At 33.8% G+C, this 122794-nt stretch overlaps 6 protein-coding genes and 1 long non-coding RNA gene across 14 annotated transcripts in view; 5 read left to right on the top strand and 2 right to left on the bottom strand.

The window, feature by feature from the left end:
• Window positions 1–14507: 14507 nt before the first annotated feature.
• Window positions 14508–27282, bottom strand: LOC18447486 (subtilisin-like protease SBT5.3). Of its 5 annotated transcripts, none has more exons than XR_016042282.1 (13): window positions 26880–27281; window positions 23832–23926; window positions 23490–23596; window positions 23172–23269; window positions 22890–23054; window positions 22309–22423; window positions 21149–21371; window positions 19914–20237; window positions 18708–18811; window positions 18263–18519; window positions 16902–17016; window positions 15557–15770; window positions 14508–15212 (listed from the first exon to the last, which is right to left on the bottom strand). XR_016042282.1 is itself a non-coding variant. In XM_020675473.2 (13 exons), the coding sequence occupies exons 2-13, from the start codon at window positions 23907–23909 to the stop codon at window positions 14677–14679; spliced, it is 2325 nt and encodes a 774-aa protein (XP_020531132.1). In that variant the 5' UTR covers window positions 23910–23926; window positions 26880–27282; the 3' UTR covers window positions 14508–14676. The 5 variants fall into 5 exon arrangements, 3 of the variants coding, with proteins under 3 accessions (XP_020531132.1, XP_020531131.1, XP_011628304.2); XM_020675473.2 differs by having other exon boundaries at window positions 18274–18519; window positions 26880–27282; XM_020675472.2 differs by lacking the exon at window positions 26880–27281 and adding an exon at window positions 24147–24239 and having other exon boundaries at window positions 18274–18519.
• A 23251-nt stretch (window positions 27283–50533) lies between these two features.
• On the top strand, window positions 50534–57849 carry LOC105421693 (3-dehydrosphinganine reductase TSC10A-like). The gene is made up of 3 exons (XM_011630003.3): window positions 50534–50839; window positions 55880–56294; window positions 57299–57849. Exons 1-3 carry the CDS (start codon window positions 50555–50557, stop codon window positions 57607–57609), a joined length of 1011 nt encoding a protein of 336 aa, XP_011628305.2. The 5' UTR covers window positions 50534–50554; the 3' UTR covers window positions 57610–57849.
• Window positions 57850–60083: 2234 nt separating this feature from the next.
• Window positions 60084–63297, top strand: LOC18447488 (28 kDa ribonucleoprotein, chloroplastic). Its single transcript, XM_006857585.4, has 4 exons — window positions 60084–60852; window positions 61568–61669; window positions 62318–62596; window positions 62900–63297. Exons 1-4 carry the CDS (start codon window positions 60379–60381, stop codon window positions 62963–62965), a joined length of 921 nt encoding a protein of 306 aa, XP_006857647.1. The 5' UTR covers window positions 60084–60378; the 3' UTR covers window positions 62966–63297.
• Window positions 63298–63400: 103 nt separating this feature from the next.
• LOC18447489 (BTB/POZ domain-containing protein) lies at window positions 63401–68427 on the bottom strand. Its single transcript, XM_006857586.4, has 4 exons — window positions 67856–68427; window positions 67422–67567; window positions 65015–65133; window positions 63401–64471 (listed from the first exon to the last, which is right to left on the bottom strand). Exons 1-4 carry the CDS (start codon window positions 67978–67980, stop codon window positions 63866–63868), a joined length of 996 nt encoding a protein of 331 aa, XP_006857648.1. The 5' UTR covers window positions 67981–68427; the 3' UTR covers window positions 63401–63865.
• A 9743-nt stretch (window positions 68428–78170) lies between these two features.
• DECOY (decoy) lies at window positions 78171–95595 on the top strand. Of its 2 annotated transcripts, none has more exons than XR_016042280.1 (6): window positions 78171–78428; window positions 79660–79725; window positions 80062–80136; window positions 93787–93916; window positions 94013–94131; window positions 95246–95595. XR_016042280.1 is itself a non-coding variant. In XM_006857587.4 (6 exons), the coding sequence occupies exons 1-6, from the start codon at window positions 78268–78270 to the stop codon at window positions 95387–95389; spliced, it is 702 nt and encodes a 233-aa protein (XP_006857649.1). In that variant the 5' UTR covers window positions 78171–78267; the 3' UTR covers window positions 95390–95595. The 2 variants fall into 2 exon arrangements, 1 of the variants encoding a protein (XP_006857649.1); XM_006857587.4 differs by having other exon boundaries at window positions 94006–94131.
• Window positions 95596–103833: 8238 nt separating this feature from the next.
• Window positions 103834–104741, top strand: LOC148780263 (uncharacterized). Its single transcript, XR_016042279.1, has 2 exons — window positions 103834–104143; window positions 104348–104741. It is a non-coding gene; the product is annotated as an uncharacterized LOC148780263 (long non-coding RNA).
• An 11263-nt stretch (window positions 104742–116004) lies between these two features.
• The window catches only part of SPS3F (sucrose phosphate synthase 3F), an 8056-nt gene continuing 1266 nt past the window's right edge, over window positions 116005–122794 (top strand). Inside the window, exons 1-12 of one of the 3 annotated variants that reach the window (XM_020675489.2) lie at window positions 116005–116917; window positions 117995–118289; window positions 118732–118964; window positions 119342–119405; window positions 119507–120208; window positions 120725–120856; window positions 120934–121065; window positions 121153–121329; window positions 121412–121465; window positions 121553–121615; window positions 121708–122676; window positions 122767–122794. The exon at window positions 122767–122794 is cut by the window's right edge and continues 100 nt beyond it. In XM_020675489.2, coding sequence (XP_020531148.1) covers window positions 118014–118289; window positions 118732–118964; window positions 119342–119405; window positions 119507–120208; window positions 120725–120856; window positions 120934–121065; window positions 121153–121329; window positions 121412–121465; window positions 121553–121615; window positions 121708–122676; window positions 122767–122794 — 2830 coding nt within the window. In that variant the 5' untranslated portion in view covers window positions 116005–116917; window positions 117995–118013. The remainder of the gene's footprint in view (window positions 116918–117994; window positions 118290–118731; window positions 118965–119341; window positions 119406–119506; window positions 120209–120724; window positions 120857–120933; window positions 121066–121152; window positions 121330–121411; window positions 121466–121552; window positions 121616–121707; window positions 122677–122766) is intronic. The other 2 variants (XM_020675490.2, XM_006857590.4) reach the window with 2 other exon arrangements.

The following is a 122794-nucleotide window of genomic DNA, read 5'->3' as shown; positions in this document are numbered from 1 at the left end:
CAACGTTATATCATCACACAGTATGTACATAGATAGCCGTTTTGAGATTCACTAATGAGGGTGAAGCGTGTACATGTGCAAGAGATTACCCTTATGCACCTTAGAATCATGATTGCATCCTGGTTTGGATGACGATGATTTGTGTCTTTAGGGGAGAACCTGAAATCCATAAACTGAGATTGCGTCCTCTAGTCTATTGGCTGACTTTGGTGGTCCAATCATGAGCCCCCGCAGTGGACTATGGGTCAGGGGAACTGCTAAGTCAGTTTGAGAAAGCTAGGCAGATCATGATTCGTAGTTGAAGGTGGAGTGCTCACATGTATTGATAATTTCCTAGATCTAACGCATCCGATTCCTATTAAAAATAATTAATTTTATGTTATGTGATTTTTATAATGTTTATTTGAATTTTTGTGAATCTTCTAATATTTTATTTTTGTCATTTGGATTTATAAATTAACACGTAATATTCTTGGGAATAAGGCTTATCTTTTTAGGTATAACCAATTTATGTGATAAGGTTGAATATTTGAGATATTACTAAATCTTTGAATCAATATTGGTTGATCTAATAATTAAGGATTTGATATATTAAAATATAAGTTTTCTTTATTTGATGGAATAGATTTAATAAAGGGAAGATAAGGCTTTAACTCATGGCTCTAGCTCATCTCTTTGAATCTTGATGATGGTGGATCAAAGAAATGATTGCTCAAATCTCTCACCCTATAAGTCTCATTAAATCGACGGTTGAGATTTGACCATACGAATTGAAGAAAAATTTATGGCATAGAAAATCTATAAAAGAAGGTTTTTCCTTATAAAATAAGATACGTATTCTCTTCTCTCTCTTTAATAATTCTCTCTCCATATCCCAAAATGTAGCTCTCTAGAAAGAGCTTTAGATTACCAAAGCGAGACATATCCCAATTTTTATCTTTCTCCAAGTTGCACCATGTTTTGGTGGCATGCATCACCTCTGTCCTTTATGGGTGGCAAAGGGGTGGAACCCCTTGCTAGTAGATCTCTCATTCTCTCTTCATATTCATCTCTCATCTTTCTAAAATCAAGCTAAGAGGCTTAGTCAAGATTAAGCCATTGAGCAAATTTTTGCTATAGTAGGGAAATCAACCTACTGATCATAGATCTCAAGTACCATCGGAACGAGGAGACTCGACGTGGGGTGTACTAAGTCCGGTTGAGGTAATCTCCGACAATTTTACTTTTTAAAATATTTACTTCTCTTCCCATAAAGCAATAAAGTCTAGTTTTGTTCCTTGAATAAAGAATTGTATTTGAAGATGTAGCAATTGAGAACCGATTTTATTTTTATTTTATTTATTTCAAGAGTGGTTTGATTATAATTAGACATTGTAAGTGATCTTGTTGGGATAGGGGAAAAGGAATTTTTTTTTATATCTACACTGTGCTTTTTCATAAAGTACTTTCATTATTATCATAGCAAAGTTGATATTTGAAGCCATTAGATGTTTTTTCCCTTTATTGAGTTGAGATCAAGCTTGGAAACGAGATGTAAGAAAGCTATTAATCTTGTGGTAAAGTAATACACCCCGGTTAAGAATGATAGAAATATTCAAAACACCGAGAAAGACACTTTACAAAATGAGTAATTTGCGCTATTTTGGAGTAGTTATATGAAGACGATAGTGATATATTTCTCTATTATATACTTAAGTGATTTTGTGTGTCTTTGAGAGTAGGATATATTTACAAAATTTCAGTAGGAGATCCAAAGGGAATTAATAGTTATGGACTCATGCTTGAAGGGTGCCAGTTTTGACCCTACAAAATTTAGGAACTGTCTATTGAGTTCCGTGAGTTTTCCTACTAATGATATGATTTTATTTATTGTTGAAATTTTACTGTGACTCATAAAATTGAATCTACTTTAAAAAAAAAAAAGAATTTCATCAAAAAATTATCTGTGATTTGAAAGATATAATCGATTTATTGAAGGGTGTGCAAGTGTTGTTTTCTGCAACAAAAATTATTTCTTTGACTTGGAAGTCAAGATTTTATTTCTATTCTTAACATAATATTTTATGGCTTACACTAAGTTTTTAACCTCAATTTTGAGTCTAGTTTCTAATGAAATTTATTTGAAAGAGAAATATCTATGGGAAGAGAGGAATAAAAACTTTGGATCGAAGAGAGGTCATTCTGAATTTTTTGTAATTATGATGTGCTCTTCTTTGAGACTTAAAAATCTATAATTATCAAGCCTACTTAAGAGAGCGATATGAGGTTTGTGAAAATATATGTGCCACCATTATGTGTCTACTTTTAAACAAAATTAGTTTGAAAGGAAAACTCCACAAGGATAGAGAAAATATAATTTTATTAGACAATGTTCATCTTGAAATTCTGCAATATGAGTTATTTTGTAAAGTGTATGTCACCTTATTTATTTCTCTGAAGAAATATTTTATTTGGGACTTACACCATGATGTTATGATTTGGTTTTGAGTCTAGTTTTCAACACAAGAGATTTCAAAAAGAATATCTTTGAGGTTTGAGAGAAACAATTTTTTATTGAGAGATACTCAACCAGATTTTTTGTTGAGGAAATTGCATTGTGATGTAAAGAGTCACTAAAAGATAGACTCAATAAATGGTGTGATTTAGGGATGAAACTAAGCACTATTTTATATTTTTTAGTCTATTTCAGTACTAAAAAAGATTTGGAGAGAAACTCTTTATAAGTTGAGAGATATCATATTTTTATCATGAGATACTCATGTTCAATTCTGCAGGAAATTAAAAGATGTGACATGTTAATACACATCTTTGGATTCCCCAGTAATGGAGACTTTTTTAGGGCTAATTTAAAAGGAGTTTTATAGTGTGTCATGCGTATAATTTATTATAATAAAACTTCAGAAAGAAGTAATACAGAGATGGCAAGGTACAACACTATATGAAGAGTGTTCGATCTGGGAACAACAAAAAGAAGAAGAAACACAATACCTATAACAACATCTTAGTTTCTTCGAAATGAAGGGATATATAGATAAGCTTGGAGGTAGCAAAAAAATGTTAAAGATTGGTGGGGGAATTAAATTTGTGATATTTGAAATGATGGGATGAAGAAGATTTTTTTTCACGATGTGAGAAAAAGAGAATCCAAGTGCTGAAGAGATGGACACATAGTGACATGTGATATCGATGACCAATATATTCTTCATCAATTATGTGCTATTCCAACATCGCCAAACGATTGTAAAAACAATGAATCAAGAAAGCCCAAGTACCACATTACATGGTTTTGAGGTCTTAAATATATCCCACATTACATGGTAAGGTCATATAGGGAAAGATGATTCAATTACTTTTTATATGTTTTAGTTATATTTTAGCTAATTGTTTTATGGATATGTATGAGGTATATGGACATTAAGTGATATGTGCTAACAAATTTGAAAGAGCATATTTATGAATACCATGTGTTATGGTGCCTCCTTATGCTAAGAGTACAAACTACTTAAGGTAGTGATACACATAAAGATGTGATTTGATCAAGGGCCTTGAGTCCTAAGTATGAAACACGAGAGATGAGTATGGCTCATTCAAATATATAAGCACGGATGAAGTGTTCTGATGGAACTCGGTCTTAGTGACCATCCTCCCGAGAATGTCTAGTAATATGATGTGTTGCATGTGATGATGATCTCTTCATAAAGTCTCCATATTTCCCAAAAAGAAATTATTGTCAAGATTTTGATAATCATTATTTAGTCATATTTTATTTTAGATAAAATTGTAATATGGACTTTATGACTTGTTTTTGTAGCTGTAAACATGACTTGGTAGGTGAATGCGGTAAAATAATTATTGAAGACTAAACATATATTATAATATTAAATTGTATGTTTTGAAAAAACCCTATAGTCATGTTAGATCCACTAATTCTTTATAAAAAATTATTTTATACTGTCATACTACTATTTAACCATTGCTTATGTATACCAAGTCAATTTTTTTTAAAAGGGAGAAAGCCATTATGCCTTTATGATATTTATAAAATTGAGAGAAAAACTGTTCTGCATAGGTTTTTAAATACCCATATGCCTTAACTCATGTTTGTAGTTATTTAGAATCCTCAATTAGTTAAGACCTTGAATCATATGGAATGTTGTAGGAAAGCTATTTTGTTAGGCTTCTTTAACGCATGTTATATTGATTAGATAATTTGGTTTGTATGGATTTACTACTAAGATGACTAGTGTGGTTGAACCTTTGTGGTTTATAAAGGTTTTGCATATTGTGAAACCAATGGGCATTGAATTACTTATTGCATGAAACTTGCTATGCTATCTCATGATATGAACATAAGAATGTTGAGAATGTATATATTGTATGTGCAATAATTGAGTGAGAGTTGCTACAGTCCCATATTTTTTTTTAGCTGCTTGGATATTCAGATATACAAATCAAGCTATCTCAAGCATTCAGATGATGTGAAGTCTACATCTAGATACATGTTCATGCTTGAAGGGAGAACAACTTCTTAGAAATTAAAGAAACAAGATGTAGTGACATTATCCATCCTAGAGGCAGAATACATGGTGTGCTATTTGGCGGCCAAGGAGGCCGTATGGATTAAGAAATTTCTTAATCGACTTGACTTTCAACCCGTGCGTTGTGAGGTCGTGAGGATTTTCTGCGACAACACGGCGGCAATATGCATGTAAAAGGGAGCCATGATTCCATAATAACTCCAAGCATATAAAACTAAATATTCCAGTAGGAGCATCTAGTATTTGACAGGCCAGCTGAAACAACAGACAATGGTGTTGTTCGCTCATGGAACTCAGATGTGTGGCGCTGGTTGTATGGCTACAGAAAGATCGACTTGTTTGAAGAACTCCTTTAAGCCAATGAAGATACGTCCCATGCGATGAGGATACATGATGATTTTCTATAACAACAGGTCTATAATTTGCGATGCGATATAAAAGATGGACTACGACCACTTTCGGGATGAGATCCGAGCAGCAAAGAGAAATAGCCGTTGCCTCTATGAGTTCTTTTATAAAAGGATTGATGGCGAAAGTCATGATTAATGTATTGAGAGAGATCGTTATTAGGAGAGACAGTTGGGGATGAGAGAAAGTGAGCAAGAAAGAATGTAAGGGCTTCAAAGGCCAAGTGGAAGATGTTGGGTTTATGAGGCATTTAAAAGCCTTATGAGAGATTGTATGAGCATTTTATATAGTGGAACATAAACTCAGTAGGAGTGTCATAGGTAAATGTTATTTGTTGATACTCGGATTAGGCTTGACGAGCTATGCCAGCCAAGGTTTAGAAAAACTCAAGATACTTGGGCATAGGGATCTATCGAGAAGGGTTTAGTGGGTTATCCCTTGATGAGGTCGTAGTATACCCAGATGAGAGCCAAAGTATTGTGTGGCCCTTACATGTGATGAATAGCCTTTACAGACAGGGCTAAAACCTCATCGTTATATCAACACACGACATGTACATAGATAGCCGTTTTGAAATTCACCAATGAGGGTGAAGCGTGTACATGTGCGAGAGATTACCCCTATGCACCATAGAGTCATGGTTGCATCATGGTCTGGAGGGCCATGATTTTTGTCTCCAGGGGAGAACCTGAAATTCATAAACTGAGATTGCGTCTTCAAGTCTATTGACTGACTTTGGTGGTCCAATCATGAGCCCCCGCAGTGGACTGTGGGTCATGAAAACTGTTGAGTCGGTTTGAGAAAGCTAAGCGGATCGTGATTCGCAGTTGAAGGTGGAGTGCTTCCATGTATTGATAATTTCCTAGATCTAACGGATTCGATTCTCATCAAAATTAATTAATTTTATGTTATGTGATTTTTAGAATGTTTATTTGAATTTTTTTAAATCTTCTGATATTTTATTTTTTTCATTTGGATTTATAAATTAAGAGAAATTAATTTTTCAATGTTTTAAATAAAATATAAGATTTAAAAATTATAAATATGAAATAAAATATAGGATCCAAAATTTAAATCCAAAATTTAAAAAGATGTGGATTAGGAGGGCCCACAAGTGCCATCAAAAGGGGGGCACGCCCCACCCATTCACCTAATATTCTTAGAAATAATGCCCCACCCATTCAAGTAATGTTCTTCAGAATAATGTTTATCCTCTTGGTTGGGTTATGGTATAACCAACTTATGTGATAAGTTTGAATATTTGAGATATTTACTAAATATTTGAATCGGTTGATTTAATAATTAAGGATTGGATATATTAAAACATAATTTTTTCTTATTTGATGGGAATAGATTTAGGAAATGGATGATAAAGCTCTAGCTATCTCTTTGAATTTTAATGGTAGATGAAAGAGATAGATAGCTCAAATCTCTCACCCCACAAGTCTTCTCTTTGAATCTTGGTGGTAGATGAAAGAGATGGATAACTCAAATCTCTCATCCCACAAGTTTCTTTAGATGGACGGTTGAGATTTGACATGGAAAATCTTTCAAAGAAGGTCTGCCCTCATAAAATGAGATACGTATTATCTTCTCTCTCTTTAAGAATTCCCTCTCCCTACTCTAAAATTTAACTCTCTAGAAAGAGCTTTGGATTACCAAAGAGAGACATGCCCCAATTTTATCTCTCTCCAAGTTGCACCATGTTTTGGTGACACGCATCACCCCTATTCTTTATGGGTGGCAAAAGGGTTGGTGGCACGTATCACTTCTATTCTTTATGGGTGGCAAAGGGGTGGAACCCCTTGCTAGTAGATCTCTCACTCTTTCTCCATATTCATCTTTCATCTCTCTAAAATCAAGCTAAGAGGCTTGATCAAGATTAAGTCATTGAGTGAATTTTTGCCATAGTAGGGAAATCAACATACCGATCATAGATCCTGAGCACCATCGGAAGGAGGAGACTCGGCGTGGAGTGTACTAAGTCCGGTTAAGGTTATCTTCGACAATTTTACCTTTTTAAATATTTACTTATCTTCCCACAAACCAATAAGTCTAGTTTTATTTCTTGAATAAAGAATTGTATTTGAAGATGTAGCAATTGAGAAACGATTTTATTTTTATTTTATTTATTTCAAGAGTGGTTCGATTATAATTGGACATTGTAAGTGATCTTGCCGGTGTAGGGGTAAATGATTTTTTTTTTATATCTACACCTTGCTTTTTCATAAAGTACTTACATTGGCATCAGAGCAATGTTGATATTTAAAGCCAAAAGATGTTATATAAATAGGTGGTATGATGTTATATAAATTGGATCTTGGGTGTGTCATAAATAACAGATAGATCATGGCGGAAAATTTTTGAAGTATGGAAATGACCGATATTAGTGAATCGGACACTGGCAAGTGAAGTCCAGGATAATCAAATGTTCGAAACATTGGATTGAGCCCATCCAACAACTCTACATATTAAAAGAAAATAAAAATATAAATGTAAACTGAACAACCCGATGTTACCCCACGCAAAATTGAAAACAAGATAGTAGGATTTCCGTGTAAAATATGAAAAAATAGTATTGATGATACGTGAAGAAGTAAACTGATGACAATTGGAAAAGTTCAAATAGACTATTTTTTAAGTTCAAAAGCTCTTATTTTTTGTTTTACTAGGAAACGAATCAAAGCCATTCAAAACTAGAATATTCTAGGAAAAATAAAAAGCACAAACAACTAGAACATGTGCATAAAATACAATCTAAGAGACATTTTCTAAATTCCACTAATTATGAGGGATATTTGCATCATTGTTTTTTTGGGAGAACCAGTGGGAAGAGAGCTCCTAGCTTTTTATTTTTCTTATTTTTTTATAAATGTTGAAATAAAAAATAAAAAATTACATACAAACTGTATTTCTTTAACAAAATTGCAGTTTAGTTCAAATTCAAGCTAATTTTACATGGAGGTTCTATTTCTTTGTGGTTATTTTCGATGTTGCAAACATTAGATGCATTTTTTTTTACTGTTTTATTTTTGTGCATTTTGGGGATGCCCCATATATCGGACCGAGGTGGTCCAATATTTTCCATACTTGCTATTTTATTAAGGAAAAAGTTTATATAAGGATGCAACTTTATAATGTAGAACTACAAATGCACTTCAAAAATCCATCGGAAAAGGCAATTTTAATGTTGAAAAACCCTTTGATTGATCATCTCGACATCGAGATGTATGACCATGAAAAATAAAAAGATTTTAAATCTTAGAAATAGTGCGTTTTACAATATATTATCTACACCGTCTATTTTCAATATTTTTATGTTTATAGATCTACTTGATTTTAACCATTTTTGAAATTTCAAATTTTATAATTAGATATAAAAATAGATTTTGAGATAATCCTTAGAATATTTTACATCAAAATTGTACTATGATAAATTTTAAGGTGCCTTTGCACCAACGGATGCATCCGTATAGCAACTGCACCCTCTTATTAAAGTATACCGACCCAATGTCTCCAACATCTGATGTACGTAAAATTAACACTATATAAGATTAGGTAGGTCCTGTACCTCTAACATCGGATTGCCCTATTTTTGCTCTGCCAGTTTGATTCCTACACATGCCTTTAGTTGGTAGCATTATGTGCCATGAGAAACCTATGAATGTAGTATTATGCTTCTTTGATTCAAAGGTGGAGTATGGGCCGGTCCAATATTACACACCTAAATTTTATTTTATTTTTTATTCTAATAATACTTTATGTTGGAGACATCAGCGTAGTATATTCTATAAAAAAATAAAAAAAAAATAAAAAAAATAAAAAAGAAATAAAAATAAAAATAAAAAGAAAATATGATCAAGATCTGACTAGGTTTGTTTGATATCTAAGGCACTATAAAAAAAAAAAAACTAAAAAGAAAATATGATCAAATGTTTACAACATCAAACTAAGAGAAAAACTAAAAAAAAAAAAAGAAGAAAAAAAACAATCGGACCTCAATAAAGGTTACAAAAATGTAGATCAAATCTACTCAAGAATTACAATCATTTCCTGAAATTTCCTTTTAAAAAAGATAGAAAAATAGAGAAATAAAAAAAAAAGAGATGAAAAATAGCGTGGACGTCAAAGCTGACAACACCACGTAGCAAGATAGAGAAACCAAAAAGAAAGAGATGAAAAATAGCGTGGACTTCAAAGCTGACAACACCACGTAGCAAGATGTTACATCTCGAGCCAAACTGCACTCTCCATCAATGAATATGTTGGAAATGTGCCTTTTTACGACATTTTATTTTTTCTTTCGAAAACTTATTTTTTCGATAATGGTACAAAATCCATATTGAAGTATATGTAAAATTTTATGTGACTAGCATGAGGCAATGCCATATGTAGGATCCATTTTTGAGCTTTAATAATATGTATTATTGGAGGAAAAAACACATTATCACTAGAGGAAAACCCCATGGCGTGTTTGGATTCCTTATATATTGTAGGAATGCTTGGATGCCATCCTATTATATGAATCGTTAGTGTACTAATGACAAGTTTAGTTCATTATATAATTTAAGTTAAAGGGCAATCATTAGGATAGTGAAAAACATTATCATCATACTATTCAAAAGTGAAAAACATTATCATCATATTGTTCAAAGGATAACAAGGGTGGTAACATGGATAACTAAAAAAGGTTGTGGTTTGCATAATGTTGCAACCTTAAACAATCCTATTAAGACACACCTCTAAATTTTATCATATATGTAATTTTGATATAAAAAATTCTTAGTATAGCTTGAGAATCTATTTTTATCTTTATTCCTAAAATTTTAAACTCTAAAAATGATTTAAATTAAGTAGATCTATAAACACATAAAAATATTGAAAATAGATGGTCCAGATAATATGCTGCAAGATACAGTATGTCGTAGACTCAAAATCATTTTTTTCTTTTCATATTCATACATCTCGATGTTCAGATGAACAATTAAAGGGTTTTCCAACATCCAAATAACCTTTTATAATGGATTTTTGATGTGTACCTACAATTCTACATTTTAAAGTTGGAACCTTATATAATTTTTTTCCAATTAAAAATAGCACATGGGAAGAAAAGATATCCTTCCAAAGAATTCACTAGACAAAATCATATATAAGGGCCAGTTTAGAAGTACCCAAAATTACAATATTTTTGGATTGCAATAAAAAAATCTTGTGAAATAGATTTGACACATTTGGACAACCACCCAAAATTGCAATATTTTTAGAGTGAAATACAATTTTTTTCAGTTTCAAAACTTTAGTTACAATAAAAAAAAATTCAAGTACTTGAATTTTTTCGGATGGGCCTTCTCTCGCCCGTTCAAAACCCGAGAAAACATTTCACAATTCCAAACCCCAAACCCCAAACCCCATCTCTTTAAACGCCATAACTTTCTCTCTCTAAACTTGAATCCCCAAAAACCAAGCACCTCAAATCCCATCTTTGAAAAAACCATCCTATCTTTTGTTCCAAGCTTCAACGTCTAAAGAGCCAAAAACCCCAAATCCCATCTATGTTAAAAAACATCCATCCTTTTCTCCAAGCTTCAATACCGAAAGAATTGAAAACCTCAAATCCTATCTCTGTAAATAACCATCCATCTTTTGCTCCAAGCTTCAACACCGAAAGAGTCCAAACTTGCCACTTCCACTCTGCTTCTTCTCGAACCAGAGCGATTCAAGCATTGATAGTTCTTCTTACCCCAATAGCTCCTTATGCTCTCCATTTTTCGGAAATGAAAATGAGAAGGGAAGCTTTGGTTTGAGAGAGAGGTTATTGGGTCCTGAGCTTTTAGAGATCTAGAGGGAGAAACGAAGAGGCGAATGCATGGATGATTTGTGGCTTTGTCATCTGCTGGCCCTTGCTGTAAGAGAGCTAACGAAAGAGAGCAGGAAATACATAAAAATGATGAGTTTAGAGAGAGCTGTAATGGTGAGTGAGAAACAGAGACGCTCCGTCCCCGCGTTATGAGAATTTAGAGAGAGCAAATGGAGTGACGCCATTATATATATGGAGTGCTAAAAATCAAGTTCTAGTGGGACTCGTTATAAATATCATATCTTCAATTGCAGATCTTAAGGAGATTTATATTAAAATCATATGTCATTTTGGGAATTTAAAAAAAATTTCATATTTTAATCCCACTTTGATCTCTTGTTTTATATGTGGGCAAGCTTCGTGTGTTTCCCCTATTGCATAAACTTTATATACTTCTCCCTATACAGCCGTTCATTCTGAATGGACAGCTCAGATGGCCCCAATCACAATGTCACGTCTCTATACTATTTCATTTCTAAGTTTTTTTTATACAAATTATTTTTGCACCAAATTTTGGACGTTCACGCCTATCTTAAACTTGCACTTGCAAAAAGTATAAAAACATATTCCCAATAGAATAAAATGACCAAAATACCCCTAACAGATTTAAGGGGTATTTTGGTCATTTTATTTCTATTATTTTTTTAAGGTGCGGCCCATTGAGAAGATGGTATGTACCAAATTTCAATTTTCATACAATTTGTAGATAATAAACTAACATAAAATACTCTAAGGTGTCGGTTCTTGATCCAACTGTAAGTGGCTCACTTGATCTAAATAAGATGGCTGGATGGGGGAAGTATATATCTTCTATGCTTTGGATTAATCTCAGATTTGATATATCTTTACTTCTTACCATCATATACTTATAAAAAATATTTAAAAATAATTTTAAAAAGTAAATACCCAAAATATGCCTATATTATTTAAGGGTATTTTGGTATTTTTATTTTAGTAATTCTATTTACTTAGATTATTTATTAACATTTTTTATAGGAAAAAGTTTATATAAGGTTGCAACCTTGAAATATAGAATTACATATGCGCCTAAAAAATCCATCAGAGAAGATTGTTTGAATGTTGAAATCTTCGAATAGATCATCTCGACATCGAGATGTATGAATATGGGAAAAATAAAAGATTCCGAATCCTACAAATAGTCAATCTTGCAACACATTATCGAGACCATCTATTTTCAAGATTTCCATATGTTTATAGATCTACTTCATTTTAACCATTTTTGGAGTTTAAAATTTTATAATTGGATATAAAAATAGATTTTCAGATAATCCTAAGAATACTTTACATCAAATTTGCATGCTATAATAAAATTTGGAGGTGCACCTAAATTGGATTGTTTAAAGTTGCAACTTTATAGAAACCACACCCTTTTTTATATGTGTTTGATGGTGAGAAATATTAATATACCAAATTTGAGCTCAAACTGATCTATAGAAACACACTATATACTTTCAAAAAATAGAACTTGAGTGTAAAATAGAAAATATATGAGACTATTTTTAATTTTCAAAATAAAAGAGAGTTTTTCTATACATTCCCTACAAATTAATAAACGAGGGCGATTTTCACACAAAACCTCGACTAACTTAAAAGAAAAATATGAATCATAATATTATTACTTACCATTTAATAGTATCATTAAAGATTGCATAATTATCATTTTAAATTCATTTATTTTTTTATTCAGTGTAAGCAAATTACTTATGTGCGTCCTCCCATAACTTCCTACTGTGTTAGACAATTTGTAAGCGTGTGTCATCTAAGGGGATATAGCATGAAAATTCCAGATAATAGTACATGGAATGATCTAGATGAATGGTTGTTAATCGTTTATATGCTCAAGCTGATTTGATGAACTTGATTCATATCAGCTGCCCGCTATTTTATAGTGAACGGCTGATGTCACAAGTACCATAAACTTGAGTGAAGTAACAAGGATATAGTTTTAGTGAGTCCGCGGACTTGCCTAATGTTGTGCACTCCCTTATGCATCAAATTTCCACTTCTAAGATGGACATCAAAAACTGGTAAATCCATTGAAAAATAAATTAAATAAACACCATTTATATTTGGAAAAAGTTTATATAAAGCCGAGGCTCTAAACAATCAAATTAGAGTCCACCACAAAAATTTTACTAGAAGAGGTTGTTTGGATGCCCAAATATCATCAAATTGACCATCTTGACATTAAGATGCATGGACATGAGAAAAGAATAGATTTCAAGTTTTGAAAACAATGCATCTTGTAACATATTTTTAGACCGTCAATTTTTGAGATTTTCAAGTTTTCATAGATCTTACTGATCTACACCATTTTTTAAGCTTTAAATTTTATAATTAAATATAAAAATATATTTTAAGGCTATCATAAAGATTTCCAGTATTGAAACTACATTTCTCGACACTTTTTGAAGGGGTGTTTTACTTCTATTGTTTAGAGCCTCAGCTCTATACAAACCGCACCCTTTATATTTTCCCAAAAAAAAATAATTTAGATTCATGATGTAATAACAAATTGAGATTAACAAACCCTAACATTTTGGATCGAAAAATCTATCTTTGAGATAGATTTTGAAAGGGGACCGAACATAGATTTCGGAACAATATGAGTCGGACAAATCACCAAATAATTTTTTTGGGTGAGTTAGTGGGGGAATAGGGAGAGGGCCTCTTGGTAAGAATTGAATCTAGGATGTAGCGTTGCAAATCGTCAAACGCTAACCAATTAAACCGGGACTCTTTTTCTAAATCACTAGATACTTTTCCGAATAGCAATACACATTGAATAACTATATTGCTGGTGCTCTCAAAATCAATTGAATAACTTGCAGTTGGAGCCCACTAAACGTCCTAGTAATTGGTACCATCACAAGCTTGTTGTGATTATAATTAGGGAAAAGTGTTTGGTGTGTCCGGTGAGGCATGCACCTCTGTCACCCTCTAACACTTATCAAGGCGATCCAAAAAAAATATTACCATTGTATAGAGCTTAAGCTCTAGACAATCAAATTAGAGCCTACCTCAAAACTTTCACTAGAAGAGGTTGTTTTGATGCTCAAATATCATTAAATTGATCATCTCGACATCAAGATACATAAACATGAAAAAAAAATAGATTTCAAGTTTTAGAAACAAAACATTTTGTAACGTATTTTTGGACCGTCAAGTTTTAAGATTTTCAAGTTTTCATAGATCTCACTATCAATACTATTTGAAGGTGCACTTTAGTTTGATTGTCTAGAGCCTTGGCTCTATACAAACCGCACACTTAAATTTGTTTAGTTTTATTTAACTAAATACGATGTCATGAATCTGTAGTTACATTAACAATATACTATGAAATTCACTCATTATATATTTTCTTTTGATTATTTGTAAGAAGGCAGAAAAACCATATGAAATTCACTCATTATATTTTCTTTTGATTATTTGTAACAAGGTAGAAAAACCAGACAGCAGCTCCATTTTCCTGGAGGGCTAGGTGAATAAACCACTCAAACGTACGGATTCTCATCAGTAATCTCCCTCTCTGAGATTATTCAGAACTTAATTATTGCTAATTTGCAAGCAAAATCTCTCTTTTTGAATAATCATGCCGCCTTCATTTACAAACAGCATCTCACCCTCTCAAACTTGCACAAATATACACATATGCACCATCAAGAATCTAATGGCGACCATTATTTGTTTTTTTGGACAAAAGCCATATAAATATAAAGAGTATCTAGAACCAAAGTCCACAAAATCATTACCCCTTTTAACATTTCTTTCAGTGATTTATTCCCCATTGTAAGTATTCATTCAAGAAAACCCTGAAACTAAACTAAAACCAAGGAAAAAAAAAAAAAAGTACTAAACCCCATTGATCACAATTGCGCTCCTGACATAGTGGGTACCATCGGACCAAATCAACCTTCCAAATGAATAATTGCCGAAATTTTTGCTTTTCAATGTAAACTTCACAGTGTAGCTCTTCTCCTCTCCCTCCTTCTCAAAGCTCAAGCTTTTCGTCGAAACTTCGATCGAAACACCGGTAGGCGACTGCACTCGCACAGTGTAAGTTGCTGGTGGACCGACGAGCTTCACCACACGTGTGACGGTGACCGTACTTGTGAGATTAGTGATGGAGAAAGAGGGGTAATTAAAGTCTAGTAATTTGGGTTTAGGGGTTGGACAGGTGTAGTTTTGGTCAGTAATGGCTGAGATTGAGCTCTGGTTGTAGTCAAGGGAACAGAGAAAATTGAGGTAGTCTGTTGGGGTAAGGTCATAGACAAGGCCGGGGTCGGCTGCAGCATTGGGTCGGACATGGCCCGCGCCATAGTTGAATGGGGTGGCCTTCTCCAAAGACGCATCCTTGACCGCCGATTCCACATTGTCGCGGCGGTGAGCTAGAGAGAGAAAATACATGCTGAATAATGTATCCTAGAGATAAAAACACTTGTAAAAGAGACAATTTGAGAAATATAGTTGTAGAGAGCGGTATTCGAAAACTCAAACCGGCCTCAAAAACTAGAGCTTGGTACAGGTTACTCAGTACATGTTAAAAAGAACATAAAAAAATTTAAAACTATGAAAAATATATTTAATACATGAATAAACCAAACACATCCAAATACAGTGGAAAAATTAGTGAAAAAATTAATTAAAAAAAAAAATCAATTTGCCCTTGATTTATTTTTAAATTTTTTCAAAATAAATGAGAAAATGTAAAAATAAATATTAATGAGCGTACCTGTGGTCATGATAGCAGACTTGATGGCGGCCTCGGACCAATTGGGGTGACGGGCCTTGATGAGAGCAACGACACCAGAGAGGTGAGGGCAGGACATGGAGGTCCCTGAGACAACGTTGAATGACACCCTCCGCTTGTCATATTCCATATCAGTCGGCGACGTTGCCTCAGTGTACGCTGCCAATATGCTAACGCCTGGTCCCGTTATATCGGGCTGCAATAAGAAATAGTAAAGTTAGGGTGTAGTTTGCAAAAGCAGAGGTGCTAAACAATCCAAGTAATCTGCACTTTCAAATAGTATTGAAATAGTATCGCAAGATATTTCAGTATTAAAAATTTTCGTGATGGCATGAAAATTTCTTTTATTCTTAATTATAAAATTTAGAACTTAAAAAACTGAGGGCAGATTTTTGAATATTTGAAATTTTTTGAAAAATGACTATCTAAAAAATGCATTGTAAGATGCACAATTTTCAAGACTTTTAATCCATTCTTGATGTCCTTTTTGAAGTTGCGATGATTGAGAATTTATGGGCATCAAAGAACCTTGTCTAGTGACTTTCTTAAGTGCACCTTAAAATGATTGTTTAGGGCTTTGCCCTTAAATAAATTATTTTCATTTATAAATAAGAGATTGGATACTATAAAACCATTTATCTATACCATGAGGAGATTACAATCACTCCAAGCCATTAGATACTAATATTTGGTTGTACATGTACATCATTTGTTATGGTGAAAAAATTGATTTATAGAGTGAAATGCGAACAAAATTGACAAATGGCTCGATAAAATTCTAAAAATTTTGGAGAAAAAATAGAAAAGTCTGTATTTAATTAGAAAATTCACTCATCAACGTACAAAAATTAGCATGGCTCTCCACTCACCCATGCCACCTCTCCCCTACTAGAACTAATAAAATAACTCAATCACAAATACCCATGGAGCCGACAGGTTGACCTGAAGGGGTTCGGGTTTCGAACTAGACAATGGACCCGATGGATCGGGTTTGGGTCCATTTGACCTTGACCCGACCGGGTCAAGGTTTGGGTCGTGGGCAACTTAACCCGACTCAAATCCGACTTGAATATATTGACGTTATATATAAATAAAACTAAATCATTAGTATAAAATCATCATCATTGTCAAAGTTTTTTTCCAATTATTTTCACCCCTCTTCACAAACACATGTTAGTCCCGAGTGTGGGTCTGGAGTCTGGATCACCTAGTCGGGATCCGATCTCGACATCTTGATCACCTAGTCGAGACCCGATCCCGACCCTTTGCCACCCCCGCTCTAAAATCTATGAACCATCACAGCTCTCTCTCTCTCTTAGTTGCAAACCTTGAGTATTTGGGGAGTGATAGTGTTTGGACCCTGCGAGGAGAAGGCTGCCATTACAGGAGCCGGGGTAGAACCCAGGTTCGTGTTTGGACGTGTGATATATGCCATAGGATTCCTGCAACAAATAAATCAAATTTTTTAGTCCCCATTTGCAACGAAAAAATCAACAGCAAAAAGTTTATGGGGAAATTGTGACTATAGAACTTACCTTTTAGAAAATGTAGCATTAAAGATGCACCTCAAAATCTTTTTAATGTTGAAAAACTCTCTAATTGATTATCTGATGTTTGAAGATAAAAAAAATACAATTTGAGTATAAAAAATAGTGCATCTTGCAACATATCATCTAGACCGTCCATTTTCAAAATTTTTATATATTTATAGATCTATTTGATTTTAATTATTTTTAGAGTTTAAAATTTTGTAATTAGATATGAAGGTAGATTTTTAGATAATTCTAATAATATTTTACACCAATTTGGAGGTGCGTTTTAATTAGATTGTTTAAGGTTGCAACCTTATAGAAGCCAAATTGTTTAAGGTTGCAACCTTATAGAAACCACACCTTTTAGAAAACACCATAAAACAAAATATACCAATTCTGTGTTAGTTTTATTTAAAAGAACACACTACAAAGCACCAATTTCACAAAAACCAGGCAAGGAAAAATGTACTATAATGTACCACACCAAATACCAAATTTGTGTTATTTTATACAAAAGAACACACTACAAAATACCCAATTTCACCAAATCAATATGGGAAAAATGCTCGTCTATACAATAATGTAGGGTAGTGATAGCGATTTAAAACTGGACCGAATCTGATTCGGACTCACACATGTTACTCTGCCTCATTTTAGTGCAAGGCCGGTAGTAATGCACATAGATTCCAAATTTTACATGGGGGATAGAGTGTAAAGAATTGAATGACCCAACTAAAAAGTAGGGTTCTAATTTTTGCATGTATCTAGGTGTTTCAAATAAAAATAAACGAATAATAATTTCAAAATGGGGCTATGCATATTTGGAATCGGGCCTCAATTTGGATCATCTTCTGTAAGCTAAGCTGGTGGTCTATGAGAGTCAACCACAAAATAATGTTAGTAAAAGAAGGACAAGTAAAACATTTGCAAAAGAATCTCATGATTTTTATCTAAATTTATATGTCACAACTACAAAATAGTACAAATCACATTTTATCAAAGGAAATTTCCATAGTAAAAAGAGCAGAAAGATTTTTTTAAATTTTTTTTCTTAAAAGGATAAAAACAGGATAAAAGGATCTTCACTCATGCTGTTTGTCACAAAAACCCCTGAAAACATTTTAATAATTAATTCAAATTAGAACTGGATTTTTACTTGATATTTACTTGGTGGATTTTATGTAGCTGAAAACTTGTGCGCCATCAGATAGAGTGAGGTGGGCTGCAGGGAGCACATGTGCGTCGGCTATAACTTCGTTTCCAGAATTCGGATCGTTGCATAAGATCATCCCGACTCCTCCAGCTAGCTTCACTGCCTCCCCTTTCTCTACCCTGGCATTATCACCCCGAAGGCAAGCAACAATTTTGCCCTTTGCCTTTGTTGGATCAAGCGAACCCAATAAGCAGTTCGTCCTGCAAAATTTCTTGTATTATGCATTAATAAGGCCCAGACACTATATTGACATGGTGAGATATATATGGAAGAGATAATTAGTTGCCAAAAGAAAATAAAAATAAAAATTTTAAAAACTGAAAAAATAAAATTTATGTAAGATTTTGAAAAACGGAAAACGGAATACAAGTTGTTACTGTATACTTACACATTTAGAAGGCTAAAATTTGATTGGGGATTTAAGATATCAGCAGCGGAAATCAGAGGATAAAACTTCTCATGTGGCAATGTATCAATTGAAAGGCTTTGGCCCTGTACAAATTTTCAAATCAGAAATTTCGGCAACCAAAAATTTCATGTAGATATTATATGAAATTTGAATGAAACTAAAATTTTAATTTTAGAAAAGGGAAAATGTTTTCACTATGGAAGCCATTCTCATATGCTAGATATCCGTCGCTATGCTCCTGAGTCGTTTGTCTGACAAACTCAATGGATTCTGTCAAAGGTTCGGCGGAGTTTCTAAAAGAATAACAATAAAATATTGGTTCTGACTTCCAGATTTTCGATATATTGGGTCCCCAATTCGAAGAAAGAAATAGTTTATACAATGTCTGCAACCTTAATTGTGAAGTAAGATGGAGCTGATCTACACTGTCCAGTTAAAATAGACGGCTTAGAAGTAGAACTTCGCATCCAAGAATAGACACATGCGTTTGTTAAGTTGAAAATTAAGTTTCCCCATAATCAAGACTATAGTAATGCGGATGGACGGTGTAACTCACACTTCTTAAGATTAGATTTTTATATGAGAATATTTTTTATTAGATTTTTATATGAGAATATTTTTAATGGGATTGTCTACAAAGAGATAATTTATTTTTTGTACATGGAGGTCATAATCATTCTCACTCATTAGATATCAAATTGGATGGCTTGGGATGAGTCACGAAATCCGAGAATTTTTTTTTTGTTTGAAACTTTATATCTATTCAATGATACTCTTACAACCGCCTATTTTGGAATTTAATGGACATTGTGACTTCATGAACAAAAAATAAATGATCTCTTTATCTGTATATACTATTCAACCACCTATTTTGAAATTTAAAAGACATTGTGACCTCATGTACAAAAGATAGATAATTTGTAGCATATACTATTCACACTGTGTTGTGAATCACGATTAATAACTGAGAAAGAATGATATGATTCATGTGAACACTTGACATACGTGAACAGTGTTCACATATATGGTTATAAGGATCAACATTGTCAATCCAATAAATGCAATGAAGGATTGTGACCATCTATTTTGAGTAAAACCTAGATTTAGGATAAAGAATATTGGTTAAATCTTAGAATTTTTGTGAATTGCTAGCGAAAATTTGACATATCAAAGTGGAGCACAAACCTTTAAATGCTTGCCACCAATGGAAACATAAGTCGGGAAATCGCGATCGAGAGTGCTCGCACCAACAGTGAGAATCCAAGGTGCTAGGTTGGTCACAGAGCCAGGTGTGGGACCTGAGTTCCCGGCCGAGCAAATGACAGAAATACCTTTCCGAGCAGCATGGAAGGCCCCGATGGCAGTAGCATCCTCAAAAAATGGATAGGGGTCGCCCCCGAGAGAGACAGAGACCACGTCGACGCCATCATGGATGGCAGCGTCAAAGCTGGCAAGGATGTCTGAGTCGAAGCACCCACCCTGGATCTGTTTGGTTGCGGGCCAACAGACCTGTCGAAAACCTCAAATTTGGAATAGACGCTCTATTTTTTATATGATACATCATCAAAACAAGCACACTGGGTGCAAATAAGAGAGGGAATTGACACAAAACTATTGTGTTATCATTATTCTAAGGACTATGGAAAACAAAGGCTCTTAGTTTCATTACAATCCATGAACGGGATTACCAACCATGAACGGGGTCATGCACTAGTTGTTCTTAATGAATTTCCATCATTGTCCATTTTGTCGATGAATGGTTATGAACTTATGACAAAAAAAGACCTTAATTTTGCTATGTTCCTTGGGATTATAGTATAATTTATATTAAGATAAACATACAAAAAAAACTACCCAAAAAGATAAAAAAGAATGTATATCATGAGACCATTTACCTTTGGTACAACGTGGTCACAATTAATCTTCACCATTGGATATGAAATTGGGTGGTTGTATTAATTTCATTGACCAAACTCAAAGTTTAAAAGAAAATTTTTCAAACTTTGAAACACGTTCAAGCTATTAGAATTCATATCGTAAAGTTATAAAAAATTGTTACCTTCTTATACCAAAAAGGTAAATGTTTTCATTGGTAGATGTTCTCATTAGTAGCTAAGTTCCAAGATTCAAACCCAGGACTTATTGCTTTGCAAGAAATATGTGGTCATGAGTTTTGTCATCACGACAAAATGGGTGGGTTCGATGGTGATGTAAATCCGATAGGAACTGCCGATATGACCCATTTTCTCTCCATCACTATCCAACCCATTGATCAGACTTTGATATTTTGATTTTGTACTTGGGCGTTTAAGTCCAAGATTATGGGGGGGGTAAAAATTCTTTTAACAATGATAAAACTAACTAGATCTCTAGTTAATAAAGCCTCACTAATTCTAGATTGCAGAGGTGAAGAACAAGACCTTATAAGCTGCAACGCGAGCACCGGGAGCACCGCCCTTAGCGGTGCCGGAGGCAAAACCAAAAATGCTGGCATTGGGGACGAAGGACCCAGCGACAGTTGAGAGGGTGTGTGTCCCGTGGCCTTCGATATCGCGAGGGGAGTTCAGAGCAGGGGGAGTGATATTCAGTGTAGCAGCATATGCATTGTACCCTTTGTTGAAGTAGCGGACCCCAATCAACTTCCTTAAAAAATTTAAGGAAAATATCATCAAACATTTTTCATTGATGAAACTTACAGATGAAATTTCAAATTTCTTAAAAGTAAGCAAATTGTCAAAAATTTCCTTTACTGTACATGTACTACTACATATTCCCAAATACGAATAATCTTTACTGTATGTGTACTACTACATATTCCCAAATACGAATAATAATGATAGATAAAGTATTTAGAAAAGGGTGCAGTTTGTATACAGCCTAGGCTCCAAACAATCAAATTAGAGCCTACCTTCATATAGTGTCGAGAAATGTGGTTTCAATATTTGTAATAGCCTTAAAATATATTTGCATATTTATTTATAAAGCTTATAACTTCAAAATAATGTAGATCGACAGATCTATGAAAACTTGAAAATTTTGAAAATTGATGGTCAAAAAATACGTTACAAAATACACTATCCATTTTTTCTCATGTCTATGCATCTTGATGTCAAGATGATCAATTTAAGTATATTTGAGCATCAAAACAACTGCTTTTAGTGAAATTTATGAAGTAAGCTCTACTTTGATCGTTTTAGAGCCTCGGCTCTATATAAACTTTTACTTTTAGAGAAACCCTCAAGGTTCTTGAAAATAGCAAAATGGTACACCCCAACTAGACTTTCCAGGTCTACATAAACATATATAATGATATAAAAGGGCCCCTCAAAAAAAATAAGTGACTTTTAATTTAATTTAAAAACAAAAGAAAAAATAATAAAAAAAGAAGTAAAAACATTTGACTTTATGATAAAGACTCAAAATAAGTGACGTTAAAACAATAATAAAAAAAGAAGCAAAGCCAATTTACTTTTTGATAAAATAAGGGACTTTTAATTTAAAAACAAAAGAAAAAATAATAAAAAAAGAAGTACAAACATTTGACTTATTTGATAAAGAGTATAGAAGCATCAAAACTGACCTGTTACATTTCACTGGGCGCATTTCGGGGTCATCGTTTTGGCAGATTCCCTTCCACTTTGAGGGTACTGGTCCTATCCCTTCATCCCTGAAACTCTCAGACTCAGGCCACACACCTGCAAAAATTCGTTTAAAATCAGATGAAATTTTGCAAAACCAAGGACAAATCACTGAGACTTCCAAAACCAAGGACAAATCTCGGAGACTTCCACCAATTGAGTGATTCGAGTATTGAGTCCCGGAATTGCCAGCCCCCCCTTCCAGTCCGATTTGGGACTGCCCCGGGTCGGACAAACAATGTTTTTTTAAAGACTATTGCACAAAAAATAATCCAATATGATTTTATGAACTTTTAGATTAAAAAAATAGCACAAAATACAAAAGCAAATGAACACGTACACTTGATATAATTTGGTTTTATTAGGAATGCAAAATACATGAAATTAAGTTTAGAATACTTAAACATGATGAAAATACATGAAATTAAAAAGAAAATTTGAGGGAAACAATATCTTAATAGTTCTTACAAAGATTGAAAAGTTCATGCGCACAGTGCTACTTTCTGAATTCTGAGAAGCATACCTGTGTCTAAGTTTGCAACTATGACATCTCTGCCAAAGTTCGTTTGGTGCCATAACGATTTCTTGGGAACACGACCATCGCGTTCCAATCCCATAAAGTGCCAAGATCGAGTCGTATGTAACTCCCGGAGTTTATCCGGAAACACCGATACGACACCAGGATGTTCTAAAAAAAAAGAGAAACAAAAAAAGTAAAATAGAATCAAATGAACACAAAATCTATTTGATTGAAATAGAAAAGCCAATGAAAAATAATACGAAGAAATGAATGAATTATAATTACTTGATATTTCCAAAGCTTCTTCCTCTTCAAGATTAGCAGCAAAACCATTCACATTAAGAGTATAGGAATAGAAGATGGCATCCTTTGCCTTCTCCTTACTACAAAGAGAAACCAATGCGCATTGTTAGTTAAATTTGTATTGAAAAATCGATAGATGGAATATTAAAAACTAATAAAAATAAGCAGTAAACCAATATTGTTAAATCAGTAGTTCTTGTGTAAAAAATTGATGGAACAGTGAAAAACAATGAGAATGAAAAGAGAAAACGACAAAAATACAAAGATTGAAAATTTTCCATTTCTGTATAAATTCATTACCTTCCAATAAACGTCCCCAATAATTCATGATGAGATTCAGTCACACGTGCATGATCAATCTGATCCAAAGGAGCGTGTGAATGCTGCCCCATGTACACCACAAAAGGCTACGACAAAAATAAAAGATGAAAAATCAGAATATTATCTGATTGTAAAGTGAAAAAATAAGAATTACCCACTATAGATCCATTTAAGAAACACTGAGAAATGTTAACAGAAATGGTAGAAATGGCCATGAAAGTACTGCAACAGAGGTGAAGAAATAAAAACCCAGTGCAATAACATTTAAAATGATTGAATCGAAAAACAAAGATAAAATGAAAAACCCAATACAATGCTCACCTTTTTATGGGCAAATCCAGAATGAAAGAGTGAGAAAAACAACCCCAAAAGGCAGAGAGATGCTTTGTTTCCTGCCATTGCTACTGCTCAAGGATCTGCACAGAAACCCAAGGTCCACGCTGTTATATATAATATCTATTGTTTCTGTCTCTCAAAGAGAGTTTCTTTTTGTTTTGTAATTGCACCCCATTTTATATTGATGGAAAGGAGTTGAGCATTTCTTTAACAGATTCATTCATTTAAAGGGAGGACAGGCATAAAAAAATAAACTTGCTGTTGAGATAAATGGCAGATTAATGTCAGTGCATCAGTTACCACTTTTTGGGCTTCCTCTCGGTTATGAAATTCAAAAAATAAAATTGAACTTTCTTTCATATGTGAAAATGTATCACTTAGTACTTGGCCATTGATTACAAAAAAGGTCTCTTTTGATTATAACTTGGGATTTGAATTTTTGAGTTATTCCAACACAGCCCCTAGTAGTTAGCGGTTGATTAGATCTATTTGAATCATAAATAAACTTATTTCCTTTTTTGTTTGTTGGGATTCTACTTAATCGTTTGAAGATTTATTGGGAACCCAATATTTTCACAGAAAAGAAAAAGAATTTTGACTTTTTCTTTTTTCTGGGAAAGAGAATTTACCATAGGAGTGGCCATGAAGTAGACTGGATCCCATTAGATGGTGATAACAAATGGTCACGTTTCGCTTAGGGTTTTAAAAAACATCAATCCGGATTGGAAACGTTTGATATGGATTGAAAATCCGTGAGGTTGGTCCGGTTCCCGCCATATATCATGAATAAAACTAGTTTATGCTAGAAACCAGACACGATTGGCCAATGTAGCCACGATTGGCCAATTTAAACCAGTTTTTCATATAATCCGTATGGGCATAAGTTAAACATTTTTTGTATTTATAATATTTGGTAAAGCCACACCTCAAAATTCCACCAGAAATGTTGCAAAATAAAATTTGAAACATAAATGGTCCAAAATAATTGTTTTGATACATGATTTCTGAGGCATTTGGTTCATTTTTTCCAATCGTTGTCGAGATCGACATTATTGTTTCACAAATTTTCTATTTTCACCATATGATATCTTCATATTTAAGTAATCACTTACCCTATATTGCATTATCATGTCTATTCGCTTTTTAATTATTATCTTTAAAGAGTACCAGATGTCCACAATAGTGTATAGACTGTTTAATAAGCAGATGATTAACAAAGTTCACCGTTGTTTTACATGGTTTAATAACATTATATTTTATAAGAATTTAGTTTAAGATTAATGAAATTTGTCCAACCACAATGACATGTTGATATACTATTTCTAGGCCTCAAAATCTTTTTTTTTTCATATTCATACATCTCGATGTCGAGATGATCAATTAGAGAGATTTTCAACATTAAAACAACATTTTTCAATAGATTTTTAAAGTACATCTTACATTTCTCGAGACTATTTGAAGGTGGGCTCTAATTTGATTGTTTAAAGCCTTGGCTCTATACAAACTGCACCCTAAAAGAAAAAGGAAAAATTACATGCCAACTATATTTATCTAACAAAATTGCAGTTTAGTCCAAAATTTAGCTAATTTTATATGGAGGTTCTATTTCTTCATGGCTCTTTCTGATATTGCAAGCATAAGATGCATTTTTTTTACTGTTTTATTTTTGTGCATTTTTGGGATGCCCCATGTATCAGACTGAGGTGTTCCAATATTATATTAGAAATATTGGATCGCTCCATACTTGCTATTTTCTTAAATTATACCGATCCAATGTCTCCAACATAGGATTGTATTTAAAATTAGAACTATATAAAATTAGGTAGTTCCTATACGTCTAACTTCGGATTGCCCAATTGTTTCTTTTGCTCTACCGGTTTGATTACTACGCATGCATTTAGAAGGTAGCATTATGTGCCATGCAATGAAAAACCCATCCTTTGATTTAAAGGAGATGGAATATGGGCCGGTTCAATATTAGACATATTGGACATACCTAATTGTATTTTATTTTTATTCGATGTTGCGGGTATTAGCCTTTTATACTTTCACCAAAAATAATAATAAAAATAATAATGCTATGGGGTAGTGCGATGATTCTAATATTGAACTAGATTAGTATAATATCAAGGGCATTAGATTGCACATAACTTAAAAATAAAAATAAAAAATGATACAAGGTTTGCAACATCAAACAAAGAGAAAAGCTAAAAAAAAATATAAAAAGAAAAATAATGGACAAAAAGTTACGATAATGTGGACCAATCCTACTAAAAGAATTACAATCATTTCCTGAATTTTCCTTAACAAAAGATAGAGAAACCAAAAAGAAAGAGACGAAAAACAGCGTAGACTTTGGCAAAGCTGACAATACCACTTTGGAAGATGTTACATCTCCACCCAAACTGCAGTCCCCATCAATGAAAACCCATTTTAGTTCCACTTTTCCTTTTTTGCCTTTTTCTATTTCTTCTTAGATTTTATTGTAAGCAAAAATGTTTGTTTGAATTGGAAGATATTTGACGTTTGGCCTTTTCAAAAGGCTACAAGGGCTTTAGAATCTAACAAAAAATAAAAATAAAAACAAAACATTAATTTAATATCGATTGGCAATTCATATCCTTTGCACATCCCCAATAAAGGGATTCTCAGGCATGAAATCATACTCATGAAACATTTTTTATTGATCTTATTGATTAAAAAAATGTACATTACCTTGTATGCAACTAAATTTAGCATTATAAAACATATTATATATATTACCTAAACATATTATATATATTACCTAAGACAAACATCAAGCACCGATAGGTATCATGAATGGAATTATATTGGAAAATTTTATGAACTCATAATAAGGAACAATTCCACATAATTATATTGGAAAATTTTATGAACTCATAATAAGGAACAATTCCACATCTAGATGAGAGTTTGACTGAATCAAATGAGTTGAAAAATTAGTAGGAAAAAAATACATAAAAACATTAAAAAATCTCAATCATTGTAAAATAAGCATGGAGGAAGATATACCTTAATCTCCCTTAGTTATCTCTGATACCTAAAATTATGATCCAAACGAAAAGCCCCAGAATTACTTAGAGGAAATAAAATTCATAATAAAATGAGAAACCCCATTATCTTAACATTGAGGAAACCCTATGAGAAGTGTGAGAGAGAGAGAGAGGGGGGAAGGGAGAGAGATAATTGGAAACCTAGGGGATGAGATATATATATATATATATAGAGAGAGAGAAAAAATGTTTAAAAATGAGATTTTCTTTGTCTCTCTTCCTAGTTCTTACTAAAAGGAAGAGCAAAATAGAGGGAAGAAAGTGTTGTCAAAACATCCCCCAAGGTGGAAATTGGAATCTACAACTGGCCTAACAAAAGTGTAACAACCATAACATTCAAAACCTTCTCTAATTCAAAGGTAATCCCTATAATATGGGATTAGATTTGATATTTCTCTATTTTAGAGATTACCAATTTCGAAGCTATCCCTATTTTATAGGCTTGAATTATAGGAATCTTGTTTTAAAGTTCGATTTATTAGGCCAACCAGTGCTCATTTTGGGTATGTCAGCCTAATTTGCTAGAAAGAGGTTCAAAACAAAAACCTCTTTCGGTTGACCAAAGGCTGGGTTTACGTTTCCGCATTGAATCTAAGACAACAGCACAAAACTAGTCAAGCCTAATGCTCAGACTATTTTGTTTTGGGAAAAGTTTGTACAGAGCCGAGGCTCTAACCAATCGAATTAGAACCTACCTCAAAAATTTCCATAGAAGAGGCTGTTTTGATGCCCAAATGTCCTCAAATTGATCATCTCGACATCATGACGCATGGACGAGAGTAAAAAATAGATTTCAAGTTTTGAAAACAGTGTTTGGACCGTCAATTTTCAAGTTTTCATAGAGCTGTGGCTCTACACTATTTTTTAAGCTTTAAACTTTATAAATAAAGATGAAAATATATTTTAAGGCTCTCACAAAGATTTCCCATATTGAAACCACAATTCTTGATACTATTTGAAGGTAGGCTCTTATTTGATTGTTTAGAGCCTAAGCTCTATACAAACCGTGAAGATTTCCCATATTGAAACCACATTTTTTGACACTATTTGAAGATAGGTTCTAATTTGATTGTTTAAAACCTAGGCTCTATACAAACCACACCCTTTTTTTTTTTCCCTTTAATTTTCTTTGTTTTATAGAAGTGATGTACAAGTAGTCAAGACCAATGAAGGCAATATCAGCCGGTTCAACTCGGAACCCACTGGTTAGATCGAAACTGCTGGCCAGTTTTGGTTTTGGCCAGTTTGGGTAATCTGACTGGGAATTTTAAATAAATTCAAAAACAATTGTATAAAATCTTAGAAATTAAAATATTTGTTTGTAATACATTTTTTAATTTTTTTATTTTTTTTTTATCATTTTTGCAAAGATTGGAAAATTTTGTGGCCCCGAATATTGATTTTTACATTTCCCCTTCTTTTTTGAAAAATTCAAAAATGCCTATAGGCATAAATCAATTTTTTAACATCTATTTTTTACTAATTTTCAGCTTCATTTGGATGTGCATTATTTTAATCATGCTTTAAATATCATTTCATTTGTTTTTTAGAATTTTTGTATTTTATATTTTTTTTAACAAGTTTTTTTACTAGCTGAGACTTACCCGGTTAGGCCGGTCCAATCGGCCGATTTATTGATTACTGGAAACCAGCACTTAGCCGGTTTTTGAGATCGACTCCATTTTTTGAATGCTGGTCAATACTACTGGACAATCTTTTTTTCTTCTTTTTCGGGGAGGGGGGGGGGGGGTTGAAGTTCCAATACTATCATTTGATAACATGAAAATCCATTATTTAATCTTAATTACAAAATTTGATCGAACAAATTTGTAATATACCGTCCAAAAACATATTACAAAATGAACTATTCTTAAGATTTGAAATTCTTTTTTTTTTTTCTTTTCTTTATATCCAAGTACACCTCCGTTGGAGAAGTTATCCTTCAGGTTGGTGTCTATTGGGGTTGCAAATTTTAATAGGAAGGAGAAAGTCCACACACATAACACATCAAACAATGAACTTAGGGGCCTTGCTTTTGGAAATGGCTCCTGCCTTCGAAAGAAAAAGAAAAATCCAAACTTAATACATCGTATTAATGGAATAGAAAGGCCTTAGTCATTAGGTCAAGTAATTGCCTTTCTCTATCTCTCTCTCTCATGACACCTCTCTCTCTATCCTATGACTTGGAGGTGCAATTGCCTCTCTCTCTCTCTAGACTTGGAGAGGACCCCACTCTCTCTCTCTCTCTTAGATGGCTTTGAAAGGATAAGTCTTTTTGCTTTCCACATGGAAATTTGGTGTCACCCAATCACGGTCACGGTCACGGTCACGGTCACGGTCATGCATTGTGGGTATCACCATGTGTTGAAATTGTATGGAAAACAATCGCACATGCACAACTGATAACGAAGTAGCTAGCTATTGAAAAAAATGTCACATTTTTAAATTGATCATTTCGACCTCAACATGTATGAAGATAAAGAGAAAAAAGATTTTAATTTCTAAACAAGTCGTCTTACAACAAATTATCTAGACCGTCCACTTTCAAGATTTTCAAGTATTTGTGATGGTTTGAGTTTCTACTATGCTTTGAAATTTATGATTGGGAATTGCTGTATATTTTCAGTCCATCAAAAAAAATTCCAATACCAAAACTGGATCTTCCGGCGTTATTAAGAGGTGCGTCTTATTTTGATTATTTAAGGTGGATAGCTAAGGCAAATTGTAGCAAATTACAAATTTAATTATCTCATATTAATAGGTAGGCAAAGGCAAAGGACCATGGACAATGGTGACCACATTTAGAGGGAAAAACTTGTTAACACTTTGAAAAATCAAATAATGTTTGGGAAAATACCGAAAATACCATATAGTCTCCTGACAAATTGGTAAAAAGATTCAAAGACATGTTTCTTACAAAGTCTCCGTTCTAATTTAAGTCAATGGGCAATAAGCAGGAAAAAGAATAACATTATCATCATAATGTTCAAAGGATAACAAGGGTGGTGACATGAGTGATTAAAAAGGGTGTGGTTTGCATAAGGTTGCAACCTTAAACAATCCAATTAAGACACCCCTCTAATTTTATTGTATATGTAATTTTGATATAATTTTTTTTTAGGATGGCTTGAAAAGCTATTTTCATCTTTAATCCTAAAATTTTAAACTCTAAAAAGATTCAAATCAAGTAGATATCTAAACACATAAAAATATTGAAAATAGATGGTCGAGATAATATGCTGCAAGATACACTATTTCGCATACTCAATTTTTTTTTTTTCTTCTTTTCATATTCATACAACTCGATGTTCACAACTAGAGGGTTTTCCAACATCCAAACAACTTTTTATAATAGATTTGTGAGATGCAGCTATATTTCTACATTTTAAGTTTGTAACCTTATATAAGTTTATTCCAATTAAAAATAACATCTGGGAAGAAAATATATCCCTCCAAATAATTCAAGAGACAAAATCATATATAAATGATCTGAAATACAAACTTCCAATCGACCGTGACCCAGAGCGATGTAGAGGAAATGGAGTGAGGCCATTATATATATGGAGTGATAAGAATCAAGTTCTATTGGGGATCGTCATAAATATCATATCTTCAAATGCAAATCTTTCTTAAGAATCAAGGAGATTTATATAAAAAACTTATGTTATTTTGGGAATTTAAAAATAATCCAATATATTTCATATTTTACAATTAAATCCCACTTTTGAGATTCAAACCTGCGTTGTTATTTGATCTCTTGTTTTATATACGGGCAAGCTTTCTATGCTTCCCCTACTGCATAAAATTTATATACTTCTCCCTATCCAACCGTCCATTTTGCGTGGACAGATGGCTTCAATCACAATGTCACGTCTCTTCACTATTTTTTTTTAAATTTTTTTATACAAATTATGTTTACACCAAATTTTGGACATTCACTCCGATCTTAAACTCGCACTTGCAATAAATATAAAAACATATTCTCAATAAAATAAAATGACCAAAATACCCCTGAAAGATTCAAGGGGTATTTTGGTCATTATATTTTAAAATATGTTTTAGGTGAGGCTCATTGAGAAGATGGTACATACCAAATTTTAATTTTCATACAAGTTTCTGAACAAAAAAATTAAAATAAAATACTCTAAGGTGTCGAATCTAGATCCAACGATAAGTGGCTCACTTGATCTAAATAGGATGGTTGGATGGGGGAACTATATATTTTCTATGCTTTGGATTAACATCAGATTTGGTATATCTTTATTTCTCACCATCACATATTTATAAAAAATATTTAAAAATAAATTTAAAAAGTAAATAGCCAAAATATTCCTATATTATTTAGGGATAATTTTATTTTAGTAATTTTATTTAGTTTAGGTTATTTATAAATATTTTTTATAGGTGTTTGATGGTGAAAAATATTAATGTACCAAATTTAAGCTCAAACTTATATATATATATATATATATATATATATATATATATATATATATATATATATATAAAAGAGACAAGGTCAAAACATACTATATAGTTTCAAAAAAAAAAGTGGAACTTGAGTGTAACATTTAAAATACATGTGACTATTTTTAATTTTCAAAATAAAATAGAATTTTTTTATACCTTCCACACAAAACCTCGACTAACTTAAAAGAACAATATATAAATCATGTTACTGTTACTTACCATTTAATAGTATCATTAAAGATACTGTTACTTACCTTTTAATAGTATCATTAAAGATTGCATAATTATCATTTTAAATTCATTTATTTTTTTATTCAGTGTAAGCAACTAATTCATGTGGGTCCTCCCATAATTTCCTACTGTGTAAGTGTCTCATCTAACGGGATATACATGAAATGATTTAGATAATAGTAGATGGAATGGTTATTAATCGTTTATCGGCTCAAGCTGATGTGATGAACTTGATTCACATCAGCTGCCCGTTTTTTATAGTGAACTGCTGATGTCACAAGTACCATACTGTGAGGGACTTGGTGAACTTGAGTGAAGTAACATGGATATGGTTTCAGTGAGTCCGCGGACTTGCCTACTGTTGTGCACTCCCTTATGCATCAAATTTCCATTTCTAAGATGGACATAAAAAAAATGGTGCATCCATTGAAAAATAAATTAAAGAAACACAATTTATACTTGAAAAAAGTTTATATAGAGCCAAGGCTCTAAACAATTAAATGAGAGTTCACGTCAAATATTTCACTAGAAGAGGTTGTTTAGATGCCTAAAATTGCTCAAATTGATCATCTTTACATTAAGATGCATGGACATGAGAAAAAAATGGATTTCGAGTTTTGGAAACAATGCATCTTATAACGCATTTTTGGACCGTCAATTTTCAAGATTTTCATAGATCTAATCAATATACATTATTTTTTAAGCTTTAAATTTTATAATTAAATATGAAAATATATTTTAGGGCTATCACAATGATTTCCAATATTGAAATCATATTTCTTGACACTGTTTGAAGGGGCGCTTTATTTTGATATTTTAGAGCCTCGGCTCTATACAAGCTGCACCTTTTATATTTTCTCAAAAAAAAAAAAAATTAGATTCATGATTTAATAAAAAATTAAAATTAACAAACCCTAAAATATATTTTGACCACCTTGTACCAAAGATAAATTTGATACCACCACAAGCTCTCACAATCAAGTGAGTAACTTGCCGTTGGCGCCATACTAAATGTCCTAATAATTGGTACCATCACAAGCTTGTTGTGACTATAATTAGAGAAAAGTGTTTGGTATGTCAGGGGAGGCATGCACCTCTCTCACCATCCAACACTCTCCCCTCTCACCATCCAACACTAATCCTTCGGATTTGTGGCCAAGAAGAAGGCGATCCAACAAAAACAAATGAATGGTGTATAAAAATTTCAAAAAATATCACTTTTAAATTTTAAAAATTTATTTACGTATTCATATTCATGATCTTCATAGTCGAGATTAACGATCACTAAGAGCTGGCATAACCATACTTGGGATGAATTTTGGATGGGGATGAATAGGTGAGTTAGTGCACTCCCCAAGACCGGATCCTTTAGTAAGTTTATAATGACTTGTTAATGTCAAACGATTACATGCTTCTGCATGATCTTATATTCCATTCACTCTCTTGGGCAAAAGTAACCGTCTCTAGGAATATTTTTAGAACACTTAGTTTTGGGGATGTAATTTCCTCACCTTGCGACCAACCGCAAAAAAGAAAAAAAATTCGAATGCATTTTTTAGTTGTGCCTTAAAAATAAATTTCTTAAAATTAAACGGATATCATCCAAATTTTGGATGGTCATATGTAAGTGTTTAGATATTCAAAGTCCAAAATTCTTATTCTTTTTTTAAATATGTATATGGTGATTTTAAAGTGGATCCAAATTTATTAGATAAAAAAAAATAATTCTGCGTGAGTAGCCATCTTGCCTAAGCCTAATAGTTGTACAATATGCTCCAGCTGGAGTATGTTGTAGGGACCTTCTATTAATTTTTTATTGTTAACTGATTATTATCAAAATCCATACAGCGAGGTGAATCTATAATTTGGAAAAAACAAATAAAAGAAAGGAAAAACAGAGAACAAAAACGAAAAATGCATCCAAAGGAAATCAGAAAATCAAAAGAAAGAACAAGTTACAAAACAATATTCTTGATATTAGTAAGGGCAATTTTTTGAAAAAGGTTATTCCTTAATGGTTTATATTACACCCTAGGACATCAACCATTGATTTCCATTGGGAAGGGGTTAAGATTACTTGTTAAGTTATGAATGTCCTGAAAGGATTTTATGATAAAGCACGATGTATATATTTTTAAAAAAAAATTTATCTCTACACCCACAAGATCACTTACAATGTCCAATTATAATCAAACCACTCTTGAAATAAATAAAATAAAAATAAATTTGATTCTCAATCGTTGCCTCTTCAAATATAATTCTTTATTTAAGAAACAAAAAATAGATTTTAATGTTTTATGGGAAGATAAATAAATATTTAAAAAGGTAAAATTACCGGAGATTACCTCAACCAGACTTATTGCACCCCACACCGAGTCTTCCCTTTCAGATGGTGCTCGGGATCTATGATCGGTATGTTGATTTCCTTAGCAAAAATCCACTCAATGACTTAGTCTTGATCAGATGACAGATGAATATGAAAAGAGAGAGAGAGATCTACTAGCAAGGAATTTCACCCCTTTGCTACCCACACATAAAACACTACCTAGGGGTGCGCATGCTACCGAAAGAGAATTCTCCAAAGAGAAAATACATCTGATGACAACTTGAAGAGAAAGAGATAAAATTGGGGCGTGTCTCCATCGAAAGAGAATTCCCCAAAGAGAAAATGTATCTAATGACAACTTGGAAAGAGAGATAAAATCTAATGATAACTTATAAAATTGGGGCATGCCTCTTTTTTGTAGAGAGAGAATTAAATTTTGGGTAGGGAGAGAGAGAATTGTTAAAGAGAGAGAAGACCGTACGTATTTCATTTTATGAGGGAATATCTTCTTTTATAGATTTTTCATGTCATAGATTTGCTTCAATTCATAGGGTCAAATCTCAACTATCGATCTAAGGAGACTTGTGGGGTAAGAGATTTGAACCATTAATGTGTTGATCCACCATCAAGATTCAAAGAGTATTCCGCTTCAAATAAAAAAAACTTATATTTTAATATATCAATTCTTTTTATTTGATCAATCAATCTTGATTCAAAGAATTTGTAAATATATCGAATATTCAACCTTTAGTAAATATCTCAAATATCCAACCTTATCACATAAGTTCATTATACCTAAAAGATAACCAAGGCAATAAACATTATTCTTAAGAATATTACGTAGGTGGGTGGAGGCGTACCATGCTTTTGGTGGGCATATAGGCCCACCTAATCCACATCCTTTTAAATTTTGGGTCCTATATTTTATAGAGGTGCCAAATATTTTTAGAAAATATTTTATTTCATAGTTATAATTTTTAAATCTTATATTTTATTTAAAACATTGAAAAATTAATTTATCTTAATTTATAAATTCAAATGATAAAAATAAAATATCAAAAGATTCACAAAAATTCAAATAAACATTGTAAAAATCAAATAATATAAAATTAATTAAAATTAATTAATTTTGATGGGAATCGGATCCGTTAGATCCAGGAAATTATCAATATATGAGAGCACTCCACCTTCAACTGCAAATCACGATCCGCCTAGCTTTTTCAAAGTGACCCAGCAGTTTCCATGACCCACAGTCTACTGCAGGGGTTCATGATTGGACCTCCAAAGCCAACAATTGATTAGGGGACACAATCCCAATTTATGGATTTCAGGTTCTCCTCTAGAGACAAAAATCATGGTCATCCAGAACCTGATGCAACCATTACTCTATGGTGCATAGCGGTAATCTCTCGCACATGTACACGCTTCACCCTCATTGGTGAATCTCAAAATGGCTATCTATGTACATACCGTGTGATGATATAACGATGTGGTTTTAGCCTGTCTCTAAAGACTATTCATCACACGCATGGGCCACACAGTACCTTAGCTCTCATCTAGGCATACTCCGACCTCATCAAGGGATAATCCACTAAACCCTTCTCGGTAGATCCCTATGCCCAGTTATCTTTGGGTTTTTTCAAACCTCGGCTGGCCAAGCTCGTCTAGCCTAGTCCGAACATCAGCAAATACTGTTTACCTAGTATGATCCACAAAAGGGCCACACTCCCATAGAGTTTATATTCTACTATATAAAATATTCATACAAACTCTCATAAGGCCTTTAAAAGCCACATAAACCCAACATGTCCATCACAAAGTAAGGGTCGTACGTATACTATTAGACCTAAGCTTAAATGGCATAAATCTCCAAATGTAATTAGAGACCTGTGCGCGTGCACAGAGGAGGATTTCCTCCTCATATGGGAGCATACTGTTCTATTGCTCCCATGGGTACAACCCAAACCAGGACTATATCTTTTGGACCCCAAATTCTGGGGATGTAACCTTTTAATCCAGGGACTAACCTCCAAAAATAAAACAAATAAATAAAAATTAAAAATAAATAGACCTTATGAGTGCTTTAAATTTAAAGTCAAAATATTGAAAAAGGACTATCCAATGTTTGGAGGTTAGATAAAAGCATTTAAAAATTCCAAATATATATATATATATATATATATATATATATATATATATATATATATATATATATATATATATATATTATAAATCAATCATATGCTGATTCTTAAGTGGATTCAAAAATAAAAGTTGAATAAATCCCCTCAAGTACCTCTTTGACTCCAGAGAATGCAATCTCCTTCCAAAAATCTCTGGACTGAGGATCTAGAACACATCCATGCACTCTAAATGCCCCTATTGTTTTCCCTCTCTCTCCCCTCTCACTTTCTCTCCCACCTATCTCTATCTCTCTTCCTCTCCCATACAAATTGTATCTCTCTAAAAACTTCTATTGTATATTAAGTGAGAAGGGGACCTCACCTATTTTTATGACATATGTCTCTCAAAATTTAAAAGGTACATTCTACTTTAAAACTCTCTCATCTCTTCCTTAATTTTTTTTTTTTTTTTGAATTACTTAGTTTTTTTCTCATTTGAAAATGTGCATATCTCTCATCTCACTCTCACGCACCTCTTCCATCTCTTAAATTTAAAAAGGTACATCATTCCTTAAAATTATCCTATTTTACATAATTCTTCTATCTGTTTTATTAAATTTTTCTTTTTGAATTACTAAGTTTTTTATCTCTAAAAAAAACGTGCAACCTTTGGAGAGAGAGTATAAATATATCATTTTTCCTTATATTTAGAGGTTTTAGAATAATCTCTACTGTATTTTTAACTTATTTTTGTGTCACGTGTCATATCTCTCTTCACACTCTCCTCTCAAAGTAGTTATTAATATGGGAAAGATATAATTTTACTAAAATGTACGTCTTTCCCTCCCATCTCTAAAACTATCTTTCACCATTCAAATCCAACTACCCTGCCTCCAAAAGATCACATAAAATATAGGAAAAATTACAAAATAACCAACTACATTTTTTATACAACTTACCCGCAACCCAAGTTTTTCTATAACTTTTTTCTCCAAAATACGTTTTTTATGAAAATACCCCAAATCAAATAAAAAATAAAAAATGCCTAAACTTTTCTCCCTTACTTTTACCTTACCCACACTTCTCTCTTCTATCCAACCAAAATAAGGGCTTCAGCAATATGAAAGTACGGTCCGGCAGTAGGGCTCCAGCACTGTGTTTGACAGTAGGGCTCAGACACTATGTAAAGTGCGGTCCGGCACTTGCAAGCGGTCCTACAATAGATGTTACTATTGGATTCCAGTGCTCCGGCAATATGTAAAGGCAATCTGGCAGTACTCAGTTTCGGTCAGGCAATATATAAAGGCAGTCTGGCAGTATTCTGTTTCGGTCCGGTCCGACAGTAGATGTTACTATTGGATTCCAGTGCTCTGGCAATATATAAAGGCGGTCTGGCAGTACTCAGTTCTGGTCCTGTAGTTGTCTTAAGTCGGTCTGGCACTTTGTGCGCAGTTTCGGTCTGGTAGTTGTCTTAAGGCGGTATGACATACTGTTCTCTAACACTCTGTGCTCTGGCAGTTTGTGCTCTCCAGCAATATGATGGATTTCGTTCCGGTAGTTGTCTTAAGGCGGTATGACATACTGTGCTCTGGAGTTTATGCACTCCAGCAATATGATGGACGCTCTAGCAATGTGATGGGACGTTCCGGCAATGTGCTATGGGGTCCAAAAGTCAACGTTAAATCTGGCCAAAATAATTATTGTGTACAGTAAAAGCATTTTTATCTTAAAAAATGATCTTTTTATCTTAGGGGTATTTTCATAAAAAAAAATTGTTTTGGAAAAAAAAGTGAGAGAAAGAGTTATGTTGAGTAAGTTGCATAAAAAATGTCGTATTGAGGTTTTTTTTGTAATTTTTTTAATATTTATATTTTTTAACTTTCCCTCCACAAATCTCTTTCTTTTTCTTATTTTTTTTCGTTTTTTTCGTGTTTCGCTCTCGTTCTCTCTCTCCACTATCTCACTTTGTCCCACCCATCTCTATCTCTCTTCCTCTCCCGCGCAAATTGCATCCCTCTATCTGAAATATTCTACATGATATATTCTCTCTCTGCACATAATTTATTCATGATTTTGCTGTAATCTAATTTCGCTGAATTATTTTCACCAGGATTTCGCCGAATTAGCTATCTTAACGCCAAAAAATTTAGAAGAGTGTCAAAAAAGATAGATACTTTATTTATTTATGTCATTTGCCATTTGACCCAATAACACTTTTATTTATTAAATTTTTAATAATTATTGCATTAATAAATTTATTTTGTATGTGATTCAAAATAAAATATATATTGCTGGGCTTGAATAATTTGTAGGATTGACTTTTTATTTGGAAAAAAAGGGCTCATTGTTTTTTTTTTTTTATGGCATGATTAATTGAGTAAAAGTGGCTAATAATAATCGACAGAGAAGTCAATTTTTATTTTTTTGCATGTAAACTTGTTAGTAATTTTAGATCCCTATTTTTATTTTTTTGACAAAATACCTTGTCCCTAATATGAGGTGAATATTGCATATATCTTTTTGTTTAGAGATCCATATATATATTGGATTTTAAAATAAGTAAAGTCACCTCATAACTCATTGAAAATTGCAATTCAAGCATTGGAAAACCTTTACATCGATCATCTCGACTTTAATACTACGGTTGTGACAAAAATTAGGATTTTAAGTTTTAAAAATAATGTATATTGTAACAAATTATCTAGATTGTCTCTTTTACCCTAAAAATAAGTGTACAAAGATCCGCAAGATTTGGACCAATTTTTTAGTTTCAAAATTTATTGTCCATCTTGGAAATTATTTTTAGAGCCATCATGGATATTTTTGTTGCCAAAAGTGCGTTCTCGACGAGAATTTAAGTTGAGGCTTTATTTTGTTTTCATAAAGCCTAGGCGTTATAGAAACTTCATCCTTATGTTATTTGTTATTGTGTATTTAATAATTTATTATTAAATAATTACATAGTATTATCAATTAATTATTAATATTTCAATTAAATATTACTTATTCTATTATGATTGAATATTATAAATGTATAAATTTATTGATAAATAATGAAAATCAATTAATAGTATTTGTTTAAGATGAATATAATTAATCATTCTGATTATATTAAAAACAACTCAATAATCGAATAATACTTTTTCGAAAATGCTATTTAAAGGATGAAAATTATTACATTAGCAAAGAAGAAGAAGAAGAAGTAAACACCAAAACAAAAAAGAAAACTCTTTATCCGTTGTCTTTATTTATTTCAATTTGTTTTATATTTTCGCATTTCTTTACTTTTTTGTGATTTCTAACAGCAAAACCTAAATTAGAAAATAGCATGAAGGAAAGAAAAATATATAATACCAACATTATTATCAATTTTAATTGCAAATAGATATTATGTTATTATGGTTTATTTATTATGTATATCATGTGATAATGTTTGTATATATTTGAAATGTAAAAATTTAAAACAATTCTTTCTCCAATTTTTTTTAAGTCCCATTTTTGTAAATTCACACGCAATTATTTACTATTTATTTATTTTATCTAATTCTACCCATCAAATTATGAATTCAATAGTTATTTTGGTTTTTTATTTATGGTGGAATTTTTTATATAACATGTGTATTTCTTTTTATATAACATGTGTATTTTTTATATAACATGTGTATTTTTTATGGTGGAATTTTTATATAACATGTGTATTTTTTATGGTGGAATTTTTATATAACATGTGTATTTTTTATGGTGGAATTTTTTATATAACATGTGTATTTCTTTTTTTTGTGACAGTTGTTTTGTCGCAATCGTAGATGTGCAGAATATGTATTCCTACATATAATTCACTATGTGGCAAGGTTATAACATAAGCAAATAATATAAAGTTTTATTAATAAATATTAATAATATAATTATGATACTCTATTTAGTATCGAAGTTTTACTTTGTTTATGATAATGATTAAAATGACTAACTTATTATAGTTATACAATGATAATTACATAAATTAATTGAGTTGTATCACTCATCAATAATAATGGATAATATAATTATTTTGTATAAAATCTATTTTGTATTTAAAAATTTATAATTAAATACTTACATAGTATTACGATTTTCAATTAATTATTAATATTTCAATTAAATATTACTTATTCTATTATGATCGTATAGTGAAAATATATAAATTTGTTGATAAATAATAAAAATTTTATATTTTTATAATTTATAGCAATTAACAACATTTGTCGAATTTAGTTAATATTAATATAATTAATCATTATGATTCTATTAAAAAATATTTAGTAATCGAATGATGCCTTTTCAAAAATGTTATTTGAAGAATGAAAATTTATTACATTGGTAAAAAATAAACACAAAAAGAAAACTCTTTATCCATTTTATTTATTCATTTCTATTTTTTCTTATCCTTTTTATTTATTCATTTCTATTTCTTTCTTTTTTACTTTTTATTTTTTTACTTTTTTGTAATTTTTAAAAGCAAAACCTAAATTAGAAAAAAAAAATTGCTCATATGAAGGAAAGAAAAATAAATAATACTAATACTATTATTAAATTTAATTGCAAATAGATATTATGTTATTATGGTTTATTTATTATGTGTATCATATGATAATGTTTTTATATATTTTTAATGTAAAAAATGGAAAATAATTCTTTCTCCATTTTCTTTTAATGGATGCAAATTTTCAATGTTTCATATTTAATACTTATGTTTATTTTCTCCTTTGCAATCACAGAATATGCATCAGACCTCAAAGCACAAAAGAGAATAGTCAACAGATTTATTTGTACGAATTGTTTTTGCCTAGAAACACTGCTCTAACCGAGCATCACTCAACATACACCTAGCATGCTCCATAATGGTACGATTCACTCTCTCAACAACATCATTTTGCTGAGGTGTTCCAGTAACCATTAACTGCCTGGCATTACGATGCTCACTACAAAAATTATTAAATTCACCATAACAATATTCTCCCATATTATTAGTTCTTAGACATTTGATGCTCTTCTTTTTTTATTTTCTACCAAGGCTTTAAATTTTTGGAAACAACTGAAGCCATTTGATTTCTTTTTCAACATATATAGCCACACTTTTATTGAAAAATCATCAATAAAAGTGACAAAATATGCAACCTCCCCCATAAAAATAGCAGTGATTCCATGTATCCGAATGAATCAATTTAAAAAAATCCTTACTTTTTGCAGTGGATAAAGCAAAATGCAATTTGTTTTTCTTTTCAAACAAGTATGATTCACAAAAATCTAAATTAAAAAACTTTAAACAATCGAGGCGTACCTTGAGTCCATGCTCGCTCATGTGACCCAAATGCACATGTCATGTCATAACAGAATCCATCTCTGCAATATTGGTCTCTGCCAAAAACAGTTTCTCCAACAAGTCGGTGCAAACTGCCTACTAATTCTCCTTTTGCAACTACTAGTGGTCCATTTGAAATTTTTAGACATCTATTTCACTTGTAAATTTGAAACTTTGCTCATCAAATTTTCTCAAAGAAAATAAAATCTTTATGAGACCTGAAACATATATGATACTTGGGATGTTGCATATGACTCCATTGAATATCTGGATTCTCACATCTCCAACTGCCATTATTTTACATGAGTCATTATTTTTATGTAAACAATACCTCCATCACATGATTGGTAAGCATAGAACCATTCCCGATGTGGAGTCATGTAAAAAGATACATTCAATCAAATAGCCAATACTGCAAAACTTCCTCCCTATCCACAGACAAAACTTCTCTATCTTTAAAAAACTCAATTTCTTCTATTAGATTTCCTTGAAATCCATTTAAATTAGGTTCCAACACTTCATTTTGCCTTCTTGATTTAGCTTCTTAGTTCCCTTTTTATGCTTTACAATACTTAAGTTTCCACAGCTTCAACATTTCACTTTGCCCTCTTGACTTGGATCTTGATTGACCTCTTCTTGTAGTTCTCTCTATTGATCTTCCTCATGCTACATACACATTTCTAAAGGAATCCTAACTAGACTTTTTCCTAGTCTCTTCTATCAGAAGTGCCGAAACAACATAATTAAATTCAAGAGATTTTGCATGATTGAGATTCATAATCAATCAATCCCATGATTTTGGCTAAATGTAGACACCCCATTTTTTAACAAGGCAATGTTCATTACTTTTTTGCTCTTAGACAACCCTTGGGACCATATTATTCCATGAAATCCATGAACCACCGAACACCATAGTCCATGGTCCCCATCCTGTGATCCAGTATCCTAACCGGCTAATCGATTTTGGAAATAATTAAGAAAAACTAGCAAAATGTCACATTTTATCCTAATTTTTGGAAGATAATCATTCAAAAGCGCGTAAATAACCCCGAAATTGGAACTTTTTTATTTGGGCCAGACGATCAAAGTGTGTCGCTCAGTTCCATTGGGCGACACAACTGTGTCGACCAACATAGATTGATCCAAATCTTATAGTTTCAGCTCCCAACCCAAGTCCAGTCAAAATTCATTGAATCCGGACCATTTTGGGCTCGACGATACACTTTGTGTCGCCCAAGCCCGATTCTTGGCTGGCCGACACAAAGTTTGTCAGCCCACCCTCTGATCCCCAAACGTGTCTTCAAGCTGTCAGGTCAATTGATTTTGGAAAATTATGCATTTGACTCGTTTTGAGTCTATAAAAAGGCATTTTGACGCCCTGTTTTGGATTAGGTGAGCAAAACCCTAATTTTTGGATGAACCCTAAGCCTGAAACCTTAGATTATCAACCCAAATCTCATGAAACCCACCTTCAATATTTAAATATTAGGTCAGATCCATAACCCCATTTCAACCAAGTTAAGCTTGGTCAATTCTAAAGAGAAAAAGGATGACGTATGGTGTAAACTCAGTTGCAGTCTTGATATGGGCGAGGCTTCAAAGCCTCAGGTGTCAAGAGCTAACTGGCTCGAATAGGTAAACCTTCATTTATTTCATTAATTATTTTCTTAGATCTAGAACAATTTTATTGCTTTCCTTTAGTATTTTATGCAATGATTGATGTTGGCTTTGCCGCTGATCTAATAAAGGATCTATTCATATTTGAATAGATCAACCTTTAGATCAAAATTCGATTGATCTCCTTTTTCTATCATATATTTGAATAATAAGTTTGTAGTGTCAGATCAAAGAGATCTTCACTCAAAGATATCTCTGATCTGCGTTGTAAATACTAACAAAGTAATATAACTACTATATCTACTTCATCAATATTAATCAAGACATTAAATTTATTTAAGTGCTTTTACAAAGATACACCATCCCCCATCTTGATATTATAAAGTTTTCGGCAAAAACAATTTTTTAAGAGACTTACCATCCTAAGTACTTTTCAATCTGTCAAACTCCAAAACAATATCTGCCCTAGCCCATTCATAAAGAAGTAACGCCAAAAAAAAAAACTACCTAAAGTCTGTTGCATTTATTCTAGGGTTGAAGAAAGTTTATCTACTGTGAACACGTGTGCTTCCATATCCATAATTAAAGCGCATCTTATAAAAATAGGAGATCAGGTATCTTAAAAATTAATATTTAATTTTCTTAAAATATAGCATCACCTTATATCCAACGTCATACCCATGTCCCCCAAAAATGTCTACATGGCTATTAGGTAGCGTTGACGGTCCATATCAACCAAAAAGTCCTATTTGAATTTTATGGAAAAGGGTTGTTTCCTTTTCAAAAGCCAAAAAGTAGACACTGATAAAAAAATGGATAGAGAGAGAAACAACTTGCAAGCAGTTTTTCTGGTGTTAATTGGAAGTAGTTAAAGAAGTAGAAGGTTTTTCCGGTGTTAATTGGAAGTAGTTAAAGAAGTAGAAGGTTTTTCCGGTGTTCATTGGAAGTAGTTAAAGAAGTAGAAGGTATCAATCAGGGATGGACATGTCCTGGAACCTGGTCTTGATCTTTCACATTATTAAATATAAAAGAGACGGATGGACAAAAGAATAGAACTGCAAATGGTTCCAGTTGAATTCTAACTTGGACCTGACCTGCATTTAAGTTAGGCGCAGACTCGACTCAGATCCAGGTTGGGTCCATATCAATTTGACTCCGACCACCCAGCCTGCAAGGTGGTTCAACTCAGATCCAGGTTAGGTCCATATCTATTTGACTCCGACCACTTAGCCTCCAAAGTGGTTTGAGCGGTTTATAGAGATTCGAGGTTTTAAGCAATCAAAGTAAAATGCACCTTCAAATAGGGTTGAGAAATGTGCTTTTAATATTGGAAATTTTTGTGATTGCCTTAAAATATATTTTCATCTCTAATTTTAAAATTTAAAGCTTCAAAATAGTGTGGATCGAGCAGATCTATAAAAACTTGAAAATTTTGGAAATTGACGGTCCACAAATGCATTACAATATGCGCTATTTTCAAAACATGAAAATCCATGACGTCGATATGATCAATTTAATGATATTTGGCATCAAAACAACCTCTTCAAAAGAAATTTTTGAGGTATGTTCTAATTTGATTGTTTAGAGCTTCACACTTATTTAATTTTTTTTCAAAATAAAATAAAAAGGATTGAGAGATTATAAGTCTCTTGGGTGTGCAAAGGAATCTCCTCTAACATCTTTTCACAAAATCAAACTCTTTCTTTATTCTCAATTAACCTTCTACAAGGGATATTTTTGCTTTAAATACAAACTAAAAAGAATAATAAATAACAAATAAAATAAAAATTGAATACTAATTTTATCTCCCCTTATATCTTAAAAACAACTCTAACATATTGTGACCAACACACCCATGCTAATCCCTATTCATGTCCATTTTTTTAAAAAAATTGAACTTCTATTTCTAACCCTTAATTAATTAAAAAGAACAAGAATAACCTTTAAGAAACTAAAAATCCAAATAACATATTTTTTAAGTCCTAAAAAAAAAAAAAAAAAAAAATTAAAAATAAATAAATAAATAAATAAATATATATATATATATATATATATATATATATATATATATATATATATATATATATATATATATATATATATATATTGTTATCTACATCATGAAATCTCTATGCGCTATAAAAAAAAATAATGCCTCAAACTTCAATATAGACCGTCGAATTTTTGAAAGGGGAGCTTTAAGCATAAAAAAAACTCAAAAATCAAAAAAAAAAATTTCTTGTTTTTAAAATAGTCATTTTAAATACTTCCCAAAATTTTTGACAAAAAGTATCCCCCCAATAAGTCTTTTAATTGAGGGATTAGATGCATAATACACATGCTCATCTAAATATATCTAGTCAACCACAGCCATACAAAAGAAAAGAAGCCATACTGGAGAGGGAGAGGTTGGGGCATGGGACAAGAGTTCCACATTAAAGAAGGGTGGGTAGGGAGGCAAAGAGGTCGTTGATGGAAGTTCTTTGTGATTCCACATTAAAGAAGGGTGGGTAGGGGGGCAAGGAGGTCATTGATGGAAATATTATGTAGTGTTTAACATAGTATTGATAAAAATTTCTCAAAAAAAAAAATTATTTAGAGGACATTCATGTTACTAATAAAACATATCAATGACCCAGATTGCCTATACGAGAAAATTGACTCTGATCAACCGATCGGTGGTTTAGATTGGTGAATTGTTTGGATCAGCCGGATCCGGCCTTAAAATATTTGAAAATTACTAAAAAAATCTATATAAATATCATTTCTTGAATTTCCAAAAAAAATGGTAGTGTATTATGTATTTTCACTGTCTTGTAAAAATATGTGAAAAATTTGAGGTGTTGTTTTCCTGTCATAATGTTTGTTGACCATTACATTCACATCAAAAAGAGAGAAAATAAAGTCATTTGGGATATGAATATATAGTCCAAAGTAGAACATACAATTATAAAAATACATCTTAGTACCAAGAGAGTAGCTTTCATGTATAAAATTTGTACATTTTTTGGAAAAGATATTGCAAAATTTTTAAATATAATTATAATTTACAATTTTTAAAAAAGATATAACAACTATATTTTATAAATTCTCAATTTATATTAACCTAGTAGAGTGCTTGTGCAAAGCATGTGATTTGAATCCTTTTAAGAGAAATCAGGAATTTGATTAAGAATAAGAAAATTAAATCGTTCAAGAGAAAGAGAACTCAGAATAATAAATGAACTAACTGTAAAATCAAGTTTTGAAAGTAGTACATCTTGTAACTTATTTTTGGGCCGTCAATTTTTAAGTTATTAAGTTTGAGTAATGATCCTATGAGACTCTCCCACACCCATATGTGTAGGGCCCTAAAGGATCACCATTAAATTTGGCACATAACTCTAGAAAAGTTATCACATGTGTGTGATATTTGATTTTTCTAGATATCTGTGTTAAATTTAATGGTGATCCTTTGAGGTCTTACACATATGGGCGTGAGAGGGTCTCACAATGTCATTTCCCTTTAAGTACACTATTTTTAAAGATTTAAATTTTATAATTAAAGATGAAAATATATTTTAAGGCTGGTTAGAAATTTATAATATTGAAACCACATTTGTGGACACTATTTAAGGGTGGACTCTAATTTGATTGTTTAGAAACTTGGCTCTATACAAACCGCACCCTTTTGTTAATGTGATCCCTTGCATATAATTCATGATTTAAGATTATGTACATTTCCAACGTATGTTAGTTTAACTATATTAAGAAGATGTTGCCTACGTCCATGAAGTAAACACACGAAATTTGTGGATCTGCTAACAATGTATAGCGAATCTACTTACTACCATATTTATTTTTTGGGTGTGGTTTTATATAAGGTTGCAACCTTAAACAATCCATTTAAGGCGCACTTTCAAATTTTATATTAGCATATAATTTTGATGTAAAATATTTTTAAGATTATTACTTCAAAATCTATTTTCAAATCTAATATAAATTTTAAACTCCAAAAATGATTAAAATCAAGTAGATCTATAAACATATGAAAATTTTGAAAATAAACGGTCTAGATGTTGTGTTGTAAGATGCACCATTTCCAGGGCTCAAAATCATTTTTTTCTTTCATAGTCATACATCTCGATGTCAAGATAATCAATTAGAGGACTTTTCAACATTAAAACAACCTTTACCAATGGATTTTTGAGGTGCATCCGTAGTTCTATATTTTAAGGTTGCAACCTTATATAAACTGTTTTCTTATTTAAATATTTTTATATCTATTTTGTATATTAAACGAGAGGACTTTGTTTATGTGTTTTACATACTAACCTTTTAGCACCTTTTTTTTATTTTATTTTTCAATTTTGCCCTAACTTTAAATATTGAAAACTCAAAGTCACAAAGCTAGTTGATGACTTTATTTTCAATATCCTTAAGCATCTTTGAATTTTTTTTTAAATTAATTTTTAGGTTACAAAAAATCAAATGCTTGCGAATTGGACTACATCGCCAAAAAACCATAATATTGGATTGATCGAAAAAATCCCATTTCCAAATTCTTACATTTCTCTTTGCCTTAAATACACACACACTCTCTCTCAATACCAAGTAGTTTTTATAAACTATCTTTTATGTGATATGATTTGCATCTCCATCACAACCCTACGATGGTGAGGTTATAAACCATCATGGGCGGTGATGAAGGAAAAACAGGGATGTAAAAATTGACTGTGTTGAAAACCACTCTCCACTGTCTATGCCCACCAATGAAATCCACAATGTGGTTATGATCATATGACTCATATGATACCGGCTATTTAACCATATAGTATTGTTTTCCATATTTTTAATCACTGAAGTGACTGTTATTGAATGGTTTTTGTGAGTCATTTTACATGGCCGATATATTTATTATGACCCTGTGGCCTAGAGGTTAGCATACAACCCTTAGTAATAGCAATGTAACTATCATAAGTTTTATCTGATCACCACTTAAAATCTATTACTTGCACTTCTTCTCTTCCATGTCTTTATGCAGATGTCTATAAATACAAGCCTATACTGAGTTAATATTAATTGATAATATTGCTCAAATATAAGTTTTATTTTATAATGTAAATTTAAATAATTTAGATTAATTTTTTAATTTTTTTTTTCAAAGTTATTCTATTTTTTTTTATTCTAATGAAAATGTATACAATGAGACCATTTATTCTTGGAATAAAAAAGTCACAGTCATTATCGAACCTTAGATGTAAAATCGGGTGGTTAGTTGTGTCATTGATTAGGCACAAACTCCAAAATAATTTTTTTGTAAACTACGTGATGCACTTTGAGTGGTCGGATTTTACATTTGGTTAATAATAATTGTGACCTGTTTGTACTAAAAGTAAATAGTTTTAAAGTATATAATATCTATTCTAATTATGACTTAAGTTGCCAAGAAATAACTGTTTATATAAATTTTAGCCTTTAAATTAAACCTTCATAAATAAAATGAATGTGGAATTTACCTATTAAATTCTTTCAAGAATATATTGCTTTTAAAAAAGTTGCCAAATTAGTGATATATTTTATAAAAGGTGCTGTTTACATAAGGTTGCAACCTTAAACAATCCATTTAAGGCGCACCTTCAAATTTTATCATAACATATAATTTTGATGTAAAATATTCTTAGGATTACCTCAAAATATGTTTTCAAATCTAATAATAAAATTTTAAACTTCAAAAATGATTATAATCAAGTAGATCTATAAAACATATGAAACTCTTGAGAATGGACGGTCTAGATAATGTGTTGTAAGATGCACCATTTTTGGGACTCAAAATATATATTTTTTCATGGTCATACATCGCAATGTTGAGATGATCAATTAGAGAGTTTTTCAACATTAAAACAACCTTTACTGATGGATTTTTGAGGTGCATCCGTAGTTCTACATTTTAAAGTTGCAACCTTATCTAAACTTTTCCCTTTTCTAAATTGATAAAGAGACTATATTTGCCATTTGGTTTTGAGATATTGATATTGTTCGAAAAGGTCAATAATTGATTGTAAGGCACTTGGCATTTTTTGAAGAAATCAATAATTGATTGCAAGATAACGTACTAATGAATGCCTCTAAGGGCACAAGGTGTATTAATGTCTCGAACTTTTCTTTTAAGCATTATCTTGTAACACCTCTTCTTTTTTTTTTTTTTACCAGGGTTGCCTTTTTTTTCTTTTACCTAACCTCCATCTATCCCATGATCCCAAATCAAGTGGTGTTTTAGGTATAGTAGAATTGAACACATTTTATATATGAATAATCATTTATTTTAATATATAACAATAATAATTTAAACATATTTGTAAGTTATAAAAATAATTGTAATTTTTAACCCATTTGAGGGAGATACCCATGTTTTTTATTTATTTAATTTTTTTTTTGACAAATGTAGTCTGTTCACATTCTCTAGTAGCCGATCTATTTCTGTTATCCTCCTCTAATAAAACTATTATTTCATTGTAAACCTATCCCTTGCTTTTATTATCCCATATCCCGAGGACATTTGAAGTTTGCTTTAAGGGGAGCAAGGTTATAAAAGAGGCTTACAGGCCACGTGGCTCATGCTGCCCAGTGGAGGGGTGGGCCACTTCACAACTCCTATCTTAAATAAGAAAGTAAGGTGGATTAGGGGCAGGTTATGTTTGAAATCAAGATGGTTTTTTTTTTTTCAGATTGATTTTTTAGATTTTTAATCCAGATTGAACGATTCGATCTGAATTTTTATTTTTTAAAATATTAAAACAAATAAAACAGTCGATATTCATAAAACTTATCAAATTCAAATACAAAGTTTGGCTTGGAAAAATATGAGACATAAAAGCAGTATCATATACTTATATAATAACACCTTCCACCACAAGATATGCATATTAATAATACCAGCTTAAGTCACTATCCTCCCCTTTTGTTTTGAATGGCTTGGTAGTCTGAAAGTGCATAATGTATTTTCGGCAATAGAAATCCTTACAATTGCCTGAACATCTATTTCCTCCTTAATTATGCTATTTGAAGTTCTGGAAATGATTAAACAAATCTACATACACTTGACAATAGATGGCTTAGATAATGTGTTACATATTACATTTTTTTAGCTATGAAAATCTAGGCTTTTGTAGACCTCTGGGTTAGGAAAATAAAATAATGATCGGGATAGCGGACGTAAAGCTATGGAACTTGGGTGTGGGTCTTTTTGTTAAAATTTCTAATTTTATCGTTAATCATAGCATATAGTATTCCTGGTCCGAATCAGCATATTTATGTTTTACTCCCCGTAACTCTTCCTCAGCCAGGCTTGGGCAGAATAGCGGAACAAGTATTACTAACCATAATAGTTAAGCCCAATATGATCCACCGGGCCGAATTGCATTTTTCTTTTTCTTTTTCTTTTTTTGAAAATATTTGTTTATTTATTTATTTATTGAAGTCATCATGCTATCCTTTCTACGCATATAAAAGCAAAGGCAAGAGGGGGATCCAGTCAAGCTTCTTTGGAGATGGAATCAATGAGTTGGGGTGTGGGCTTAGCCATTTCACTTGGCTTTTTGTACCTGTTGGTGAAATCAGTTGGACGAAATTCGTATTGTAAGATCAAAAGTTTCAAAGGAAAGCATGTTTTCATCACAGGAGGCTCTTCCGGAATTGGCCTCAATATTGCAAAACAAGTTATCAATGAAGAGGGTTTTCTGACTTTGGTCTCCTTTTCGGAGGAAGAGCTCAAAACTGCTAAGGCTGAGATCACAAAGGAGCTTGGTTGTAGCACACAAAGGATTAACACCATGGTTACTCTCTCTCTCTTTGTGTACATACTTTGGATATCTTTGTAATGATCAGAGTGTTTTTTTTGCCATAATCCCTTTTTTTGTATTTTTTTTTTTTTTAAAAAAAATGTCCCCAACTATGAATCAAATTTGTCATATCTATTTTTCTTTTACTTTTTCTAATGTTACATGTGACTTTTAAGGTTAATTTTTGGTTTTATCTTACTTTTACTATATTTATTTTATTTTTCGTGTTTATGTTTTTTATTTTTCTAGATATTTTTTGCCCTATTCAGGAGTTGAGGGAGTCACTCGGACTTGTTTGAGTAAATCGCTTTGGCCGAGACAAGTGACTACTTTTAGCCATCCACTTCCACATTTGATAGCTAACATTTGACAGCTAACAAGGATAGGTAAAGATAAACTGTTTTATAGTATAGGACAATAAGTATCGGATCAGGAATTCCAAATCAAGAAACTTGGCTAATATGAACTAATTCGGCTTCTTCACCATAGTGAATAGGTCGAGTTTCTTTTCAGGCTTGGCTAAGTCAATGTCTTTTTAGACTCGGCCGAGTCCCGAATCTCCTATCCTTATCGAACTTGTCAATTCTGGCTGGTTTTTTTTTCGAGAAGAAAGATGTATTTCTTTTGATTTTGGGGCCATTTTTTTCAATCGCAGATTTGAGCAGCAGGTGCCATTTTGATTTCTCTTTAAGATGCAAAAACTGATTTTGAGCTTAATCAACTTATTTTTGTGCATTCAAAATATTCAACTTTGGAATTTGTGGATAAAAGCCTTCACGGCAACGATTGGATCTTTTCGATTTCAAGGCTAACGCCAAGAAAATCTTGGTCGGTTTGAGTTTTTAGAGCATTAGTGTTGATACATAGGAAAAAGTTTATATAAGGGCCAGACCCTAAATAATTAAATTAAGGCGTGCCTCAAAAATCACTAGAAAAGGATATTTAGATGTCCGAAATTCCTCAAATCGATCATCTCAACCTCAAGATGTTTAGACATGAGAAAAATGCATTTTTAGACCGTCAATTTTCAAGATTTTTTTAAGTGTTCATAAATCTACTCTATCTACACTATTTTTGAAGCTTAAATTTTATAATTAGATATGAAGATAAAGTTTCAACTTTCAAGCCATCACAAAGATTTCCTGTACTATTGTACTGTTTGATGTTTTTGGATTTTATATATAAACATTTTCCAATGTCATCAATCCACATTATATTTTTCTGAACTTTTAAACCACCATATTGTTGGATTTTTTTATTTATTTTGTAGCCGTTAATCTTTAATTTTTTTATTCCACTTAGGTTGGACTCGGCCGGACACATGAACCATCCCAGCCTGGTTCATGGCCAAGTTTACTTACTCTTTTCACCCAAATTTTTATCATTCAAAATAGTATTTTGAATCATGTAATTTCGAATCATTCAAAATCATCTCCATAAAGTACTTATCTTGACTCAAAAAGTTTTTATCAAGAATTTTCTATTTAAAATCATTAAATTTGGCCAAAATGGACGGTTCTTTAGCTTGATTCCAACTAAAATTTCAGCACATTTCAATGAAATTTTAGAAAGTCTCATAGAACTAAAAGTTTAAGTGAAATTCTCTACAAAATTCAAGTGATTTTATGTACGATTCCACAAAATTTTGAATGACAAACCAGCGGCAAGCTGTTCAAAAATTTTATGCTAAATTTCAATATTTCACTCAAACTTTAAGGAAATTTTCCATTAACTTCAAGGAAAGTTTTCATCGTTGAGGGACACAGGCGAGTCGGGTCAGACTCCGCCCCTTGCAGAGCGGAGTAATGAGGTAAATCTGGGGATGATTAAAAAAAATTATGAAATCTTAATTAGATTGTCAAATGTGTATAATTTTTTTTATGTAATTTAAATGCTTTTATGGTGATTTGTGAGCGTTTTTTTTTATCATATGCACTATTTTTTTATTTTTCTTTTGGAAAATTGGTTCATAAGTCTGGGGACGCATTTTTACATTTGTGTCTCCCGAGATTAAAGCATCCATTTTAAAGATGGATGCAAATGCACGATATATCTAAAAACAATTGAAATTAATGATCCAAATATTTTTTAATAAAACTATTATTTTTAATTTTAAAAATTTATTTATTTTTTCATATTCATGATCTCCATGTTAGAGATTATATGTTCTTAAAAAATGGGTCCAAAAAATCCATCTTAAAAATAGATTTTTAAAGAGGGGACTCATTTCTACATGGATTTTTTTTGTGTGGGATGTTTCTAAAATGTCTCGAAATGTAAGTCAAATTTTTCTAAATCCATATTTTTATAGTTTTCCAGCTTATTTGAACTTTTACAATGTTTTTGGTTTATTTATTTAGTTTTTTACCTTCTTTTTTTTTTTTGCAATCATTTTTTTTAGCTTCTTGGCCTTGCACACTACTCGAGAGCGCCCACGTGTAGGTTTAAATCCTGAGCCCAAGCAAAGTTTTTGAATATTGACTTTTTTTTTACATTTGAGCAAAGAAATTTTGAACTGTTTAAATTTCTTTTAATCTCAATTCAAACAAAATTGTTGGAAACTTTGAATGCCGTGTAATAATTAGAATTTCATTGTGACTCTTAGCTATTAAATACTAGGTATTAAATGTGAAATAGACCAACTTGTTTGAAAAACAATACAAAATATATCTCAAACTTCGTACATCAAGGATGGAGTGGTGGCCATCACTAGATGAGCTATCCTTTATTGTATTTATTGTGTATTATTTATCAATGATTTGGTTGTATTGTCAAAAGATATTATACTACTGTGGAATAGAGTGTCCATTTACTCCTTTGCGTAAAGGATCTGGTTTCCATGCGGCCAAACCTATATATAGAAATGCGGGCCTGCTAATAAATTTATTTTGAGATAGATTTTTGGACTTAATTTTTAAAAACATGTAATCTCTAACATAGAGATTATGAATATGAAAAAATGAATATAAAAAAATGAGTAGAATTTAAAAACTAGAACTAATCTGTTAGTTTTCATTGTTTTTAGATGAAACACCTACTTTTTCATTTCTCTTCCAAAATCGTTTTTGAGCTTTTTATAGCTGTATTAGTTTATGGAATCTATAATATATAAAATTGTTCAAGACAAAATCCTACAAATAATATTTTTTTTTCCATTTGCATTTCCATGAAATAGCGCAATTTATTAGAAATCGTGTATTATAAACCACCTAATATGGATCTTAGCTTGTACCAAATTATTTATGTAGACGCACATCAAAAATTCACTAGAAGAGGTTGTTTTAATGCCTAAAAATCAGCGAATCGATTGCCTCGATCTCAAGGTTAACATGAGAAAAAAAAATAGATTTCAAGACTCGGAAATAGTACATCTTGTCATGAATTTTCTAGACCATAAAATTTTCAGATTTTCAAGTGTTCATAAATATGCTCGATCTATACTATTTTTTAAGCTTTAAACCTTATAATACGATATAAAAATAAATTTTCAGACCATCATAAAGTTTTTCGATATTGAAACAACATCTTACTTTGATTGTTTAGGGCCTTGGCCTTATACAAACCACACCCTTTACATAAACTTGTAGAGATTGCTAATTCAAGATTATATATTATGAGAATCTCTACTATATATAACTTGAATGTGCAATATATGTGTAAATGCTAAGTATTTATCCGTTTCTATTTCTCAAAGTTATCATTTTACACTTCTTACCAGTGTTAAGAAAATTAAATCGGCCAAGGTACTCGGGACTTGGCCGAGGCGATTTACTTGGGCGAGTTCGAGTAACTCGCCCGAGTCCTTTTACCATGAAATGGTCTAATTCATGGTAAAATAAAACCACACCTATTTAAGTGGGGACCATGTTCTGTGCATTTGTTTTCACAGGCGGACCCACTATTCACTATTTACGAATATAATTTATTATTATGATATCTTATTTATATAAAGATTATATTTCAAAATTAATTAATATTATATATATATATATATAATATTTTATATAAATAATAGATTATTTTATATTATACTATATAATATTATAATATAATACATAAATATATTATACATATTATATAAATATATAAATATATGAATGTATCATATATTTAATGTATATAATATAATATAATATACATGTATATTTATATTTATATTATATTATATTATATCATATATATTATATAATATTATTATATAATGTAAATATATATTATTTACATTACATGTAATATATAAATATCATATATTATATTATATTATATATATGTAATATTTATATTATATTATATATTTTATATTTTATATATAATATATATTTATTATGTTATATATATAATATAGGAAGAGATTACAGAATGCCTATGGACGAAAATGAATAGTATTTTTGCCCATAGGCTCGGCGCCGTCGGATTTTTTCGGACGGCGTGGATTAAAGACCATCAATGAACTTAGCATGTCTGTGGCGGTCCGTCATGGACCTAGTAAGTTCGTGACGGGATTTTATTTACGCAAATCCAATAGGTGTTCTTGTAGGTCCATGACTGTTTTTAAGCGAAACACTATAGCGCTCTGCCAATAGGTGTTTTTAAGACTTTTCATATAATATACATATCTATTCAAGGTTTTGTGTAAATATTTTGACACAACCAAGCACTACCCAACATATGAACTGTTTACACAATGCTTTTTAAATCTGCTACCAAACTTTGTAAAAAATTGCGTATGCAAATATTTACGCATGTAATGTATTTACATATGTAAATATTTCAAAATATTTACGTGTGAACCAATCATACTCTAATTGTTTATATAGAAAACCTATAAAAATGGACAAGAAATCATCACTTGCCATCCTTTGAGAATTATAAACATAGACGGTAGATGTTCGGTCTGAGTACCTCATCTGTACTCGTACTGAGTTTCCCTTTTATATAGACTTGTGGATATTATTCAAAATTAAGATTTAGGGCATAGGATTTAAGATAAACAATGAGATCCAATGCTATGTTAACTTTGGTTTATCTGTTTAGTTTGCTGATGTAAGAGACTACACGAGCATCCATCGAGCTGTCGAAGAATCAGTGCAATGGCGGCCTGTCGATGCACTCGTGTGTTGCGCAGGGATAGTGAGAAGATCGGACTTCATAGAGAATATACCGGCACCTGACATCGAGATGCTCGTGTCTACCAACTTAATCGGGACGATCTACACCGTCCATGCCATGCTCCCATTCATCAAAGAGAGAAGCAAGAAACATGCATGCTGCATCGTTCTCTTGGGATCCATGTCGTCGCTGCATGTTTTGTTCCTCAATAGCATCTATACTACTACCAAGCATGGGGTCCTGGGGTTTGCTAGGGCCCTCAGACTTGAGCTTGTGCCTTATAACATCTCTGTCACGCTCATCTGCCCTAGCTTTGTCCGAACTCGGATGGTGGCAATTGGTGAGTGCTTTCTTTTCTCATTTTTCTCAACTTTTTCTTATTAATGTTTTAAAGGGATTGTATATTACGAGACTATTTATCTTTAGTACAAAGATGTCATAATTAATCCTAACCATTAGATGTCCAATTGGATAGTTTGGAATGTGTCACGAAGTTTAATTTTTTTTTTTTGGGCTTTGGGTTTAGCCAGAAGTACATTTATAACCATTTGATTTGAAATTTAATGGACAAGAATAGTTGTGACTTCCTTTTATTAAAAGTAAATGGTCTCTTTGAATATTTTTCTTTTTTTTAAAGGACTTTATATAATGAGACCATCTATTTTTTGGTAAACAGATGTCACAATTACTTGTAATCATCCGATGTGAAATTTGATAGCTTAAGTATGTCACAAAGACGGACCAAAATTTCTTTTGAACTTTGAGCTTGGTCATTGGAATAAATGGAGCTGCACAATTTCACATTTAATGGTCAAAATTAATTGTGATCACCCTATACAAAAAAGGATCCATTGTATACTTTTTCCTTCTTTGTTTTTTTTTTGAAGTTGGCTGGTGTGCCTTTTATGTGAAGATTTTTAAACTATGTTGGCTACTAAGCACTAGTAAAATGGCCTTTCATACTTGGGCATGATTGTGAAGGAACAATACTAATAGGCGACCTCATTGGAAACCTATGCATAAAGAGCACGTAAAGCATACTTTGGTCCTAGGGAACCATATTGTACATTTACTCCCTTGTAATACATTATGCACTTACTTCCTTGGACAAGTTTCCTTGATCAGACCCCAATGAGGATTTTGATCGGAAAAAAAATTCAGATTTTGAGTTGCGAAGAACTTAATTGCGTCGGTCTAAAAACTGGATCTCACATCCAATCTGAGGACATAATTTTTTACAAGCATGTACAGATTGAAGTATTTTATTTTATATTTATTTATTTATTTTTCTAATTTTCTCTTATTCTTTCTGCTATAATGCGCCTTTCTTTTTTTATGTCACAGCAAGTGATCAAATGGCAGACCATGCAAGGGAAGCAATGGAAAAAATTTGCAAGTTTGATATCAACAAACTAGAAGACCCTGTGGATCTAGCAAAAAGAATTTTACAGTCTGCAAAAGAAGGGAGGTTTTTGGTGACTAAGAATGCTTTTGTTGATACTTTTTTGGTGGTCCTATGCAGAGGAGCTTTCCCACCTGAGTCTCCATTGATATTGGCAAAGGAACTGCTTCTATACATACCTTGCAGGCTAATATCTCTCATTGCAGATGCACAAACTCGTAGGGCCATTCTCAAATTTGCTTCTGGGGATTAATTAGTACCAAAACAAATATCTCAGGCCATGTTTTGGATCAAATTGTGCAAAATCCAATCCTCTTTGTCTGGTAGTGAAAATGGAGTAGAATGGAGGAGGGAGGAGACTAGCTCATCATTATATTGGAAATGTTTTCACCATTTTATTGTTGTATCTCTAGTAGTGTGCTCTTTTATATCTCTAGTAGTGTGCTCTTGTATCTAAAGTGTTAAAAAGGCAATAAGGAAAATGATGCTTTTCTAGCTTTTTCTCCGAGGAAAAAGGTTATATTGGTTGCAACCTTAAAATGTTGAATTAATGTGTATCTCAAAAATCCATCAGAAAAGGTTATTTTGATGTTGGAAAAATCTCTAATTGATCATCTTGACATTGAAATATATGGATATAAAAAAGAAAAAGTTTTCGTGTCTCAAAAATAGTGCATCTTGCAACAAATTATCTGGACCGTCCATCTTCAAGATTTTCTTGTGTTTATAGATATAGCTAATTTGAACTATTTTTGGAGTTAAAAACTTTATAATTAGGAATACAAATAGATTTTAAGTCATCTAAGAAGTTTTATCACCAAAATTATATCTTACGATAAAATTTAGAATTGTGCCTTAATATGATCGTTTAAGATTGCAACCTTATGCAAACCACCTTACGCAAACCACCTCTTTTCTTAATATTTTTTAGCAAATGAGAAGTCTATTGTGACCCATGTTGACATTTGGACACTTGTCGATACTAGAGGTGAAGTTTAAAATAGTTTCCAAACCGACTCAAACTTGGAATATCCCGTGTGTGAGCAGCAAAGTCTACCACTCGACCCTACTACCAACATATATAAGGATATATTCGCACTAATAAGCTACCCTCAGCTCAATTTCATATTTCTCTTTCAGCTTTTGATAGTTTTTTCTTTCTTTCTGAGAGTTGTTGGGATTCAAGAGAATATGAAATTGAAGAGTCTTCTCGTTGCCCAGAGTCATGATCAATCTATCTATTTTGACATAGAACAAAGTAAGATAGCCACTTTGTCTTCTTTATCGATTTTTAATTCCATTATTTCCATCATCTTGTTAATAAGATAATTGAATTCTTTTAAGTCGATATTGCAGGTGAAGTTCAAAATAGCTTCCATGTCGACTCAAACTTTGAATGTCCTGTGTGCGAGTAGCAAAGTCTACCACTCGACCCATTGCTGCCATACAACCAACATATATAAGTATTTATGAGAACCATTAAGCTACCCTTAGTTCACGTTTCTCTTTTACCTTTTGATTTTTTTTTCCTAAGAGTTGTTGGGATTCAAAAATTTTGACTTACCAACCTTTCCCATGATTCTGGCATCGAACAAAGTAAGATCGCCACTTTGTCTCTTTGTTGATTGTCAATTCCATTTCGATCATCTTGTTAATAAGATAATTGAATTCTTTTTAATGCCCTTGCAATGAAGCAATATTTCTTAGAATTCTATCGGTGAAGAAAGATTTTACTTTTACCATCTACTTTTGTTTTTTTAAATGGTTGTTCTTTATGATTTATTTAGGGCTTTTTAGCCCTATTCAAGACTTTGTTAAGCCCTATAACTCGCCTCAATCAAGATCCAAGGCGTTGGCTGAGGCGAGTTCTGCCACACCATCCTCGACATTAAACATAATAAGAGAAAGAAAAAGGGGTAGATTTGGGCAAAAGATGCATTTGATATTGGGTTATTGTTTTGATTTTTATTTTTGGTGGGATTAGGTGAGGGTTCTTGATTTTATTTGGCTTGGCCAAGCCTGTGCCAAAGCCTTTTTGGTCAGTGTGGCCTGAGCCAGCCTTATTGGGACTAAGGCTAGGAGTGCCACAGCCTATGCTTGAGCCCATTGCCACATCTAATTGTACATGAGAAAGTATAGGGAAATGATCTAATGCAACGGTTAAATAGTAGTATAATGCAAGCATACATCTAGAAAACCATACTTTTGGCATTTGTAAGACCCCAAATTTTACACACACATTATCTTCATCATCATAATCAATCCTATGAAAACCATTTTTCAATTTACACCCTAGATATGGTCAAAATTAATACCCATCCAACAATGAATCTCGGCCATCCATTTGGTGAATTTCAAGATCTAGGCCTTAACAAATTCAAAATCACTATTTTCATTTTTAGCATTATTAATCTAATGATGATAACGATATATAAAAATTTTGAGAATAAAAAAATCTTTCTGAGGCCTATATCTAACCATCTCAATAAAATGGACGGTTTATACTAATTGGGTTAGAATGAAAACTTTCTACAGCATTTTTTCAAAAACATAAAATTTATGATTGTTTTTCAGAATGAAAAGAGTGCGCATTTAAAAATTCATATCAAACAAACGTCTCTAACATGATTTTTAAATATAGTTGTATTATACTACTACATAGCCGAAATCATTCCTCCAAACATATATAATAAAATCATTTATTTTTAGTACAAGATGATAACAATTAACTAAGCTCAAAGATAAAAAGAAATTTGTTTGAAACTTTTTGACACATACAGACTGATCAATTTTCACATGAGAAAGTTGTAACTTGTAGAGTGTTACAAGAAATAAATGATCTCATCATGCATCTCAAACTCTTTCCTAATCTAAGAAAAACTGAGGGAGCATTTTTGTCATTTTGCTGTGTAGGGTTATTCTTGCTTCACTCCCAGAGCACTATGGCCTCCTTATCCATCTTTCAGCCTCTTCCTTTCTCTTCTAAATCTTTTTCTCCTCTCTGTCTCTCAAAAATCTCACCATGTCTGTGATCTCAGTCTGCAAACTCAATTTCTGCTCCATCTCTCCTATCCCAAACCTCCCCAAGACAACTCCCTTGACAAAAACTGAACTTTCTCTCTCTACATTCAGAAACCCCACATTTGCTTTCTCTCTAAGGATTCATTATCTGCCACATTCGTTGATACCTCACAAGGAAAAGAGGAACCTTTTTCAAAGCTTAATTGCTTGTGTCGCTCAGAAAACAGATTGGGCTCAACAAGAAGAAGAAAATGAGATTGAACGCAGTGGTTTTGATTGGGGTCAGCAAGAAGAAGAAACTGAATCTACAGAAAAAGAAGAAGAAGGATTTGTAGAGAAAATTGGTGAAGAAGAAGAAGAATACAGTGAACCACCTGAAGAAGCCAAGCTTTTTGTTGGGAATTTGCCTTATGATTTAGACAGTGAAAAGCTTGCTGAACTCTTTGATAAAGCTGGAGTTGTTGAAATTGCAGAGGTGAGAGAACCCATCATCTGAGAAAACCCCATCTTTTTATTTTTGTAAATTTCCCTGTTCTGTATATTAAAATTTAGGTCCTATTAAATTCTGTTTCTTTTGGGTTTGGTTTTCTGTTTATTTTCTTTTGCTTTTTCTAGACTTTTATTTAACTGTGAGCCCCATTTTTTTTTGCCTATTTTCCCTATATTTAATCTTTTATTTACTTCTATTTTTGTGGGTGTTTGGTTTATAGTTTATGCCTTTTTCTTTTCAAGACTTATATTCTACGTGAACCCCATCCTTTTATTTTTATTTCTTCTGAATTTTTCCTTTTGGTTTCTAGTTATTAATCTGATTTTCATGGATGTTGGGGTTTAACATTTTTTATTATTGGAGAAATTTTTATGCTTTCACTTTAACAAATGAATTAGTACATTGCAGTGTTAATTCCTAAGTTTTTTATTTTGTTTCTTTTGGGGTGTTTTTGATTTTTTTTTTTGCCCCGGGGGGTTTGTGGCGGTGGGAAGGGGGGATTTCAATTTCTCCATGGTTGGATTTAGAGAGAGAAACTTACTCTGTAGAGGACATCAGAACTTAAACTGCATTTCTTAGTCCATGCAAAATGGGGTCTCTTACCTCATATGTTACTTCAAAATAGTGCCTCTTATCTGATGATGGAAAGATTTCTGTTTTGTACTATGTAATTAACAAATATTTAAAATTTGTTGGCCAGATTATATATAATAGGGAGACTGATCAGAGCCGTGGATTTGGCTTCGTAACGATGAGCACCGTTGAGGAGGCAGAGAAAGCTGTGGAAACCCTTCATCGCTATGTAAGTTGCTTTGCTGAATATGATAAATTTCTTATCAGAAACTTCATTTTATTTCTCTTTCAAATTCTGCCATGGCGAAGCCCAGATAAGAGAGGAGAAGGTCTGTGTTAGATAGGCAGCCAATGTAAGACTCCACGGCATCTATTTTATAGACGACTCGGAATAGTTGCGATAACGCCCGGAGGATGATGATGAAGAAGAGAAAAGCTTTTGCTAAGAAATTGCTAATGGAATAGTAGGGCTATTTACAGGAGGAATAAATCCTATGCAAAACCAGGAAATCAGTGGTCATGATATGAGCATCTCTCTCTGTCTCTCTCTTTCTCTCTCTCTCTCTCTCTCTCTCTCTCTCATATGTTGATATTTGGGTACTCTATGAAGAAACATTGTAAATACTTGCTTAGTCTCTTGCCTGCACGGTCTCTGTAGTTATAAGCTGGCTGTTTGTCAATTTCATGCCTCGTCCTAGATTCTACATTGAGCATTTAATTTCTTATCAGAGTTTTCATACGATTATTTCTTAATGGAAAAAAAACAAAAGGTGTGTCATATGATTAGTCTCCTGTGTTTTTGTTACATTTGAAGGGTACATTTTATTGAACATGTGGAGCTGTAAAGATTTAAGAGCTCTTATATGCATTTCAACAGGAACTTAATGGCCGGCTTCTCACTGTTAACAAGGCATCTGCAAGAGGTTCAAGAATGCAAAGTGTTGGAGAGCTTGAGCCATCTTACAAGATTTACGTTGGTAATCTTCCGTGGCAAGTGGATGATGCTCGCTTGGAACAAGTTTTCGCAGAACATGGCAATGTGGTCGATGCTAGAGTTGTCTATGACAGAGAAAGCGGAAGATCACGTGGTTTTGGTTTTGTGAAAATGTCGACCCGGAGTGAACTCGATGATGTTATTGCTGCTCTCGATGGGCAGGTGATCTCTCTCTCTGTTTAGGAAGTTGCAAAATCCGATCTATTTTGCCACTACCACAAAATATGGCAAGTTGGCTCTTTTATGTGATTTTTGCATTTTCAGTATGATAAGTTGCAAACTTGCCATGAATCATTTATTAATTGGTGAAATTCATTTTATAATAAAAAAATTGACAAATTTAATCGATCAAATTCAAAATGCTTAATCAGCTAATGATTCAGTCGACTTATAATTATTATGTAGGTTTAGAATCTCAGTTATTATTTGTTGGGCCTTTCTAAATGACTATTTTCTGCGTCTCAGAGCTTAGATGGGAGGTCTATCAGGGTAAACGTTGCTGAGGAGAGGCCAAGGCGAAGCTTCGTTTAACCAACAACTTTTTCAGTTCTGTCCATGGCCATCTTGTTGATAGCTGCTATCTAGAGCTCATATAGTTAATTGGTAATGTTAGATTTGTCAGGCAGTTTCTTCAGCAGGTGTTAGGCACAGATTTATAAGGCGGTTTCTCAAGCAGGTGTTAGGTGCAGTTTTGTTAGGCAGTTTCTTAAGCACGTGTTAGGGATATCTCTCTTTCCAATGTATTTGTTTTGTATTTGTGGTTACATGAATTTACTGAGGCATTGAGTGAGAAATTTCATCTTTCTCCAGGAATCATTGTAATCAATTTTTGTGAGAATGAGAATTGAGTTTTTGCCTGCCAATTCTATCATCCGGTTCCATCAAATGAGTCCATTGGATGCAATTGCTGTGTTAACAATTCAGTATTTACAGAAGACATTATAGAAATCTGCATAATACCAGTTCTTACAAAAGAATATTGCTTTGATGTAACAAATCCTGTACAATATGAAAAAATATTCGCGGTTACAACAATCACATAGAATGGCAAATACCCCACACACCATACTTGACCAGGGGAAACTATGAAAGTAGCACTGGTAATCCTTTTCAATAAGTGCCATAAAAAAAAACCAGTGACTTTGAGAAAATACTTCAAAACCTGCACTGGTTTCTTCAAGAACTTCCAAACTAACATGGATTTTGAAAAAGTGAGAGAAACTCACCCTCAATATCCTTTCCTGAAAGTGATTCCAACCCTGTAATCTCTCTCTCTGTCTCACTCACTCATATATTCATGTGCAGTCCTTTTCAAAAAACTAAAGTCATTTCCCTTCTTTTTCTTTCTTTCGGCGGCCATATTTATGTAATCAGTGCTATGTTCATAGTTTCCCCAAAAGAAACATCTGGGTTCCTTTTTTCACACGATCTTCAGAAGCCTTTCCATGCATTCAGCACTTCTTGGAAGACATCAGCAATCAATTCCCTATCAGCTATGAGCATGAAAGCATTGAAATCGTCCCTTATATCGAATATCTTGCCGAAATTCACTAAGTACCTCATACAACTGCTCTTGAGCTTAGGCAGGTGATACAGAGAAGCCTCCTGGAGCCTCTCTAAGACATTCTTCGAGTCTATGTCTTCTAACAAGCTCTCCTGACACGCTTCTTTGAGATCAGCGATATCATACTTATCAGCTGCTCTTAACAAAGCAAGGCGATGAGCGAGAAATTCTTCAGGTTGAATATTGCCATATATATAGTTCAGAAAGGCTTGACAGGCTTCTATGGACATATCTGTGATGTTAACTGTTGAGCTCTCTCTCTCTAAGAGGTTGTGGGCAAACATGCCTTGAAACACAGGGGACCTTCCCGCAAGCACAGCTCGATGAGCTCCGGTGCTTCCATTAGAGGCGTTAATGGTGACATCGGTGTGTAGATCTTCAGAAAGCATTCGGCTTAGGCAGCTCAAAGCCTTGGAGTTGCAGCGGTTTTGAAGTGTATTACCAAAAGACCAGATCGAGGAGGGCTCACCACCCTTTTATGTTTTCATGGCAAAGGTGCATAAACAAAGTATTAGATTTCCCAACTTTGGTAGTTTGGCAAGTAGTAGTTGATAAATTAATAGCAAGCTTGTTGGTTGTATTAGTATGTGCTGAAATGACAATTTTATAGCAAGAATGTTGAATGACACATGAGAAAGATATTGAGAAAAATGATGCGTTTTAGAATGTTATGTTGGAAAAATAAGTTGAACATGAGTATAGTAAAAGAATTTTGAATATGGGTTGCTTTTGTTATAAATTTTAGTGAGTGTTCTTCAATTTCAAAGAACAAGAAATAATTTTCAGTTGTTACTTTTGTAGAAACTGAAGAATAGAATGTGAGGTAAATCATTAATGTTGTGGTAAGAAATCATTATGTAAATGTCATTTAGCTGTTGATGGGTTGATGGAAGGATTATTTGAGTTGCTCTCAAATCCTAGGATAATGGGTACTCACTGGTGCTTCCATGAAAATCATGGAAACATGGCGATAAAGATTGAAATCAATATTGAAAACAGAAGAGCAGAAACCATACGTTTGAAGAAGCGATCTTCAGATCGAAGAACTCCACATCTATTATGATCCTTCCTGTGAAAGTAGTCTCTACAGGCCACACAAAATCCTCACTACTCTTGAGCTGCTTATCACTTATTTCTGCACAAAAATTGCACGAATATCAGACCACACTGCCCTTCTCTATCTTCTCTATCCTCTGAGAGAGAACCCAGCCTTGATACTCATAAAATGAGGCCGCTGATAAAAATTCACTTCCTTCTAGGCAAAGCAAGTAGTACAATATCACTTAACAGCCCACAGTTGTAAGGTTGCTTGTATAATAAAGTAGTCAAACAAAGTAAATAAGCAAGAATCAGCGGGGACCGAATCCATTTACAGAAGGAGCCAGCCCAGTCACCTCCAAAACCCGGCTTTTTATATTTTTTCCTTTTTAGCTTCCCGAGATTTTCTTAGAAATCTTAGTGAACTATAACTTATAAACCATTCTCTTATCGTCTTTTTATTTATTTTTAATATGTTGTGGATAGTTGATTCGAACCCATCTAAATAGGTGATCTGGCGATCCATTTGGAGATTGATGGGTGGATGATCCACCCCGCTGGTCTATTTTTTCAAACTATGCTCTAAACAATTGTGTACTTTGAATGCAATGCTGCTTTTACCACAAGTTACAATAATCCATCAAATAGTTGACGTAGAGGATGAGAACCAGTTTTACCACAATACTCCACTCTTGGAAGGTGTGCTCATATCATTTCAATATTTTAATAGTTTGTACCAGGGAAAAAATAGAAAAAATAAAAACTGTATGGGTCTCAATACAATGTTAAACATATGTCAACATTTGAAAACACTGGGCGTATAAAAACACGGGGTATAAAAAACACGCAGAGATAAGCACATTTTCCTATGCCCCACTACTTCCCCATCCACCTCAAGCGCCCAACTACTTCCCCATCCACCTCAAGCACGAGTATGTATTAGGAAATAAATGTTTTATTTATAGATAATAAGTACATGAACGTAGTTAATAGTTTTAGTATCGCGCCAAAGTACTAGACACCTTCAAAACTTAAGACACAGATGCTGTTGTTCTATAAAACATTGGTGATAAGTAGTGTTTTTATCTCCTGCCTATTAGAGTGCCCCACATGAAAAGTGCTAGCAGAGCGATAATCGTCTCAGGGTTGCTGAAGATAATTTGGTCTCTTAATTTCCTAAGTAGGTCAGTTTGGTTTAAATGAGAAAGCTACCCTCCATCTCCATCTTACAGATTGGGTGTCACATCCCAAAAGCTACATGAAGGAAAAGCTTATGAGTTTTTAACTTTCCATCTCCATCATACAAACTGGGCATCATATCAATGGAATAAAGGCAATTGGATGAAGCTTTTTTATTTATTTATTTATTTATATTTTTTTTTTTTTACAAATATTACCATATGATCATGGAGATGAGAGATTGGGATATTTTACCAAATACTGAAACTAAATTTTTTATTTGAAAAAATTTAAGTGCTGCACTAATATGCAATAAAATGAGAAAGTAGATTTTGGTGAACTGGTCAAGCCATGTGTGACACAAATCCAGTACAACAACTCAAGTTAGTTCAAGTGGACAAACTGAAAAAGGCAATGGGCATGTCCAAAAAGACATGATTGGAAATAAAAAAATACATAGACTTATGGTTTTATTGACGGTCTAGTCTTTAATAAAGTACAATAACGGCTCATGATTCGTGTAGCCGACCCAATTAATTAAAAAAAAGCTAAGATGGTAATGATGATTGAAACAACATGATTGGAAGTAGAAAAATACATAGACTTATGGTCTAGTCTTTCATAAAGTACAACCCATTATTCGTGTAGCCGACCCAATTAACTAAAGAAAAGCTAAGATGATAATGATGACCGAAACAACCCTCCTGGGTAGAGCTTTTAAGTTTCGACTTTCCATTTCCATAATACAAACCGGGTATCACATCAATGAAACAACAAGCAATTGGATAAAGTTTTCCTGCTAATATCACCATATGATCATGGAGATGAGAGATTGGGATATTTTACGGAATACTGAAACAAACCACATTTTCTTTTATTTTTTTATTTTTTTATTTTTTTATTTTTTTATTCTGGTGCTGTAAAACATAACCATTGATTACCTCTTTCAGTGAGCCATTTTTCTCTCCATTTTATTTACCCGACAGGGTAAAAATGTCACATTTGTAGAAGGTGGGGCACTTCCATATATCATTTGGAAAATGATGGTTTGGCACTTGTAGGTATTTATACTGAAGATTAGCAAATTCTGTACAATTATTGCTTAAATGAAAAATAAATGAAAAACATAGTTTGAATAAACAAATATAAATCTTAACCTAAAAATAAATAAATAGAAAGCAAGGTAAATTATTTCAGAAAAAATACCTGGATAAACCAGAGTCCTTCTACTGGTACCGGGACTGAGGACTCTAACCACAAAGGAAGCAATTGGGGCTTGTTCCTTTGATAGCTTTGAAATTTCAGGGAAAAGCTTGATGTATAGTTGCCTATTCCTCTCCACAGTTAAATACCTGCAATAAATATTAACAAACATAAATGACAATTTTTTTTTTTTTTATGTGGATTACTAGAAACATAGGCGGCCAAATCCAAGGCCCTATCCAAAAAAAATACAGTGAATTTACAGTCACCATACACAATAGTATCAGAGCAGTGCTACTGTCACAGATGATCTCCTTTAATGGAAAATAGATAAACAATAAGAATCCACCTCTCAATAAATAAGTTCCTCCTATCCAAAAAAAGCAAGGAAATTAACCAAATAAATATGGAATTTTCAGCCATGGATTCAGTATTACCAGTTCCAGTGCCCAATCTTGAAGGGATCGGACTTCCTGTAAGTGCAAGCAGAGATGTTCTCGATTCTCCATTGAGCAAGACGAGGAGTGGTCTCAACCCTGTAAGCTTGGTGGTTATCGCTCATCCTACTTGAGAAAACAATGGCCGATGTGATTTCATTAACACACTCGAAGATGCCCTCCAAGAGATCAGCTGCTTTCCCCAGCTTTGCTCTGAATCATCGGATTCCGGCCAAAGCTCACCGGAATCCGTTCTAAATGGTATATTTCGTGGTTATAGGGCCAAATTCAAAAAATTTCTGGTCTTTAAATGTAGGAATCACGCTATTATTTACTGGAATCCCCCTTGTAAATGGAGAAATCCTAAATCCTGTGGTTTTCCGGGCAAAATTTGACAGAGTTCTGGCCCTCAAATGGAGAAACCCGGCAAAGGTTGCTGAAGCCCAGCCTGCAAATGGAGAAACCTGGTGGTTTTTGAACCAGAAATCACCCGATTCTGGGCTTGAAAGGAGGGATACAGTGGGTTTTTTTTTTGGGTAATTGGAATACAGTGGTTTTCTCGTCAGAGGTTGTCCTACTCAGCGCTAAGAGAAAATCAGTATTTTCCCGCAAAATTTACCGGAATTTCAGCTCCTGCATAGAGAAATCAGATGCTTTTGTGGCAAAAATAACAGGAATTTGGACTAGCTTCCCGCCAAAGAATACCGGAAACTGCGGTTCTATAACAAAAGTTGCGGAGGCTTCGCGGCTAAATTACATTATTCGGTACGGTGAATGGAGGATTCCGGTGGCTTTCCGGCCATCTGAAACAAATTCAGGCCAATTAAAGCTGAGGAATACAGTGGTTTTCCGGCACGCAACGGGCTCGATATTTATGGCTTCACGTTTAATGAAGAGAGAAACGGAACCGAAGACTTAGAGAGAGAGAGAGAGAGAGAGAGAGAGAGGGAGTGTGTGTATTTTAAGATGCTTTAGAGAGAGAGAGAGTGAGGATGGATTGAGGGAGAGAACTGAACGTTGTTTGTTGGCTTACACTCCACCATACGAGTTCCTTTAACTCCAGGCAATGCTAGAAAATTACCAAATTACCCTTACATTTTTTATTTTTTTTAAAAATAGATAGTATTTGATGATCTTTTCAAGGGTGTGTATAAGGTTACCACCAAGCAAGGTGCATCTTTTAATTTTGTTGAAATATATGCGTAGAAAACCCTACAATGACTTGAAAGTTCATGTTTAATTTTAATTATAAAATTTAAATTAAAAAAATGGTGCAGATTGTGTGGATTTATATATACTTGAAAATCTTGAAAATTGACGGTTCAGGTAACTTGTAAAACGATGCACTATTTTCACAACTTGAAAATTTTCTTTCTTTATACTTATAGATCTCGCAATGGAGATGATCAATTGAACAAAATTTCCAACTTTAGCACACTCTCTTTTATTGATTTTTGAGGTGAGTCTTACTTGTATAGTATAAGAATGTAACCTTTTATAAACTCTTTCCTTTAGGAGTTGGTTTTCATTGGAATGCCCTCGTTCTTGAAAGTTGAACGGGTCTTCGATTCCTTACACCATCATGAGCATGTTGAAAATGGGGATTTCAAAGAAATTCAGCACAAATTTCCTTTCTTTCTCCCTTCAAAGGAAATTGGTGAGATAATATTCTCACCTTTTTGGTAAATGACATTTCTTGGACAAAACTTCCAGCAAATCCAAGTATGTCAAATGTATTGAAATAAGATATAAATACGTCACTAACGAAGAAAATGAAAAACGTATCCAAAATACAGTGAGGGGGGCTCGAACTCACCTGAGTTACTTGGACCAAGCGACCTGCTGCCGGCGCCGGTCCACAACAATCGGGCGCAAATGATCCGGGTTTGATCCAAGTTTTGGAGTCTATCAAAGTCTTAAAGAGATCCAACTAATATTCTTCAAGTCGTATGATACTCTAAAAACAGAAATCCCAAAGTCGATTCGCCCTAAACAATGCCGGAGCTCAGGGCTGATTATGATGTTTAAAACATAAGGTGATTTCATTTTTGACATGTTTGATTGTATATTTTCGGAATGGATGGTTGGGGTTATAACTGTTAATACCAAATTGGATCACTTGGTCTGAATTGTTAGACCATTAATTAATGTCTTGATTAGTCTGGTCCAAAATAAAAATCAAATCCGATCAAAATCTATTAAATTTAGTATTTAAACAATTGTGGTCATTACAACCAACTAAAAGAAATTGGTAATATACTACATATTTTGAAACTATTATTTGTATTTTTTAAATCTAATCCAACAACCTGACATCAAACCAATTTTAACTAAGTCAAATCTCCCAGCTAATTCGATGACTGATCTCAATAACATAGAACTAAGACCTTATCTCCCATGAATTCAATATGGTAAATTGCCATCACAATAAAACATGATAGCCCGTAATTAGAGAGGAAATCCCACGCTAATACATTTAGTTTCTTTTGGTTTTTGGGGTTATGGAGTTATGGTAACACTTGGTCATTTTTTATCCACATTGCCCTAAGTTTCTTCTACGTAGAAAGCTTGAAATGAGTAAATGACACACCCCTGTGAAAATGACTATAATAATTAATATCTTTATGTTAGGAATTAGTAAAAGGCTGTGGTTTAATGATAATGACATTTTAAAATTTAAGAATCTGTCGTTAATGCATTAATTTATTTTTTATATTTTTATTATTATTTTATAGCAATTGTAACATTTTTTATTTTATTTCTTTTGGGAGATCCGCATGCACAAGGAAAGTATCTAGGCGTGGGGCAAGAACGGCTGGAATATAAAGCAAAATTTAGTCACAAGCAATCTGATATTTTTCATTTACTTTAATAATTCAAATTCGATTATTATATTTTGAATATTTTTAAAACCAAGAGGGTGATGTGAGCATTTTGGCGTGACCCTATTTTGGTTACGAGTGTGAGTCAAATTGCAATATCTTTTTGGGCACGATTGGGCAAGGTAGCTCAACTCTCCTCGAGAATTATGGTCAATAATAATGATAATAATAACAATAAAGAATTTTAGTTATGTTTTGGTAGTAGTTGGAATAATATTAATAAAATGTTAATTTGAATGGGGGAGATGTCTACCTACACATTTACGGCAGATTGGATCAGTCTGAAATGATAATTTAAAATAATTAAAAATAAGTAGAATAAATAAAAATAAAATAACAGTTTATGGGGGTGGTGATTTAAAAAGATCTAAAAAAAATTAGATAAATTTAATAAAAAAACTAAAAAAATAATTTCTAGAGAGAACTAGCCTGGGACCCATACCATCCTAAAACCAATTAAGTTCCCGTCAATTCCCCATCGGAAAACCACTTTTAGAACTTTTATTTGAAGTATATACGAGGTGACGAGGTGGTGGGCGTTTCTACCTAATCTCTAAGTAACGTGTATTGATTATAAGCAATTGGAAATATCAATGATGATAACAGCAATTAGGCGTCGTAGTTTTGGCCTTTAGGATTTATCTTAGTATAACTAGTTTTAGTTAATTGGAGTAATGCAAAAGATGTGAGGTGGTACATTTCGTAGCTAATTTCCCGTTTCGTTTTGTTGGATTCATTTATTTGTGACGAGGTATATAGTGTCCGAAATACACATCAAAGGTATTGTAAATTTATATGGGAAAGTTTTCTATGTTCTCCCTACAACATAGAAGTTCTATGTTCCCTTTTATCTAACCCTCCATTTTTTAATGGGGGGTTAAGATTGCCCCAATCACAATGTCACGTCTCTATACTGTTTTGTTTTTAATTTTTTTTCTATAAACTGTTTTGGAACCAAATTTTGGATGTCTATTCCTATATTAAACTCGCATTAATTATTCCTATATTAAACTCGCACTAATGAAAAATATAAAAAAAAATATTTTTCATAAAATAAAATGACCAAAATACCCCTGAAATTTTCAATGCATATTTTGGTCATTATGTTTTATCGAAAAATTATTGTTAATATTTTTCATAGGTGCGCCCCAATGAGAAGATGGGACGTACCAAATTTCATATTCAAACAAATTGTATTAAAAAAACTAAAACTAAAATACTTTGAGACGTCAGATCTAAGATCAAACTGTGAGTGGCTCTCTTGATAAAAACAGAGGGCTGGATGGTAGGGGGAACATAGAACTTCTATGTTGTAGGGGGAACATAGAAAGCTTTTCAATTTATATTCACCTTAGATTTATGAATTTGGAGCTCTCAAACAATACAGTTTGATGATATTTGAAAAATTCAAATGATTTGTGAACAAAAAAATTGAAAAGGTATTATTTTTAATATTTTTTTTAAACTTCATGATTGTGGTGGTTTAGACGTTGGACCTAAATTTTTTTTAATAAAACATTCATCTCCAAGATAAATTTATAATATGCTCGACTCATACTATAAGAGATGCATCCCCCAACACACCTAAACCTGACCATTCAGGAACATATATTTATAGAACTACAATACTGGCTCCGGCTGTTGAGGGCCAAAATCCAAGTTTCATATCCCTTAGACAAATAAACGATATGATACCTGCATCCTAGAATGTGTGGGACACTGATTTCCACCATTAGTGACCGACTACAAATGGTCTAGATGATCCATTAATTTGTCAACCGTTTGCAATTGTCCCTCCAAAAAGTTTCAAATGATCTCCACCATATGTTGGAGGTTCTTGAGGTGGAGATCAAGCTCTACACAGTTGACACTATGATTTCACAGTACCTGATAACTGGAAATAAATGTGAAATCGTTGTTGTGTTGGATTGCCAGCTGCATGAATACCCTTGGTATTTTCTATAGATTTAGGAAATGAAACACAGCTCAAATCACCAAAAAAGATATTTTCTTATCACCAAAAAAGATATTTTCTTTTTAGAACCATGTATTTGCAGGTTTTAAAACAGTACAAATTTGTAATATGTGAAAAACTAACATAATTATATAAAGAAAGAAAAAGTTCAAAATAAATTACCTTTAATATTCGAATTTTGATTTTTTAATTTATATTCATAATCATAGCAGTCGAGACTATAAACCTGTAAAACCTCATCCAAGAAACAGGCCAAATTATACCATGATAATTTGTAGAAACGAAAAGCAATCCACGAAAACAAGAAAGAAGAAACAAACACAAAAGAAAGAGACAACCAACCACAATGCAAAGATATGCGTGGTTCGGCAAACCATGATAATTTGTAGAAACGAAAAGCAATATACGAAAACAAGAAAGAAGAAACAAACACAAAAGAAATCAAAGTTTTTCCTTAACCCTAAAAAGAACCCCATCGTTACAATATATAGAGTCCCGTATAAATTACCAAAATTCCCATGTACTGATAAATACCCATGTATGAATATATATCGAAACTTAGATAGAATCGAAACACCCTTGTACAGATATTCAAAATTTTCCTGTCCTTTTGACTATACATTGACATATCTATTTTTTCAGAATACAAAACATCAATCCTCAATAAGATTTAGTTGTAATGACAACAATGACTGGTTTAGTGATGTCCATGAGATGGGTTCAACAATAATAAAGAAAAGGATGGGACATACAATTGATTAATTAAGTTGTAAAATAGTACTCAATCCCAACTTCCCCCGGTTTATTTCATTCTTTTTCATCTTCATTCTCCCCTACTTTCTTTTCGTTCGCAATAAAACCCTCATTCTTTTTCATCTTCATTCTCCCCTACTTTTTTTTCGTTCGCAATAAAACCCTAAGTGCTTTCTTTTCGTTCGCAACAAAAAAAGAAGAAACTCCCATGATTTTCCTAGAAGCCTTCATGTGATTTGCCTCCGTTTGCTAAAGAAAAACTAAAACCCCAAAAGTTTGCCTTCATGTGATTTGCCTCCGTTTGTTACAGAAAAACTAAAAACCCAAAAGTTCTCTCACAAGCCAAAAAAAAAAAAAAGTGGGTTGAGCCTTATGGTCCATTGTGACCTTGTGGACCATTCTGTTTATTTGATCTGACCGTGAAGGACTATACTATTTACTTATATCACCTGAGCTTTTGTTGTTGGTATCAATCATTGTTTTGCCATTTTTTTCATGATAGAAAAAAATATGATTTGTCTCTAAATCCACCTTTGAAAATGACTTTTGAAAATGGCCGATCTGTACTATCCATAGAGCAGCCACCGAATCGTGTTTCGACTCTCAGATATGTCTTTCTGCCAAGTCGTGTTTCGATTCTTTGATTTGTCTCTCTCCGAGTCGTGTTTCAACTCTTTGATTTGTCCTTATGCCGAATCGTGTTTCGACTCTCGGATTTGTCTCTCTGTCGAGTTGTATTTTGACTCTTTGGATCTTATTGTTCTCAACTTCGAATCTAAGGTCCTACTATGCTTGTTGATCCGCCACTAATTTCTGTTGGCTCTTCCAAGTGCCTCTAGTTTGATGATCGAATTTCTTGATCCTGATTGAAGATCAAGTTTTCCGTTACTGGACCATGTTTAATTATTGAGTTTTCCGTTACTCAATCCTATGGAATGATTGAGGCTTTTGTTACTCAATCTTATAGAATGATTGAGTTTTTCGTTACTCAATCTTATGGGATGAAACTTTTCGTTACTCCATCCTATGTGATGATCGAGTTTTGTTTTGATTCAGTCTATTCTGGAGGCCTCTTGATTTGTTGTTATACAATACTGCTCTGTTCGATATGTCGATGTTTGAAGATCGTTAATTTGCAGCTGCTCATGCTTCTTCTGTTTTTGCTTTGTAAGTAAGGTCTGCCTCAATTGTCGAAACCCAAGTTGCTCTCTCTTCACCCATCTTAAGTTTGAGGAGAGTGTGAATATTATAGAAACCTACATTTATTATGAGTACAATATTTTCTTTCTTTTTATATGTACCCATATTAGGAAGGTGGATCATTACATAGATTAATTCTTTAGTAGTACATAACTTGATAACCCTATAAATTGAGGCACTTATTCACATCTTTGTTATGTTCAATAATACAACTTCTATGAGGGCTTATGGCCCAAATATACAGAAATACGATTTTTTTACAGTGATAATCTCATGTTTTTTAATTTTCTAATGACTATGGCTATGGTGCCCAAAAACTTCTCTTCACCCAGGTTCTCTCACTCGACACACATCTTTACTTATCCTATGACCCTCATGCATGGAGGGGAAGAGGGAGATTCTTGCCTCTCACTTATACCATTTAAAACTTATTTTATTTTCGTAGTTAAGCAGAGAAGGGATATTCTACCCCATAGGATTGAAATTTAAGATATTGTAGCACCCGTCACCCACACCACCGAGCCTGTCCTAACAGAAGAGGTGGGTCAGCTTTGTCTTCAAGGATTTAAAGTCTTGACATCCCTCAACCAAACTGATTACCTCTAACAAATAACTTTTTATTTTGGAAAAGTATCGCTTCCAAATGACGTGGATGCCGTAGGTACACAAGAGCCCTTGTAATGGTTGGTTGAGATTTCATAAGGGGGTACCCAACGGCCACAAACTGATTTAATATTTCGATTTTTTATTTTTTTTTAAATGAAATATTTATCTAAAATTGAGGATGTAGGTTTAATTTTTATAAATAGAACTAGGAAAGTATTTAAAATATGTTAAATAAAAAATAACCAAACTTACATTTATTTTGATCAATATTTTTATTTTTTTATTTAATTCTACTTAGAAAAATGAGGCTAACATCTAAACTTTAGATCAATATCATTTTTAAATAAAAAATAAAATAAAATAAAAACTTCAATTTTAGCCCTTGGATGAGGGTGGTTGAATCTAAACCATTAAAAGGTCCTTGTGCATCTTTTATGTGTTCAGAGCATGTGGACCTTTCGCTACTGTAAGCTTTGTTCTTTCCTCTTAATGGAGAAGAATGAATGGGTGAGAAAATAAGATTGGTAAATGACGCCCAGTACTAAGGAATGAATCATGATTGACCTTCACATTTAGAGTGCAAGTAAACTAATGTTTAGTATGGGACGCATAATTCCTCTTACCACTTTGCTGGATTCATTATTGAAGCTATGAAATGGGCCATACAACAAATTGTAACATAGGACTACAATAATGTTCAAGTGGGAAATATAATATTTCAATGCCTCCATTCAATAGAATATTTTTTTTAATGCTTCTATTCATTCCCATATTATACACACACTCTCTCTCTCTCTCTCCGTATTTTTGTGTTTTTTTTTTTTCCATTGAGTGTTATATGCTATAATTCATTTTATTATTAATATTTGAAAGTGGTACCTCTTGAAACTATGTAACGCGTAGATCAATTTCATGGTAGCTTCTTTGGTGAATTGAAATGTTGATTTCCACAATGAAAGAGTAAGTTAGTGTGCATCATCTGTTTTTATGACATCCTACATAAAGATCATTTCATTCTCATAAAATAACAAACATTTGATACATACCCATTCATTATTCCTTCTTTCAATTTTGTCTGCTATTTACTTGGAGTTCTTAATACCTTCGGACATAAGGTAAATTCGGCAATAAAAATGGTGGAAGTCTGGCAGATCTATGAATATTTGTAACGAACGGCCTAAAAGAAATGTTGCAAGATGGATCGGTTTTAGGGCTTGGATTTTATATTTTCGACCCATATTCATGGAGGTGGAGGTGACGGATTTGTAAAGTTTTTGGCCGAAAACAATTTTCCTGGTGAAGTTTGATTTGCAAATATTGAGTTGACTCGAACTGATTTTCCTGGCGAGATTTGTGCTGTGCATCTATGAAATACTTTACCTCGACATATCCATGTTAATATGCATGAGCATACGATGAAATTGGTTTGTTAGATGATCTTGTTGGAAGATTCATCAGACTGCAGGCCAGTTTCTAACTTCTATAAGACTCTATCCAATTCTTAACGTTGATTTTGTTTCTTCGGCTTCCTCTTTGTTCTCTCAAAGTCCCATTTTTGGGGTTTGTAATAATGTTTATTTATTTAATTTTCCTAATTTAACTGCTTCTGTGAGGTTCTTCCATCTATAATAGAGACCTAATAGATAAGAGTTGTCTTGCATACAAGGGATTAAGCCAAGACTTATTTGTTTGAAGTTCTTTTAGTTTGCTATTTTCAAAATAAAATGACTCTTAGAATTTAACCTTCCTAATTACTTCCAATATTTAACTACGAAATTTTATTTTTAAATAACATGTCCATTGAAATATTTAAAATAGATTTTATTTATGTACCAATTAAAATAAAAAATAGATATATTACCTAATGGTAAAATAAAAAAGGGTGGCTTTCTAGATCAAACAGTCAATGACTCATTTGATCTAAATTGGACTGCTAGATTGGAGGAGAAGTATATATCTTCTATGCAGTAGGGGAAACAATTCCAAAAAGTTTAAATAAGTTGGAGGCCCTAAACAATCAATTTAAGGCAAGGCGCACCATAAAAGTTCACTAAGGGCGTGTATGTTTGTAAGAAAGAAAAATTCAAAAAAGATAGCTTTTCTAATACTGTAGCAGTTTTGCTTTTGGTTGAGGAGGAAAAAGTTCTTTAAAAAAGATAAGGTTCCTAATACTTTCCCTAAAGTTTCCTTTTTCCTTTTAAAATGAGAAAGTTTAAGTTTCCTCAATTCAATTATTTTGATCTCAAGATATATGTACATGAGAAAAGCATAGAATTCAAGTACTGAAAATAGTTTATTTTGTAATATATTATCTAGGCCGTCAATTTTTAAGATTTTTAAATATTAATAGATATGCTCAATCTATTCTATTTTTTAATACTTAAATTTTATAATTAGAGATGAAAACAAATTTGCTACCTAATACTGAAAATTAAAATTCCAAAAATAATATAAATTGAGTAGATATATAAACCCTTAAACTTTTTAAAAATCAACAATCCATGTGAAAAATTGGTACTCCTCATCGTTATCGTTGTCATCGTACCCTTTTCCTAAATAAGATGGTAGTGTACGTGTGAAAATTAAAAATTTAACGCATGATTCACACCAATGTCCTGGTGAGTTAGATGTACACTATGGTGCATACGAGGAAGACAGAGAAAGTTCTTAATTGTTTTTACCATAGAATCAATGAATAGATGGTGATGGATGGACTCAGGACCCACCAGGATAGCAAGGAACCAATCTTCACTCTCTCCTCATCACCAGTCATTTATTGATGGGGCGGTAGAACACGTCATGAGCATTTTGTAACTGTGATCCAACGGATCGAAGGGTCTTACACACGTGCTAAAATGCTCAGCATTTTCCACAGTAATCGGAAACGAAACGGGTTTTCGTGAAGGGGTTTTAAGAAATGCAGAGCTCCTCTCTTCGATTCCACTTCCTCCGAGAAAACTAGTATGGGGTTAGGGTTTTGCGTACAGGGGTAAAGGATGCAGAGACTTAAGACCTCAGTTCCGCTTTCTCTGAGAAAACTAGGATTAGGGTTTTGCACGTCTTCTTCTGAGAAGATCTTAGCATCTGTGCTCTTTGAAAGGCTCCCTGTCGTGATTCCCAAGATTGACCCTCTAGTCTACGCATTTCAAGAGTTCGCGTAAGTGTTTAATGGAAAATGCGATGATTTTTTTTTCCATATTTTCGTTAACCATATGTTGTATTTCATTTTCGTTTTGGGTCATCTAAATTCATCTGAAAATTTTTCTGATTAATAATTATTTTGTTGGAATTAAACTATCTGAGAATTTTCCACTTAATGGAGATCGTATAGATCATCTGAAGCAGGTGGGATAGTGTTGTATTGTTTGGTTTGAATGATATTTTGCGTATACTTGGTCCAATTTTTTTAATACAAATATGCTATTCTGTTATTGTCGTTTGGAAATTGTTTCAAGTTTTTATTTATTTATTTTTTATAAATTATGAAATGCTGTTCACTGTGAGTACTGAAAGTTCTTTTTTTTACTGATATTTTGTTTCTTGTTTTTGTTTTGCTTCACTTCTAATTTATACGTTTCTAGTTTTTTGTGTTGATCATGTTAGCTATGTGTCGTTTTTTTTCCTTTCTTAAATTATGAAGTTCTGTTCACTATGAGGATTCAAAGTTTTTTTCTTTTTTTACTAATATTTTGTTTCTTGTTTGTTCTTTTCTTCACTTTTAATTTATACGTTTTTAGTTTTTTGCGTTGATCATGTTACCTTTGCTTCGTTGTTTTGAACTTTCTTTTACTATATATGATATATCCTGTTTGCAATTAACCATATTATGACAATGATTTGCCTTAGTTTTAGATTTTGAGTTTTAATCAGTCTAGAGCTATTTGGGTTTATTAAATGTCTTTTGTTATGAATTTTTGGCTAGTGCGAAGTTGTAAACTATAAAATTGTATGATAATTGAACATGACATGAGAACACAATGTTTAATGCTCTGTATATCAATCAGTGTTAGAAAAGAAGCCGGTCAGAACTAGCTAGAATCCTGAGCCTGAGTCAGGTCAACAGATTTGGCTTTGTTGAGTTGCCTGATTTGGTTTTAGGATCCCAGCAAGTCGCAATCTGAGTCTTTCCTTTAAAACAATGGTTTATTTGTTGGAATATGTTTGGATTTCATCAGATTTATTAATTTCTTTTAATAAACTTCTTGCGTGGCTAGTGATATTGTGATATAACGAGGGAGAATTTCAAGATTCCCATTCACTATGAAGAATTATTCACTTTGCTTGCACCACTCAGATGTCGAAACAAATGTAGAAAAAGGAGGAACACTTGAATATTATGAAACCAATAAAAATACAAACACTTTGATGTTGTAAATGCTCCATGTTAGGTTCCGGTGGCGCCAACAGTATGGACGGCAATATCCTGATGAGGTCTTAGGGAAAGCGGATGCCAGGTACTCTTAATTTTGATATACTCAACTCTAAATCCATTTTCATGTTTTGCTATGTTAATGGCTTCTGCGATGTTGGTTTCTGCGATGACTACATTAGTGTTGTTATTATTTCCACATTTATGAATTTCTTATTATTTAGGTGAGGGCTCGAACTATTATGATCACTTTCTTGGACTTTGGGAATATGAATATCTTTTTTCACCTCGATCATCTTTTGCTGTTTTTTGGTGTGGATGTGAATACTTGTTTTTGCTATGGTTACTTTATAATTTTTTTGAAAGCTCAAAACACCACATTATTTTTTCATCATTGTAATTGTGATCGTATTTGTACCAGGGGAAAAGGTGATTATCAAATTGATTATCAACCGGCTCCACGGATCACGGAAGCTGACAAGACTAATGATAGAAGGTATTTTTTGGCATAATATACGGTATCTGTGCTTGGTTTATTCATGTCATATACCATGTCAATGTTTTCTTTCAATGTTAGATGCATACAGGGCTTCGTAGGAGTTGAGGAATCAGTATTGGGTACTCGGAATAGATTCATAATAGATTCGTCGCTTTAAAGATAGCACAATTTTATAATCCCATTGCTAGCAGAACAAGAGTATCTGTACGAGTGTAATGGGGTCAGTATGTGTGGCATAACAAATCAAAATCACCATAGCTGTTCATTTCATGTGCAGTTTGTTGCTAGGCTTGATAATTCTCTCTGATTATTGGCTTACTAACCAGTAGATATTTGTTTGCATGGTGTATGGGCTTACGACAGTGGCTCATTTAATTTGATTAGCCATTGTTTGCCACAGTTATATAGTTGGACGGATTCCAGATATGCGTACTAGTCAGAAGTGGAAACGAGAGGGTGGTCTTACTACTTTGTTCTATGGTGTTGTAAGACAGAGCAGGTCTTGTTTTAACTGGCTGGTATAGAGGATTTTCGTATGCTTTAGGTGATTGTGGGTTTGGTATCAGTTCGAGTGAGGTCTTGGATGGATGAAAGTTCATGACAACTAAGAGGGTTGGAGAAATGGGTTAGGACCCCTTTTTTCTTTTGGGTGGGAGTTGGGGAGGGGGGTACACACACACACATGCATGCGGACATATTGCGAAGGTTGTGACTAGTGCTGAAAAATGCAGTTAAGCTGGCATTATACTAGACATAAACATTCTCAAACATGAATTCCATGAATGTGAATATGATAAAGCTATAATTCCTTTTTTTTTTCTTTCTTTCCCCATGTAGTTTAGCGATAGGATTTTGGAACATAGTGCTTTAATTTTCATCACCTCAGATAGACATAACACTCATGAACAGACAAGGAAGGCAATGGGTTACACACCCAAGAGATTGGGAAACTTGATTGCCCCTGTCAAATGTCAATCTCCCTAGTCCTCTCCTCAACTTTGTGGGTCAATCTCAAATATCTTGCCTGAACTTTTCATCAAAGTATGGTCCTACATCAAGACCAACAAAGTCCTGGTAACCTCTTCACTTCCATTGATTTTTGAGGTGTCGTGTTCTTCCCATGGCGGGCATTTGAAATTTTATCATGGCTATAGGTAGAAAAAAGGATAATTCTTTCTTTTGCTTTGTAGCGTTTTGACTTGCTAAGAATTCTCAGATTGTGAGGTCGTGACTGTTCTACATTCCTTACTATTGTAGATGTTTAAAATGATTCATATTAGCTAACAAGACACTTAAGTCGTTGATGCTTGATTGGAAGATATTGTTTTGTGATGTCCTGTAAGCTCATAATATGCATCAGAATGGGTCAAGGAGTTCATATGCTATTATGCTTGTGATGTTCCTGTAAGCTCCTAATATGCATCAGAATGGGTTAAGGAGTTCATATGCTATTATGCTTGTGCTTGAGCAATTTTTTCTTTGTTCCCATGTCTTGTTTGCTTGATAAGAATGAAAAATGATAGAGAAGAAATCATTTACAGAACAAATATTTAGATTTGAGGGAAGGGAAAGTTAACATGGAACTCAGCCCTAACTAGTGTCCAAGTGAAGGTCCATCACAATTATTTTTAATTATTGATTGTCGAGGCTACTCATGGGGCACACACTATGTTGCAAAATGGGAAATGTTGATACCTGTTAATCTCCTTGGAGAAAGAGCAGTCACAGATGATTAACATACAATGTCACTTAATCTATTTAACTTGTATACTGATATAATGAATTTTAAACATAATGAAGACGCTTCATCTATGCTTTGTACATTGATGTCCGCAACAAAATCAAAGTAGCAATGTCATGTGAGTTGACTTTGGCTGTCGACAATGTCTCAGTGGTTTCCTGGTGGTAAGCTTTGGTAGATGCTGAGTAAAACCATCTCCTTGCTTATAATCGCTCGAAACGCATGTTCACTTCTTGCAGAAACCTAGAGGGGGATCCACATTCTGCTTTTCTGTTCGTCATGTGGGTGGATGTTGTTAGTTTGATATCCCTTTTTTAATGAGGTTGTTTTGTATGATATAACAATATGCTTTACAATTTGCACAACCCTGCTTGTGTACAAGATTTACAGTACGAAGGCCTTAAAAAAAGTAGCCCACTAAGGAGAAAACTCAGACGACTTGAAAAATGCTCGAGGGTGGAGCTGTGGTTATAGTTTTTTTGGTTTGGGTTTCTTATGCGTGGTTGATGAGAAGCTCGCATTGAGGGTACCTTGTTTGCCAGGCTGTTTGCAATGTTGTTGGCCTCACACCATGTGTGGTTTAAAGAAACTCTTCTCAGAAATGTGTTTAGTCTCCAAGGACCTGTGTGGCATTTGTTTGCCTAGTTGATGGCATGTTCAAATCACCCTCAACCACTTGGGTCGGCCCCCAACTTTGGTGACATAATTTGAGCCCTCGGAGCAGCGTGAGGGCCTCGCCATGGTTGAAGTAGGAGGTCTAACAAGCCCCAAGAAAGGCAAAAGTGTATCACCCTGACAATCCCTAGAAACCCCTTTGACACTGGCTGGGGTTGTTGGGTGAACATCCATTGAAATTGAATTTGTTGGTGCCAAGTTTTGGGGCAGTCCAATGGGAGAATCGATTGGGTGGATTCCGGCTTAATGGTTAGTTGGATATCTCATCAAGAAGAGGAAAAAAGATATCTCATCAAGAAGAAGAAGAAAGATAAGGACGAGAGAAACAACATGATAGCTTGAGAGAGAGACAGATGCGTGAATCTCTATCTATGTTGGGCAGCATCTTGATTATAACATCAAATGGTATGTGCGATTACGCAAAGGCCTTTAACATCATTCCAAAGATATCACATTATTTAATAAAATAACGAAACAGATGACAATAATGCCTCTTATACATACGATACATATTCTAAAGCATGGTCTAACACCTCTTTCAAATTGTTAAATGTCCTTGAACATGTAAAATTTGCCTTTTAGAAAGTGGTACCATTCATTGGTGAGCTATTGGGTGAAAATGCCAGCAATCTGGGTTTTGAATTTTGATGCCAATATAATCCATTTAAATCGCCTCTACTTCTATGTTCTTGCACACAAAATGGTAAACGATATCTGTGTGCTTAGTACGATCATTAGAGTTGAGAAATAGGAATAGCTACAATAGCAACTGCACTCTGATTATTGCAATAGATACTGTATTGTTGTACTTTATAACCAAAAGATATGGCCAAATTCTAGACCTAAGAAATCTCTACCACAATGCTGCCTAATGCTCTAAACTCCTTGGATCATGCTATGCTCTTTTGCTTTTCGCTCCTCCAAGATATCAGATTCCAAATAAACACAATATCCTGAGATTGATTTGGGTGAATCAAGATCTCTTGCTCAGTCGGCGTCGGTGTAGCCAATGATGGAAGTGATGCATACACCATTTATGTATTTTTTAGGTATATAATGCCATGATTGATGGTGCCTTTAACATATGGACATTATGTATTTTAATGCCTCATGTGAACATTGGTAGGTGCATGCATAATTTGACGCACTTGATTTACCACGTAGGCTATGTCAAACAAGTGAGGTTGAGGTATTGTAGTGGTCCTACCATACTTTGGTACTTTTTTGGTTCTTAAAATAGTGTCCTTTCATTTCCTCTCAATCTTTTGTTGAGGGTTGCTGGAGTGGTTGATGAATTGCAATGCAACAAATTATTGCATTTTAAGTATGTAAAGTACATCGGTCTAAGAAGGGTGAGGACCTTAAACTTTTCCCTTGTCCCAAGCCCGGGTAAAAGAAGTGGGTTGCGTTAGGTAAACAACCAGTATAAAACTTTGCCACATTTTATCATGAATCCTGAACCTATGTTATTGGTCTTATTAACCCTTGATAGAGAGGAATGGAGGGACATGATTCATATAGCTGACCCTAATTAATTGAGATAAGGCTTGGATGATGATGATGATATATATATATATATGTCTATACATGGAGAAGTATAGAATGAGACCATTTACCTTTGGTACAAAATGGTCACAATTAATCTTGATCTTTGGATGTGAAATTAGGTGGCTGCATTTATTCCATCGACCAAGCTCAAACTTGAAAGGAAATTTTCTCGAATTTTATGACACACCCAAGCTATCAAATTTCACATTGGATGGTTATAAGTAATTGTGACCACCTTGTATCAAAGGTAAATGGTCTCGTTATATACAATCCCTTCTCCAGCAAGCAATCAATCCTGAGCCACAACCTCCTTCAGCCAATCACATCCTTTGCCTTCATCAGCAAGCAATTGATTTCAACCACTCATTCAAGACCAAGCCCTCTATAAATACCTCTTCAACAAAGAAGAATTTAGAGCATCAAGGATATCTTCCAGCATACTAGCAGACGATCTCGCAGCAGCAGCACAGCAGCACAGCAGCATAGTTTCTTTAGATCTAGATCTTCTCATACTTTCTCTCTCATAAGATCTTTTCTCTTCTTCTTACCTTCTTCTCTTCTCAATCTGTATCTAAGACAAAGGTCATCGACGACTGAACTTCATAAAGTCGGTAACCTCCATAACTTTTATGTGTGATTGTAATCAGTCCTCTTTACCTTCCTATTTGCCTTCCGAGTGGAGGAAATTCGCAAGCCTGTGTATATGTAATCAGTGAGTAATGCAGTTCAAGTTAGTCTTTACTTTTAAAATTTCTGATTATACTCATACTTCTTGGATTGTCTTTGACATTTCAGTATTACCAATTATTGTTATAATATTTGCATTTCTTTATTACATTTCTATACTTCAGCAATTAATAACCTATAATACTACAATCTTTTCTTACTTATTATAAATTCCGCAATCTTTTATAATTTCCTTACCAGTTTAATACTTAGGGAGATTCTTGGGCAAAAGATGGTATCAGAGCCAACCCTGTATTAGAGATCTCATAGTATTACCAGTTTTGCTATCTTAAGAAACTTAAGAAATTTATCCATTAGAGAAAGTTGGTCCGAGTGTTAAGACACGAGACGAAAAGGTCTTATGCAAAGTACCGCCAAGGCCGAGGAAGAGCCGTTAGGGAAAACGCTGGACTTTTGGTCGTCCTGAGTTGTCATTATCCGCAACCTAATAATGGAGAAATTTATTAAGAATCTAACAGATACCACAACTAGTAAGACTAATAGAACTCTAAGAATTAAAAATAAAGAAGAACTTGTTATCAATAATATTGAAAATCAAATCCAGAACTGGAACATACCCAAGGTTCCCATATCTGATATTTACAAAAAAGGTACATTCGACCTTAAAGTCGGATATGCCATTAAAACAGTAGAAGAAACTCTTTCTGTTACTAGTAATCAAGAAGATTTCCAATTACTATCTAAAAAAATATTACAAGTTCATCAAAATAAGAATTATAAATATTTACATATAGGATTAATACAAGTAGCAGTTAAACCACTCACTAGACTAGGACTAAATAATTCTATTCTAGTTTGTTTACGAGATACTAGACATAACAAATTCTCAGATTCGCTACTAGGAATGGTAGAAACTAGTTTATGTAGTGGACCAATATATTTCAATTGCTTTCCAAATTATTCTGTATCATTAACAGACCCAAATATATTAAATGTTTTATCTTTAAATCTTAAAACACAAGGATTTGACATGATGACGGGTTCACAAAATATAGCCATTATTTATAGGATATATTATAAGGTAATGAATACATTATGTCCTAATATACTCCAAATAGACAATAAGGGACAAACAATATTTTTTCAAACCAATATAGAAAAATCAAATACGATCATACCAAAAACAATATCATGGTCAGATATAGTCCTACCCCATACCTGGGCTATTCATAATAACAACCAACCATCATCACAAAATCCTATTCAGAACATCCCAGACAGAATTTCAGAATATACGGATGGAAATGTTGAAATCCAATTTACTAATAATAGAATTCTAGATAAGGCATCCACATCAGAAACCATAAGCAACCATTCTTTCAGAGATTTAGAACCTCCACGAAAATCCGTTACATCCTATGATCGGAATTCTCATATATCAGCTACTCCAATTTCAAAACCACAGTTAGAAGGGTTTTTACGCACATCTGATAATATTATTATACCTCAATATGAACAAGCTGAATCAGGATTTATCCAAGTGCTACAAATTGAAGAAACATTTACAAAGGAAGATATTATAAATGATTTTCTATCTCCAGAAAATGATAATATCAGAAAATGGTATGTTAAAGAATTCAAACCAAGATTAGTAGAATTATTCCATTCTCAATTTAATAAATGGAGACAAAAAGGTAATAAAGGAAAATGTTTTTTCGATTGGTTAAGAGATACTCTTAAACAACATAATATCCCAATTCCTGAGTTTGAATTAAATACTGTAGAAACTCAATACACTACCTTTAATATAACAGAAGGAAAATCAATTAAATCCATACACCCTCCAGAACAAAGTCTGAAAATACAAGGGATGGCAACTACGGTACCAAAAGGTTCAGAACAAACTGAAGGATCGCCATCTACCCAAATAGTTGTCTATGAAACAGTAGCCACACCTTACAAATTAAATAATGCTAATATACCTCGTATCGAGTTACTTCCACACATAATTGAACAAAACAATTATACAAATCTCTGTCTTCATACCCTTGGAAAACAATCAAATAGAATAGAAAATTTATTACAACCACCTAGTCACAAAGAGAAAAAACAATTGTTTTTCAAACCACCTCCTGATTTGAATAAAGAAAAATTTTTTATAGGCGAAGATAATACTACTCTTATGGGACAACTAATTTCTAAATTATCAAAATTAGAAATAAAAGAACCTAAGCCAACGATAGTAATATCCGCCCCTATTCTCCCAGATAATACTAAAGGAAAAGAGAAAATTCCTGAACATGATACTATGACATTACAAGAAGAAACACTTTTCCAAACAAATGAAATCATCGAACCATCTATAGAACCATCAATTGTTAATACAATACAAAATATGCAAAAAGCATTCTCCGAAATACAACTTAATCCAGAAAGTATCAATCGGATTAATTATAATAAAAATTGGCAACCAATAAATGCTCGTCTTTATTATAAAAGACCAACTCCTATTGATATACAATTAGAAGAAGACTTGACAAGTCATACTTCTACATATTCTGGAAGGACCATCATAGATTGGAATATAGACGGTATCTCTGATCATAAAATACTGGATACAATGAAGCATATGACTATGTATGCATCTGCTTGCAAAATGGCTGGAAGCCATGACCAAGAGATAGCCAAAGCTATAGTCTCAGGCTTCACTGGATGGCTGAGAGGATGGTGGGATTCATATTTAAATGAACAAACAAAACAAAATATATTAACCAATACTAGGCAATGGACAGCAAAAAATGAACATAATCAGGATATGGTATATTCTGAGAGTGATGCTGTCAATTCTCTAATATACACCATTGCTCTTCATTTCATAGGGAATACATCAATACTTGCAGCAAGAACTGCTGACCTTCTATCCAATTTAAGATGTCCAACATTATCACATTATAAATGGTATAAAGACGTTTTTTTCTCCCGACTACTTATCCGAGAAGATAGTCATCTAGATCACTGGAAAGAAAAATTTGTAGCAGGACTACCTTATCTCTTTGCTGAAAAAGTAAAGGAACGTCTCAAAAATAAAAATAGCGGTATGATCAATTATTCCCAATATACTTTAGGCGAGTTATCTTCAGAAATTTGTGCCGAAGGCTTAGCCCTATGCACAGACTTAAAACTCAAAAAACAACTCGAAAAACAGAATTTAAGTGGTAAGAAAGAATTAGGTGATTTCTGCCAACAATTTGGCTATCATATGGACCACGGTCATATAGATAAAACTAAACCGCCCAAAATACATAAAGTATATAAGAAGAAAAAACATCGAGATAAACCCGATAAAACATATAAATCTTTTCCAACTAAACAGAAAAAATACAAGAAGTTTACAAAACGTTTTGCTTCTAAATCATTTCAAAATAAGAAAAAATTACCTATATGTTATAAATGTGGCAAAGTAGGCCATTACAAAAGTCAATGCAAAGTTAAACAAAAATTAAACTCCATTGCTTTAGATGAATCCATTCGAAATAAAATTTATGATATTATCCAATTATACGATTCAGAAACATCAAGTACAGACACTACCTCTTCCAGTAGTGATACTTCTTTCCTCGGAACAATACATAATGATGATTTTTATTGGTCAAATAACAGTTCGGATATTGACGATGATAATGAAATATGCAACTGTCCTATATCATCTGATATTCATACATTAACAAAAGAAGATAATCTTATTTTAGATTTGATAGAAAAAATATCCGATCCCAATGAAAAAAGAGAAATAATTACTCAATTTATAAATCTAACTAAATCAAAACCAAAACATACACCATTAATTAAACCTCCTGATAATTATAATTTTTCTGATATTATGAAAAGAATCAGCCAGCATGAAGCTACCCAAAAGGAACCTACTATTACTGAACTCAAAGCTGAAGTTAATACTGTCAAAATAGAATTATCCCAACTAAAAACAAGAATTCAAATTCTTGAACTTCATAATACTTCTGAAGTACAGACTGAGGAAGACATGGTAGAATTCAATCATTTACTCAAATCATATCATCCCAATGATTATTCAAATCATCCTAATGATTATTTAGATCAAATACATTATGGCGAATCTTCATCCAATAGACATTCGGTTAATATAATAAATAAAGTGATCACACAAAAATGGTTTGTATTAATAACTATTGTAATAAATGATGAATTTGAGTTTCAATCTTTAGCATTAATAGATTCAGGAGCTGATTTAAATTGTCTTAATGAAGGACTAGTTCCTACTAAATATTTTGATAAAACCACCCAAATCCTTAATACAGCCGATGGTAGTAGACTATTTATCAAATACAAACTTTCCAATGCAAAAATATGTACGGAAGGACATTGCTTCCCTACTCCATTCATCATGGTCAAAGGACTCAGTCAAGCTGTAATCTTAGGAGTCCCTTTTCTTACTTTATTATATCCAGTTACAGTTTCCCATACAGGCCTTGAAACAAATATACATGGTACACCCATTAGATTTGAATTTCTTGATAAACCAAGAATTAAAGAAATAAATACTGTTAAACAAAATATCAAAAATAAAGAAAGCTTCTTAGGATCATTACAATTGGAAATCAAACATAAGATTATAAGCGAAAACCTCCAATCTTCTGAAATGATACAAAAAATACATCATCTTAAGAATATTATTGAAAAAGAAATATGTAATGAACTACCCAATGCATTTTGGCATCGAAAACAACATATAGTAGGATTACCATATGAAACCAGTTTTGATGAATCAAAAATACCAACTAAGGCTAGGCCAATCCAAATGAATACCGAACTACTACAAACATGTCAAACAGAAATAAATAATCTACTCCAAAAGAAATTAATACGTCCTAGTACTTCTCCCTGGAGTTGTTCTGCTTTCTATGTTAACAAAAATGCTGAACAAGAACGAGGTGTTCCTCGACTAGTCATCAATTATAAACCCCTTAATAAAGTTTTAAAATGGATCCGATATCCTATTCCAAATAAAAAAGATCTACTAGATAGATTATTACATGCTGTAATCTTCTCCAAATTCGATTTAAAATCCGGTTTTTGGCAAATCCAAATAAACGAAAAAGATAAATATAAAACAGCCTTTAATGTTCCCTTTGGACAATATGAATGGAATGTCATGCCATTTGGATTGAAAAATGCTCCATCTGAATTTCAAAAAATAATGAATGATATATTCAATCCCTTTTCCAAATTTATGATTGTTTATATCGATGATATTCTAGTCTTTTCTGAGTCCATAGAACAGCATTTCAAACACTTACGTACTTTTATCCATTCAATAAAGACATCTGGTTTAGTAGTTTCTTCTTCAAAGATAAACTTATTTCAAACAAAAATCAGATTCTTAGGACATAATATAAATCAAGGAACTATCATCCCAATTGATCGCTCAATACTTTTTGCTGATAAATTCCCTGATAAAATCTTAAATAAAACTGAATTACAACGCTTTCTAGGATGTCTAAATTACATAAGTGATTTTTACCAAAATCTTGCTTTAGATGCAAAACCTCTTTATGATCGCTTAAAAAAGCATCCTCCCCCATGGACTGATATTCATACTTTAGCTGTCCAACGCCTTAAACTTAAAGCTAAAGAACTTCCATGTTTAAACCTCGTTGATCCCATTGCATTTAAAATCATTGAATGCGATGCTTCTGATCTTGGCCTTGGAGGCATCTTAAAACAATCTCTTAATAATTCTAAGGAACAATTAATACGGTTTACTTCAAAAGCCTGGAATCCAACTCAAAAGAATTATTCCACTGTTAAAAAGGAACTACTTGCTATCATCCATTGCTCCCTAAGTATTAAACTGGTAAGGAAATTATAAAAGATTGCGGAATTTATAATAAGTAAGAAAAGATTGTAGTATTATAGGTTATTAATTGCTGAAGTATAGAAATGTAATAAAGAAATGCAAATATTATAACAATAATTGGTAATACTGAAATGTCAAAGACAATCCAAGAAGTATGAGTATAATCAGAAATTTTAAAAGTAAAGACTAACTTGAACTGCATTACTCACTGATTACATATACACAGGCTTGCGAATTTCCTCCACTCGGAAGGCAAATAGGAAGGTAAAGAGGACTGATTACAATCACACATAAAAGTTATGGAGGTTACCGACTTTATGAAGTTCAGTCGTCGATGACCTTTGTCTTAGATACAGATTGAGAAGAGAAGAAGGTAAGAAGAAGAGAAAAGATCTTATGAGAGAGAAAGTATGAGAAGATCTAGATCTAAAGAAACTATGCTGCTGTGCTGCTGTGCTGCTGCTGCGAGATCGTCTGCTGGTATGCTGGAAGATATCCTTGATGCTCTGAATTCTTCTTTGTTGAAGAGGTATTTATAGAGGGCTTGGTCTTGAATGAGTGGTTGAAATCAATTGCTTGCTGATGAAGGCAAAGGATGTGATTGGCTGAAGGAGGTTGTGGCTCAGGATTGATTGCTTGCTGGAGAAGGCTTCGTAAAGATAAGGAGATGATACGTGGCTATCACTGATTTGCTGATGACTAATGGAGAATCTTGTATAGTGATGATGCGTGTGATCTGTGGTAGGAGTTCTTCGTATGTGTGGGAGAAGAAGGGAATTGGTCCATGGATATTGATTGATGTGACCTGGAAAGGGAGCAAGGTTGTCCTTTATGTGACGTGGCCTTTGTCGTCTTATGAAGAGGGAATCTTTCCTGTAGAGGGAGTGCAACGTGGCTTTTGTCGTTTATGCAGAAGGAATCTTTCCTGTAGAGGGACGCGTCTTCTTTATTGGAAAGAGAATATTGTATGCTGTAGTAGTCTTATCGATGTCTTTTCAATCATGTCGGTATTGAAGAAGGAATTGGATCATCGGGTCGGGTCAGTCAGTGGGCCTTTGGCTGAAATCATCCAACAGGGGGTTTCCTGACTGGACTGTTTCTTCTGACGATGCTGGTACGGTTGCATTGGGAGTGAAAACATGGAGCAATGTTTGCTCTATTTCCTCAAACGTAGCATTGGGATTTGACTGTTTCAACCTTTTGAGATAGGCTGAGAAAGTAGGGAGACTGACTGTATTATATGTAGCAGAGTTAAAGGTTGTGGGTTGTGGAGGTATTCTTTTTAAAGGTAAAGTAGCAGGATTAGTACTGAAGATATCCCACCATTTAACCTTTACTGTTTTGCCAAGTTGGGGAATGTAAGTATAGTCAAGAGTATTATTTTCAGAGATTGAATATTCCCATTTGAGAATCCAGGGAATTTGGTAGATGGCCATGAAATAAAGGTGGTAATCATCGGATTCAGTGCAAGTATTATATTCAACAAATTTAGTTTGTAAGGCTTGAAAGGGCTCTGGCATTATTTGGGTTAAAGATCCCCAGATTAAGAACCAATGTCGGAACCAGCTAGGGAATCTTTCAAGGATAGGGAATTTGAATTGGATATACCAGGAGTGTGTATTATTTTGATTTTGGTAAGCAAAGACTTTGTGCCATGCTTCAATATATTCACTATACTTATATGATTTATATTGAAATCCTGGATTGAGAAGCTTTTTCCCTTGATTGGGATTGCAACCCCAATCTTCATATGAAAGTAACCTTTTGATTTGCAATTTTGAATATGCAAATATTTTGGTATTGTCTTGGTAGAAATGTACTATGGAAACTGAACCAGTTTCCATAAGTATGGCTTCATACCATTCTCGATTCTTGATACCATAAGAAGAGTTCATATGGTTGGATAAATATAGGGGAGCTATTTTACATGGGTCTAAGCCAATATGGTTATCTGAGATAATAGTTTCTGGTAAGAAAGCAGTGTCAGTATATACTGACTTGGGAGAATTTGAAGTTTGTTTATTGGGATACGATGCTGGGGTGAATGCTGGACTTGGGGTAACAAATGGACTTTGTGGAGGAGATTGGATTATGTATTCTGGTACATTTGTGGACCTCAAGGGTGACATAGGGGTTAGGTCAAGAGGAGAATGACTGGGCATGAGAGGCCCATATCTATTGCTTTGAATTAGGTCCATTGGTTGTTTGCCTTTGGAAGAAGGATTCATTTTTGTATTAGTAATATGTTTAGAGATATGCAAACCTTGAGAAGAGAAAACTGTAGGGCGAAATGTCCTGTTGTCTTCTTTAGGAGGATGATGGTGGATATGGTCCCCCCTGCAAAAATTCACGGGTTAAGAAGTCAGGAAGGGAATTAGAAGAGCCGTGCAGATGTTCAATGGAAAAATCGAATGCAGATAAAATTGCTTGCCAACGGGCAAAAATTTGTTTAGAAACAAGATTTTGGACATCTTTTTGCAGAATATCCTTTGCAGCTTTACAATCAGTGCGTATGAGAAAATGTTGATTGAGAATACCTTTAAATAGACTAGAGATCTATAAAGTTGTATGAGAAAATGTTGATTGAGAATACCATAAATAGTCTACTACCGCTATATATATATATGAAAGGTCAGCCCACTAGTTGATGGTCACGATTGTATTTCGTATTTGAATTTTATTTTTTTGGTACAAATCTAATCACTTGAAATTTGGACCGTCAATTTTTAAAAAGTATGCGAATCTAATAAAAATATAGAAAAAATAATTCACAAAAAATAAATAGATCAAAATAGTTCACGGTTGTTTTGGTAAATTTATTTTTTTGAATTATTTTTGTAATATTTTTATTAGGTGCGCCTTGATGAGAAGATGGATGCTCCAAATTTCATATAATTTGGATTTGTATAAAAAAGAGTTAAATTCAAATACAAAATGCAGTCGTGACTGTTAGATCGGCCCAAATTCAACCTGGGCCATTAGGCTTACACTATTCCATCTGCCATGGGCTAACAGGATCTTTTCCCATTATATATATTGTGATAAGTAGTTATTAATATCATGATGGTCAGTTTGCTTTATCATTGTTTTCCTCCCTTTATAGGTCATTACAGAGGGCACTTGATAGAAGACTCTATCTGCTCTTGTATGGTACTGCATTTGGTACATCAAATAAAAATCCAGTTTGGCACTTTCCTGAGAAGGTTTATGGGACTGAAGAAACATTGCGCAAGGTGAGGCTCTCGCAGTTTTATCTTGTGCACTGAGCATCAACTCTCTCTCTCTCTCTCTCTCTTAAGAATAACTGAATCTGATATCTCAGTGTGCAGAATCAGCTTTACAATCTGTGATTGGAGACCTTTCCAATACATACTTTGTTGGGAATGCTCCTTTTGCTCATATGGCTATACAGCCCTTTGAGTCAGATTCTGATCTTCCCACTTTCAAGGTATGTGCTTTTATGATCTACCTCTATTTTCCTTTTGTTGGCCGAATCTTATAATCTATGTTATCTATAATCTGCAACATATTTTCTGGCCTCTTTGAGCCTCTTCAATCAGCTATTTGTGCTTTGTTGCATCTTATTCTATGCATTACAGGCGGGCATTGTATCCACTCTAATAGGCCATTCACTTTTGCTACAAGGAAGTCATAAACACCCTTAGCCATCAGATGTGAAATTCGACACTTACATAGTTCGAGAAATTATATTTTTGATTTTGTACCAGTCATTAGCACACCTTGAGTCACCCGATTTCACATCTAATGGTCGATAATGATTGTTATTTCCTTATACTAAAAATATTTCCTTATAGGTGCTTTTGATGTTTTTTGTCATTTACATTTAGCATAATTACATATTGGTAAAAATTTATCCAAAAGGGAAATGCATAAGAGGCACAATATTTTTTATTAGGCATGAGTAACTCATCTTTTGCTCACTGAAAGTCTATTGAACCCCTATTTGGTTTAGTTTGCTCCTTTAGTTTTCTTCTTCTCTTTTAATTTTTCCACAAAATGCAATTGTTGCCATCTTTGCATAGCTTGCAGAGTTCAATGTCTACTGTCACCCAAACATGGGTTTGATGGATCTGTTTTCTCACATGGATTGTATAAATTTCCATTTGGTTGTGTACTCACATTCATGAGAGGGAGGGAGGGAGGGAGTGGGTGGGGGCGGTGGGTTGGGGTGGGGCCGGTGGGTTGGGAGAATACAGATCTCGAAGATGCTTGTTGCTGAACTTGGAACGCGTTCTACTCTTTTGGTATGCATCTCTCAAATTAGGCAGCAAGCAGTCTTGTTGAAGTGCTTTGGTAAGCAGCCAAATTTGGAAATCATGGCTTGGTGCGTATAGGCTTTACGAAAAGATAAAAGTAGTGGCTAATATGCTTTTTAGCTGTTGAATTTATAGATTTGGAGCTATGGGTTCATGTGCAATCTTTTGAAATTAAAGGAAAATCTCGGCTGCGTTTGACATTTTATTTTCCTTCACTGGATTATGTAACTTTGCAGGTTGGATATATCACTTGATTACATAATTTATTTCTTGATTTATTTGCAGAGATTCTTCTTCAAGTCACAAGTGATTGGCACCAGCAGGTTTGGTGTGAGGGAGTGTGAGGATCACGTTTGGGTGACCAAAGACGAATTGTTGGAATACTTCCCAGACCAAGCTGCATTCCTCAACAAGATGATCATCAGCTGATAAAAAAAGCAATTTTGGTCCAATTTTGTGTTGTAGAAAAATGTTGAAATATTCTTATTAAAAAATCTTCAGTGATCTGGGTCTCGGTTTGTGATTACGTACGAGGAAGAACACTCTCTATATGTGGTCTCCGGGCTTGATCAAGAAAGTAGAGAATCTAGAATCGTCTTTGAACTCGAAAGTGAAATTTAGTGGTTTGGTGTGCATGTGTTGTCTCTTTTTAGATTTGTGGAAATTGTTTGCTTATAAGTTATATGGACACTGAGATGGGTGTCCTATCTGGTACGCATCTTAGATGTCTGGTACTTGGCCAAAAACCCCAGATGGTTCCAATACATTTGTATATTTGTATTGAAGGGGATCATGTCGGTTCTTTTGCAGTGAGGGATGTACTATTTTTGTTGGGAGCTTAGGGACATTTCCATGATATAGGGATGGTTTTACAACTAGAAAAGTATAAAAAATTCTGCCATCTTCCTGCTTTTCCCTGCTCGTATAGCTCTCCCTGGTTTGATTGGCGGAGAGCCACCTGGTTGGTAGCTTTCCGTGTCTGTCCCCTACTCCCATCCCCTGCTCAATCGATGTTAAAGCATCTATGTTAGGGAAATTTATCAAAATACACCAACATTTGAACCATTTTACGTTGAATGTATTTTGATAAATTTGAATACTCATTTTGATGTATCATTAGTTGGGCTATTTTAAATTTGATCAAAATATTGATGAGCAACTTGAAATTAGATCAAATGGTATGTGAGAGATATTAAATCGTTCAAATCATGTAATTTAAACCTCCATATGTTTTATATGCTTCAATGTTTATTGTTGGAAAAGTCATTCATTCATGGGTCGGTGGGTGCAAGAGCTTGCTGACTCACCAATGGATATCGTAAAAAATGCAAAGGCCTATACAGTGTAGGTTTTTTTTTTTATTTAAAAAAATCACATTTTAACAATAAAATTTTTTATTTCATTTTCATGTTCATGATCATCTTAACTTAGATCATGAATTCCTTGAACTGTAGATTAAATCTCCATTTTTAAAATGGTTTAATGGGGGCCCACATATGTACAGTATGAGTCGTATAACTGATAGAAACGCATCCTTTATAGTTGATGATGCAACTCTCTCTCATTCTATTGTCTCTACCCGAGTGGAGAGACAATAGGGTGAGCTTCTTTATCAACCTAAACCCTACTACTCCTAGGAGCCTCCTCTCTCCCTTCAAACTAACCTACCCCCGACCTCTCCCACTTATTCTATCCATCGGATGCTATCGGATCATTATAGGCATTTAATGGATTTTAGATCATGATGAGCTATGAGTAAAGTATTGTACGAACTCACTTATAGGCATTTTAAAGTGTTTTTCATAGATAAATTTATCGAAATTTATATGGCATAATATATAATATTTTATCGAGCCTGACTTGGGCTATGGCCTCAATACTCAAGATTTGGGCTGGGCCTTGGCTTGGGCTGAAAATTGCTTTCAAGCTTGGGCGGGGCCCAACCTATGATGAGCTAGTCTGATCCCAGCCCATTGGTAGCCCTACCAGCTAACATAACTTTGGCTTATCCAAAAAAAAAATTGACTGAGAACTGCTTAGGAGTCGATTGTTGACTTGGACTCAAATTAAACCAACAAAATTAAATTAGACAATAATTTTAATATGTTTCATATCATTATTGTTATTAATATTTTTTGAAAGATACATTTTGTTCATAGTAAATTATGACGATGGAGATCCACCCAAAAAAAAGAACAAGTGGAGGAAAGAAATTGAAATGCAAAAGAAGAGAAAAAGGAAGCCAAGAGAAAAAAGAAGAAGAAATAGAGGGAAGGGAAAGGAAGGGAAAGAAGAGAAGCATGGAACATTAAGGGAAAAAAAAAAGAAGGGAAAAAGGCTAGAGAAGAGAGGCAGGGGAGACAGAAGGAGAGAGCAGAAAAGAGATGGATGCAATGATGAGATGAAGGAAATAGAAAAGGAAAAGTTTATATAAGGTTGCAACCTTGTACTATAGAAATAATTTGCACCTCAAAAATCCAGTAGAAACGAGTATTCTAAAGTTGGGAAACCTTCCAATTAATTATGACCTCGCAATGTATGTATATAAAGAAAAAAAACAAGTCTTAAAAATATTGTATCTTGTAACAATTTATTTTGACAGTCAATTTTCAAAAATTTCAAGTGTCTATATATCTACTCTGCACTAATTTTAAAATTTTAAATTTCATAATTATTATTGAACATGGACCATTGTAAGATTTCTGACATTAGAAGTACATCTTCCGAAAATTTAGAGGCGTGCGTTATTTGTACAGTACGAGGTGGGCATTTTATACAAACCTTACCGAATAAAAGATGAAGCTGAAATAGAAAGAAGTTTAAGAGAGGGGAATAAACATAGACAAGAAAGAAAAAAAAAAGGAAGGAAAAGTACTAGGAAAAAATAGTAAATGAAAAAAACAAAACAAAAGATAGGCCCAACATAGGCCATCACAATTTAATGAAAATAGCAGAGTTCTTGCAAAGAATTCAACTGCTTTGACCTCTGAATAATAACTGCTGCAAATTCTTCATTTAGCGAGGTGGTCCCATATTAATCTTTACTACCCCTGAATTTTGAGATTATGAACGATTCACAAGGTATATGATCAACACTGAAATTGTTATGCAATACCACCAGTAAGCATCATATTATAAAATTAATATTATTACAAGGATAATAAACAAGGTATTTGTATTCTATACCTTGTGAGTTTTAGTGATTGTACACAGATTAATAGACATCATAATGATTAGAATCGAAAACTTTTCAAGTATTTGTTAGGTATTGAATCGACCAATTGTTCAGGTCCTAAGGTATGGGCTATTGAAGTCAAACCCCTAAATGGGGCTTTCATTTTTGCAACGGATCTGGATCTCGATTATTGAGGGCCGTCATCAATCCCCATCTTTTTATTTATTTATTATGTTTAATTTATAATTATAGTTCACATAAGTGATGGCAATTGTTGACATGGAATTCCATTATTGATATGGAATTCTGTAGGGTTTTTTGAGCTAGTGTTCTTGTTGATTATGGTAAATTTATTTATTTATTCATTAATTTAGATATAATTCTTGTTCATTTTATTATTATTGTTGTCCACAATTTATTAAATTGCTCACTTATGTTAGGTCACGTGAGTACGGAACTTTATTAAATGCATGAATATATTCAATACTATAGGTACCGAACAATATTTTTTACAAAAACTATCTCCAATATTTGGAGATTCTATGCTGTAAGTTTTCTGGGTATGAATAATAATAATTACTATAGAAAATTATGTCTAAGCTACTTTCTTTTACCAATATTTTATACTGTATTTTTTAATTATAAAATACAACTAGATTTATCCCATATTGCAGTTGTCCAATGCGTTGTCCTATAAAGCTAGTACAACTAGACACATCAGTTTATTTTTCTTTTATAAATAAAATATTATATATTTATAATATAATATATAATTTTCTCTATCAATTTCATCTTCTTTGTAGGTGGAGAAGAGGCAGTGTGAGTGGTGAAAGCTCAGAATTGAGCCATATCAAGTGCTCAAAATATACTCTTTACTGTTTATAATATAATCGCATGTCAACATATGTCGATACGCATAACCTATAATCATGTATGGCGGTAATACACAACCCCACCTATGAAACAATGTACAAAGTGATGCCTACGACAACACAGCAACCATGCTGCCCACCATGTCACTCCCCTTTGTATTCTTGTACAGTTTTGTAAGTATTCCAAAGTTACGAGCTCTCACTTACTATAATCATCAATAGGCCACTCATGACTACAGGAAAAACATTTGTTTTCTTTTCAAGAGGGGAAAGAGAGTGCTCTTTCTTATTAAGTAAGCAGGGAAGAGAAATTGAACTATGAACAACTGGATAGCTTCCAAATTGTTTTTCACTATTCTTGAATGAATGTACTTGAGAATACGGCACAGTAATGAATAGCTGCACCTCCAAACTTGGCCCTAGATGTTTACATGTAAATGCACTTATGCACTAATCATCAGGCCAGGGATTGAATGTTAGTGTTTTCTTTTTTTTTTTCCTGAAATGCTGGGTTAGGATTTTTGGACTTTTCTAAACAAATTTCAATGTTTAAGTCTTTCATGTCCTTCACCCAAACTGAGGTGGCTTCCTATGAGACAAGCCTAGGAGACCCCAGAAAAAAAAAAACAAAAAAATCATGCAAAGGACCGATCTAGAAGGACTCAAAGGCCTAATATTTTTTTTGATAGTGTTAGTTGGAATGGAAGCCACAACGTGCAACTAAAATAGAACCAAATGCCCAATTAAAAGTTTGTTATTAAGCAAGTATAGGATTCTCATGCGTCTCTTTTTCTCTATTTTATTTTATTTTTTTTAAAAAAGACAAGGTTTCACATAAAAAAACGAGGGTAACCACAGCCTTAGGATCACAAAGGATGTCATTAAAGAAAAGATAGAATTGGCTTTTTATAAAGGAAGAGAATTACTTTTTAGAAAGGGAAAAGACTCGTATTCTTTGCTCCCAAGTTGCTTTTGCATATAGTTTACTTCATATAAAGAAAAAAACTCGTATTCTTTGCTTCCAATTGGCTTTAGAATAAGATTTGCTTCCCATAAAGAAAAAGACTCATTCTTTGCTCCCAATTGGTTACATATAAAGACTCTAACCATGACCTATTCCAAAAAAGGATGCTAACCATAAATTTTATTATTATGTTAAGCATTATTTGAGAATTATTGGAAACCTGGGGACTGTTTGGTTGACTATCATGATCCACTCACTTCTAGGTTCCACAATTCGGAAGGGGTGAGAGCTTCCAACTGACAGACTTGTTTGGCTCGCAAATAACCAACATTTTTATTCAATAACATGAACATAGAAAATGTATATGAGATGGGATATTAAGAGATACCATCGTGTAATGTATAATCAAATTGGGAACAAAATATGAATTTCAATGCAAAACAAATCTCATTTGATCATATAGATTTTTAAGTTCCTTCGTTATTGTTATCAGTCTTATATGTAAACAACTTAAAAAAAATCATAACTTTCAAGAGTTGACACTTCAACTCATGACACAAGCTAAGCGGGCAGTACAACTTAGTACCACTATAAATACAACCCATTGCACCACTCTAAACACTTTAAGTTAATATTAACACAATAAATTATATTTTAATAAAAATCTTTTGATTTTATTTAAGTCTCTATCTTTATTGTTGTTAGTATTATACCTAAACAACCTAAAAAGTATAAACTTTGTAGAGTTGGCACCAGCACAACACAAGTTGAACAGGCATCACAATATAGCACCACCACAAACATAAATCCTTGCATTGCTCTAAGCATTAGTTTACTTCATATTAATATAAAAGAAAGTGATTGGTGAGTCAGCCAACTCAAATGTAGATGCGCGGCCCTCTTCAAAATTCATCTTTAAGATAGATTTTGAATCTAAAATTTTAGGATTTGTTAATCTCATCTATCATAATGATTACAAATTTGAAATATTTATTTTGAAAACTAAAAATCATACTTTTTAGATTGTTGTTTTCACAATCCGTTTTGAGGTATAAAATCAATGAAATTACAGATTTTTCTTTTCAAAGTTTCATTTGCTCGTATTCAATATAAACTACATAGGTTGTTCTTGCATGTTCTTACAGTTGAAAATTTTCATTATTACCTTTTTGCTGAGTATCTCTAGAGCCAGTTAGTGTTAATACCTAAACTCATAGTACAAGTTCAGGAGGCAACACAAATTCTTAAAAAGGAAAAGATTCTAAGTTTTTGCTCTCAATTGGTTAAAGATAAAGATGCTAATCATAACTCAGCCAAAAAACAAGAGAGATGCTAATCATACAGTGATTGTTATTATGCCGAGTGTAATTTGAAAATTACCACAAATTAGACTATTATGATCCATCCATTTTCGGCTTCCACAAGTGGGATTGGGTGAGAGTCCGTAATTGACAGACATTTGGATCGTAAAGAATGAAAAGAAAGAGAAGCCTGAATTTTGTGTTTTTTGCGTGTCAAATAATATGCGATGAGGGTTATGCAAACATGCAATAATCCAAAGTCAAAAAAATCTCCATTTGTTTTTTTTGGGTAATTTAGCGGGGAAGACCGATCCCTATCCGTTTTTTAAATAGTTTGGGTGTTAGTTTTTTTTTATGGTATTAATGGTGTGGTGTCAGTGGGAATGAAAACCACAACATAGTGACTAGGGTATGAGGGTACTATCACAGCAACCCAACCCTTTCCCATCAGAAAATCTCCATTTCTACTGTCCAAGTGCTGTTTCATTGATGCTTATAAGGAATATAGGTGATGTGCATATGCTTCTTTCTTTTCAACTGAGCTTATTCTTTCCTTCCCATCCATTGGAAAAGGAGAAGATAGTAGAGGAAAGTAACCTAAGATAGTAGAGGAAAGTAACCTGATCTTGATCTAATAAAATGTGCATAGCCCACCTTTTCCTTCGAGCAAATCCTTTGCTTCCTAAACAGAAAATCCAGGCCAACCTCACCATATAAACTAATGTATGAGAATCAAATTCTAAAAAAAAGCATATCGAAATTAGTTTTCTAACTATTAGATATGCCTTGCTCCCTCTATGCTTTACCCCATTCTTTGCTTCCCAAGTTAAAAAGAGAAGATACCACACGTTAATTGATCATTGATACTTATAAGTAGCCATATCTTGATGCATTGCCATCTTCATTTTAAGCCCATTCTCTGCTTCCCCAATAGAAATAGAGCTAATAGCGTAGAGAGATACTTCCCATTGCAAACACACACAATTTGGGCGAGGTCTTGGTTTTGAGGACGCAGCATTGGCCGAATCTGCCGTTTCTTTTGGAGAGGTTGAATGATCTTATCGTAAAGGAAGTGCAGCTCCTTTGTGGAGCGCGTGAAGATGTCGTTTGGATTAACAAAGAGCTCTGGGAAATGAAGTTGTTCCTATGGAGTGCTGATAAAAGAAAAGCGACAGAGGAGGGACTAAAAAATTGGGTGGGAGACGTGAGAGAGCTGGCTTATGATGCCCTCGATGAGTTCATCACTCGGATGAAGATTTTAAAGCACCGAAGACGACTAAAGCATGGATTAAGTTTTATCAAGAAGTTTATAGTCTATCATAAGTTCGCGACTGAGGCCCAACAAATTAAGAGGAGGGTTAAGGAAGCAAATGATAGGAGGTTGGCATCCCATTTAGAAGCAGCAAGAGATGAAGGAGCGCCCTCAAATGACTCCATCACACATTGGCGAGATCCACGGCTCGTTTTCTCTTCATGGAGGAATCTGACATCGTGGGGATCGACAAGCCCGTAAGTGAATTTAGTTCTTGATTATTACTTCCAGTGTCAAAACGTAGAGTGCTTTCTTGGTGGGGATGGGTGGAGCCGGTAAAACCACTCTAGCACATAGAGTGCTTTCTTGGTGGGGATGGGTGGAGCTGGTAAAACCACTATAGCAAAGAGAATTTACAATTCCTTGAAGAGCAGTTTTACCATGGGTCATTGTATCACAATCCTTTAGGATCGTAAACATACTTAAATCTATTATCAAAGACTTTGGTATTGTAAGCAGTTAGGAGGGAACCTCCAATGAAACTGAGACGGAACTCCAATCCAGACTTTTGAACGATATCAATAATCATGTATGGAAGAAAAGGTTTTTGGTGGTTTTTGATGATGTATGGACGCGCGAGGTAAATAATCTCATCAATTCCACATTGTCAGAGTTTGAAAATAGAAGTAGAATAATCATCACGGCTCGTGACAAACGAGTAGCGAACATGGCGAACACAACACAGAGAGGCACATTTACGATATTGAACTTATGAAAAATGGTGAGGCTTTTGATCTTTTCTGTATGAAGGCATTTCGGCATGATACAATGTGTCCTGATGAGCTTAGAGATTTGGTAGACGTCCTTGTGGCAAAATGTGGTGGCCTACCCCTGGCTGTCGTTGTCATGGGAGACATTATGTCAAGGAAGCCAATGACAGATGTGGAACGGGAGTAGGGTTTTTGAAGATCCCCAATGGGAGGTCCATGAAGGTGGTGGTCATGTCTCTCGTGTTCTCTCATTTAGCTATAATGATCTTCCTCTGCATCTCAAATCATGCTTCTTATATTGCAGCTTATTTTCTGAGGACTTTGAGATTGATATGCATATATTGATAAGTCTATGGATTGCTGAATGGTTCATTGAAGAGAGGCCAAGGAAAGTCATGGAGCACATAGCAGATGAGTACTTTAGGAAACTTCTTGACAGAAGCATGCTACTAGTTGGTGAATTCGAGGATGATAGGGATGTCCTTTATTGCCGAGTTCATGATGTGACACATGAGTTTGCACTTTCCATTGCCAAGGAAGAGATATTGGGTGAATTCTATGGTGGAGAATGTAAATTTGAACCCCGTGAAGAAAGCCGTGGCCTCTTTATTGTTGTTCGACTATATGGAAAATCTTAAGAATAGAGACATGTCACGACTTCGTTCTCTCTTAGTGTTTGGAGGCACTTCTCCAGAACCATTGAGTTGCAGATTCAGGAAATTGAGAGTATTACGTGTTGAAGATTCTGAATTCCTGCAGACTTGTATTACCATGAGGGATATGGTACACTTGAGGTATTTAGAAATAGATGGCACCTCAAACAATTTGTCAGAATATATCCACAACCTTGTGAGTCTACAAACCTTGTTTATATTGAAGTTTCTTAAAATGATTTCACAGTCACTGAGGCGTGTAATTTGTGAAGAGATAACCTTCAAGTATCCCAAAGCAATGAGAAGCCTAGAAAATCTGCAGACCCTTGTTGCTGTAAATATAACTGATGTAGGTGTGGTTAGAGAACTTGGTTTCTTGACGAGATGAATTTATGAACAGGCTGGAGCTCCAAGAAGGAGAGGACCATTTCAAAATACAACACATCCCCCTTATATCATCAGACTGAGTTCTAGGTTCTCTTCTGCTTCTCTAAATAGTTTGTGCCCTATTTTAAATCTAATCTGTGACAATGGATTAAGAGCGTGGGAATGGGTTTTGCTCGTCGGAAAAGAAGTAGATCACATTTCAAAAAGCTTGCACATCCTAGGTGTTTGTTGCAAGACGAGTCAAAAGGTAATAAATAAAATTCTTGTTATTATCTTTTTATTTTTTGGGAAAATATGCAGTGTAGCTGGCCATCTGTGTCCATCCTCTACTGTGGACGATACAGATTGCTCTTCTATCTATGCTTCGTACTTTTCTAAATAAATTGAACATCTATGTTCCCTTCCTAGTATTGTTTTGCGCTTCTCTGAATAGTTTGTGCCATGCATTCAATCTTAATATACATGAAGACGGACATGAGTGGTGATTATAAGTGATTTTATTTGTGTTTTTGTTAATGCGATGTAGTGCTCAAACTGGTCCGATCAGATCCTCCTTCTCATTTCTTTTTATGTAGTGCCTCTAAATTTGGCTCTCTACTAGTAACGTTTTAGCTTCTCGTGCCTTAGCTTTGTCAAATTTTTTGTTCGATTGAACTTCTTGAATTTTAGATTCTTAAACTTTAGAGAAATTTATGATGATGTCCTCTGAAGCAACGTTATTGCATGGATATGATGAAATTTTTTGTTGTCTATGTTCATACTTTATTTTTTTTACACTAAAACTGACAAAACAATTCTTAGTGTAGAAATGACTTTGAAGATCAACGTTATTACAACCAAAATTTCACCCAAGTTAGTCAAAGGACCTGGCCGCAAGCATATGCATGTCAATGGAAACGCTTTCGCATAGTAAGATAATTGAGAGAGAGGAGAACTAAAAAAAAAAAAAAAGCTCTAGAGCAAGCGGTCTGAACTCAAGACTTGTTGAAATGACTTTGAAAATCAAAGTTATTTTAACAAATCTTCAAAAAGTCATTTCAACAAAACTTGACAATGAACGTTGGAGTCACTTTGAAAACATTGATTGGAAACATGATTCCTAGTCATTAACAATTTGGATCTTGATGGTCTATATGGGAGATATGTAAAATTATAAAAAAGATAAAAGGGTTATGAAGAAAATTAAAGTTTTTATAAATAACCGTACTTTAAGAGGATGTGAGTGTAAATTTCTCATAGCCGATGCAGTTAAATAAGGGATGTTAAGTATATGCTTTTGAATAGCAATCTGGTGATAGAATGGAACAAAGTAGCTCGATAAAAACTATACCTCAAGGTAACATAATACAATGCAGTAATGCAGTTGAGGTATCCTAGAATACTTGAACTTTTTTTAAAGCAAAAAAGAAAACATTATAAAATTACCTATATTAAAATTGATAATTTATAAATTATTATAAATTAGTCAAAATGCCAACCATAATATATTAGGAAAATATATCCATACCTTTTATTCTTAAGTTTCATTTCACAATAGACTCGAGGTTTTAAAAGATATCTTGAAGCATAAAAATTATAGATTTTATTTCTTCTAACCTCCTAAGCTAATTTAAACCTATTTTTTAGGTCAAACAAATCTAAAAACACATGTCTTTTCTAAAAGCCATCCTCCCAAACTTCTAGAGAGATAGAGGGGCTCCATAGAGGTGAGAGGTTATTGGGAGTAGAGAGAGGTGTTTGAAGAAACATGAGAGGAGAGAGAGAGTGAGATAGATGTAGGAAAAGAGTGAAAGAGAGAAGTTTGGGGTATATAAGTGAAGAGAGAAAAATGATTGGGTTTAGAAATAACATGTCTTTCTCACATTTGTCAGGTTAAAAACTAGGTTTAAAGTGACAATGGGGTTAGAAGATATTTTTTGAATCCTTGGGTTTATCAAGAAATGAAACTTAAAAATAAGCGATATGAAGATATTTTTTCTAAATATAAAATCATAATAGCCCTTTTTAGCATATTCTTAGAATATTATTAGAATTAAACATTATCAATCAATCTTACACCCAAAATGAATTAGAGAGAAATAAATTGTGTAATTTTGCACATATATGGTTGCAGAGGGGTGTTCATGGGTTGGGTTGGGTCTCGGTTGGTCCCGACCTTGCCGGTGTTGGGTTCCAACCATTAGACCTAGACAGGTTGGATCGCGTTCCTCCGAATAAAAGAAAATATTTGTTTTACATATTTTGTATTGTACAAATGATCTTACACGAACACACACGCTTGCACAAGTACACACACATATCGTATTGGGACCAATCATATCGATATTGACCTTACCCACCTGACCTATTAAGGTCTAGGATAGATCCAGATCTAAATCGAACCTAGATTTTGTCAGAGGGATTAAATGGGTCTAAAAAAGAAGGAACCCAAGTGAAGCCACCATAACTCTTCTAACTTTTGGAATACCTAACTTTATCGTTTCCTATGTGGATTACATACCATCCTGATCTAAATGGGACCACCCAAAATAAGCTCTCAGAAAACGGTAAGTTAGTTAAAGACAATCCGCAAATAATAGGTGACATTAATAACTAGGAAACCCAAAAAATAGGAGAACCCAAAATGCAGGAAACAATCCCTTAGCTATAAGGATTTAAGACAAACTTAACAAATCTCCACATTGGTTGGAATTCCAGATGAGATTCCTACTTCTTGCCTTCTCCATATATGCCCCTACAGGCAGTCACCTTAAAAACACATTAATTAAGTCTAAGTATAACTTGAACTTTTGTAATGGAACTATTTTTTTTCAGCATATCTAGAATATTCTTCATGGGATCAATCTTCAGCAACAAGACATCACTTTTTGCTATTATCTTATGGGTAAATGGAACCTTACATAGTATACCTAGTTTTTTACCAAATGTATTGTGCTCTGACTATCACAAATAGACAATAGTTTCATCCTATTGTAAACGCAATTCACTTACATGCACATTAAGCCAAATAGCTTATTTCACTATTTAAGTGACAACCATGTATTTTGCTTGGATTATAAATAAGGTCATCATGGTTTGTAGCATCAACTTCTAACTGATCAGATTTTTTGCATGAATAAATATATAATATGTAGTAGATATTTTACAGTCCAAACCACCTACATAATTGGCATCAACATAACTAATAAGCTTGTCACCACACTTGTTACTATTATCAAACACCAGACCCACATTTGATGTGCCCCTTAGGTAATGTAGAATCTATTTTACTGCATGTCAATGCTCCCATATGGATTAGCCATATACTTGTTAATAACACTAACATTATGAAAATATCTGGAAGAGCGCAAGACATTGTAAACATGCTTCCAACTGCACACACATAGGGAAAACGAGACAAATATTCATTTCGGCATCCGAACATGGAGATAATATTGCTGACAATTGGAAATGCATAACAAGAGTACGTATGGGCTTTGAATTTTCTATCCCATATCTGTTGAGTACCTTATCATTGTACTACTTCTGAGACAGTTGCAATTTACTTAACTTTCTTTTCTACATATTTCCATACCCAAAATAATAATCATAATAATAATTCCAAGCACAATATTTACACCTAAATATTATAAGGCATGTATATTACTAAATTTAAATAATAAAAATATTTATTAGAATAAAATTATGAGAAATAAATCACAATTTGCAGGGAAAAACAATGTAATTAGATGGCTAAATCCACCCCCACTTCAAAGACATGTACTCGGAAAAATTATTTGATGTTCCCAAAGGCTTTGCAAAAGCCGCAATAAAGTTACCATCATCATTCCTAATCACACCACCACAGCTATCCAAACTTGCATTTTTTGGGGTGGATCTCAGGTGAAGAAGGGAGGACCCTAGAATTGTAATTCCCTTCTGGTGGTGTGGCTTGAGGGGAAAAGCAAAGGAGGTAAAACATTGGGCTTGTTTTTCTTTCTAATAGTTGAAATTGTGGTGTTGTCTTTCACTCTCTCAGCTGAAATAGCTTCTCCCTTTCCTACTGGTGTAGCTTAGGGAAGCCACAACAACAATCTCTAACAAAAACATTGGAATTTTAAAATCTGATGTTGTTCCTTTAGGGCATGTTTCATTTTTGGAAGATGTAGTTTTTAAACTACGTCTTCTAGTACTATAGCACTTCTTTATTCGATAACAGGGAAGTTTTACAGTAAAGTGGATACTAGGGTGCCCACTCGCCTTTATATTTAAAGGTAGTGTAGAACTTTATTGTTTGATAACAAGGAAGTTTTACATTGTAATGAATGCCATGGGATCTACTTCCATTATATTTAAGGCTAAAAAGTGGATATTGCAAGTTTCATGGGAGACCATAGAACTTGGAGCATCAACTTCTCCAGAAGACACATTTACCAAACAATGTCTTTCAAAAATCAAGCATGCCCTTAGAAAAACTTTGGATTTTGAATATCTGAGGCTTTTTGTCCTTAATGGTTCACAGTATTTTTTGTCGTTGAAGACACTTAGATATGCCTGAATTAATACTGGCAAGATGACGGAATACAAAGTCAGGGCTAGGCCGATCTTGATGAAAAAGGAAGCGATGGTGTGATTTGGATTTGGTATTTTGGTCCAAACTCTCTTGTCTTTCGATATTCAATTAAATATTCTTTTTTTTATTATTGAATCGATTTCTATGATCCCATATTTGGCCAATGTAGAATTGAAATGAATTCAAAAAAAGGTCTTTAGACTACCCGGGGTATCTATTGGTATTCCCATATATTATCGATCTTGCTTGTTCTGACCTTATTGCACTGTGTATCATTTGATAATCTAAAATATATCTCCTGCTTGCAGTACCAATTGAATTTTTAATGGAAGAATTACAAGGATATTTAGAAACAGATAGATCCCATCAACAATGCTTCCTATATTCGTCTTCCGTTAAGTGAATCTGAGTAGACTAAGAAAAATGAGGCAAGTGTTGATTGGCCGATCGACTACTTGCACTGCCCTCATGATCTCTGATGCCATCAATTGTCGATCCTTGATGTCAGCGCCCGGTTTCATCAGAGCCATGCTTGCCCATGTGGAAATCCGGCCTACTGTCTCGGTCAAAAGCAGTCTCCCTCATTTGTCGTTTCCTGGCCTCTTCAATCCTGAGAAATGTATATTTGATTTCTGGAAGACTCGGTTTTCAAAACCGTATCGTTTAGGGAGTGGATACACCAAATTCTACAGTCTCTTTGGACCTTGCAGTATCCACCTTTTAGGATTAAATAGAAGGCAAGTGGATACCAGCGTAGCTCCCTTAGTGGTGCACTTCCGCGTTATCAAACATGGAAGTGCCAAAAGGCTATGTTGCAGTAAACGTCTTCTTATAATTCTCAACTATGGCATTTTTCAGTCCCTTGTTTATCATAATCTTGAATTCCCTATATTTGAATACCCCAAATACTATTAATTCACCTTCTAACATTTGTAGTGGCGTGAAAAAATTGCATGTTCAACTCTCTTTCCTTTAGCCACTTAATTCGAGATATTTACCACCGATTCATCTCTTTATATCTTAAAGAAGCATCTAACTCATTGTTTAATTCCATTCTTAAGCCTAATAGTATGGGTTCTATACTTCTGCATTCTATTTTGATACAACCAATGTCAACATTCTTCTTTATTGTTTCCTTAATTTTGTTTTTCTAACTATTATACTTTAGCTTTCTCCAGTTATTTAATTTAGGGCGAAGGAAAAAAGCCTCTATATCGTCTTTATTGATCTAGAGAAAGCATATGGTAGAGTATCTCGAGATTTAATTTGACAGGTGTTGAAAAAGAAAAGAGTTTCCAAACATTACATCGGCTTGATAAGAGATATATACGATGGATGACTAATTAGTATATGAACTACTAATGGAAAGACAAGTGAGTTTTCAGTGATAATAGGTATATTTCAGGGATCAATATTGAGCTCATATCTCTGTCTTAATTATAAACGACTTAACTAGGCACTTATAGGATGAGGTACCACGGTGCATGTTGTTCGCAGAAGACATAGTTTTGATCGATGAGACCCGAAAAGACATCAACACAAAGTTAGAACTTTGAAGGGATGCTCTAGAATCCAAAAGTTTTAATATTAGCTCTACTAAGACATAATATATGGAACGTAAGTTTAGTAATAATAGGACTAGAGACGAGGAAGGAGTTAAGATTGATGGTTAGGAAGTACAAAAAGATCGCACGTTTGATATATTGAGTCGATAATCCAAGAAAATGGAGAGATTGAGAAAGATGTCGCATGCATAATTAGAGTTAGGTGAGCTACGTGGAGATGTGCAACTAGAATTTTATTTGATCACCATATACCAATAAATTGAAGAGAAAGTTCTTTAGGACAATTATGAGACTAGTTTTACTCTATGTGACGAAATGTTGGGCAGACAAAAACAATTTACCTATAGAATGAGTGTAATAGAGATGATGATATTGAGATGGATGAGTGGTAAGACAAGAATGGATAGAATTCGAAATGAATCCATCAATAGGCGATAAGATGAGAGAGCGCAGAGTTAGGCGGGCTGGCCATGTATGGCGTTGACCAAATACAACATCTGTTAAGAAGTGCGAATTAGTTCAAGTAGAATGACTGAAAAAGACAAAGGCTAGGGCCAAAAGGATGTAATTAGAAGTAATTCGAGAATTTATGGAAACTTATGAGTATATTGAGGGTATGACCTTTAATAGAGTAGAATAACGAATCATAATTCATATAACCGACCCCAATTAATTGGAAAAAAACTATAATGATGATGATGATCAAGTATCTTATTTGAGATCTTTATACCCAGTATATATGTTTCACACACGACTTCCATGCTTGCTTAACCATTTCACTTACAAAGTTTGTATAGATCCAACTCATTTCGAACTTAAAATAAGACTTCCCAGCTCATTTATACCACTTACCAATAACAAAAGCATATGATTAGAGGACAACTTTGGTCAAGCCTTAAGCCATGGGAAACAATCCATTTCCTGCTGCATTAATTAAAGGATGGGGTTTCTATGAGCGGCTGACTTATTTGTATGTATGTGGCCCCCATCTAAAATCCATTTTAAAGATGGATTTTTTATCTAGTGTATTTTTTTTTTTTTTTTTTGTATATTCATCATCTACACAAAGTAATTATGAATATGAAAAAAAAATGAAAATTTTTAAATTAAAAATATAATTTTTTGGTGTTTTTGGTGCATCGTCCATGTAGCATTTATACGGGGTACACTATGTATAACATTCATCTTTTATGATATATGTTTGTGAGTCATCGGGCTCTTGCGTCCATTGGCTCATGCAAACCCTTTCCCTTAATTAAAAATCCATCCATTCTAGACAAAACAATGTTTTAACTAAGGGGTAAATATCATAAATGGGGTTGAAATCCTTTACAATGTCATTGGAGGTGGGGTCAAATGATTACAAATTACACTTAAAGGTATATTATTTTTTAATTTTAATACAAGTCACATACATCCTAAAAATATGTTAAAAACTCCCAAATTGCTTTTCTTCGGTGTTGGGATATGAAAACAATTGGAGGTACTTTGATAATTTTACCTCTAATTATTGTTTGATTAGGTCTTTTTGGGGTAAAACTACTAAAATGCCCCTAATTATTCTAGCATCCCAAGACCAAATAGGGTTAATTTAGGAAATTCTTAATATTTTTGTGTGGACATCCTGATTAATATGGAAATTTAAGTAAGTTGTAATCTTTTAACCCCCTAATGATATTGTAAGGGATATTAACCCTTTTTTTTATATATTTTCTTATTTTAGGACAAGTGCTAGCCCAAGTAAACTGAGCCTTTGCAGATACAATATCAATATATTCGTTAGTTAAAATAAATTCAGACAATTTTGACTCCTCAGACCACCTTATCATATTGAGGGCCCCTGTTGTACCCCCTGGCAATTGAAACTCAATAAAAACATAAGAAAGCTCAATCCAAAAACTATTTCTATTGGATGGAATATTAGAACCGTGTATAATAGACATCAACCATTTACATCCATTGCTCATGCATTCAAATAGTATAGACACTGTCCACTGACCACACCCAGACCATACCAGCTTCAAAACCGTGGGATTTGACACGGTCCACACTATTCACCAAAAACTTGCATGTGACCCCTGTACCATCAGACACTTTAAACACCAAATATTGGGAGTACTGTTTCTTTTATGGACAAACAACGCACCTGTGTTTTTAGACTTTATCACCACCAAAACCTCCTATTTCCTTCTTCAGTGTCCCACTGCCCTGCCCTTTCATGTTCCATGTCTAAACCTTTGTCATTTCTTAACAATGAGACTACGCCTCGTGGTATAACTCCACAGTAGAGTCCTCCCTTGAGTTGAGGAAATATTTTCATTTACTCTTCGCCTTGCCGGACCTTAATCGGGCTAGCGCTGGACCTGGCCTGGCCAGGGCCTAGGCTAACCCTATGGAACAACAGCCGGGACGGGTCAAGGCTGGCTTGGCCCAGGCTCAGCCCAACATGTTGCCACCGTTATTCATAACAAGAGTAGCATACACGAGCTTGCTCACGTCCGGGTAGAGGCAAGAATGAAAATAAGTCATAAGTTAGATACGGAAGAAGTTCATATAATGATGTAATTTAAATTTTAGAAGTGAGGTTGCATCAATTTGTACCATCTATTTTATTTGGATTTGATATTGTATCAAAAGACCTGTCACTTTTTTAAACTATCTTAAAAGACATGTTAAATCTATACCGTCCAATTAAAATAAATGGCATAGAAAGCCACAACTTTACTTTTACAATTAAGGTCTTGAATATAAGGGCGGCTAACGGGCCAAACCATCATCAGACTGCCATGGTACTAGTTCCCATAGGGCCGCCCATGGCTCTGTTAGGGCCAAGCCTGGCCGGGCCAAAAACAAATATAGAAAAATATGAGAAGAGAAAGAGGTTGGGTCTCATTTCTACATAAGCATACCCACTAATTAGAGAGAGATTCTATACATACGGCCTAGAAAGTATAAAGTATCAATTTCAAAAATAGATGCAAGTAGGTGTGCCATCTCAAAACAATAGAAGCTAATGGTCCAAATCAGCGTTTTAAAAAACGCCGAGTCGAACCGGACTCGCCCGGTTCGACTCGGAAATGGTGAAAAGGGACCGGATCGCCCAAAAAGTCGGAAATCGTCCAGTTCTAGAGAGAACTGGACGATTCTGTACAGTGAATCGCCGATTTACTGTACGGAATCGGCGAGTCCGAACATTGAATCGGCGATTCCGTACGGATTTTTTTTTTTTTTTTTTTTTTTTGTAATCCATGATCGAATTGTTTTTGTTTTTTTGTAATCCATGATCGAATTTTTTGGTTTTTTGTAACCCATAATAGACTTTTTTGTAATCCATGATCGAAATGTTTGTTTTCTTTTCTTGTAATCCATGATCGATTTTTTTGTTTTTTTTGTTTTTTTTTGTAACCCATGATAGAATTTTTTGTAATCCATGATCGAATGTTTTGTAATACATGATCGAAATGTTTGCTTTTTTTTTGTAATCCATGATCGAAACGTTTGTTTTTTTTTTTGTAATCCATGATTGAATTTTTTGTTTTTTGCTTTATTTGTAACCCATGATAGAGTTTTTTGTAATTCATGATTGAATTTTTTGTAATCCATGATCGAACTATTTTTTTCTTTTTTTGTAATCCACGATTGAATTTTTTGTTGTTTTTTGTTTGATTTTTTTGTTTGTTTTTTTTTGTAATCCATGATCGAATTTTATGTAATCCATGATCGAATTTATGTAATCCATGATTGAATTTTTTGAAAATTTGTGATTTTTTTTGTTTAATCCATGATCGAATTTTTTTTTGTAATCCATGATAGAATTTTTTGAAAATTTGTGATTTTTTTTTTAATCCATGATCAATTTTTTTGAAAATTTGCTTTTTTTTTTTTTTAATCCATATTATTCAAAGAGAAAACGAGAGAGATGATGATTCTGAGGCCACCCTATCTCAGCCATATTATTCACATATCGAGTCCCAACAGCAACAGTTTAGGGATGAGCACGAAATACTATAAATTAAATACTGAATGGCGGTTCATACAGGGAAAGAACATATCAATATTCGCATATTCATTCAAAAACATGAAAATTCTTAATGGAGTACCCTCATTTTTTATTGAATTCCTAAAAAACAATATTTATAATGAATTTTAATAATTTTTTCGAATTTTTTTTAAGCTTTATTCTGACCGATTCACCCGATTCCCGATCCGGATCGCCGATTTACCGATCCGAATCGATTTTTTGGAAGCCCGATCCGGGTCACCGATCCGTTTTTTAAACCATCGGTGCAAATGTTTGATTGCTAGAATTGTTATTTTTTATTTTAAAAAATTATTTATTTATTCGATCTTCATGCTATATATTATAGGTTTTCAAAAATTTAAGTCTTAAAATCCATCGGCTTGGCCACGTACAAACGGGGTCATTAAAAAGAGAGAGAGAGAGAGTATCTTAGGGACCACTTCCTTGAGCAAAAGTGGATCCCACCTAAACCATGAAACTCGCAAAAGCATAGGGAACCGCACCCGTGCAACTATCCAAAAGAGGCTACCCTGCCATTTAAGGAAACCAAGACACAACTTGCGATTTGCCAACTCAACTAACCTCTCTCTCTCTCTCTCTCTAAAAAAACCAGATAGAGATCGGTTGAGGGTGGTTAAGGGAGAGCTGCATCCACACACATGACCCATCACCACCAAAAACAATTTGTTTTCAAGATTTATTAGAAAAAGCCAAAATATTTTCTAGGAAAAACAAGAAACACAACCCCCTTTGTCCATGACAAGTGTTCGGTTGCAAACCTAATAGTATGGGGGTCCTACTATCTCTTGACACGTGCCACTGAAGCATGTGATCTTTGGGACCCATTTTTACGTGACAATAACTGGTGCTGTCTCCATATTTCGTTTCCATTTTACCATATAATATATGTCATATGAAATATTAAAAGGGTGTGGTTTGTATAGAGCCAAGGCTCTAAACAATCAAAATAGAGTACAGTGCACTTTCAAATAGTGTCTCAATGCTGAGAATTTTTATGATAGCCTTAAAATATATTTTCATATCTAATTATAGAATTTTAAGTTTAAAAGATAGTGTAGATCGAGCACATCTATGAAAATTTAAAAATCTTGAAAATTGACGGTCAAAAAATACGTTGCAAGATATACTATTTTCTAAAATTTGTAATCCATTTTTTTCTCATGTCCATGCATCTTGATATCGAGATTATCATTTTGAAGGTATTTGGGCATGAAAACAACTCTTCTAGTGAAATTTTGAGGTGGACTCTAATTTGATTGTTTAGAGCCTCAGCTCTATATAAACTTTTTCCTTATAAGAAATATGAAAAAGAACATTCCCTCCTCCCTTTTGAGAGCTTATAATATTGTTGCCAAAGTTATAGTGAAATGGAGTTCGAATCTACTTTACGTTTATTTATTGTTTGATACGTGATGTGGCTTTCTCCTACTCCTTGATAAATTCATATTTCGGGAAAGACACCTGATCGTAAATTATGACAAATATATCTCCATTAATTTCATGATAAAATCAAGAAAAGATTTGTATCTAACCATTCGAAATTCCCCTCTCTCTCTCTATCTCTCCTTCTCTTTTCCTTCTTTCTCCTCACTACGTACGTATCTATTTATATTGTGCGCCTGCAGGAGTACAATGTAGACCTACCCCCTCAGTCAGTAGACCTGGAAGGGCTTCGTCAATCTAAAATTTTGTGAACTATTTGGGAATCACTACTGCATGATTAGTTCTAAAAAATAAAATTAATTATTGAGTTCATTACCACTTAGATTGCACTTTACAAAAATTAGACGATCTCTATGCAATAATACACCAATTCTTTTTAAGAGCATAGAGAGAAAACAAAATTTTAAAAGAGGTTGCATCCCCAAAATCTGAGATCCTATAATGGAGTTTGGCTGCGGGAGTAAAAAGACAGTAAACTCTCGTGAGAGTATACAATGTTTTGGCCTATTTTTTCCGTCTCCCTCCATTTTTGCCTCCCCTTCGCGCTCCCGTAAGAACAGCAGATAACCTCCCCCATTCCCAGCTTTTATCTGATCCGTTTATCTCTCCGGCATTCTCTCTCGTCCTTCCATTATCTATCACCATTAATCTCTCTAAAATCGCAACCACATTCTATCCATGTGGAAACCTCTCTCCTATTCTCTTTGCCCCCGATTTTCTCTCTCTAAAATCTCCGCCATTCTCTGCGTGCAAGCCCATCAGCCACTCTCTCTGTTCCGGTCTTTATCTCTCTACAATCTCCACCATTATCTCTCTGCAAGTTGAAAAAAACTTCGGCATCTTCTCCTTTCCCCCTGCTCTCTTATTTCCCATTGGCCACCGTATTTCAATTTTCAATAAATTCAAATTGAAGCACACAAAATCCCTTCCTGGATCAGCAGAGGAGTCGCACATAGGAGCCGATTTCTACCGCCATTGAAGGTATGCACTCTAGAGTTTCTGTGAATTCTTATTTCTTTGTCTCTCCTGTGCCGCTTTATTGCGAAAAGAGAGAAAATTCAAAAACAGAGTAATAAATAGGAGGTTTTTGGATTAAGGAATAATATTTGTTATGATTTATTTCTTTATTGTTTTTCCTTCCTGTGCCACTTTATTGCAAAAAAGACAGAAATTTCAACAAGAGAGTAATAGATAGGACGTTTTTGGAGGATTAAGGAATAGTAATTGTGATGAAAGTCATACGTACCAGAATACCGAAACTCGCCCTGGCCAAGTAACTCGCCCCTGGCTGACCTATAAAAAAAAAAAAAAAATAGAGAAAACATGGGTTTAAAAACCCAAATTACATTTGTATAATTTTGAAAAATTCTGACAAAAAGAAAATCTAAACATGCGATTAAAAACACTCACCAATATTTACTAAATACATTTAAATCATGCAAGAAACAATTGTGTAAAATAACTTTATTTTTTACTTCTTTTTTTTAAATAAATTGTCTGAGTTGTGTGACGAATCAGGGGATCTCGACCAAATTCTGATATTGGATATTGGAGAGGGGTTGATCGATGTCTTATTCGATAATTGAGAATATTGTTGTTAGAGAGAGAGAGATTTTGTAGTTATGTGGATCAGGATTGCTGCGACGGAAGATGCGGAAGAAATGATAATTAAAAATTGATTCCAACTGAAAATTGCATGGAAGGCACGTGCTTTCCATGCACTATTAGCATTAAATAACATATAAATCATCTTATCTTCCTCGTCTTCTTTTTCAGCAGTCCTCTTTCTCATAACTGCAAACTATCTCTATCTATCTCTCTCACAACAATATTCAATTCTTATATAAGATGTTATAACTTTTATCACGAATACCATTCCTTAATCCAAAATCCCCCTTTTACTACTTTGTCTTTTTGAATTCCATCTCTCTCTTCTTCTTTTTTATGCTGTTAAGGTTTGTATTAAGAGAAGAAGTAAAGAAAATACAGGAGTTTATGCATCTGAGTTTACTGTAATCTATTGTAAAACAATTTCTGAGTTGATTAATTACTTACTAGTTATAGTTGGGGAGAGAAGATGGCGGGGAATGAATGGATCAATGGGTATTTGGAGGCAATTTTAGACACTGGTGCAGGGGGTGTCGAAGACAACAAGGCGGTGAACCTTAACGATCATGGCAGCCACTTCAACCCCACCAAATACTTTGTGGAGGAGGTGGTCACTGGGGTGGACGAGACCGACCTCCACCGCACATGGCTCAAGGTGGTGGCCACTCGCAACACGCGAGAGCGCAGCACCCGGCTGGAGAACATGTGCTGGCGTATCTGGCACCTCGCTCGCAAGAAGAAACAGGCAAGAACAAACACTCATACTTGGTTCATTTACTCTGCATTCTAGTCCCTCTTTAAACTTCTGCTTTCTTTCTCTTTTCCTGTTCTGATGCATTTTGTTAATTAATTGTGGAACCTTTGTCTTTGTAAATGGATAGGGCTGGATGTCTATAGATGTTTTGTTTAAGAGGAAAGATCTGTTTATGCAAATACCAGTTCAAGTAATGGAAAAAATGAACTTGATGAAGGGAATCGGTTCCCATGATGTAAAAACAAATAGAAGAGTGAATGTCTAAGAATTGGGTCCCTGCAATGGGTGTATTATTGGAAACTACCTTATTTTAATAAAAATGGTTAAAATATCTAAAGATTAGAAAGATTACTGATGGGTTAAAGGAAAACCGAGCGTCTACATCTGTAATGCTCATTTTGAATTGACCATGACAACAAATTGATTTGAGCAGTTGGAAGGGGAGGATAGCCAAAGGTTGGCAAACCGGAGGTCAGAGAGAGAACAGGGCCGAAGGGATGCAACAGAGGATATGTCAGAGGACTTATCAGAAGGTGAGAAAGGGGATGTGATGGGGGAGATGGTTCAGAGTGAGACCCCCAGGAGGAAGTTACAAAGGAACTTCTCTGACCTCCAAGTCTGGTCTGATGATGACAAGGCGAAGCGCCTCTATATTGTCCTAATCAGGTGTGTCTCTGTAAACTCATACTTCTTATTCTTTTTTCTATTATCTCATTTTTATGAATTAATGGAAAAGAAGCATATAGTTTCCATGGTTTGGTTTGCTAAGTAATTACGGCTTGCAAAGTTAAGAATGTGGGTTTCCTATCAATTGCGCACTTTTCTTCCTGGCCTTCTCTCTTGAATAGTAATAATGGCTTAACTAGTTCAGTGAAAAACTTCTCTCAAATTGGAGGCAATGAAGGGCAATAATAATGGATTCAGTGTGAATGTCATACATTGTAATTATTGATCATGGTGAACTTAAACAGTTAGTTCCTCCATGCTTTTCTTCCAAATGTTGCCATGCTAAAATCCTATTTCTCATTTGTTCTATAAATTAGTTTGCATGGACTGGTGCGTGGGGACAACATGGAGTTGGGCCGTGATTCAGATACAGGTGGTCAGGTAAAAACAACACATTTTCCCTTCTTACATCACAATATAATTTAGCCTTTAGAGGATCAAGGTACCATACTAATAATCACAATTTAAATGCAAATCATTAGGTCAAGTACGTTGTTGAGCTTTCTAGGGCATTATCCATGATGCCAGGGGTATACAGGGTGGACCTCTTTACTCGCCAAATATCATCACCCGAAGTGGATTGGAGTTATGGAGAACCGACAGAGATGTTAACCTCAGGATCATATGGGCATCGTGATGGCCGTGATGTGGGAGAGAGCAGTGGGGCTTATATTATACGCATACCATGTGGCCCAAGGGACAAGTATCTAAGGAAAGAGTCTTTATGGCCTTATGTTCAAGAATTCGTTGATGGAGCCCTCGCCCATATACTTAACATGTCCAAGGTTTTGGGCGAACAGATTGGTGGGGGCCAGCCAGTTTGGCCCTATGTGATTCATGGCCACTATGCGGATGCAGGTGATAGTGCTGCACTCCTTTCGGGTGCCCTAAATGTTCCAATGGTTCTAACAGGGCATTCATTAGGGAGGAATAAGCTTGAACAGCTTCTAAAGCAAGGAAGGCAATCGAAAGAGGACATCAATGCGACATATAAGATAATGAGGAGGATAGAAGCTGAAGAATTATCTCTAGATGCAGCGGAACTAGTTATAACGAGCACTAAGCAGGAAATTGAGGAGCAGTGGGGCCTCTATGATGGTTTTGATGTCAAGCTTGAAAAGGTGTTGAGGGCTCGCGCAAGAAGGGGGGTTAATTGCCATGGCCGCTATATGCCTCGGATGGTGGTGAGTTGCACTGACTTTAACAACCTTGTGTAGCAATGACTATAACAATCTTTCATTAAAAATCAAAAACTACAATTAAAGTTCAATGGACTATATAAAACTGTAGTTCAAAGGGGCCATCACCATCCAAAGAAATCATGGGTGTTGATGGAGGGAGAGTGGGACTCGCCACTGAGGTCATATTCTATTCTGATGCTTATTCACTCAATGTTGGTTACCTCATTTGGACTATGGTTGCATAGCCCATAGGATTAATGTGTACTTCCCTGATTATAAAGCCCTGATTTTGCAAGTTCATGTTTTGTGCATGTATAGAGTTATTATAAGTTTATAACATGTGGACTTGTGTTGTATGCGCACAAACATAGATTGAGATCAGGGTTCACTAAGCTTTGATTCTCTTAAAATCTAAATCCCAAGGCTTTGAACATGTCATATTTTGATGTTTCTCAAACTACCACCTATTAATTATGTTTCTACTAAGAGAACAACTCAAATGGAAGAAATTGTTTCTAGGTAATTCCTCCAGGTATGGATTTCAGCAGTGTGATTCAAGAGCAAGACCCATCTGAAACTGATGGAGAACTGGCTGCTCTGATAGGAACTGATGGGACCTCCCCAAAGGCAATTCCACCCATATGGTCTGAGGTAATTACTTGATAATATAAGATATCCTTTCCACAGCATTCCTATTGTCTGTGTGTTAATCAAGAGTGCACATATAGGTAATGCGCTTCCTGACAAATCCTCACAAGCCAATGATCCTGGCACTGGCAAGGCCGGACCCTAAAAAGAACATAACCACACTCTTGAAAGCGTTTGGAGAATGTCGACCATTGAGGGATCTTGCAAATTTGGTAAGATATTCTTAATATATTACCAATTACTAGATTTTTCTGTAAAATGGTGATTAATACTTGCCTTTGGCTAATGTTTGGGAACAGACACTCATAATGGGCAACAGGGATGACATAGACAAGATGTCATCAGGAAATGCTAGTGTCCTCACTACAGTTCTGAAGATGATTGACAAGTATGACTTATATGGGTTGGTAGCCTATCCAAAGCATCATAAGCAAGCTGATGTTCCAGATATATACCGCCTTGCTGGCAAAACAAGGGTAAAAATCATTACTTGTTTTCTTTAAGTGGTTATGGAGTATCAAACCCTAATGAAGGGACTAAATATTGCCTCTTGTGTAGGGTGTCTTCATAAATCCAGCTTTGGTTGAGCCATTTGGACTAACTCTAATCGAGGTGACTTGACTTCAAAGGTCACTTGTATTTATCTCTTATTTCTCTAGGGTGTTCTGATTTTAAGCTTACTGGTCTGAAATTTTGCAGGCTGCTGCACATGGACTGCCAATGGTGGCCACTAAGAATGGTGGCCCAGTTGACATTCATCGGGTACTAACTCATAACATCAAAGTATTTCTTACAAATTTTCATTTCTTCATCACAAAATAGGAGGATTTCACATTCTACTTTGTATGGTTTAGGCGCTAAACAACGGACTTCTAGTGGATCCTCATGATGAGAAAGCCATCGCTGATGCATTACTAAAGCTAGTTGCTGAGAAGAACCTATGGCATGAGTGCAGATGGAATGGATGGAAAAATATTCACCTATTCTCATGGCCAGAGCATTGTAGGACATACCTATCTAGAGTGGCTGCATGCAGGATGAGACACCCACAGTGGAAGACCGACACCCCAGTCGATGATACAGTGGTTGAGGAATCAATGGGTGACTCACTAAAGGATGTTCATGACATGTCTCTTAGACTATCGGTAGATGGAGATAAAATTTCTGTCAATGGTTCTTTGGAGAATGACCCAGCTGAACTGGAAAAGATGGTCGCCTTGAAGGGTGATAAGGAGGTTAGTGACCAGGTTAAGCGGGTTTTAAGTAGGCTAAAGAAACCTTCAGCTGCCACCCTGGGTGCAGAAGCAGGGAAGAAACAGGGAGAGAACACAATGAATAAGTATCCCGTTCTATGGAGGAGGCGGAAGTTGTTTGTTATAGCCTTGGATTGCTATGATGATCATGGGAAACCGGAGTCAAAAATGCTTCAGGTTATTCAGGAGACATTCAAGGCGGTGAGAACAGACCCTTCAGCTGCTAGGTTCTCAGGCTTTGCTTTATCAACTGCAATGCCAGTTTCAGAAATACTGAAGCTATTGGAATCAGGAAAGATTCAGGTCACGGAGTTTGATGCTTTGATATGTAGCAGTGGGAGTGAAGTATATTATCCGGGTACTTATCAATGCATGGATGAAGAAGGAAGGCTTTGTGCTGATCCTGATTATGCTTCTCATATTGACTATCGATGGGGGTGCGATGGTCTAAAGAAAACCATTTCGAAATTGATGAGCTCATCTGAAGGGAAAGATGAGAGCATCATTCAGGAAGACAAGGCTTCATGCAATAGCCACTGTGTTTCGTATTTTATCAAGGACTCCACTAAGGTAAAACTACAGATTTCCTTTTGTGCAGTAGTCTTGAAGCAAGATTTGTTTCTTGGTGTTTGATAATGAATGATGGAGATGAAATTTCAGGCAAGGAAAGTGGATGACCTAAGGCAAA

Source organism: Amborella trichopoda, chromosome 10 (assembly GCF_054954075.1).
Source record: "Amborella trichopoda isolate Santa Cruz 75 chromosome 10, AtrichopodaSantaCruz75HAP2 v2.0, whole genome shotgun sequence".
NCBI classification, from domain to species: Eukaryota; Viridiplantae; Streptophyta; class Magnoliopsida; order Amborellales; family Amborellaceae; genus Amborella; species Amborella trichopoda.
This window is presented reverse-complemented; position numbering and strand designations above follow the sequence as displayed.

Bases quoted from the DNA above. Each gene is read 5' to 3' on its own strand.
- DECOY (XM_006857587.4), top strand. From the start codon at position 78,268: ATGCAGAGACTTAAGACCTCAGTTCCGCTTTCTCTGAGAAAACTAGGA. The intron at 78,429-79,659 runs GTAAGTGTTTAA...GCTCCATGTTAG, and splicing joins TACGCATTTCAAGAGTTCGC to GTTCCGGTGGCGCCAACAGT. The intron at 79,726-80,061 runs GTACTCTTAATT...TATTTGTACCAG, and splicing joins TTAGGGAAAGCGGATGCCAG to GGGAAAAGGTGATTATCAAA.
- LOC105421693 (XM_011630003.3), top strand. From the start codon at position 50,555: ATGGAATCAATGAGTTGGGGTGTGGGCTTAGCCATTTCACTTGGCTTT. The intron at 50,840-55,879 runs GTTACTCTCTCT...TTATCTGTTTAG, and splicing joins CACAAAGGATTAACACCATG to TTTGCTGATGTAAGAGACTA. The intron at 56,295-57,298 runs GTGAGTGCTTTC...TTTATGTCACAG, and splicing joins AACTCGGATGGTGGCAATTG to CAAGTGATCAAATGGCAGAC.
- LOC18447489 (XM_006857586.4), bottom strand. From the start codon at position 67,980: ATGAGCGATAACCACCAAGCTTACAGGGTTGAGACCACTCCTCGTCTT. The intron at 67,568-67,855 runs GTAATACTGAAT...TATTTATTGCAG, and splicing joins AAGATTGGGCACTGGAACTG to GTATTTAACTGTGGAGAGGA. The intron at 65,134-67,421 runs GTATTTTTTCTG...ATTTTTGTGCAG, and splicing joins AAGGACTCTGGTTTATCCAG to AAATAAGTGATAAGCAGCTC.
- LOC18447486 (XM_020675473.2), bottom strand. From the start codon at position 23,909: ATGGCAGGAAACAAAGCATCTCTCTGCCTTTTGGGGTTGTTTTTCTCA. The intron at 23,597-23,831 runs GTGAGCATTGTA...TTTTTGTCGTAG, and splicing joins CTGGATTTGCCCATAAAAAG to CCTTTTGTGGTGTACATGGG. The intron at 15,771-16,901 runs GTTTGCAACTAA...TTCTTATTGCAG, and splicing joins TCACTCCCCAAATACTCAAG to CCCGATATAACGGGACCAGG.
- LOC18447488 (XM_006857585.4), top strand. From the start codon at position 60,379: ATGTCTGTGATCTCAGTCTGCAAACTCAATTTCTGCTCCATCTCTCCT. The intron at 61,670-62,317 runs GTAAGTTGCTTT...GCATTTCAACAG, and splicing joins TGGAAACCCTTCATCGCTAT to GAACTTAATGGCCGGCTTCT. The intron at 62,597-62,899 runs GTGATCTCTCTC...TCTGCGTCTCAG, and splicing joins TTGCTGCTCTCGATGGGCAG to AGCTTAGATGGGAGGTCTAT.